This window comes from Apteryx rowi, unplaced genomic scaffold, assembly GCF_003343035.1.
Source record: "Apteryx rowi isolate R43461 unplaced genomic scaffold, aptRow1 scaffold_67, whole genome shotgun sequence".
NCBI lineage: Eukaryota > Metazoa > Chordata > Aves > Apterygiformes > Apterygidae > Apteryx > Apteryx rowi.
The window spans coordinates 2,992,542-3,136,720 of NW_020450949.1; the positions used below are offsets into that span (position 1 = coordinate 2,992,542).

General features: G+C 37.8%; 4 protein-coding genes and 1 long non-coding RNA gene across 18 annotated transcripts in view; 3 read left to right on the top strand and 2 right to left on the bottom strand.

Moving 5' to 3' along the window:
• The first annotated feature begins 10,216 nt into the window (after window positions 1-10,216).
• Window positions 10,217-13,356, top strand: TMEM52 (transmembrane protein 52). The gene is made up of 3 exons (XM_026085446.1): window positions 10,217-10,248; window positions 12,196-12,365; window positions 12,995-13,356. Exons 1-3 carry the CDS (start codon window positions 10,217-10,219, stop codon window positions 13,354-13,356), a joined length of 564 nt encoding a protein of 187 aa, XP_025941231.1.
• Window positions 13,357-18,362: 5,006 nt separating this feature from the next.
• LOC112975449 lies at window positions 18,363-51,721 on the bottom strand. Of its 4 annotated transcripts, none has more exons than XR_003256604.1 (5): window positions 51,529-51,721; window positions 49,576-49,674; window positions 36,663-36,747; window positions 25,081-25,353; window positions 18,363-18,698 (listed from the first exon to the last, which is right to left on the bottom strand). It is a non-coding gene; the product is annotated as an uncharacterized LOC112975449 (long non-coding RNA). The 4 variants fall into 4 exon arrangements; XR_003256603.1 differs by lacking the exon at window positions 51,529-51,721 and adding an exon at window positions 50,437-50,509; XR_003256600.1 differs by lacking the exon at window positions 51,529-51,721 and adding an exon at window positions 50,196-50,311.
• GNB1 (G protein subunit beta 1) lies at window positions 50,570-106,214 on the top strand. 7 transcript variants are annotated; one of them, XM_026085515.1, is made up of 15 exons: window positions 50,725-51,044; window positions 73,866-73,905; window positions 76,244-76,306; window positions 77,709-77,760; window positions 84,627-84,734; window positions 88,394-88,508; window positions 88,731-88,769; window positions 90,576-90,682; window positions 92,759-92,822; window positions 94,965-95,127; window positions 98,972-99,038; window positions 100,650-100,851; window positions 101,436-101,652; window positions 103,961-104,068; window positions 104,478-106,214. In XM_026085515.1, exons 8-14 carry the CDS (start codon window positions 90,612-90,614, stop codon window positions 104,065-104,067), a joined length of 891 nt encoding a protein of 296 aa, XP_025941300.1. In that variant the 5' UTR covers window positions 50,725-51,044; window positions 73,866-73,905; window positions 76,244-76,306; window positions 77,709-77,760; window positions 84,627-84,734; window positions 88,394-88,508; window positions 88,731-88,769; window positions 90,576-90,611; the 3' UTR covers window position 104,068; window positions 104,478-106,214. The 7 variants fall into 7 exon arrangements, with proteins under 7 accessions (XP_025941297.1, XP_025941299.1, XP_025941294.1 ...); XM_026085514.1 differs by lacking the exon at window positions 88,394-88,508 and having other exon boundaries at window positions 50,723-51,044; window positions 104,481-106,214; XM_026085509.1 differs by lacking the exon at window positions 88,394-88,508 and having other exon boundaries at window positions 50,724-51,044; window positions 104,478-106,207.
• Window positions 106,215-123,535: 17,321 nt separating this feature from the next.
• NADK (NAD kinase) overlaps window positions 123,536-144,179 on the top strand; it is a 32,202-nt gene continuing 11,558 nt past the window's right edge. The window contains exons 1-5 of one of the 5 annotated variants that reach the window (XM_026085489.1): window positions 123,536-123,665; window positions 126,690-126,763; window positions 134,292-134,505; window positions 139,348-139,431; window positions 144,074-144,179. The exon at window positions 144,074-144,179 is cut by the window's right edge and continues 24 nt beyond it. In XM_026085489.1, the coding sequence (XP_025941274.1) occupies window positions 134,333-134,505; window positions 139,348-139,431; window positions 144,074-144,179 (363 nt within the window). In that variant the 5' untranslated portion in view covers window positions 123,536-123,665; window positions 126,690-126,763; window positions 134,292-134,332. Of the gene's footprint in view, window positions 123,666-126,689; window positions 126,764-128,354; window positions 128,600-130,964; window positions 131,079-134,291; window positions 134,506-139,347; window positions 139,432-144,073 lie in introns of those variants that run through there. The other 4 variants (XM_026085490.1, XM_026085491.1, XM_026085487.1 and 1 more) reach the window with 4 other exon arrangements.
• The window catches only part of LOC112975448, a 37,257-nt gene continuing 27,533 nt past the window's right edge, over window positions 134,456-144,179 (bottom strand). Inside the window, exon 7 of the mRNA XM_026085523.1 lies at window positions 134,456-134,536. Coding sequence (XP_025941308.1) covers window positions 134,474-134,536 — 63 coding nt within the window. The 3' untranslated portion in view covers window positions 134,456-134,473. The remainder of the gene's footprint in view (window positions 134,537-144,179) is intronic.

Here is a 144,179-nt window from a genome sequence, read left to right on the forward strand (position 1 = left end):
CATGAAAAGAGATAAAAGCAGAGAGAGTATTAACATGAACTTCGGAGCCACATTTAAACATCTCCAAAAGTTAGATACGGGGTTTTAGTGCAGCCCCTCTCCATGGAAAAATGGGGTGGAAAAGAGATTAGGGGATTAATTAAGGAAATTAAGAGCCACTATTTGAGGTTGTTGAACATCCACACTAGAGAAGCAGCAAGATTTAACTCTTTTGGGAAAAAAATATTACTCTCAGCACTCTGAAATAAGAAAGCACACAATAAGCATTTTTTACAGACTATCAGCTTGCCTTCCTTGGAAAAAAAGTGACTAGAGGGTGCAGTAGATGATGGAGGGTGAAGGGAAGAGTCCGTGGTCCTAAGTTAAATCATTATGGATTGATACACTGTTATCATTTGATAAACATCTGGCTCTCTTTATCTTTTGTAAAGGTCTAAGCATTCATTTTGTTCATTATCACCTGAATTGATTAAAATAACAAGGAATAAAATACCACTGCATGACCAAAATTTAAATGAGAAAAAAAATTAACAAAAAAGCCAAATTAAAAATCATTAAACCAATCAGAAGCAGCATAGCAAAGATACGTTTCAAACAAATTGAGTATCGCTAGCATAATTCTGCATCAAATACTTAAATTCTCAATTAGGATCTGGCATTCAAATCCTTCCACAGCTGAATCCCTTAGGCTATCTAAGTATCCCTTAATTCTTTTTGGATGCAGCACTAACTGAGCAATGTAAGATTTCAGACTCTCATCCAAAGACCAAATCTTGGAATTGTTTCACAGCTTTCAGTGGGAATAAAGTATATTGTGTTTGTGAGTTAGCATTCAATGTTTTAGACTCAGTTAAGAAGTTTAGAAACTGATACGGTAAACAAAATATGTATAATCCTGGTTAAATAACATAAAATGTTTCATGATAGGTCCAATAGCATGTGCAAGGGACTGGAAACTAGAATTTGGGATTATAACCATGGATTTATCACCCACCTTCCTCCATTAAATTGGGCGTGTGCCTCAGTTTCCACAACTGTGAAATTATGATATACGTAGAGATACTGCTTTTGTCTTGTCTTATTATCTTAGTCCAGATTAAGACAGGATTCTAAATGAATTTAAAGTGGAATAATGATACTTCTGCTTTTTGTGATGTACTTCATTATTTATGAGTTACATTCAATACAATAAGCAATACTGTTATGATTACCAGGCTATCATGAACTGGGTTAAAAGTTTACTCTTTTGCTCAAGTGCTATGGCAGGTGTGAGCTATTTCTGCCAGTTAGTTCATCAGTGAGCAGATGGGTTCATGGAAACAGCCTCACCGTAGGGAACAATTGAAAAGTTCTTGGCTGGATCCAGAAGCTCTTTATGTAAGTGTTAGCCAGGCTAGTAAATAATGAAAGTTTTGTCCTAATTAGTAGTTTTTGATGGAGTATTTCTATAGGATATAGCCTGCCATTTTTTAGTTGTGTTTTTTTTAAGGAAAAGATATATTTCTTCCAGGAGAAAGAAGTAGCATATGAAGGCTGCCTTGCACTTTTTTGTAAGGGTATCAAAACATATACAAACAGGTAAGGAAAAAAAAAATCAAATAGCAACAGTGTTTGTTTCTATCTTATATGCACTCTTGCAGTGTTTTTTTTTTTCTTTGAAATACTTGAAAAATCAGCACTGACAGAGCAATTTCACAGAATTGCAATATGCAGTTCTACAGCATTGTACTAGTGTAGGTTTTTGTCTCAACCTCCTATGCAAATACATGCACAGTTGCAAAACTGTCTAGTACTCTTTGCGGTCACCTAAAAATATATGATATTCTCTTGTTTTCTCTTGAAGTTAGAAATATCCTCTCCCTCCGCTCCCAACAAGTATTACAGGGGTGCCACAGGAATCAAAGGGGCAAGATAAAGGAAAATAGTAATTGACTTAAAAGGAATGCTATACTCTGTTTCCTGTGGTTCCAAAAATGACAGGAGCTTGCACTGAGATACCATGAAAAACTGAGCCTTGCATAGTAAGCTGTTTATTGCTTCTCTGAAAAACTACAGGGTGGTTGTTACTCCAGTATGAAGACAATGAAATTACAAGAAGTGAAGTGGATGGTTGAATTTAAAGGCAGAGATAGAATAGAATACCAATGAAACACCTGGTTGTTATTCTTTGAATTTGTTCTGCTATTTAAGGCTCTTGCTGCTATGCCTGATCTGTGTGCCATTTAAACTGTAGATTGTGGAAAGAGACAAAAGAAAGGAGGAATTCATTCTCTCTCGAAGTGGCTCTCAGAAGATTCTTTAGCTGAAGTTTTTCCTGTTAGACACCCTGAGGGGCTATACAGGACAAATCAAAAGTGTCTTTCTAGGAAGAAGCCTGTATTATCATGTAGCAGTAGAATGAGACATGAACCCAGGAAGCGGTAGGTTTCTCCAAAAGGGTCATACTCTTTAATGCTCAGATTCTTGGAAAGTCATTTACAACACCGCAAAAGGAGTTCAAAATGATCCCTGTGTGCCATGATAAAGTTAATACTCACTGTGTCTTGATTCTAACTTGGTATAGAAAATGCTGGTTGACTCAAATCAAGTTGTGAAACTTCCCAGTGCCATTAAATGGTGATCTCTAGAGCAACACTTAGCCAAAAGATCAGAAAATAAAAGCCTCTTTATGAACAGTCTACCAGAGGTATTCCTTTCTCTGAGTAGGTAACTCCATGCCTGCTTAGTTTAAAAACAAAGCTCTGCTATAACAGAGCTAGAAAAACAGATGAGATTACTGTAACTGGTTTCAGGCTATGAGAATATGGAGTTGTTCAGCTAGTCTTTCAGCTCTTAATGTTTAGAATGAAAACAAAAGATTATGAATGCAATATAGGAAACAATGGCTAGAGTCAAATGAGGATTCTCCCTCTTTCAGATTTTTGGCCGTGCTGTGTCAGCCACTGGTCAAAGATAATGCAGGTTGTTTTTAACCTCATCTTCCATCACTCCTGTAAGCTCTCTTAAGCAAAACTATCTATTTTTGCTGTGTACTTCTTAGTACAAAGAACCCTGATTATAGTTCCTAGCCACTGCTTGTTGCATGTTTTAGTTATCTTCTGGAAACACAAACGGTCCCAAAATATGCATAACATCTGTTATTTATTTCTGGGAATGTTTTCAAAATGAACATACAGGATTCTTCTACAATAACAGCCTTTAAAAACATTGTGATCAATGAGTTCATATTGGCTTGGCTTGGCTTATGAGCCATAACTCTGGATTCTCCCAGAGAAGACCTGCAAATCACCAGTTCATTTCCAATATCAAAATGAGCAGTCTGTGATGTGGCCTAGATGTCAATGACTGTAAAGAAGGAAAAAGGCACTGGGAAGCTAAACACAGATTTGCTCCCAAGCATAATTGAAGGGGGAGGTGTCACAACTGAGCAGACTGATACTGAGCAGGACTTTGACAGAAGCCTGTGTACTTTGTTTCTGAAAGGTATGCAGCAGTCATGCAAATTGGAGATGCTTCATTCATTTCAAAGRAGTCCTGCCAATTTAAACATACATTTAGTATATTCCTGATCTTAACAGAACTGCACAATAGTCTGTTTGTCTGACTTAAATGGGAAAGAAGACCTTGTAAAAAGCTTTATATTTTCAGTATTTTTTAAAACATGTATTTTTCACGATGTTTGGGCCTTTCCAAAATGAATTGTTTGCTCTTCAACTACCTGTTTGATCCTGCGTAGTAACAGAAGTTTTCACAAGAAGCTTCTCAGAGCACTTTCTAAAACAGTCCATATCATGAACAAAGGAGGAATTAATGCCCTTCAGACTAAAGGGCTTGATATGCCACCTGTATATGATTGGTACCTGAGCTGCGCAGGAAAAAACTCTAATGCRTTTAGTGAGAAATATTCCAGATATAGATTTAATTTAGGTTTAAAAAACTATCCTTACACTGAACTTGAATGCCTTTACACTTGTCTTACTCTTTTGATTAGTACAAACATGAATCAGAACCTCTGATGCATTGTTATTGTCTCAGCTGCCAAAGACCTGCACATCCTTTCAATCTGCTAAGAGATGAGAAGAACTTGACAAATGCTCATTAATCTCCTTTGTCCCTCCTCTTCCATAAAACCACCGTAATGGAGGGAATTGGAGGAGAGCACTCAGATTTCTAACAGAAAACAACGGAATATCTAAACTGGTATTAGAACTAGAAATGGAGTATCCCAAATCATTCCAGCTTGCTTATTCCAAGTTTTTGAACCTTACCTTCAGGGCTGGAGCGAGCTCTAAGTGCAAACCACAGTGTGGTGCCTGTTAGTCTATTCATTTTAATACCTTAAGTCTCTATGGAGGTGAGACCTAATCAAGGCCAAAGAGTCTTTTTATGATAAAAAGATGGAGGAATAATAAAAAAAACCCTGAAAAATAATGTTGTGAAATGATGTACATCCTTCTATTTAACAATGTTTGAATATCTAAGGCCTACTCTAAACCCACTGAATCTGAGAGACTCGGAATAGCTTCAGTGAGCTCTGGATGAGGCCACTGAGTTGTAGGAAATTGGCAAGTCAAGCACACAGTATTACACTAGTGCATGAGAAACAGAAAGTTAAGCTGACAATAAAGAGCAACTGCCATTGCCCAGTCTAGCTCATTGTCTGTACCAGATGACTTAAAGGTAAACAAAGGATGTAACCAAGTTTTAACTGCATTCTTAAGACTTGATCTTGCAAACACATATGAGTAATTTCACTGACTTGAAATGAGCGTAAGGTTCTGGATTCCACCGGTCAAAGCTTCCATGCTTAATCCTAAAATGTGTATTCAGTCTCTTCAGGGTGAGTGTTGAACCATGAGACTAAGAATAGGCTGTTATTTCTGGAGCACTGAAAATAAGGAAAACTATGCTTGCAATACACCAGCTGATTTAAGAAAACCAATGTTCTGTAAGGCACTTACAGAATAACAAACTTTCAGATTTCCATTTCGCAAAAGAAAAGACTGATGTCTTATCTCAGGCCTGGAAACTAATCATTACATTTGACTTTCTGGGGGCATAGTGGCTGATCCTTCCGGGACTGTTTATTTCCTGCCTCAGTGGATTATCTTCATTCTTTTGGCCTGTGTAGTTCCATGTGCCCAGCTCTTGTGTGAAGCAACACTCAAGCAAATGAGAGAGGCAAGATGTAACGGGGGAAAAAAACAAATTGCCTGATGTGGGAACACAGATCCATTGTAAAACATAACACTGGCATGCAGAGTATGCTTCTTCATCTGGAACGTAAGTAAAATTTAAAAGCAAAAGCACAATTATTCTTTTTTTGCAAAATATAACCCTCAGGTGTTCTACTGTCATTTAACTGAGAATTATCACATTTCACCAAGGGACAGAAAACAGTGGGATCCTTTTCAGAATGAAAGAACCAATCCTCTGATATATTTGCTGCTTGATTTAGCATTTAAATGAAGCTCATCAATCTGTAGAAGAGTAGAGTAACTAGGTTTCCCTTACGAGAATCTGACAGAGCTTGCCTCTTTGATTAAGCTGACTGAAGTGGCAAAGTCAGGGCCTAAATCCTTGTACCCTACACTTGTATGCTGTTTCATCATTGGGACTCTTTACTTGCCTAAATCCCCATGCTTATGGGCCTGGATATTGAGCAAACAAGCCAAGGAGTCAACAATAGATCTGACTTCTAAAACTGAAATAACTAAAATGCATTTTATTTAGATTAACATAGTTACTTTTGCTATATTTTTAATAGATACTGTGCCTCTTTAGAATCTTCATAATGCAATATTGCAACAAGCTGATCAAAGATGTAAACTGTTAGACTAATGAAAACTTAGGAATTCTATTTGGATGCTCCTACCTTAACAATTCTCATGTACAATGGATACATCTTAAAGTAGCTTCTTGATCTCTTTCTCCAATATAGAAAACAGAAAATTGGCTGAGATGACTGACTACTGGAAACAATTTCACTTGCTAATTTAGACACTCCAAGATGAACTAAAAACAGTGAGTTTGTATGTAATTCCTTGAGAATATCAGGTGAAGACAACTGGGAGAGCTATTGTATTCTGCATGAATGGTTTAATGTTGAGTTCACAACTACCAGAAGGTCAAAACAGCAGCTCTAGTCTTCATGCATATTATCTCTTAAAAACAAACAAAAAAAATTCCTGTTCAATAAAAAAACCTAACCTTCCAAAGCAGGTTAGCAACAATCATAGTGCATTCTGTATTGAAATTGYCAGGAGATGCTAAACACAAAATCTTATGTTTCTGTTTCAGTGTTGTAAGACTCTAATAGGAATGGAGCCCACATTGTGAGAATAATATAGAAAATGTACTCTCCAAGTTGTATCTAAGTTTCCCAGGAGATGAAATTTTCTCCTTCCATAACTGCATTTCTGAACACTATGCTTTCACGTTAAGTTTTGTAACTGTAAYAGCTTTTGGATCACCAGACCCAAACTCTCTTGTGCTTTCAGAAAAGTTTGGATCTAAATGCAAACATGTACTTCTTGGTTCAAGTCCAGTTCTAGTTTAAAACTGATTCATGTCTATGTATGATCTTTTTATCCTTAACAGTTTCATCTAGCTTTTTCTCTTCTGCAACAGAAAGGAAGTGAGAGTAAGTGCTAGTGTCATAGACATCTCATTAATAAATGTTCTGCTTGCCCAGTGACTTTAGGATTGCTTCACACTTATGAATGCAGTTTTTCCTAAATGAGCAATGGTCCCATGACCCTGGGTAGTCTGTAGGAATATACTTTAGTCAGTGACACGTGCCATCACTAGGCCCTAACGCACAGTTCTTGAGCCTTATGGAATAACCCTACTAAGTGTTTTCATCTGGAGAATGATCTATTGAACCAGCTACTTCCAAGCTATTTTGTCCACGGTTGCCCTCATCATTCTGGATTTTATTCATGATACTCATAGAATAAACTTCTGGCAAGCCAAGTCCAAGTGTGTTCTCCTCCTGTTGCATGAAAATATCAGAAAGAATCCTTGTATTATGTCCCATTCTCATTACTGGAGATTTGTGTGCATGTGCACGAGTACACCCCCACCCCTCTCTTTGAGAAAGTCAGGGACCCTAAGAGATGTCCAAATGCTGTTCGTCTGATCAATCTTCCCTTTACTCCCCGATTAAAATCTTCTCTAATCCACTAATTAGTTCCCCTGCTTTTCAGCTCTAATTGTCGTCGTTGTTGTTGTTGTTACTTACCCAGCCATGTATTATGATCATCCCAATTCTAATCATCTCTCATGTTGACTAATACTATCTTTTTTTGCTATGTAACTGAACCCTGCTCTATTAAGAGTGCTTCAAAGGTGTCTGACCTTTAAGTCACCTTCTACATCAAAGCAGAAACAATCCTTGCTTATTCATATGGTGAATATGGTTGACCTTTGGTGTGTGTTTTGTTCTCCTCTGATGCTAAGACTTGTGTAACTCACAGTAAGTCCTAACTACTAAAGGGACTCGGGGAGATTTTTAACTCTATGGGCTACATACGATCCTACTAAAATAGCTAGACTTCGCCCTGAAGAGAACGCAGGAAAGCTGTCATTTACAGATGTGCAAAATCACTGTTAATGATCACTCTAATCACAGTAACAAAACATTTCTCTATGTGAAATTTCCACCAAATGTTATCTATGCCAAGGGTTTAGGTTAACAATTTTTAAGACAACAATGACATGCAAGTATTTTAATCAAATTTCTAAATTTGAAATGTTGAACATGGTTAAAATATTTTTGGAGAAAGCCCATTTTCAGGGAGCAGCCAATACCTTTTTTTACTCATGTTCTGAAATGCAGTTGTTCCATGTGTCTTAAATAGACTAATTTTAAAAAAAGGAAATGATCTGCTTTTGCAGACCTTTGTTTCTTCTTGATTCTTCTTTTTCATACCTAATTTCTCAYTCCTTTTCCATGACTCCTGCAAAAATCTCTCTGACACTACATAGGCACAAGGTGTGCGTTCAGTTACTAGCATACCTGATAATTACCTTCTCTTAAGGAAAGCAATGGGTAGCAGTCCAAAACTGCTTCGGGGAAACCTCTGAAAGTTGAATTTTCTGCATTCCGGCTCCCTTTGTATCACCTTCCTAACCTCAAGGCTTCCTCTGTSATTCCTCGAGCTGGAGGGCCTCTGCTTATGCACAGAGTGAAGGACGTAGGATAGTCTGCCCTCAGGCTCCACCGAAAAACAGTTGCGCGCTGCAATGAGCTGCCGTGGCACCGAGGGGACCTTAGAGCTAATGAGAGAGGGCTGGAGGCCGGAGAGTCTCTTTTTGCAGAGCTCCGCTTGCCACGCAAGGGACACCGTGCGCTAGCGGGAAGCCTGCGCGGCGCTAGGGCCCGGGCGCGGCGAGGAAGTGGGGCGGCCGTGCCCGCGGAAGGCTGACACGGCCGGGGCGCTGCCGCGCCCCCCGCTCCGAGAGCGGTGCCAGCGCCGACCCCGCTTCGCTTCGCGGGCGACCTCCGCCCCGCCTCCCGCCAGTTGTGCGAGCACTTGTCCCGCCACCCTCCTCGCCCGCCGAGCACAAGCCCCGCGGCGGGGCTGGGGCTGCACCGCCCCGTCAGGGCGGGCACTGGGGCTGGCGGGATAGACACTGCCCGCGGAGCGGGGGGGAGCTTCGTTGTCCCCCGTGCGCCCCGCTGAGCGCCTGTCGGCGAGCAGGGGTTGGCAGTGCGCTGGGGTGTGCTTTCGCGGGCGGCGGGCCGAGCCGCCGGGCGGTCTGAGCGCAGGAGCGCGGCGGGGCATGACCGGTGTGCGGTGGCGCGGGGCGCTCTGGGCGCTGCTGGCCGCGCTGCAGGTGCGCGGGCGCGGAGGGGCGGTGGGTCCTGCCTTGCGGGCGCCTTCTCCCAGGCGGGAGCGCGCACTGTACGCGCCCCTGCCCTCGACTCCGCCGCTGGGCGACGGCATCGTTCTGCTCAGTCAGGGCACGCTGAGTGATAATTTACGATTTTTTTAATCCATCTGTCTTCTCCAGAGATAGCTCCAGGCGCAGAGTGCGGATTTTGATTCTCATGAAGATATGGGTGTTCCCTCTTTACAGGTTGGGCGTTTTGTTAGATGGTACGGAAGATCGTTTGTCATTGAAGAAACTCCATTGGGTTCTCCTTGTTTCCAGCGTGACGATCTGTAACTTGCTGCAGCACCGTCGGCGGCTGTGGCCGCCACGTGTAGCGGCCGTTGAAAACTCACACGCTGGACTCGGCTAAGCAGATGCATCAGACAAACTAAGTGCTTTACTTTCGGTCGTCTGCTTATCCGATTCTTTTTTTCCTTTGCTAGGCATCACTCTGTTCTTCTGCGAATAATTGCGAGAACTGTGATCAGTGAGTAATCAAAATTTTTCAAATATCTGCTTCTGCATCTGTTCCCATCGTGATCAAATGACATTAGTAGATCAGAATGTAGACTTACTTGTAGCCGTCTGTTTGCTGCTACTATTTTTTTTCTCCAAGATCTTTACCARCTTGCAAATTTGACTTGGCTGGCCTTGCTTGCTAAACTGAGGTGAATGATTCTGTCTTTCAAAATGATTCTGCAACATCATCTTCTGAAAAGTCATTTTGCAAATTGTCTTCTTTGACCAAAAGGATTGCTCTGTTACATCAAATCCATTGCATGCAATTCACTAATTATAATACGGTTGTGGCAGCTGCTCTTCTGCATGTATTAGAAGCTGTTCTCTTTTTTGGTACTGTAAGTAGATCTGAATAAGACAATTCTAGTTGTACTGGAGCCATGGAAAAAGTAATTTAAAAGTAACTGAGAGAGGTAGGAAGTTGTCTTAGGCTGGCATTTTCAGACAGGCTTAGGGCACTAGGGATCTACACTCTGTTAACTTCAAACAATTATTTCATAGGTCTTTTGAAAATCCAGCATGGGTAGTTCTCCCTCATAAAGGACAGTAAAGTGCCACTACTTTGTAAAAAAACATTTATTCACTCAGAACTGAGTTTTTACAGGAGAATTTGCATGTTCTCAGCTGTAATAATGTTACAACTATAAAGAAATGTCCTTTGAAACTAAATCTAGAGGGGCTTTGCTCCATTTTCTTATTGATTGCTTTCCTTTTTTCACCTCATAAATTACATGAAATTTATTTCCTGTCATAGATTAACAGCATAGATATTTAAATCAGTGAGTTATCTACCTTCCTTCACAGATGCCCTCAGAACATGTCTAACTGGACAAGCCTGTGGTATGTCTGGTAAGTTTACTAACACAGAATAATTTGAAAGATGTTATGAACAGTAATGGCGGTAAGGTAATGGAAACACTCTTCCCTCATACAGGATGTGGGAAAGGGTCTCTCATCAGTTTTGTGAAAGTTGCCAGTGGAATATGTTAAATTAGACCACACGGGAGATAAGTTGTCAGGCAGAATAGAGCATTCATCTGGGATATGTCATCTTTCCATTCTGAGTACATTAGAGCTTAACTGTAGGGCCTATTTGTTCCTTCTAAATAGACACAATAGCAGCTGCACAGAATGGGCTTGTTAGGGCTTGGCCATTGCATTGCCTAATGCACAGTTCTCAGTGCCCTCTCTCAAGGGACAGGAGATTGTTAGTTTATAGTGTTGACTACTCAAGTTGATTACAAACCTGTTTACTGGTTGGCTTAATGATGAAAAGGGGAAAACAGTGATAAGTAAAAGGGTAAACGCTGCAACAGACAGATTAGTCTCTTGCTTAGAACATTCATTGCATGTATTTTAACATTGTTTTATAGCTTATATTCTGTCAAATAATATATTAACTTTGATAGCATGTAGATCAGGTTGGTTAGTCATTCAGTCTGTGGGCTAATTTAGGTTGATATTTGTTTTTCCAGGACATGCTGATGCACAGAACTGTTTAAAAATACATACAGTTACATACAATATTTTAAGAAGGCTTCTGCAATTTGACTGACTTGAAACCATTGAAGCTAATGAGCTAGTGTTTGCTACTGAGACTTATGCCTTTACCTAGGTTATCCCTGCCCCCATCAGAGGGGAACAGCATATGCTGGCATGATTATTTCACTGAATGCACTAGCATGCAGCTCTTGGAGCGCCAGCAGATGCTGGTTGGCTAGTGATGAGGTAATACTCCTCACAATGGAGGAATGTTTCATGGCAAAGTTCCAGCAGGGCAGAGCCTTCTTATCACACGTGGTTTTAAATTGCCTGAAAGGGTTTTTCTAAACAGTAATTTGCAGGAAAATGCAACTGAAATCAGCTGCATAAAGGAAATAGCTGCAACATGGGATTCCTGCAAGAACCCCAAGCTTATGCTATGGAATTTGTGGAAGTTTGAGGCCTTCAAATCAGGACTTTAAGCTGAGTATAGTCTTTGTGTGTGTGTGACCCTAATACTAACAGAAATATTCTCTTGTTAAAACTAAATAAAACAGTTATTAAAGAAATGTTTATTTTAGAATCATGAGTTTTATGGGCAAAATGTAATGATACTGAGGCCATTTCTATGCATATTTAGAGTGGGATATAATCCCAATGAGAAAGTCAGGAACATGTTTGAATCCAAAACTCTGTGTGTACTCATTCTTAGCACCAGAAAATGTTGACTGCACTGCTTCTTCAAAAAGTATGTTTGGTACAGAAAGTAAAGGTTGACTTGATTTCAGTTCAGAGCTTTCCTTTTACTTCGAAGTTGGTCTTCTAGGTAGCTCCATCATTGTAAAAGCACTCACACAGTGTGTGCTATAAAGTTAGACAATACCTAGAGAYTGAATTCCATTTTCAAGACAGACTGCAATACATAGTTTCTGCAATGTTTTATAAATACAGGTCCTAGACTTAAGAAAGTTTGTACTTGTATTTCCCTTTAAGTACATACCTATGAGAGTATGTACTTAAATATGTATGATGACAGTGGAGCCATTTTCACTGCATACAAACTGAAAACATAGCTCAAGATCTTAACATTACAGTATCTGTGAGCCAGAAAGGGTTGTACTGATCATCACTGGCACTTCAACTTGTTATTAAGTTGTCTGCAATCTAGCTTTCCAATTCTAGATCCAGCACCCATTAAGAACTGAACCTGAAGAGGTTCAGCCTGTCTTGCTTTAGAGTGAAATTATATTCAGCTCTGGAAGAAGTAAAACATAAGCAATGAAATGATGGTATTCCTCTCCCTCCTTCTCTAAGGTTAATCTTGCTGACTGTATTCATGCTCCTGCTCTGTGGGATCACAGCAAGCTGTGTGAAATTCTGCTGCCAGAAGAAGAGGCCTCCAGTTCAGACCTTCCCTAGGCACCCCTGTGATTTGACTGTTATTTTTATTGACAATGACAGCACTGCCCATAGCACAGTGACCTGTAAGTGTCCTCTGGGAGTCAACTATTCAACAGTACTTGGCAATTAAAGCACTGAGATGCTACATCTAGTCATTGCAACAACTGTGGCTTTTTTAGGTAGTCTCATAACAATGCTATAGAGGTTAAAATAAAGTCCATGGTAGGTTAACCTCATACAGGTCTTTTCCCATGTCTGTTTTTATCACCATTGTCTGCTTTTTTTGTTTGTTTGTTTTCCTTTGGGCTTTTTTTTTTTTCCTTTAACTGTTCTACCCATCTCACTGTCCAACTGTTCCAGCCAAAGTATCTCTAACACGAGGAACTGTTCACAGCTAGGCATGCAGGAACCCAACTGAAACTGTCACTGTTGTTACAACATACACTATTATAGCAAGTGTTTCACAGTAATAGCTGGATGGGGCTTTGCAGAAACATTTTCTCTTCTGATTGCCCTCCTTTGGAGGATGTGTAGGTTCCATCATGGGTAATTCCATACTGGTAGCTTTTATATATAGCACATATGTTCTGACACCACAAAGATGGGCTCATACTTTCTTAGAGAAAAATAGGATTAGCCCTTTGTATAACAGAGTTCTGTGAAGTTGTTTTAAGGTTTTTGTTTTATCTTTTTTTTTTCTTTCTCTTTACAGCATACAGCTCTTTGCAGTGCCCTCCATGTGCCCCTATTCCTTTGTCATATGTGGATATGGATAGGACGACTGTGTCCCCTCCAGCTTACAGTCTCTTTGCAATGGAGTTGCCACCTTCTTATGATGAAGCTATCCAAATAGGTAAACAATATATTGAGACAGGACTGGTAAGCCAGAAACTCAATGACATCCCTGGACAGGTGATACCAGGTAGCGGGCTGAACCCCATCCAGTGTTCACTTGATACAGTTAACAGAGATCCAGCAACACAGCCAAATTCTGAAAATTCACAAGATTCAGCACAAGAACACCTCAGCCCTGGCTCATTTCAGGTGGTGAATAAAGCAAGAGAAGGACTGTAAGAATTATAGAAGACGCGAAGAGTTTGGTTTTATAGGCACGTTATTACAGAAAGATGTTTCCTCTTGTGCCCTTGTAATGATCCATCAGTTCCGTGATCCAGATCCACAGATTCGTCCTGTGACTGCTGTAATCTCCTGGTAAAGTTTCTTCAAGGATATGAAATGAAATAAAATGGCAGCAATTTAAAAATGCTTGTAAAAGTAAGACATGGATGCTTGCTTGTTTCCTGATTTTAAAAAATGATTCCTTGTGCCCAGCATATGGCAGTAAAAAAGGTGGGGGAAGGCTGCCATTTTGGGAACACAAAGAGCCAGAATGGTACAAACAGCAGATTGTTGTTCCAGAACAGAAACTTTCCAAACCTGAGTTGAAAGTGGAATCCTAGCATGTCAAACTGAAGAGCCTCTATAGTTTGTCTGTTTTTTTTGGGAAGGTTAACTGTCCAGCAAATTGCTGGAGCACTGAACTCGTTGCTGTGTAACGGCAAATGTTCCTTAAACTGAAGAAAAATTGCAAACAAGGACATGAAAGCCTTTATGAAGGGAAAGGCATTATGGTATATTTCACAACTAGAGACAAGGAATGAGACAGATAAGAAGAGATGTTATTTTTGTTGGTCATGAGACCTGAGGGGATTGCTTCTGTGTTGTCTTAATCTTTAAGTTTCTATTTTAAATAAAAGCTGGCTTGTGGGTGCGATCTTTTTCCTATATTTCTTTGCCTGTTATAGAACAAAATAGTCTCTTAGAGACACTTCTACACATGATTGAGTATTATTAACGTGTTTCAAATATTCACGCTCTTTGCTGATTGATCCTGATGGGTTTGAAAATCAACATGAGCTGGAAAATGTCCATTGTTTTGAAAAGCCAAGAGCATAAGTTTCAGAATATATATAAAATTGCAGCGCCAGATCTTTATAATCACATTTCTACTTTGTGTTTGTTGTTGTTGCTTTTTAATTAAAAGAAAAATCAAAACAAACCTCTTGCTATTGAAAGATTTCATATTCTTCTTGGTATCTCTCAGACTGAGTTATCCTTTGTGTTTCTCTTCTCTTGGAAAATACAGTAATATGGAATAATACAAATAATCATTAGAGGATCCCTCCATATAACCTAAGTATTACTATGGCTGATACATTTATACACAAACATTGTTAATTTATTAGTACCGTAAACACCTTCTTTCCCTTAAAAACTGCCAGTCCATTAAATCATAGGTCTCTGAAGTAGAATGAATTAATTCTGATTCTGGGGTAGCTTTTTCTAATGGTAGCATGATGGTCTTGTCTGCTGTTTTCTGCAGTTGTTGAGAGGAGACTGACAATGCAATTACCCATAGCTAAGAAAAGATGAATCTGTAAGAATAGAAATAATCTATATGTAAGTAATGCTTCCTTGGGATGAAAGCCTCAAGAACAGAAAAAGAAATCCAAAATGTGAAACTTTTCTAGTTGCTTTGTAGATGAACCTCCGGTCTGTGAATACTATTCTAAGATTCTGCGTGGAAAAGCTCTTCATTGCCACTTGTGTGCCTGGTACTGAGTAAATCAGGTGCTATTTGCCCTGTCGGCAGCCTTTGTTGTGGCATGCAGACATTGGACGGCACTTCATTTTCTTCCCCTTATCTTTTCCACTAGTGCCTTGTGGTGTCAGCTTTTCATCAGAGGGAATAGTCTGTGACATACAGTTCAGGCAGAGCTGTAATGCCTAGAGTGATGCATCACAAAGGCATGCCTAGGTGAGACAGAGAAAGTCTTAAGCTTTCCCGCCCTTTCATTGTCAGAAAAGGGTTTGTTTCAGCCTCTTTTTTTTTTTTCCCCCCTCCCTTGGAATTACCTGCAGAACCAGTCGCTCTGTTGTACTTCATGTTTTCCCTCTTGTGACTGGTTTGTTCAAGTCCTGCCACATGTGAAGGACATGCAAATAAAAAAAGAAGGGGGAAAGAAGGGTGTGCAAGTGTGTATCTTTGTGCTTGTGTCAGATATGCTGACAAAGGCACTAGAGATCTAAGGCTGTGCCATGGGGCTTCTCCGTCTCTGTCTTTCCTCCAAGACTTACAGGCTTGCTCTTTTCAGTGATGAAATTATTGCAAGCCCATAGTTACCTCAACTAATAACCAGTCTGACTGTACCACAAGAAGCATAGAAATGGTTTGTGGGGACTCAAAAAGGTAAGCACTAACTCAAATTGCTTTGGCAAATGACACTACACCAAATTCTAACTTTAGTGCCTTTAGTGCCTAACTTTTTCCTTTTGATTTTCCATTTCTGTGTTTATTTTGCCTTGAAGGAAGGGCATAGAGATAAATTTTTCCCAGCCCTTTCAGAAAGGGATCAGTGAGGCCTTTAAAACCAGGCTGAAAACAGAGGAAAGAGAAGAAATTCATGCCCGTTTGTTCTCAACTAATGCTATTGCCACTCTTTGATCCTAACAGATGTCAAGAGCTGCCATCCTACTGAAGTCATGGATGAAAAGACAGTAAAGCAGATGAAAAGTGGGAGACAGTTCAGCACTTGTTCCCCCGGGACTTAATTATTATTAATTATATTAATTATTATAATATTACATATTATTGTAATAGTATATAATAATATAGTATCAATATATTATTAACAATATATTATTAATGATTAGTAATTATTGTAATAATATAATTAATAAACAATGAGAGCTTCTAAGGATGTGATCTAAACCTTAGTAAGTGATACTGATAGTTTCTAAAAGTATGATTTCTGATAGTTTGTAAAATGAACTTTAGTTACAGATTCTTGTTTGACCTCAACCCCAAATATAAACTGTAAGAGTCTGTCAAGCCTACTGGAAAGGATCAATTGTGGTGCGAAAAGACAGTATAGATTCTAAATTACAGTTGATAACAAGTTTGTGATTTTTGTGTTTGTTCTTTCTCTGTTCAGTTTGTCACATTGTGGTATTGCATAACTTGTTGATCAAGCAGTGGGTTTTTTTTTTTTTTTTTTTTTTTAAACAAGTTTCATTATTCACTCCCTATAGATTGAATGGCATAGGGACAAGCAAGAGCACTGATTCCAGTCATGGGGAAACTCACCTAACAGAGAATTCAATGACAATCTTGTCTCTGTTTCTAAAACAGTGGTTGCAGACAGTGCATTTTGCAAGAAGTGGTCTTACTATTGGGGGGGCCTAGTATAGTTTTAAGAGTAGTTGTCCATGTGAAGGTATGGGATAAAAAGTGCTTTTCCTTAAAGCACTGAGATTTGACTTGCTGCTAGCACTAAAATGAGGAAGAAGAGTCATTTCTCCAGCCCACTCAGTCTGCTTGTTATAAAATCTAACACTTAAAATAATTTTTTAAAATACATTTGGTCCACACGCAGAGTGACAGTGGCACTCAGAGAAAACAAAAACAATTAACTATATTAAATAAATACCCAGGAACAGGCCTGAGAGCACACTTTACTGTTCTGCAATCCATTTACTAGATGATCTGGGATATCAGTTTGTCTTTGCTATTGTTACTGGGAATAAAAATACTGTGTGAGGGAGACAGAATGAAAGAAAAGGCTGAGGGGTACTCAGATCAATGACTAGGGCTACAGGCAAGCATAAAGTACATGAAGAACAAAAGGCAATTTGTGCCCTGCCCCACCTAATTTTGAAGGAAAACCTTTCACAGAATCACAGAATAGCTGAGGTTGCAAGGGACCTCTGGAAGGCATCTAGTCCAATTCCCCTGCTCAAAGCAGGTTCAGCTAGAGCAGCTACCATAAGGGGTGTTGTTCTGCTTTGAGAATACGCTCTGACACCAATACACTCCTTAACTGAACCTTGCGTTAAATGGTCTGGCAGTTTACTAAACTGCAGGCTAGAACTATGGTTGAGGCCACATCTTCCAAAGAATCCTGTGAGACTGAGCCCTGCACCTGCTCAAGGACTGCTACAGTCAAGAGAGCTCTGTATATGTGATGAATATGTGACTTATGTGAAACTTTTTTCATGTATAAAAGCAAGATATCTTTGAACTTTGAACAGGAGAGGTGCCTGAGGACTGGAAGAAGGCTAATGTTACTCCAGTCTTCAAAAATGTCAAGAAGGAACTACAGGCCAGGCAGCTTCACCTCAGTCCCTGGAAAGGTGATGGAACAGCTCATCGTGGATGCCATCGCTAAGCATGTGAAGGATAAGGCGATCAGGAGTAGTCAGCATGGATTCATTAAGGGGAAATCATGCTTAACCAACCTGATAGCCTTCTGTGATGGAATGACTGGCTGGGTAGATGAGGGCAGAGTAGCGGATGTTGTCTACCTTGACTTCAGCAAGGCTTTTGCCACTGTCTCCCATAACATCCTCATAGRCAAGCTCAGGAAGTGCAGGATAGATAAGCAGACAGGTGGATTGAGAACTGGTTGAAAGGCAGAGCTCAGAGAGTTGTGCTCAGTGGTGCAAAGTCTAGTTGGAGGCCTGCAGCTAGTGGTGTATGCCAGGGGTCAATGCTGTGTCCAATCCTGTTCAACTTATTCATCAATGACCTCAATGAAGGGACAGAGTGCACCCTCAGCAAGTTTGCTGATGATACAAAACTGGGAGGAGTGGCCGATACCCCAGAGGGCTGTGCTGCTATTCAGAGGGACCTCGACAGGCTGGAGAGATGGGCAGAGAGGAACCTCATGAAGTTCAAAAAAGGGAAATGCAGAGTCCTTCACCTAGGGAGGGATAACCCCATGCACCAGTACAGGGGCTGACCTGCTGGAAAGCAGCTCTGCAGAGAAGGACCTGGAAGTCCTGGTGGACAACAAGGTGACCATGAGCCAGCAATGTGCCCTTGTGCTCAAGACGGTCAATGGTATCCTGGGTTGCATTAGGAAGAGTGTTGCCAGCAGGTCAAGGGAGGTGATCCTTCCCCTCTACTCAGCTCTGGTGAGGCTGCATCTATACTGTTGATGCAAGACCACTGGCAGAGTACACAGTTTCCTTTCCCCAAAACACTGTTCATTGCAAAGGATTCACTTCAAAAGCCACACTGAAAGTCTTTCTTTGCAAAGTTTATTAATAAACAAGTCATGGTGTTAACACAAATTTTATGGCTTAAAACAATTGTTTAAAAAATACACAGGGAGCTCTTGCCAGATGTGTTTGGAAGATAAGCCCCTCACTTTTTCCTACAGTTTTCTCATGTTGTGAATGCCAGATGCAGGTACTTAGACATGCAATGGATAAGTAGAGTTCAGGCATCTCTGTATCACATCGTCTTGTAAGAAATTATAGACCTTACAGGCAAAGATGTTTACAATACATTTCTTCTGAAAGTCACTACTGGCTGAGCTTAAAGGATTCTCTAGTCATCATGGCCACAAACTCTGAAAGAAAGAGAACCACAGACAAAGAAGGATTTATTAGCCTCATGGCATGCTGCTCACTCAAACCACTGTTAGCTTCATCCAACTTTGATAGAGCCCAATTTTGGTTACTTTATGACAATCATTAATTGAGGCATGCCTTTGCAGCACAGTGGCTTTTTTCCTGCTTGAAAAGTATTTTGATCACTGCAGCTTACACTTCCAAAGGCTGAAATAAATAGGAAGATAACCCACATGGTATCAGTTTAAAAGAATCTTCCTGGTTCTTCAGTAAGAATTGGGGATGTGCCAGATTGGTGTTATCATGACATCAGGACAAGTTTTATTTACTTCTAATCAACTGTGACCGACTAGAAGGAGATAATTATATCATCAACCAGTGTCAGAGATGAGTTCATAATGATTTTTTGGCTTGAGTTTCTCCCAAATAAAACATTTCCTTGGGCATCAGTTACAATTGTTTGTTAAATAGGGTAGTCCACAGTGAGGCAAATGGGGATGAACGTAATGCATTCAGGGCCAATAAAAGAACAGTTCAAGTTAGGTGTGAATCACACCTTTGCATATAGGTTTCCCCAAACCACATGAGAGTTCCTAGGGTATTAACAGACACATTATGTATTTGGAGAAGCAGGGTAAGAGCTAATGGATCATGTAAAGGACAGAGAAAAATGATTATACTAAGAATAGTAAACTATGGTCTGATAATTTAGGTGCAGGGTTAAAGTTACTCCACTGACTATCTATGGGATTATGTCTGTCACAAATACTTAGCAGTGCCTGATTAATATTCAGAGAGTATTTTAATAACGAAACCTGCTCTAAAACTAAAACCCAAATTTGCTTCCTACTGATGAGGAGTTTAGAAAGATATTCTTTCAATCGAATTACTTGTTCCAGAAGAAGGTGAATGATATCCTGTGATATCTTTAGTATTAGTCACTTTGAGAAAAATACATGATTAGATATTTGATCTAGTCTGGCTCTACCAATATTTCAAAAATATTGAGCTGTGTAAGGATTCAGTATTATTAGGATTTATCAATAAAAACATATTCCCGCTCATGTCAGATATCCAGACAGAGAAGAGCACAGTGTTCATTTTTAAATGAACCTAGATTAAATGAAAAATTATGATCATGAGACATCCATAATCTCTGTAAAAAGTTCAGACAAGAATGGGATGGCACTATGATCTCTTCCAGCAAACATGCTTCTTTTGCCACCAGTTGAAGGATCAGCTGAAAAGTAGTGTTGCATTAAACTGTCATTTAGTGACTGGTACCTTAATGTTGATCAAAATCATGAAACAATACATTTTAATTATACATCAGCTGAGGCTTTACCATAAAAACAGGTATTATGGAAACTGTAAATATCACTTGCATTATTTTAGATGAATGGTAAAATACCAAGTTCATTTTCTGTTTTTCTTGTTATAAAAATAACTTAAGTGGAGAGGAAGTCAGTGTCACCATTGGAAATCATCTAATCATCTAATTATCTGATGCCCTAAACTATTTATCTGCCACAGCTGTATACCACTGGCTTTACCTAATCAAAAGTAATGCTGTACTCAGAAGATTTTTACAGAAGGTCAAAGAGGATCCCAAGACTATTGATCATAGGCCATCAAGAGTAATCTTCCTATTGCAGCTTTTTTATGATAGATTAATGTGTGTATTTACAAAAGATTAATGATGTGTGCAGATATCATAACTTCATAGTCTGTTGTTACTAAGCAGCAGAAGTGGTGGGCAAAAAATCTTGCACAGCTTTTAAAAGACTATGCTCTGATAACCATTACTGCAAGAACTACCCTGGAGACAAGCACTAATGATTTGAAAATGAAGATCTCCGCCAGCCAACAGGAATGAGACTAGAATCTCTGCTACAAACTCATGGCATGTGAACTGTTCACCAGCAGGCTCCCTAGGGAAGTGTTGGATCTATATTTAACTTGCATATAGCTTACTATGAGAGTTGCAGGAAAAGATTGGTTTAACAAGTCTGCTTCTTTTCTGTCTCTTCTGTCCTTCTTAATTATCTTCTCCTGTCTTATTCTCTCCTCCCCCTTCTTTTTCTGTGACAAGATGGAGAATAGGCAGGAATAATTTTTAAGAACAGAATGAATTATTATTCAGTATAACTATTTGGATGCCTCCAGCTGGAAGAGATATATATGCTCAATCCTTAGTGTCTCCAGGTTATGAATACAGCAAATGTATTCTCATTTACTGAACCTTTCCATCAAAATAGCACTCAGAAACAAATTCTATGCCTTTCCAAAGAGAAGATAAATTAGGCTARAATTCTGGCCTTGTGTCCTAGAGAATATAGTGGTCTACAAGCTACCCAAGGATAAAAGCATTTCTATTTAAATGAAATTACCAACATAAAGGCCTCCCCCAAACTCCTAACCTCAACTATTTAATGGCTGTGAGTTCCAAACTTTCACTCTGTGCTCAGAAAATGCAGTTTATCTTAGGACCTTTCTTTATTTTCCCTGATATACAGAAGAATTCAGGGAAATTCTTTATTTCTCTTGTCTCTTCTTCAGGGTAGAAAAATCAAAATTGAACACAATATTCTAGACATTAAACACAGGATTGATTAATGTAATGGCATGATGATATTTTCAGTGTCTTGCATAACACTTTTAAGTATTTTAACACAACGTTTGCCTTTATAATGCTAATGTTCATCCCTGGGTACTGGTTCTTGGCAGAACTATTTCACACTAGCACCCACATCTTTTCTGTGTGAGATTATAGTTATTTAAGAAGCCAGCATTTTGTGAACACTACAAATTATTTTCACGCAAGCACATCAACATTTGCCAATATTACATCAGGTCAGCAAATGATAAGTCTTTCACCAATAATTTGTAATTTTTCTTGTGAAACTGTTTTATTGAATTTTTAGTTATAAATTGATTGAAATTTTTTTGCAGAATTTTTAATTGAAAATGTTCATTCTTCAAGCAGTTCTAATGCATAGTGAATTTTTAATGCCATCATGCTATATTTGTACCTGTTTTTCTGATCCCAAAGGAACCGCAGAGCAGGGGTACTCCACATAAAAGTCACTAGGTGTATACTGACAAACATGTTTTAAAAGCTTAATGCAAAAAATGTGATCTAGTATCCAGTGCGTTAAATTACATTAATTAAACCTATGAGGAAACCCAGGATACTACTAGAAAGACTCAGTAGACATTAAATTACAGAGAGAGACTAGGAGAAAAATGTTGTCAAAACCAGAATCCTGTATGCAAAATAACAAATGCCATTAATTTTCAATACAGATTACATTTCTATCTTACGCAGGACTTTTGCAAATTTTGCTCTGATAGGGTCAGCCAACATGATATCTTTAAATTCCAGTTTTGACAAAACCTGAATATTTATTATTTTGTCTCCTTTATTGTCTGTCTAAAGTAGTAAATTTGTATATTGATCACTGGACATTTCCATTTTTGTTTCCTACCACAGCAATCAACATGATAAAACACTGAACTCAGCAGAACTGCTGGAGGGAAATGGCAGAGTGCTTACTGACAGACAGAGGAATATAAAACCGGGCAAATAAGAAAACAGTGGCTGACGCAAGAGGGCAGTCCTGCACTTTTCAGTATACTATACTATATCATCACCGGGAATAGCTTTGTGAGAGACTAGCTCTTGCTGTTGCAAAGAGGAAATGGTGGTTCTAAGGCTCAGTTTTGCTTGGTTCTGTAGCGATTGCTCTGCAGTGCAAGGACTGAGTTTGCTCAAGGAGGACAGGGGGAGTAATCAAACCAGTTTGACTTCCATTCCCAGCATGCTTTTGCTTTTACAACTCTTCCATCTTGTACATTGTCAGCAGAGCCTGACAGAGCATCTACCAAACTGCAAGGAGATGTGTTTGCATGTGGAGGGGGGAGGTGCTTATGGGGGATGATAGTTCTAACTGCAAGACCCCAGATCAAAACCTCAAATGCCCGCAGAGCATTTGCAAACCAGATCTGACTCCAAATGATCACCTGGGTTAATAGAAGCCGGTCTCACTCTGGGTCACCTCTGTTGCCAGCCTAACCTAGTAACAATTGCCCTGCAGTAATCAATCCCTCATGTCCTTAATAGCTTCTACAAGACATTATGCACAGCAAAAGAAAACAATTGAACCTGCTTCTTCTTTAGAGAAGTACAGAGCAGGCAAAGAGGAAGGAACACTGCAGAACGGAGTTTCAGTGTGTGTATAGAGAAAGGAAGTGTGGTTTGACACAGCACAGTGAATAATGCACTTAGTTTTTCTCCTGAGTTCCTAGCAGGAAGGGTATAATCCAGTATTTTCCCTCCACCACCTAGGAAAAATCTTGTGTCTTGCTCAGGCTCTAATTAATTCAAACATAAACTACTTCCCTGACCTAGTCAGGCTGCAGCAGCACAGAATTTTCTTTGCATATCAAAAGCAGCTCAGTCCACTCTCCACAATGTTTTCAGCAGTACTGTCTCAGCCTTTTATCAAAATCATCTGACCCCTTCTCAGGGAAAGCTGATAATCAAAGAGTAATAGATGGCCCYGGCCTTCTGTCCTCAAAGAGGCAGATTACCCCGGCCACTGCTCATTACTTACATCTGCACTTCACAGGTTTCTTCTGATCAACAGCATTGCAGAAATTKTGTCCCTCCAAACAGTAAGATCATGAATAGGGGATTTATAAATTGCACTTCARTGCCTGCAGCAAATAAAGAGGTGCCTTCCCACTTTAAAAATAGCAGTTTATATTTGTGTAGAATSCCATCAGTCAGACCTTAGAATCACTGTTGCGCATGGGGAATACAGTGAAAGAAAATGACCAAAGGCACTTAACAAATTAATGTCAGAGAAAGAATTAAAAGGCAGATCTCCTGAATCCTGATCTAGAGAAGTAACAGCTCGAAAGTACTGCTCCCATATGCCCTGCATGCCTAAATAGCAGGAAGTAGGATGGAAAAGTGTCCATTGATCACCTGAATCTTTTCTATTTAATTGGAGAAAGTCAGAATTTCTTGTTGTTAATGTTTATGAAAATAGGTTTAGTAGCAAGCTTCCATTCAGCCTGCATTTTTGCACTATGACTAGGAAGGGGGTACTGGGAGTTCCTAACCTTACTGCATGGTAAATTAAAAATAACTTCTTTGTTTTAAAGCTTACTAACCACACCCAAAAATGTGGAATGGAGATTATTATTCTGTATTCATTTCTACTGCTGCTTTCCATAAAAGTTTCTTTCTCTTTTGACTTTTGCTTGTGTTCTGACTAGCTCTACTTATCTCTCAGTATGGGATCTGGCTTTACAATCCTAGAAAATTCTGCTTTGCTGTTGAGGCTCTTTGTGAGTCTCAAGTAAGAAATGGATACTTTCAAAAGCTCCCAACCTAGACATGGTATTCCTTTGAGTTTGTTCTACTAAGCTTGCATAGGAGAAGGAGGGATAGGATTGTTCTTGCATGTTAATTGTTCTCCCAATTTATGATGGCTGGGTTCCTAGTTATTTGTCAGGGAAAGTATTTGGAATCTATGACTGATTTTTCATTTAGAATTACATTCTACACTAYTAAAGTCACAGGAAACATGATGAGATCCTACTGTAGAAAAAAGGCCAAGTTTATATTCAGTTTTATTTCTCTTAGCTACATATATCTTCCCTTGTGTGTTTCCAAGCAGATATGACATGCTTCAGTTTGTGGTCGGAAATCTTGCACAGTGTTGCTTTAGGCTCTTAAAGAGTCATCACATAGCATCCAGACATGGGTTCATATCAGTGAGAACTGAAGTGATCTTTATGGATGTACCATTTATAGCCAGTTTCTAAAGTACTTTGGGACTTGAAGACACTGTGTAATTAACACTGTTTATTAGTGCTATAATTATTTAAACTGTGAATGTCTAAAACAATCCTTTCAAGAGAAATACACTATCCTTGGTGATGCTACAGAACAGCCTTTCAGGAAGATTCACAGGATTAGCATATTTCCACTCATAAAGAATTAATCCTGTACATTTTCCCCTCAAAAATGCTTTAATAATTAAACACTTAAAAAAAAAAAAAGTTTTCCAGAGCAGAGAGGTGAATTTAAATGTACATACTTAAAAAAAAAAACAACAATAATTCTCTGAGGTAGTCATTCAAGCATGTCTAAATAATTCTAGATGAGGCAATTAACCAAATAGGAGTTCACTGTCTGTTAGATCTGCTCGGGGTTACTCTGAAATCATTTGTTTTTGACAGGTCTGTATTACAACACATTTGCGCACAAAGTCTCACACCATTTGTGTAAAAGAAGTGTTATCATGGGTATATAAAGAAGCTGCAGGTATTACAGTTTGGTACAGCAAGGAAAGGCAATATACTTACCATGTTCTCAGTGCCTTGGAAGACTGCTCAGACAGAAGTGTCTTGCCCCAAATGGAACTCTCCATTTCAGATTGCAGAAGAGGGCTAGGTGGCTGATCCTCAAGGGACAGGGTTTCTTGAAAACCTTTTGTGACTTCGAAAGCTCAAGACTAAGAACCCTGTTTTTAGAAGACTCATTTCTGACTATATCTGCTTAGACGAGGAGACCATCAGCTCTGAGCCAAACTCTGTGTATAACAGGATTTCCTCTCTGTATTATCTATTCTTGTTGGGCTACAATATTAAAATCATAGAGACACCAGTGTAAGAGATCAGTAAAATACCTGCTCAGTAAGCCAGTTTACAGAGAAATTATGTGGACCAGATATTTATAAAGGAGTTACTGATTGGTGCACCTCAATTTCTGAAACTCCAACTTTAGGCCCAAAAAACCTGACCAGCCTGGTCTGACAAGACTTGTCATATCTTTCTAGGTGCAAAAAAGAAAGCATTAGCCATACCTTGCCCAACCTTTTGAACATTCCTTTGGGGAACTTTGCTCATAATAAATCTATAGCAGAGATATACAAAATTGCTCCCTCAGTGAGTCAAGACAGAGGAGTCCAGAGAACGTCACAACAATTAGAGGCTGAGAGCAGCATGTTCCTCATGTAAAACATTGTATCTGTTACAAGCCAGGTATACCCAGATATTAAATGGTCTACACTGTAATTTAACCCAGAGAGCCGATAAAAATTCTAAGACCGAGGCAGTCCAGGTCCACTATGGACATTTGACAAGTCTAAATCTGGACAAYTGCAGAATGCAGTTTCTCAACTTTGAAAAAATGATAAGGTTGTTATTTATGGTTGTAAGAAAAGGTCAGTTCATGAGAATTGTAATTAATGTTGATGAAGACTGCAATAAAAATTAGTTTTATTTTTTGTCTTGCTGAAGAAGCAAAACTCTATTACCAGATTTAAGAGCTCTTCATTTTTATATAACCACACTTAAAAAATAAAAGGGGAAGGATAAGGGTAAATAACATACAATACAGTAGTAAAATGTTCAGATTCCCGTAGCCTTGTGTACCAGTATGTGTCTCACTAAAACACCTTCAGAAGAAAGTTTTTGCTACAATTTTTGAAGTGCAGACAATTTCCAAAGAAAAAGCCTAAAAAAAATAATATTTGCAAATTTTTTCGGGTTTCTTGTGGGCCAAGAGATTTTTTGTTTTGTTTTGTTATGTTGGTTAAATTATAGCCATAATTATATCTAGAAGTTTGAAGTGTATTGAATTTGATTCCTACTGCCTTTGGCAGCATCCTTTTGTCCCAGGCATGCGAGCAGCATATCTGCTGAGCAAGGTTGCTTTCTGAACAGCATCCTCTTACTGCAGATTTCAAGCCAAGTGTAAGTAATTCCTAGTAAAAATTGTGCACTATGCAGAGTTTCTTTCTTTATGAACAGAGGATTTGAATATCTAGCTACATTTGATGAACTAAAAAGGAAGTGCCTTGGATGAGGGAGGGATAAAGAAAAGTGATCTAATCAAAGGAAAAAGCAGATGAGGGAAGAGAGTGCCTGTACCTTTTTTTTTTTTTTTTGGTAAGGGAGAGGATGAACAACACAATGGGATGGTTCAAAAGACAGAGTCTAATGGCTAATTAAACAAAATGCGATATGGAAGATGACACTGATTATTTAATTCCTCTCCAGCCAGTGGATTTTCTAAGGGATTTCAAGAGACAGAAGCACAATGAGGGCACCAGTCAGAGAAACAAAACATCTGAGATGAGGTTCTTTTTGTGATGTGGATGCAAATGAAAGAAAAGGAATTGGGTGGGGGGGGCAAAGGGAGGCCCAAGGTACAAGTTTGAGAAGGCACTGACTTTAAATGGATACCTTAAGCATAATGTTTTCATTATCTCAGGACCAAAAATAAAAGCAGTTTGGCCAACAGCATTTTTCTTTGAGACTTGGGTATTGCTTCTCTCAGATAGCTTTGTTGTTGTAATGAAAGAAATCTTGGGCTCTTCTCAGAAATGGTAATTAAAAAAAAAAAAAAATCCTTGGAAGCTGGTTTAGATATACTAGGCCAGAGCAGTCTGAATGCACACAGTAAGACTAAAAGGAAAGCACAGATCAGCTCACAGGTATGACAGCATGGGTTAGAGCCAAGCCCTCACAGTCTGCCCTGATTAGGGTCTGAATTATCCTGATGCTCTTGAGCAGGGCTGTGGTTTGAGCACATCTCTTTTCCAAAAGACACTTTTTCCTAAGCCAAATATTTTAAAAGATAAGTATTACAGACCCACTTGCTGGGAATATCAGAAGAGAAGATTAAGAGAAAACATGTGATGGATACAGAACTTCCCTTTAACCTTTTGAGTAATATGAAATAATCCATTGGTGATGCTGACTGTCCCCCTGGTATCCCACTTAGCTGGTGTCAAAATACTTTTAGGACTTGCAGGGGTAAAAAAAATTCTTTTACAACAGCATACCAAAGAACAAGATTAGCCTGGTCTATGTTGAAGAAATCTGCAAACTCTTCTCAGGATTGGTTATGCTAATTCAATTCCAATGGTCCAGCCACAACCTAAACAGGTTGCTGATGATCACAATTAACTTGATGATTTTTTTTTTAAAATGCAGCATCCTTCACTAGAGCTATGTTGGCAGCATACTGACACAAGTGGTCACCTTTTATTGCTGGTTTTATCAGGCTGTCTTCACCTGTTGTAGGAAGGCACTGAAAAGTGTGAAATCCTGTCAACACTGGTATTGAAGTGATTCTCCTTCATAGTGCTGAAAGTTTCTATTCTCTGGCTGAAGAAATCTGCTTGCAGCTGCTGTGCATGTGCCTTTGTGATGTATTGCATTTAGAAGTCTGTTAGGTGACCTCCATCAAGACATTTCCTCCCTTATGCCTCTGTTTCTTTTCCCATCCTGTCTGTCCCATGTTTAAGATGTATGTACTTTGGAGGAGGAAATTCTCCCACAGCACCGGTCATAATGGAGATCTGGTCACAGAGGGGTCTTCTGTGTATTCAAGTTATAGAAATAGTTGAAAAAAAACCCTTTGAATTCCTTGAGCAGCAAAAGTAATGATGCCTGGTTTTCTAGAATTTTATATTTATTGACAAAATTTCCAAACATTTAAGAATATGTAACCTTCAGTAGAAGCTTTCCTTATAGTTAGGACATGCACAAGATTTCTCTCTTGTGTGCATTCTGCAGTGCCTAATAAGGGTGAGCTCATGCTGCAGACTTTCCCACAGTGGGGGTATTAACAGATCCCTCTTCTCTATGCAGTTTCTTGTTTTCATGAAACTTTTAGGAGCTTCGTGTCTTTGAAACCTCCAGTTCTCTACCAACCTTGGTTGAAATTGGTCAGTGGATTCAAAAGTTAGTAGCTGGGGGCGGGGAGGGGAAAGAGGGGAGACAGGACACAGACGGACAGTGTGATTACAAAGCCTCACTTCCTTAGGAAGCCAAGTTAAAAACAACACTGAGTGGGAGACCTGGTCCCATAGCAGACTATATGCTCAGCTGGATAGGGGATCTTAGACTTCTGATTTGTCACTCCAGCATTTTTCACCATCACTAAATCAACTAAATCTGATTATATCCACACAAATTATGTGACAGCTATAAAGGAAAAGCCCCCCTCTCTAATTACCCGAAGAGCATTCTTTACTGTGATTTGAATTTGGAACTCATTTTGCACAGTTCCACATGTAATTTTTATTCCCTCATTTGCCCAGAATGATTGTTTTGCCAGTTATTGTCAGTTGTTATCGGCTACCTTTGTGAAGGAACTTATGACTGGGAGACATAGTGGTGGAGCAAGTTGGTGCCTATGTCACTGTCAACAGCTTGCAGCCTTGTCTCTCTCCTTTTCTCACACACGCGTGCACTCACCCTGAGCACCTGTGCTCAGAAAGAAAATGAAGACTTGGGAATTGCCTCCATAATTCATAGGCTTTATAGCCCAGAGCAAATTATACCTTGGCTCTGTCACAAAATTCAGGTTGCACATCCCATTATAGACAAGCTCATTAACAATATAAGTAAAGTGGTACACTTATAATGGCTTTTATGATCAATGCATTATAATCTTTGGAGAGTATTAAGTGGTAAACCTGCAACATCCAGAGTAAAGCATCAATAGGGTCCAGATACAATAAGAGTTGGAGAAAAGCCATTCCTTGTTCTGCCTTGCACTTGCCTTTGTCTGCTTCACTGCCCCAAATACCATTTGTTCACTGCATTGCTTTAGTGCATTAAGCAGCAAGTTTGAAATACTTAGATGATCAGAAATTCCTGCAGGTCCAGGGATGCTATCTTAGTTACATGTTCAGACAGTGCCTGTGACTTGGGTGCTAGGTGTGTTACCATAATATTTAAAAATAAAATTGGATCAACTCTTGATCCTAAAGTAGGAAATTGCATTTCATTGGTTTAATCTATGGGAGAATTTCTGAAATTCTTTTAAAAGCTAAGTCCTGTTAGTTTTACATAAAGAATCCTTTGACATTCTTCACAGAAACAGTGGTTTCCCTGATGAAATGAATGAAAATTATTTTCTTACCTCCATACGCTGAACCCATGCCATTACTTTCTACTAAAAATGTGATACAGAGCAGTGGTTTGCTGGCTTCTAGACACACACACACACACACACACACACACACACACACGCTAGTATGGTTACATACTAGTAGTGGATGACATCAGGGTGTATGTATGTAATCCAGAAAATGCTTTTGGAAAAATGGAATTTATACTTAACTAGAACCCATACAGTAGAACAGATTTTCAGCAGAAATAACCCGTACTATGCTACTGAAGTCCCTAATTATCTGCCTATGAACTGATAACTCAAGGTGAATAAATATTTGCAGTACGTAATTTGAGAACAGCTAAATATTTGCTGGTAAGTGATGATTTTCTCATTTCTTGCCAAACAGAAAATTTAAACTGATGAAACGGATAGCATCTGGCCTCTAGACTACTTGTGAGTCTTAAATTCAGATTATTGGTTAGTTTTCAGAGAACACATTAGTTACATGGATGTTTCTGAGTTTTGATTGGCTGAACATAGGTTTTAGGATCAACTTCCTTGTTTAAATTTTTTATTTACAAATTAGAATTTTCTTTCCAGCTGTATTCTGTAATTTCTGCCATAAACCTGCCTGTTTTCAAACACTTCTGGTTTATAACCTCATTTACTAAATGATTTATAGACATCAAATGAAAAAGGGGCTCTGATCCAGGCAAAGCAAGTTCAGGAATTCGGTAAGCAGGATTGTATAGGAAGTTGTACTGACTATTGTGTGGACTTGATGGGGCAGCTTGACAGAATTTATTATGATCTTACATGTGATGCTTTTGTATTTCAGAAGACCAGGCATGCCTCATTTCAGTGCTGAGATTTTTATGTTGTGTCTGTACTGGTTCAGAAGAGTATCTTCTACTGATGGAATTGATCAGTAACCTGACAGCAAATATATGGCCAGCTATACAGATTTGCCACATGCACTTTCTGAAAACTGTTAAGGGAATGGCTTATGTTCACAGTGCACTGGGACAGCTAAGATGCAACAGCTACAGCATGCTGCTTTAAAAAATTCAGTTACCTTAACAAAAACTAAGCTAGAAATCTTGGCTCAGTAGAGAGGTTTCGCTTTGATGGGTACATGTATTTCAGTCTCTCTAATTTTTCAGTTGGTTCTTTGGCCCCCAACTAAGGGTACGTATTCTAAAGATGATAGTAACCAGTGAAGTACTGGAAGGAATAAATGGCTGGTTCAAGATTTTTGCACCATCTTCTCCCTTTCCTTCTCTAATCTGCCAAAGCACCTGGGCAATATTTAACTGAAATTCAAACAAAGGGAAAGGAAACTCGCTTTGGAGTGTAAGCAAAACACAGCCTTTGCAATTCACACGCTGGGAAAGTGCAATACCCAACATAGCTTTAACTGCTGGAAAAGCTTCTTATGAAAATATCTGCCTTATCTTCCTTTCAGTACCTGTTCTCTTTCTAGAATCTGTCAGTACTATCCAAAAGGCTACTGACATGACAAGTGGATAGGAGAAGGAGCCCATAAGGCTAGTGTTAAAAAAAGAGACTGACTTAAAATAAACCTAATTAAATTATTGTCAGGTGAGTAGTACTGCTTGATATTGAAAGTCACTAATACGTTTATTCTGGCTGTTTGGGTTGAATTTTGCTGAAGTTGCTCCTTGGGGGAGTTCATCACTGAACAAGGTCAGGACTGCATGGATATAAGTTTCAGAGGAGGAACAGGTATCGATCTGGGTTGAGGGGTGAAGTGTCTTTTCTGTTACTGTGGGTTTTTTTTTTTTGTTTGCTTGTTTTTAATGGAATACTGGCTCAATGGTGTCACAGTTGCCCGAAATGTTATTTACAACAAAGCTACCTCCAACTAAAGTGTATTTTCATGACCATTAAGAGGATGAAATTGGCTCACTCACAGTTCTATTTAAGATGCAAGTGGGATAAGTAAATGTGCATATGAGGAAAGAACTGTCCTGAGCCAGCCTCCTGCAAAGATCTGCAGTGTATATTTTATCCAAAGACTGTTGGCTTTTTGTTTTCTTAATACTCAGAATATATTAAGTGTCATTACATTCATAGCACTGGCTAGCTCAGGAAATTTTCATAACTAGATAGAGAAACTTTTACCTCCAGGTCAATTATCTGAATCCAGGGCAGTTTGGAAGACTGTCTCAAATGATCTAGAGCTCAGGTTCCAGGTCTCAGTCCTGAGACTTCTTGTCACCCTATTAAGTATTGCCCCCAAGCCAAGCAATGACTCCTAGTTTTGCAGGCTAATTTTGATTGTGATCTGGATTTCAAAGCACCTACAGCCAACAAGATTCCATCTCAGACGTAAACACTAAAAAGAATGCTACTCCTTTGTTAGTTTGCACAAGCACTTCATTTGTATAACTTTGTTCATTTCTCCCTTGCTGAAACTCAGCCTTTGTTCCATAATCCATAATCTTAGGTCTAGTTCCAAAGTCCCTCTATTCTACTTTCCACCCTCCCCACAAAATATAAAATCAGGCTTGGCCGGAAGCTTTGCTCAGCTCCATGGTGCAGGAAATGCTGTCCTTTACCCCTGACCAACACTTCCCAAGTGGCTGCGTCTCTTGTCAAAAGGGAGTTATCAGACTTCAGAGAAAAAGTATAGATAACAGTGTTCTGTGAAGCAGGTGGGAGGAAGCTGTGCTGTACATAAGGTCTTCAGCTCTTTTTTAAAGGCACTAGCTGGCAACATTAGCGTGATTAGCTAACCAGAAGGCCATTAAATAAATACACCACTGTATTTCTTCCTCCCTTCTTCCACAAGATGGCATTAGTGAGCCTAGAGTGCCCTACGTGAATGTCCAACTATTGCAGCTCAGTCTATCTTAAATCCTTAAATGAAGTACCTTGAAAAGTACTTCAACATTGCTGCCTCTGAGGCAAGAAACAGAATTTCTTCAGAGTCACGTTTTTCCCTCAATCCACATCCCACTTCAGCAACACTTCACAGCCGAGGTAAGTGAAAAAGCAGTCAGTCAAGAGCCTTCAGTCTTCTCTGGAAGATAAACATCCTGCCTTTGAAGAGAGACTGTTAAACCAGGATCAACAGAAGAAGAGCTAAAAATCTATTTAAAGCACAGCTCAGTCACAATTATGCAAAAAGCGAAAGAGAGAGAGAATGAATATTCTGTGTGACAGCTGATTAAATTTTCAGAACAAATGACTGAAAAAAGAGGACATGACCCTCTTAAACAGGGCTGTTGAAGCCATCAAGACTTAGCAAGCAGAGTGGGTCTTTTATGGTAATTAAGAGTGAGTTGACTGAACCTGCCTTCAGATATTACTGGGTTTGTGCTCTGTATCAGAGGAGGATGACAAACAGAAAAGACAGAGGAACATCTACAAAGAAACTGTGGTGGAGAGAGCAAAAAACTATACTGGAAAATACTTCAATGAATTAGTGATTATTCCTCCCCCTTTGAAACCAATAATGAAGGCGATAAATATTATTACAGTATTTCAGAGAAGAAACATCTGTGTCAAAGAGGCATGGTAACCGACCCAGAGCCACAGATCAAGTCACTGGTACGGACAAAATCCAGGACTACTGACTTCCAGTTCCTTGCTTTGGCTATGGGACCAAGGACTTCCTGGTCTTGGAATGAAGCAGTCCGGCAAGCAGGGGGGTGGTTCAGACTAGGTGCTAGAAAGCAGCACTTACAAAGTCAATTAAAGTTTGTGAGAGGATGATTATCTGGAGGAAGAAAAGCCATCCACTCTTCTTCCTTACTTTAAAATTGCACATATAGATTTTTTTTTATTTCCTAGAATAAAAAGAACAAGCCTGTGTTTTTTCCTACTGACAAAAAGCATCATGCTCTGCTACAGAGCTGCCCTCAATTTAAGGTGTTGTACAGATCAATTGGTCAAATCCTGCTTGTCTTAAGTGATATGAGTTCTCTCAAAGAATGTAAGGCAAACAAATTTGACCAAGTGGATCTACAGCGTCAAGGAAGAAACAAACTTGGCAATATTGCAAGCAATGGGCTGGATTCCAGTATCCTGTGTCTTTATGTAAAACTGTGACTCTGAAGTTACTTGGGATTTAGAATTCAGTACTGTTACTCCAGATCCCCATCAGCCAAAGAGAACAAACACTGGTTTCAACTAAATAGAAATCTCTTTGTAGTTTCCATTAAAAAAAAAAAAAAAGCTAAGAGACTGCCTTTTATCTATATACTGTTTCACTTTCCCTGCTCACAGAACTCAAAACTAATAATCCCCTTTCTTTTTGTTTGAAGTCAGCCTTACCGCTGACTTTATTTTTCCCCAATACTAAAAGATCAAACAGGGTCTGTAACAAATATTTGCAGTTTGCTTAGATGTGAATCAGCTGGACATCTTCCAAATCTAATTTAATCTAARATCTCCTGTTGTTCTCTAATGTACATTCTATGCATGCATTCAGATGGATAATGTTGTCCGCTAAGAGCATGCTGATCTTTCAAGACAAATTGTAACAGTGTACTGAGGATTCTGGCCTGTTGTTCTACCAGGCAAATGATCTGAATGCACGGAATCACCTCAAACTATTTATAATCACCACTATATATCTACTGTCTTCTGGACTGACAGAAGATACTACAATCATCTGAATCATGGAAAAATCACATGAAATTTCCAGTAAGAACTTTCTAATGGTATTCAGATTGGGGAAACTAATTTAAAATGACCAAACTGCCAATCCAGATGTTCCTCTCCATTTTTTGTAGGCTCTTTCCTGAATTACGTACTCTGGCCAAATCTAGAATGAATGTCTGCCTCTCTGTCTGCCATCTGACATAGGACTGTGACTTTGAGGATCTCTAAGTTAATAATATAGCCCTCAAACTGTCACATCCTGCAGTTTGCTTGGTTCTTTGACCTGTTTCCTTTTTTCAAATGCATATTTAACAGCTGCAGTGGGGTGTATCAAAGAGAATTTCCTATTTTCCCACCAAAGATTATGAGGTATCGCTGAGTGTCTTACAGATGAAGAAGCAGACACTAACTAGTATTAACACTGGAATGCAGTTGTCTGCTGGTGTAAGTTCATGGCAAGTATTTGAAAGATAGCATTATGTCTTTTTATATTTTTTTCTTACAGCTGCAACAATGTAACTGCTGAACTGTTGAGTTTCTAAGGTAGCATTCCTGAAGAACCATGAAACACATGATTGTTTGGTCTAGTCTTGCCAGTCAAGCACTGCTGGTTATTGATATTAAAGGGGCCACTCATATCAGTAGCCCTGCAGCCTAACATTGCTTTTGGTTGTAAGATTTCTCACTTACTCTTGACTTTTAACAGCACTTTCTGGTATTAAACACATCATAAGCCTGCTGCTGGATTGGTGCTCTTTCAAGATGGCCAGGAGGCAAAGAATTCAGTCCAGCTGGGAACTTTCTGCTCACTCACATATACACAAACAACAATCATTCTTTAGAACAACTTCATCTCCTTCCACCTGCTGTAAAATCCTGAAATTCAACTGACCTGGCTAGTATGAACTTTGGGAAGTAAAAAAAAAAAMCTTATGTTCTGTTATTTTCATTGTAACATTCAAGAAAAAATGTGTTAAGGGGAAGGACTATCTTTCAATTAAGAAACATCCTAGAATGTGACAGATTCCAGCTCTACCACAGGTATCCTGGACATTTATACACATCTCACTTTCAATGACTTTGCCTCAATTTTTCATTGGTAAAATAGAGAAAAATTATAGAATCATAGAATAGCTGAAATTGGAAGGGACCTCTGGAAGTCATCTAGTCCAACTCCCCTGCTCAAAGTGGGGTCAACTAGGGCAGGTTGCTCAGAGCCTTGTCCAGTTGGGTTTTTAATATCTCAAAAGACGGAAACTCCACAAGTTCCCTAGGCAACCTCACAGTAAAATTAGTTTTCTTAATGTTTAAGTGGAATTTCATGTATTTCAATTTGTGTCTATTGCCTCTAATCCTGTCATCGGATGCCACTGAGAGGAGTCTGGCTCAGTCTCTTTTACTCCCTCCCCTCAGATATTTATACCCCTTGGTAAGATCACCCTGAGTCTTCTCTTTATGAATCCCAGCTCACTCAGCCTCTCCTTGTATGACAGATGCTCAATCCTTTAATCATCAAAATGTTTAATCTAATTTTTTGTCTAACTTGTCTAGATCCTAAATTGTTCAGGAATTTCACCTGTCATCTTAGTTGAATTACACACACGCTGGATGTCTACAGGCCCACAGCTAGAAGTCACAGTGCTTTACACAGTCAGTGGGGAGAAAAGGGTTCCCACAGGACACGATTTATATTGCCAAACTGGATGGTGTGAATGTCCGCAAATTAGCTGCCCTGCAGCTGTACGATGCAGTCCTGTAATCCATCAGTATGATGTTCTGTCTTCTGTTAAGACCCTTTGGTCCTATTGAAGTCTGAAAACCAGACTGATCTACCTAACTAATCTAAAACCCACAATATTCTAGAAGATTCGTGTGAACCATTACCATTTTATTTTCTCACTATTCCTCTGGACACAATTCTTTGTTGAAGATGATGTTGAGCATATAATACAATGCTCTTAGTCAGAGTATGCTAAAACTCACAGGTCTAATTTAAGTATGATATTTAATATATTTCTACTGAATGTAGGTCTAGAATAAACAGTTGCATAAAGCAGCCCATGGGAAATGTCATGTGAGCTGGATACCTAATCACCCTGTTTACCTCCTCATACTGTGCTGGCAGGCTGTATGCTTTGCTGATGCTACCTATGCAATGTTTTTTTTTATTGCACTGCTTAGACTGACATTGCATCATCTCATACAGTGAGAGTTCAAAACAGGCTTGTGATTACAGGGGCCAGCTATGTGTGCTGCTGATTTTTGTCCCTCTGATGAGAAAACTGGCAAGAAGAAATCAGACAAAGAGTAGAGGGGAAAAAGGAGATGCTTCTACATGAGCTGTTTCATCAGAAATGGATGAGCAGCCTGAAAACAGGAAAAATAAATGCAATCTACCTACTGCTTTGCATAGTGCTTTTGGGTGGAAGATGCTGTATAAATACTCCTCCTGTGGAAGACCATGTTTCAGAAGTAGAGGAAACTGCCTGGATTGAAAAAAAACAACACAAAACCAAAAACATAAAGAGTAATGCTGTTCCAGCACAGAAGAGGAATAGATCTTTCTTTTCTATAGTTTCTCTCCTTCTCACCACCAATAAAACCATATTTCATCAGAGGCTGCCTTCGCTCCCACAGGATTCCATCAAAATGATCGGCTATTGACAGAAGATATTAGCCCTTGTTTTCTTGTGTGAACTGTAGCTAGTGATACTGTGCAGTGCATGCTACGATACTAAAAAAATCAAAATTTTTTACTAATTCCTTCTTTTCCATTTCCTAACATGTCCTGCTATTTTAGATACAAAACTTATATCCCCAAATCTCTAAGCTTTAATCAGGAGGCCAGGTGCTAGGTAACACATGCTAACATAATTAAACAAATAACAGAAAAAAATCAGGATAAGGATAGTTTGAGAAGCTGTGGGGTTACCTTGGTGCTTTTTCATTCATTTATAATTATAAAACTTAAAGTGTGTACATGTATCTAATTATTTTATATTCCCCACAGTCCTATTTTTTTACCTCTTTTGTTTATCTGCTTAGACCTGGTCCTGTAAGCAGGCCATTTGGTTCTTGTTTCTGTCATAGCTCAGCTTGCAGTCATTTACCTATGTACTCACGATTAATCCAGATGCCCAAATTAGCTACTTTGCAAATCAGAAACAACACTCAGAGAAATAAAACTACAAAGAGGGAGTTTCTTCTCAGCTTGGAGATGGGGTGGGTGAAGGAGGATGCAACTGCTAAGTCAAAAAATGAGTCAGATTGGTCTGTTACAAATTTACAAAAACACATGAATCCCTAATCACAGTTGTGAATGCAGAAGGGTCTTTCTGGCAGGCAATCAATTCCTGCACGTCTGCAGTTCTAGTGATTCATATCTTAAGCCTTTATTGCATTGTCTTGAATTCAGGGAAGGCTCCAGTATAAAAAATCTGGCACAGGAAGTTCAGCTTCCTCTCCAGAAGATTTCCCTCCTCCACCCCCTTATATGCAGAACAGCAGGAAATGTATTTAAGCCTTGTCTATGCTGAGTGAAAACTCGTAACTGTAGAACTGTTTACATTTACACCCAAAACCTTCAGCTGAAGTGTTCAAGATAGGCAGCACAGAAGACAAAGTCATTGTTAATGACAAGACTTAATCCCCCAAATATCCTGAACTGTGGAGTTGCATTGTTGTAACCATATACAAAGCTGGACATAGTCCCTAAAGCAAATATGATCAAAATGGGAGATACAGATGACTATTATTGTCTTTCAATCCCATTTCTACAGTGGGCTTAGCAAAACTCTTACTGATGACAGTGGGAATTTTTCATAAAATAAATTTGCCACAATTGCAAAGTAAGGAAAACTATGGCAAATCAGGCCCAGATTGAGTCAATGCCTAAACTCTCACTAATTTTAATAGGGCTAATTTTAATTCCTAGATTTTCTCTAGATTCCAGTGTCCTTTAAAAACAACTTGCTAGGCTCTGATCTGAGAACCAGTCAAGTCCAGTTTGAGCCTCAGACTGAAACAGGTACAAAAAATAGGTACTCTAGAATAGGTACTCTGGAAGCACATGTAAACGTGCTAGGAGAATAACAATGCGGAATGAGTGTGATACGATGTTAAAGATCTGTGAGCTAAGTCTGTAGACTTGTGCATATATATATATGCACAAGGTAGTGCCAGTGTGTATATATATATATATATATATATGCAAAAATGCTTGCCAGGACCACAGAGGCAGTATAGTCATGGCAGTGAAGCACTGTACACCAGGGCTAAATTAAACTATGGCATGACACTGATGTAGCTTATTCTGCTTTCTGTTCTTGCATTTGCTTATTGAAGTATCTCTGGGATGTGTAGCTATGTTACTTGTGCTCCACCACATGGTGTAGACAATCCGTACAAGAATACTCTCTTGGTATAACAAAAACAGCATGCTATATTTGCAAAGTGGATATGAGTAAGCTGTATTGAGCATAGTTTATTCCATCACCATATCTCCAGAACAGAACATGCTATACTGGTTAAAAGAACAGTAGCAGCTCCTACTTCAGAGCCTTTCACCAGCATAACTAGAATAGAGATCAGCACAGCAGCAATGTGAACAGGGGGAGAGAAGCTTGAACAGCTACTCCCTTGTCATGTGATCCAGAGTGCAGACTATACTGGGTAGTTATAATGGGAGAAGGACTGGAAGACAGCTACAGCTCTTTTAGAGCCTTCGAATTTAATCTAGCTGTACCTGAGATCTCCCCTCACTTCACTGACTGACATATATATGCTGGCAGAAGTGAGTACAGGGATCTAATTTTAGCTCTAGCACAGGTTGAGCAAGCGTGGTAATGAAAATAAACTAATGCACTCCACACAGATGGGGCAGAATACTGTCCTAGAATCATACTGACAATTACTAACGTGCTGCCTAACACAAGACTGGCAGAAAGTCAAGATCTGAAAGCTTTATTCTGAATTTTCACATTCATAAAAAGGGAAGTCACCTCAGTGCCAAATGCCATTGTTTGCATCAGGAGGTATTGAGTTTTTAAAATCCATACCATATCACCCACTTATGCATGCACATGTACAAGAAAACAGAATAATTGAGTTTCAAGCGCACTATGAATACTCACACTAACAGAGCTTAATAAATAATAAATAGCAGTACAGTCAATACCAAATGTCAAAAGGTGATGCTGTATCTAGATATATATCTGCTGACTASTGCATATTAGTAAACCACATAGTGCTCTTAGCTTAGACCCCAACATTAATTTTGGCAGTGGAGGAAGGTTTTAGTAAAAGTACTGAAAATGTCATTCATCTTTATTTCCATTACATCTTGCTCCTATGAGGATTTAATCCCCAATATAGAACAATGGAAGATGCAAAAAATGAAATTGACTAGTCTGATCATAAATATAAATGAAATGCAAAAAGTAAACTAGCATTTTAAATAGCGAGAAGTACATTCATTTTTAAAAATTCTAATACTATAAGGTGTTATTGATAGGAATTTCTTTTCTTTTTTTTTTTTCTCTCAAATGTTCTTTTTAAATCACTTGCATGCTCAATTAGCTTTAGTTACATTTTGATGGTAGCCCAAATCCACAGGACTATGAAATTATTTTGTACTTTTTTATTAAGAGATGAACAGCACATGGATGTGTCAGTGACTCAGATGCTGGACCTTTTTGAGTAAGTCCTAAGCCTTTCAGGACTCACTGAAGTTAGTGGGAATTTTACTTACTTGCAGGTTTGGATCCATAACCTCAAACTAGGACACATCAACAATTGTCTAGATTGTTCTGCTGCTGTTATATTACCAGTGCAAATCCCTACTGGTACCACTGTGGTAGAAGTGAACAAAAGACACAATAGTCTTTATGTTTGATTGCATTAGCATGATACACAGCAGTAATATAACAGCATAACTCACCCTAAACACACACAGGCAATATCATAGCTCTGTTGCTTTAGTAGGTAAGAGATTTGTCAGCATGTTACTCATAGTATAACATAAAACCTGCTTTCCAGTTGTTACAATTCTCAAGTACAAATGTCTTTAATGAAGCACCAAAACTCAGCACACAATGATCATCTAAGAAGAGAATTTATATTAAATCTGAAACTAGTTTGTTCAGTTAATTGAAGGGTAAAAGCTTTTGGAGAAATAAGTAACTAATCACACTGCTTGTTCGTGGGTTTCCTTCTTAGTTTTTTGTTTGTCCATGGAGGCCTATTACCATTGGGAAAGTGGGGGAGGGGGTTGTGTTAGTTTTATTATCTGTTTTTCTGAATGTATTCCTTGACCTTTTAAAAATTCTTAGTCCAAATCTATTTGTGTTTTAGGGTTTGTCAAAATATTTTCCATAAAAGTTATTTTTTCAATAAATATTTTTTGTTCAACTAAACAAAAATCTACACGTGGAGGGGCTTAATTTTTGCATTACATTAAATTGTCTTTGCATTAAAACTCAATTTTGCTTGCTATTTATTTACTAAAATGTTAAATCTTCCCGTGAGACAAATTTCCTACAGGCTAAAACACACACATCTCAACATGCAAATCCCCCAAAATAGAGTAGAAGGATTGTAACTTTCTTCACCCCATACCACTGGGTTTTGACTCATATTTCTAGAGCTGAGAAACAGAATTCAGTAGTAGCAGCAGCAACAATTACAATTTCTGAATCTCTTTCAACCCAAGAATCTCAAAGTATTTTGGAAGTGTTACTGGATTAAACTTTCCAATACCATTGTGCATTACTATGTCCATTCCCCATTGGCACATATAAAGCAGAGGGACCAAATAATTCATTCAAAGTCAAACTCCACAGCTAGGCCAAGAATAAAATTCAGAAGATCAGAGAGTCCCACTCTTGAATTTCAAGCCCATGGCCAGTCTTCCTTAACCAACCGTAACTTATTTCTCCTGTGCTATATGGGAGAGCTATTAACAAGACTGTTCTGCAGGCAAGATAAATTCTAAATGGGATTATCTCTAAATAAGATAACCAACTAAGATAGCAAATYATGTACTGACACTCGTGGAGGGAGCCAAAGAGTTAAAGAAACAGAGGAATCACATGTAAGAAAAAAATTGAAGTTCTATTTCCTTTGAAGAAAATTGTAACTTTCATAAACAATAGTTGGCACCAAGAAGATGGTAAGATACAGTATTTGAAATGCATAGTATGGAAAGGTCCATATTCTACATCAAAACAATATGACCCTCAACTTATTTCCAGTGTTGTCAATGGGAGTTATTCTCTAGGAATATAAGATAGCACTTAAAAATATATACCTTTTATAGTTTTCAAAACAGAATTTTGTATTAAGCCAATCTGTGGATATTGGGGGAAAGGTGGGATGAAAGGAGAAAATTATGTTACCACGTTACAAATTTTTATAAAGATCAGTGCTTTTATCCAGCACTAAGTAACTGAAGTTGCCCAGCTCATGGAAAGTAAGGCTGGAGTACATGCTCACCTTTCTTTCCACGACAGTATTTGCTTTTGGCACTACAGACTCATAGGTTGTAATTTTATTAGCATCTTAAGTAGTCAAGCATGTACAGTGAAATTCTGGTTCTGTTAAGATAGGGGCAAAACTCCTGCATATCATATGTGTTCATTGTATGAACTTAAAATCCCCCCTGGACTCTTGGAATAGTATTGCTTGGCCTCTAAAAATCACTCTACTAGGCACTCTTTCTGTCAGATCYTGTGGGTAGTGGCTTGAGAGATGCTTCAATTTGTGTATGTTTTGTTTTGTTGCATGGAAACATGAATTTTATAAGCACATCTTTTTTTTCTAACAGGTGCTCATAAGAAAGGGCTTTGCAGAAACTTGAATCTTGAAGATCCACTTGGGATGTCTACTGTGACAGAATCCCAGAGGTCACTGGAAAGTTCTCTTTTTGAAAATTAGAAGACTCAACGTTGTGTTCAAAGAATACGAATTCTTAGGGATAGAAGATGTAGCCATTTGTTGCAGTTCTTTCTTTCTTAGAAGCAACTGAAGAAAAAGGTAGGTATGGGTCCTGTATGCTAGCACGTCAAATCCTTTAGCTTTGTTTTTGCAATTCAATTCTGTAAAGAAACTTTGTCCCTTCTGCTCCTCCCATGATCATCATGAATTCGTCACACTAAATCCTTCTGCACCAGTGAGTGAGGAAATCCAATAGGCAGCTCTTTCTCAGAATCACTGCATCATTTAGCCTGCTCAGGTTGTGGTTTAATGTACTCTTAGAAACAATTTTCTTTTACATTTACCATGCAATGCTTTCCCATTCAAGACAGGCACAGCAGGGAGAACACATTCCTAAACCCACATACCATGGGACCTGATGCCTAATGATTCCTATTGGTCCTCTCACAACTTTATGCCCTGCCATATCATTTAATGATTTTAAATCTTCAGCCTCTAAAGCTCTTAAGGCCATTTAAACAACAGCGTACCAGATGATATTGTCATATAGTTTATGAAGAACCCCTATACACATTAGGTAACATTCACACAGATTTTTCTGGAATTACTTCTTAATTGTCAAATAAGCATACATTTTTTGTTCTTCATTGAGTTCTTTTCTGCTGCAAGAACAGAGTGGTTGGGCTGAATTCAGCTGCCAATTTTGCTTCACATGAATGATGGAAGTCTACTGATTTCAGATTATCTTTCATCACTGTTTTTTTCTCAGTCCCAGTGCACTTTTCCAAATAAATGCTCACTTTTGAAGTACAGGATGTAACTATTATTGAACCTACTCATTTTATTACTTACTACAATTAAATAAATGACTACTGAATTTTGCAAGCATACCTTACCCCTTTCTGGTATCACAGATAGGCTTTATTTGACTAAACACAGATTCTCCAAGGACAGTGGTACAAGTCCCCCTGCTCAACTACATTTATGAATGTAGTTTTTGTTTTCTGGATTCTGGAATCTCCAGCAACATTGAAGCTATACTGCAATTGTGGCAATGAAGTAAGACATAGCTCTTTGAAGGAACAGCACCCTCATCAGTAATTCTAACATGTTTGGTAGCTGCTTCCATATGACATCTGTGACCACTTGAAACTGTTTTGCCAAGGATGAAAGAATGTTCTACAGGAATCACATGTAGCGAGATAAGCAAATCCTCTTTTGTATTTGGAGGTATTTCCCACAGGCAAACTCCACTGTAGGTCTGATGCATCAGACATCATGGAAATTTTAGTAGGCTGAATTCTCAATGTGGATTCTAAATTCTCTGCATCTCCAGGGTACCAGTTGTTTTTCTGTTAGTTGTTCAGTGAGACAATGGTCCCCTTGAGGAAAGTCCCCTTAAAGGGGAAAATATTAGGCATTAAGCTTTACTCAACTGCTTAATATGAATTAATGCAACTGAAATGGTACTGAAAAGATTATTTTAGAGGAAGACCTAGAAGTTTGCATTTGATTGTGCATGTGCATGTGTGTGTAAATTTATCTATTTTTATATATGTGTACACACACATACCCTATAGAGTACGATCTCTAAGATTATGGTAACAATGCCATTTGTTACTATTACAGCTGCAGGATAGGGGTCTATACAGGAAAACATACTTCCATTTACTTGTTTGTTAATATCTGCACACTTACTCCTTCAGTTCCACCAACTATGCTACCAACAGGATTAGGTCCATTCCCCACAGCTCTGAATGACCTATGCTCAGTACAGGACATGAGATTTTGGAAAAAAAGATGTTCAGGTACTAATTTTATATTCTCCCCTGTTCTTGGCAACGTTGTTACTCAAGCCAGTGCAAAGCCAGCTATATTTGTTTCATGCCACTAAGGGATTTCATCATGTTAAAAAAATATCCATTGGCCCAGGTAGGGCAGCTCTAAAACCTCTTCGCCCAGCTCCAGAAACAAAGCACTTTCAAGAAGCAAAGTGCTGGTTTGCTAAGTTTAAAGGTACAGAAAAAAATGTAGACTAATAATACACACTTGAATATGAAGGAAAAACAGAGCAAGGTCTCATACAATCATGAGCACATGGAAAAGAGTTCTGATAAATTCTGACTGTAGGAAGAAAGCACCAAAAATACTATCCTTCTGTGTCTCTCCAAATGAGTTTGTATAAATACAACAAAAAAACGGAGAAAGTGGTTTGTAAGTGTACAAAGAGGTATGAACCAACCTTGAGACACCCATACACGTTCCAGGGTTGGAAGCTGAATGTATAGAAAAATTCAGAACAGAGCTTGTTCCCAGCAACAAGCTCTGTTATTTTGTAGAAAAAAAAATAAATACAGATCACAAAAGTACATGCTTATATCATATTGTAAGATTGTATCACAATATAAAATTAYGGCACTGACTGCAAGGAATACTAGATCCAGGTCGAGAAGCCTTAATATGTCTTCTCACTTCTGACCATAAACTGCTGGGTCATACTGTGTACATAATTTGACATCTTTATGCATTGGTTTCTTATGTCTAAGACAGGGATAGTGATATTTTCTGACTTTAGAAAAATGAATGCTTCAAGATGCTAAATATAAGAATCACTCAGGAACTAGGCAGTAATTTTTTACTATTGTTGAAGCCCAAGCTGCTTATACCATTGCTTTGAAATGGGTCACAAGGCAATAGGAACTGAATAAAGGTTTCCCCAGAAATAAAAATACCTCAGTATTTTTATAAACTATATATATAATGCCCTTTAGGACACATATAGGTTAGTGTATACTGTCCACATGTAACTTATTTTGCCTCAGTCAAGAATGAGATATACAAAGGAAGTCATGTAGCATATATGCTTATTATATATTCACAGTAACTTATATACACATTGATGCAGTAGAATGAAATCTACAGGAATACTGTAGGCCTTCAATTGCCTTTATACATCCCATATTCTTAAGCTTAAGGAATAGCTTCTTTACACTTCAAATTTTCAAGAGATGTTGTTGGCCAAATTCTGTTCCTTTTTCCACTTCTTTCACAACGCTGTTCTACTTCGCAAACAAACAATAATAGATTTTTTTCAAGGGATTTTAGAGAGATTTACAAAGTCCCTCAACAATTCTGATTTAACAGTTCACGAACCCATTTTGCAGATGAACCATTCTAATCAACACCCTAAGTAACAAGTTCAATATCATCCTGCAAGATTGCATTAGTTAGGAAACTCAGATATATCGATCTCCCTGCCATTCTTGTCCTAAATTACACTAACACTTGCAAAACTAGTTCCCCCTACCTTAAAATCTTCCCAATTATATTCTCTTCTGACTAAAATAATTTTGCTAATTTTATGCTTTATGTTCTCAGAACTCATTTAAAATAACTCTTGTTCTGTACTAATAAGCAAACTGAAAGAAACTGTGGGACTTCAGAATGTAACTAAGCAGACTGAGTTACTTCTACTTCTTCCTCTGCCTGGCCTCAGTGAATATTTCTATTAAGTAGGCATTTCTTTCTTTCTTTTTTTTAATGAATGATCCTGATATTCTGCTACCCGTAGCCTTCCTTATAAACCAGAAACCATGATTTCCATTCTATGGTTAAAGAACTGCAGGTTGGAACAGTTCCAATTTAGTTAAAAAAATAAGAAAGTTCCTTATCTTCTGAGTAGATTTGGGCCTGAAGCATAGCTGAGTTGAAACAGTGCATAAGCTTCATTTAATTTTGATGGAAATTCATGAGAAACAACGCTTCTGCATTGTTTTGGGGACCAAATGGAGTGAGAACTTCAAAGTAGATCAAAATCAAGGGAATATTTCTATGAATCTCAGCAGGTTTAATAGAATGCTGCCCACTAGAAGTCATAGCATACAAAGGAAGACAAAGTACACCAGAAAGGGAAGTGGTGTTGGTGTGATCCGGGAATATGAGGTGTTTTTTTGAATTATTACTTTGGGTAAGTCCATTAGAAATACCCACCTGGGAAGACATAAATAGAAATGTAGGCAAAACATAATTATTTCCTACTTCCATAATATTTTTATACCATCTGTGGAGCTGTGCCATTTTGAGAAGTGCTGTTCTTCTCCCTTTCTCTACAAAGCAACATTTATCCCTGTTTGGTAACAGTCATTCTCTCAGAGTCCAGGAGCAACTTGAGTTGTCATAAGAATCATATAGTACATTTATTCAGATAACAATATGTAATTTTCAATTATTCCAATGCCGTAACAATGCTATTTGTATGCAAAAATGAATTACTTCCTAAGAAATGGGAAAAATACTGAAAAAACATTCAATAAAACACAAATACAGCATATTTCTAAACAATATGTAATGGCAATTTCACTTGCAAATAAAACTCATGTAAACTCATTTATACTTTGAGGATCAAGTTAGGTCCTTGCTCTTCTTGTTTAACAAGAACGCCTTCTCTCAGGACTATGCAATATCCCTCCTTCTATCTTTTTGTCTTTAAACAAGTTTTCCTACTCCTGCAGTCTAGAAAAAGGGACAGTTGTCTTTTTAACATTTATACCAGAAAAGATTTGATATAGATGCCTCCAAAAACACTGCAGCATTCATTAGGCAGTCATTAAATAAGTAATTATGTTCAAGGATTTTTCAACAAGCATTTTCAAGGGCTTTGTCTCTACAATACTTAGTTTAAAACAGAGTTTATAACTATTGTTAAATTAGACTATGTGCATTAACATACCAGAAGAAAATGTAGGCTGGAATTGTTGCCTTATTGAGATCATCATTACCAGGATTTTATTTAAGACCTCAAACTTGGGGAAGAGAGGGTCAAGCAACATTTCTATTTTGTAAAGGGAACACTGTATGAGATTTCTTCATTTCAAACATCATTACTGAAAAGAGGGAGATAATACCTGTGAAATCTATGTTCTAAGAGCAGATGAGCAAAAAGTCAGTTTGGGTTAAGCCCTACAGTTTCACTAGATGAAGGAACCTGAAGTTATTTGGGGGATTTAGTCAAATTACAGTCTTTATTAATCTTTTAAAGTTAATATATACCATATAACACGTATAGTAACTGAAAATGATGTAACAGTTTTGATCTAATACATTTATTTTAAAAAGAATATGACTACATTGCCATATATTTTATATATAGAAATTGTGGTGGAAGAAAGAGAGAAGTTTTGGCAACAACTGGAAAGATCATCTGAATGGCTTGTTAATACCTAACCAGAATGACTTGCTGAGTATTCAAAGTTCTCATTTCTAGTTTCTAATTTCACTGTTTCTGAACAGTGCAATAAGGCTTTGAAAGGCAAACAGCCTTACAACTGGTTTAGAGGAGRCAAAAAACAAACAAAATAATTTAAAGATGAAGTCTGCTAAGTTTTCAAAGGACATTACATGACATGGCTACTTGTGATATTAGCCACTGAACTCAGCAACTCAGCTGCACCCTTCCAGCCCTATATTGCTAGTTGCCTTAGTATTATGATTCTTCTGGAAGCTTTTAAAATGCAGCAGAACTGATTTGTCCAGTCAGATTTACAGAGAAAAAAAAAAAAAAAAGCCCAGACCCTCCGCCCTGTAAACAATCCATTCCAAACTTCACAATCTCTCTTCATACTAGCAGTCTAACTATATATCATTCAAATTCTTCACTGGAGAACAAGACATAACTAAGTCCCTGGATTAGAAACAGGAACTACTGCAACAGTCTCATTTATACAGAAGAATAGGTGTGGCAAAAGAATTAGTTGTCACATATAACCACATTTGGCCTGTCCAATTTCCTTAGCCAAATTCCACAGATTTAAAGAGGTGGCAGAGCATAGACCTGAAGACAGAAATTACCCTTTAGTGCTCATAAAACAGAGAGTGAATAAAAAGAAATAAATTAGAGATTCCTGGTAGAGGATACGATCTGAATGCTTACTTTAAAAACTGTGGGATTAAGTTTTGCATTTCTAGAAGCATATAAGAGAATTATAAAGCAGAGGAAAAGTAGTAAGTATCTGTGTGGCAAAGCACATGAGATGGGAGAAAAACATGCACTGGTTTATTATGGTGTAGTTAGTTTACACAGTGAATCTTCCTGCCTAATAACAAAATCTCATTGCCACTATTCTCTAAAACAACCAAAATATGACTATTTGTTAGGAACATCAGAACTTTATTTTAGTGCATTTCACAGATTTCTACTGGATCATCCAGTGTTGGCTGAAAATTTTCCACAAAATCTTATGAAGCCTTATGAATTTTCCTTTGTAAAACAAGATGCTTTTTTTATCCTTTATGTGTCATACCTTTTTTTCTTCACTGAAGTAATAAGTGGTCAATCTTTTATTCCAGACAAATCTTGGTGCACCCAAAAATGGCATTTTAATCTCTTTTCTGGATAAAATCTTTGCATAAAATTGATCTCTAACTAAAAAAAATATCATGCAGCTCGCCTACTATAAATCTCCCTAATCTTAGACTTTCTGACTTAAATATTGCACTAACTGCTTTGAAATGTCTAGGATACTTTGTAAATATCTAATAAACTTGTTGGGGTGTTTCTTAAGCACTTATATTTAATCAGTAGCTTACAGATAGGAATGAAATATCTAGCCCCAATCTCAAGAACATTTACATACATCCCCAACCTGCATGGAAGTCATTCCATTGATTTTAATGGGATAGTTCCTCTCCATGATGCATGACTCAAGCACATTTCTCTGCAGGAGCGGAGCACAATTTATTCCCCCATGGTGAACAGAATAGAAGCAAGTTAGGACTATAATTAAAGAATCCTTGATTCTAATTCCAGCAAATTTCCTGTTATTTATAAATCTCAGGGCAAAAAACTAAATTTTAAGAATAGGATATAAAGCGTTTAAAAACAAATACCTGATTATTATATAACAAAGGCTCAACCACAGAAGAATCTAAGAGTTATTCATAACAGACAACCTAAATCACTTGTAATAGCTCACCCACTTTGTCTAACTGACAAACTTATTCTTTCCCTTACTAACTATAGGTAACCACAGCTACCTTCCCAGAATGCATGATGGTAAGTAACAGGTTCTTTAAATACTGGAGTAGCAAGTGGCTGTTGTGGGGAGAGTTTGCAAGCTTTTGGGAAAAATGTTTGTCTGTAGCTTTTTTATGTTACTAGACCATATTCTTTTCAGGCAGATTTTCTAAGTACTCTCTCCAAAACTTGCTATGATTTGTTTTTTCTTTTCCCCCCTTTCTCCTTCTGTAGCTATTTTTTCTGCCAGTAAGCTTACTTAGTTAGTAAGGTAAAGTTCTTATCATTTGAGTTAACAAAGTATAAAAGATAGAAAAAACAGATTTAGGCCTGTTGATAAGGGGAAAATGGTGTATTACTGTCTACTTACTTTGTATCATTAAGTATTGAAGCGTTAGTCCATGAGTGCTGACGTGAAACGATTCTGTCTTGGTAATACCTGCCCTGCCTGGCTCATGTGAGGTCCAGTCTGTAAAAAAAGAAAGTTTTTTTTCTTGTTTGTTCTCTTATTTTTTGTTTGACTTGCTCAATTCAGTGCAATGCTCAATGCTTCCCAGAGCAGGGGTGGATGCTTATCCAGTAAGTAGAATTTTGAAACAGGACTCTGGAAACTTTGGCCATGCAAACATCCTTATAAATAAGACTTAAAAAAACCTCAGACCAATTTGTAAGACCACTGAATTGTCACTGATTCTCAAGTCCTTGAGGGAAAGATAGTAACATGAAAGTGCTTTCTTTCTAGTCTTCTTACTAGCATCTATTTAAGACCTCAACACACCCCTACACACACACCTTTGTGCTGAACAGTTCAGAATTTCACTCAAATGTTCTTTATACTTGGCATTGTCTTACGGTTGCGATAAGGACATCTGTTCTTCCTCCAGACCCTGCTCTCTCTCTGTGTTAACTCTCTAGTTAAACAATTTAGTTTGGGGGGGGGTCTGTTTTCTTTTTTTTTTTTAATTATCTTATTTTTTTATGCGGACATACTTGCCCATGCCACGTTTTGAAATCTGCGGAGGCCCGCAGCGCCCCGCAGAAAGGCAGCCTGGGCGCGATACGACGGCGCGGCGGGGCAGAAAGCGAAACTGCCCGGCCCTCGCCCTTTGTTCGCGCTCCGGGGAGGAAGCACCCGGCAACGGGGACGAACCAAAACAGAATGGGCGGGAGGAGGAAGACGGACAGTTGATYGAGTCCCCCTTCCTGTCGACTGAATGCTTGCTTCACCCACCCCACGGCTTGCCGCCCCGCCCGCTCGCTGAGGGCCTGGCTGAAACGGTGTTGCTTTCCTGCGGGTGTTCGTGTGTGTGGGGAAGCGGCCCGCTAGGCCCGCGCACCGTAGCCACGGCCCTCCCGGCCGTGCTGGCGTGTCACCGTCGAGGCAGCGTGGCCTCCAGCGCAGCGGGGCCTAGGCCTGCCACCACCCGGAGGTGCGAGGGGGGCAGGGCGGGGCGGTGCCGGGGGTGGCGGCGGGGCGGAGCGCCGAGCCGAGCCGGGGTTTCCCGGCCGGGCAGCACGGGCGGGGCGGAGGGGGGGGAGGTTACCGCGCCCAGGCTCTCGCTTCCCGATGGCTGCGGGGAGCTGAGCGGGGACCAAGCAAACGAGGAGGAGCCGAGACCCAGCGACCCCCCCCCCCGCCGCCCTCTCCTTCCGACTCCCGACCCCTCCCCCCCGCCTGAACTGCGATCTCCCCGGGACCAGCCAGACACAGCGCGAACGGCTCCCCTCCTCCTCCGCCCCCCTTCCCCTCCCCAGCCCGCGGGGGCGCAACCAGAGCAGGCAGGGGCCGCGGGCGGCGGACATACCGGCCCCGTTAATGAGCAGCGGCCGGAAGGGCAGGTAACCGTCTGAGGGGAGAGGAGGGCGGGTGGGGGTAGGGGACGGTCCGCGCTAAAGCCCTGTGGTCGCCGGTGCCCCTTCACCTCCGCTTGGTTCCACGAGTCTCTCGTCCGTATCCCAGCCCCACCCCGAAGCCATCTTCCCGCCGCCCCGTCCCCTTGGCCGCTCCCGGCCCTTCCCCCAGCTCTCCCTTCCATCCCCGGTTTCTTCTTCCTCTCCGCGGCTTCCACGCTACCACCCTCCCCCATTCTTCCCCATTGCTAATGCACTTCTCTTTTCCTTCTTTCTCCCTTTCCGCTGCTCCTCTTCAATCTTATTACCTCGGAGCTCCTGTTTGTACCTCCCCCCCACTCTCCACGCCGGTACCCTCCTCTTCGCCCACCCTTTCTTTGCCCCCGCGAGAAGGAAGGGCAGTTAATGGTTTGTCCACCTCTTTGCATAGCGAGATTGGAAATAATCCCCCCCTCCCCCCGCGCTTTCCCACCTCTTCGATACTTGAGCTTCCCCTAAAAAAGAAGTGTGTTTGTAGCTGGTAGAGGAGGAGGAGAAAAAGGTGTGGGTGGGACTGATTTTTCTCTTGAAGGTTTTAAGGCGAAAAGGGAGGAGACCTTGGATTTTTGCGGGGTTCCATTTTTAATTATAATTAGGCTGTAGTGATCTATGTTAGACGGTTTAGGGTATTTTCTTGTGTGTTAAGGTATAAAAGGTGAGTTTCCAGAGAGATCAAGCCTACAGAGGGACTATTTGGAGACAGATTCAAGAAAAAGCAATGGTGTCTGCTGTAATGGTGGAAAACTGATTAAGAGGAGACAGGGGTGAGACAAACAGGGTAAGACTGCTTCTAGCAGCCCCCAGTTCAGTGAAGGGAAGGAACGTCTGGGGCTTGAAGATTGGGTTTATGCTGCTTATACTGGGGGAGGAAGGGGCAGAAAATGTTTTGTTCTCTTTTAAAAATCAGGGATGAGGATGTGTTTAGCCTGCATATTTGTTTCCCCATCTTATTATGGTGCTGCATATTTCTGTGTGCCCGTAACAGCAATAATGAAGATCATGGAGGGTGTTTACTACAATAGAAAAATGAAGTTTTATCCTCGGAAGTGTTATTAAAATATTATTTCAGTACCGAACTTATCATTGAAAAGATTTCAATATTAATTTTTTTTACTCGTACAAGGGGATTCTTAAGGTGTAGGGTTTTTATTCTAGCTCTACAGCTTTGTATAAAAATGAAGATGTATAGAGTCTTGTGTATAAATATGAAAGAGGCAAGACATTTTATTAAAAAAAATCTTGTCCAGAAGAAAATCAGAATGATATAGAGGTTATTCTAAGGTGTCAATTTATCATTCGTGAAGATGAGCTGAAATTTTAACGAATGTGATATTTCATTATTCTCTAACAAAGTCATAGTTGGGACTCCTTATTTTAAATAAGGCATCCTTTCTAGGGTACTGACTGCCACGTTATGTATGGTCTTCGCAGTGGAAAATAGGAGGAAAGGACTGTAAAAATAAGGCTTAAATGATTATTGAAACAGCTTTTGAGAATAGCTGGCTCAACTTGGAGAGGTCATTTGAAACTGAAAATAAAAATTAAGCATTTTGTAGCTATTGCAGATCCTGTAAAATATCTGCACCTAATTATGGAAGGTTTATTCCCTATTTTAAGCCGGTCTGCTAAAACACAAGGATGTGAATCAAAACAAAACGCTGTCGATATGCATGTAAAAAGCATGTGAGAAAATTAAGATATTGCATTAAAATCTAAACTAGTTCTAAGTGTAGTATATTAGTCGTCTTAGATACAGTGTATTTTCCCCCTCTGTGTCCTTTAGGAGAAGAGAAAGAAGGGATGATAATAGTGTAGTTGTTTTGGTGGCTGCAGATTAGCCAGGGTGTGTGTTTGATTTTCTTTTTGCTGTGAATGAATGGATCCTTCTGTGCCCGGGCCCAATAACTGCAACAAGATGGCGTTTGCAGCAAGGCAGCTCTCATTTTTCAACTCCTCCTCACCACAGCCTTGCCAGTTAGATCTTATTCCGTAATTGTGTTTTAGATTTACTTCTGATTCTGTTTGCTTTCTTCTTTTTTGAGGTGGGGGTGGGAGGACCATTTGGAAGATTGTTACAAGAAATCTGTAGGTTTTCTTAATTTTGCAAGCCTCTCCAGATTGGCAACTAGGTGGGAGGAGTAAATAGTTTTAGTGAAATGTTCACGTAGGCTGTTACTGGATAAAAGGGTGACATGATTTTCTATTTTACCTTCCAGCGCCTGCTCAATGTCATCAAAATGATCTTTGTTTTTCCATAAGCATGTTGCTGAAAAATATTTAAAATTTAGAACATAGATATGCAAAGCTTCTGCTAGGGCTGTGTACTGTTGCTGGTTCTCTACCAGCCAAGTAATCATCAGACCCCATGTAGACAGTCATCCTTTTTGTAATATAAAAGTCTCCCATCTGCTTCAAAATCCTCATGATTTGTGAAGTCTTTTAAAACTGCTTTTGTCCTGAAATTATTGACATATTATAGGTAATTACTCTCTTTATGGAGAAGGGTAAGAAAGATTTTTTGGGATGTTAACAGTGCTGCATCTGTCAGGATATCATATTTTAAAATGATATTAGAGATTTCTAAAAGCTTTTATGTACTGTTTTTAATATCTTTTAAAAAATGGGCTTTCAGTTGTAACTTATGATATTTTACTATAGTACCAACCTTCTTAACCAGGCTATTTTATTTAGGTACTGTAGTTAATATTTGATATACCAGACTTATTCTCAGGCTTAAAATAATACACTGCCATAGCAGGAAAAATAAGACTTGGTTATGTTATGTCTCCTGTATTCAAATGAACTCCAAACCTTTGGTAATACCAAGACTTTTAGTTCTGTTTATCTATGACTTTATGTATAATTAGATGTTTGTTCTTTACTGTAATAACCCATCTGTAGTTAGTGCAGAGGGAAAGCAGGAAACAGAAGAGCTAATTTGCAGTTGAGGCTTTTGTTTTGAGGAGGGGAAAAAAAAAAAAGGTAAATGCTGAAATTAGCTAAATGTATTTTATTCATCTACYAGTTCAAGAACAATTTTTTTTAAACAAGAATACTTGTTTAAGAAATTGTTTATTCTGTTTGTTGATACTTTTAATTTGCTGTTGAACTTGCAACTACCTGTGCAATCTTTCCATAGTGGTACTTTGGCCTTTTACTACAGGATCAGGAAGGGGGAGGGTGAAGTGGGATCCTGTATTGAATAAGATAAGTTGCATTTATCCTTTAGTCGTTGCAGTTGCTCGGTCAGTATGTAGCAAGCATCCTGTCGTGAAGTTTTTGGCAGTGTGTAGAGTTAGAAATCCACAGTAAATTCTAATGGAACAGTTTTAAAATTACTTCTTTGCTTTGAAGAAATTTGAAAGCATGGTATTTAGACTTAACAAGAACTTATTTCTTCATGTGAAAGTAAATAATGAAGTTTTGTATAATTATGAAGTGTGTAGAACTTACAGTGTAGAATTATTTGTAGCATCATCTAGGAGTCAACACTCTCTATGCTATTATAACTTTTAGAACTAAAATAATTATAACTAGTATACTTAGACTATTAAAATTCTTAAAAATTACCCTGGAATGTGAAGAGTGGTTTGTTGTTTTGTGTTGATAAACCAACCATGTTAATACAATTACTTCAGGGTTATTTTAGTTATAGTAAAAATATGTATCATCTTGTGTTTGTAGGATGCCCTTTCTTGAAATTAGACAAGATGTTTCTGGCTACAGTATGTAATAACTTCCTGGTGTTATGAAGGCTTCAGTTTGGTCATGTAAAAAACAATTATAACTGTTCCTTCTTAGTAGTCACGCTTCTTGGTTGTGATTTCTCAATCACAATGTGAAATGAGATACCAGTAAGTGTAAAAGCTTGAGTGTGTAGACTTCACAGATTCTCATATTGCCTATTGCTGTAGCTAAGAATGTTAACAAACTTGCATTTAGTTAATTATGTAGTTTTTGCAATAAAATTGCAATAAAAATATTTGCAGATAAAAGTATGTGCAATAAAGCTGGAGTTGCTTCCGTTCTGTGAAAGCTGCTGTAGACTTGTCTCCTGTATGTCAGTCTTGGCTCATGTTTTAGTTGCTGAATTGGATTAAATTCTTGCTGTTCATGGATTTTGGCTCTCTGCATTAGTGGATTGGTAATTGATATTCGCAATTTTAATATCCAGTTTTAGCCATATGKCATACCATATTGTTTCAAGACTTCCATTTAGCACTAGTTTGTTATTAACAAGTGGAAATGAGAAATCATGCATTCGAGTGGTTGAATTAAGCTTAGGTGAATCTTCTTTGGAGCCTCTAATGACTGCAGTATGCCTGTATTTTGGATATTTTTTACAACGTAATATTGCTGATTATGTTGGGAAAATACGTGTAACCTTAAAACTAACTAGCTTGTGTTAGTGAAATTTTACTTAAACGTTTGAATCAAGATGAAGTGGAAATTTTAAGGGATTCTCTTGATTCCTTAAAATACAGACTCAAAATGAAAAGAATACAGATTTAAGTCATATTTTTTTTCTCTCCACTGATAATGTTGGAACTAGTATTGGCCAAAGTCATGATAAAAAAACAAAAATACACCCAAGCCCCTGCATTTCTATTTAACATAGCATCTAAGTTTATTATTTCTTCACAGGGTATCTAGTATTGTGGGGCTTGTGTGTGGGGGGGGCGTTGTTTTTTGCTAAACAGAAATGTATTCAAAATCACTAGATACTAGAGCCAACTGGTAGTTCAGCAGAACATTAAGAGCTTTTTAAAAGCTTTGAGCTGGCTACTAACAGTACCTTTACTTTAGATGCTAAAATAATCAATGTAAATTTCCATGGAAGACTTCCTAGTACAAAAAAGTGGACATTCCAAAAAAGCTTTTCAAGTAAAATACTGCATTTTTATTAAAACACTAGGAATCTTCAAGGAGAGGGAGGCAGAGGGGGAGAGGAAGGGGGAGGGAGAGAGAGAGAGAGACAGACAGACACGCAGACAGGAGATGGTTAGTCTTTGAATAGAAATACACAAAGGCCAGATATGTTATTGGCCTGTTTTTTAACACTGGCCTTCTAGAACATATACTTTATAATGAATATCTTGCCAAACGGTATTCATTTGTATCAAGTGCTTTTGGCAGCTACTAGATTTATTATAGAGTGGCATATAATGTCATACGATATGTAACTCTCTTGAAATGTAATGAAATATTTCTGCTTGTTTGGAAGACTGCAGCTGAAACCTTGAGTGTTTAGGTGGAGGGGGCAATGTTTACACTTCCTAATATGTCTCTAGGCACCCAGAACTCATTTCTTCTTGAACCCAGCTAGAGAGTAATGACATGACAATATTTATTTATGTTTATCTGGAAACAACTGAGACTTGGTGTTGCTTGTTTTGCATATCATATGCTCAGTATTACCAGGGATGATGTAATTAGGTATCTGCATGATAATCAGTACGTGTAAGGTACAATACATTTTTGGGATGTCACAGAAGTGTAATATGTAGTGAATCATGGAAATAATGACCCTAAATACTGTCCAGGATTTTCAGCACAGGCCTGAACACTTATTTGTTTGGTTCTTAAAATTTTTAAGTGACAAAATAAGGATTGCACATAAATTTTACATGTTGATCTGTTATTGAAATGTTTCTTCAATTTTTGGGGGGTAGGGAGAAGCAGGAATAAATAAGTGTTTGCGAAAGCAGTTATGCAGCAAATGCTTCAGTTGTTTGGATATTGACAGATTAAGCCTTACTGAAAACAAGAAATACAAATTATTGTAGCTGTTTTAAAATGGGAATGCTTGAGAAGAGGTTGCAGGTGTTCAAAAGACCTGGCTTTGGATTAATGAATAAGTTACCCTTTGTCAGTTGGTCCATGGTAATTATCCATGTCTGCACTCAAGATAAATGCAAGGTTATTCAAATAAGTATAGTCCTTTTTCATTGAGGACTAAATTAATTCCAGTATCTGAGACTCAGTGTAGGCTTAAAGTGTGCATATAGATGAATACTGTGGATCAATTAATACTAGAAACTTGCTCACGAGTCTGAGCCTTGTTTGGCTTGTGGAAAAGCAATCTGTGTAGGTTAATACCAAGATCACTGAGATTTCTTACTGACTTGAATATTTGGATAGATCTGTTTTAAAATTCTTTTTTCTAAATGTTTTGGCTTAAGTATTTTTAAATGATATTTTTGTCACTAGTCACAGACTTATGGGGGAAGAGCTATAGTTATTTTTGATTTGATTGGACTTGAGGGTTAAAAATAGATCTTTGTGTGCCTTGTCAGTTTTGGAATCGTCCTAATGGCTAAATGAAAATGAGGCCAAAGATTTGAAGAAGGTGATCTGAGAGAACGTAAAGGAGACAAGATATGAGATAGTTCTATACCTGACAGTGCTAAAGGCAGGATAATATTCAACATAATACTTTCATAGATATTATTTAGAACTTGAAGAGGGAGAAAAATCAGCAGAGAATAAAGGGAAAGAGAATGATTAAAAGAACTAAGTGTTGTTTAAATGAGATGCTGTTCATTGCAGTAAGGAGATTGTATGAAGCGCTGTTTAATTTAAAAATATATTTTTATTTAAGTAAAAGTTCAGCCTATATAATCACTTCAATTTCTAAAGATTCTCTGTGTAGAAAAGGAATACCTTTTATATGTTATAAGGATTAATTGAAATCTAGATAGCTAACCATTTTTTCTGCATGTTCCTACACTGATCTGAGGAACAGAAAAATTTGCTTAAAATTTCTTGCCAATTATATTTATGATAAACTTTTCCTCAGATGAGAATATCATTTTGCTCTCTTCTTGGAAATTGCAGTACTGTCTGCCAGGTGCCCAAAAAGAAAACATGAGTTATGGATGACAAACATATATTTTCATGCAGCTTTCTGTAATGCATTATTGTATTAAAAACTATATAAGGATTTTTGTCACTATTAACAGCTTTTTATTCCTCCTCTGCCCCCTTGTCCTCATCGCCTGAGTAAAAAAGTGTAAAAGCAAAATGTTTAGCTCTAGAAACTCCTGCACACAGCCTTTCAAAGTAGTTGTGAATGTTTTACCAGTCTAGGTATTAGTGCTGATTTTGTTTATCCTTACTCTGAAATCAAAATATATTGAGTATGGGGAACTAAAGAAATTTTGCCAGGCTCTGATATTACTTCCAGAAAGGTGAACAACCACACCCACAAAGCTGACATCACTGACAGGAAAGCAATGCCTTATGTGTGTGTTATTTTTTTTTCTTGTCACAGTAGGCTTAATTACAACAGGTGGTATCAGTTTTTACTTTTCTTTTGTACAGAAAGTTTCTGTTGTGAAACTATTGCAGGTGAGTTGTTAATTCTGTGCATCTTATGTTCTTCCTGCTTTTCTGACCCTTTTTGCCTATCTATGGTCAGATTTAGGGAGCCATCTTAAGTCTGTTCACTAACATATGCTTTATGTTCAGCCTGAAAATATTTTAAGATTTATTGGAATATGTCAATAGTAGAGGTAACCTAAAATTATTTGCAAAACCATTTGACAAGCTGAGTGGATTTTGTTTTATTTTTGCAGAACAAAATCTCAGTGTTGGAAATCTGTTTTTGAAGCAGATTTTAAACAGATTTCCAGCACTTCTGACAAATGGATTTGTAATTATTCACTTTAAAATTGCAGTTTAACTATCTTGGAAACTTCAATATGAATGCCCTGTATTGAAGGTGTACACTTCATTGCAGGGACTTTCTCATTAAAATGTCTGTGGTAACATGGGATGTATTTTGCTGGACTTCTTACTGAGAATTATTGAGCAGGTTGTTGAGCCTACAGATGTTTTTGGAGGTAATTTAGAATGCTTGTACCTGTCCAGATGCCCTGCCTTGCAGGTCACTACAGAGGTATTGCTGTTCTTCTGTAACTGGAGGGGAATATGTCTTGCTTTTTGGAGTTAGAGGAATTTTGACTGCTCTGGTAAATGCTGTTTTACAATCTGAACACTTTGTATTCAGCCCACCTATTTGGGCTATTGTAGGTATTTAAGTGTGATTTCCTGAAACAGTTGAGCAGTAGGAGGCTGTTCAGAGCTGCACAATTAGAAGTGTATGGAAGATATGAATGTGCCTCTTGCTGGTGCATAGATCTTAAAAGTTAATGTTTTGTTATCTTTAGTAGAAAAACTCTTAAGGGCAGGCAGAAACGTTCACTCAGCAAGCTTGAGGACTTCTGGTCAATGCTATTTCTTAGTGTGATATCAGTGTACAATATAAATAATTTCTGGTAAGATTTCTCTGTGGCGCAGACTAGAGCGATGAATCTGTTTTTTGCTGCATATGCAATTAGTTCTGTTCCATTTAGGTTTATTTAAATTGTTAAGCTAATGCATTTTTAGTTAACATCCAAGTGTGTGTGTTAGATGTTGAGCATAGCAATGCAGAATTTAAAAGTAAAAAATACATAAGCTTAAGTTTCAGTATGTAAAATATCAGGACTTTTAACTGCATAATACAAAACTTAGTATGTGTTCTGTTTCTCATAAATAAGGTAATAGTACTCAACAAGGCAGGCATATGCACGCTTCAAGATGCTGAGAAGAAATCTGATTATGGTCCTCTTGGATACTTGCTGTTAGCTTCCAAAACTTTTTTTCTCCAGATACCCTAACAAATGTTTGGGGTGGTGGTAATTTCTTTCTGTTAGCCTAGAAAAGCAAAGTAGTCGTGATAGTCTGCTGAAACCTTTGGTACTAAAAATAATTATACCCTACTAATTAAAGAAGTGTTTTTGTTGGAACATATGCTTGATATTCTGGTTGCGCATTCTTTGTAAAGTGGTAAACTACTGAAGACTTGGACAGATTCACTGCTATCTCTTTAGCAAAGGTGTTGTTTGTACAAAGATCAAGAACAGCTCACTTAATGCTTATAGCAACTTAATTGTGCTTCAGGTTACAAAATCCTGGATTTTGCTACAAGCCAGCAGATGCTATCCAGGTAGTAGTTTATAGATCTTTATAAAAGTGGTTTATAGATCTTTTATGCCTGAGAATTTAGTCAGAACTGCATTTCTTGCTCCTCAAAACCCAATAGTAACTGCTCTGGGATTTGGTGGATGAATGGCCCGTAAATATGTGTTTTAAGTTATACATTAGGTGAACTACTCTGTAGATAATACACATTGGAGCCATACACTAGATGACAAAAATGTTCTGACTTGGAAACAATTGTAGTAATCATGGGCTTCTGCCAAGATTGAAATAAAGATTTCTTTATTTTAAACTTAACTATTTGAAATCAAATGGCTGTAGTCCACCTGGATCTCTCATAAAATGGGGATTTCAAGGTTGGTCTAGAGTAAACTTGACACTTTTTTTTTTTTTTTTTTGGCTTGACAGTTAACTGTTGAACTTCCTTTGTGAGCACCAGTTAACCTTCCAGTATTTGAAATTATTGTGCACAGATGAGAATGGTATAGAAAAGCAAGGTGGTACTGAAAAGTGATATTGTCCTGAAGTCTCTCACTGGGGCAAGAAATGAACTGTTTTGTCATTGAAATGAGATTTATTTGTAGCTATTTCTGAGATGTGAAGTTTTTTTCCCTTGAAGGTTGGTGTTTGAAAGCTGTAAGCACTGAGCAAGGATCCTTGCTCAGTGCTTAACAGCAATACCATAGGAAGATTGTTTATTAAACTTGTAAATTTCATCTTGTGCTGCATTCAGTGATGCTTCTTAACAAATGAGGAAAAAAGCAGTGGCACATCTCTTGCACTGAGTATCAGCTGGGTAGAAAATTAAACCACTGTGAAGGTATTTTGCTTAAGAAGTACATTCCCTAATAGTTTAGGCATCAGTTTGTGTAGCTGTTCTTTAGTTTTCCATAATTTAGGCTCTTACTGTAGGAAAAACTGTTTTTAAAGCCATAATCAATCTGCAGTTGATCACACTTGTGTCAGGCTTTACTTAGTTAAAAGTTAACTTACAGTATTTTGAATTGGTTAAAAGACTGTAAAACACTTGCAGAAAGTGAAGTAATTTTGAACAGGAACACCTTAACAGATTTAAAAGCTTGACAGAATAGTATGTGTTAATGGATGCTTGAGAAGTCAGGGGATTGGGGAGGGAATGGCTTTTCATATATGAAAACTCTTAAATTCCAAGGGCGCTTTGGAAAGTTAAATCAGATTGATTAATGCCACATCAATTTAAAATCTTCCTTTATTCTTGTGCCTGTAGGCAGTATATGAAGCTTCAGTGTTTCAGGAAGTACTTCAGTCTGTCCTATAAACACAAAGTCTTGCAGAACCTGCACTTTAAAGGTGTTATATCTGAGCACAGTAGTTCATAGGTGTGAGTACTTGGATGTCTTCGTATTCAAGTTCTCTTACTATTTATGAAGTACCACAAATTGAAGATTCAATTATGTAATTTTTTCAAAAAGAATAATCCATCTCCTATAATCAAATGGAGTAAAATCTTGAAGAAAAGGGGGAAGCATCTTAAATGCTATAAACTCAGAAACTTTAAAAATGGGAGGAAGTTCTTCAAAACACTTTGGAAATCTTGGGCAATTCCTTAGATGTGAGAAGATGCCCAGTAATCCTCTTGTTCACTTTTGGTCTATGTTCACCTCTCTTCCCCTTAACTCATATCAAAAGACAGAACTCGTAGTAAATCAGACTTTGGGAAATTCCTTTTGGCTGCTTATCTGGGAATTAAAAGTAAAGTATGTGAACAGGTTTTCCTGGGTTAAGGTGGGATGTTAAGCTGTATTACCCAACTAGCAGTGACTGCCTGTTTACCTGGATATGTACCATCGAGAGTTCAAGACTTGGGTCTGAAATTTCAGTCTAATTTGTCCTGTAGTAGCTTTTTGTTCCATATCCTTGCAGTTCTGAATCAAAACTCTAAAGGGCTCACTCTGGGGAAACTGCATTTATTCCTGCTTCTGTTGCAAAGAGTGGCATAGACATCTGTGAATCAGCAACTGCCTTGCCAGTTCACAACCCAGCATATTAAGGAAACCAAGATGGGAGATAGTTTCCTGTCATGCACTGTGCTGTAAACTGTGAATGTTCAGGTGCTGGTTAATGAGCAGCTCAGCTCTTCTTAGAGCAGGTGCAGGAACTTAAAAGAAAGATAAGGTGGAAGCTAGAGATGGGAACTACTATGACTGTGTTGTTCCCATGTCAGAATCCTGAATGTGCTAGGTAAGGTGGAAGTGGTCTGTCTTCAAATCCCTTTGCTTCCATTTTTAAAGCACCAAGATGATACATTATTTACTGCAGTTAGTGTGTTTTATGTTTAAAGAAAAAAAAAAAATTCCTTTCCCCAAAACTCCACACAGACTTGCACAACAGTAGTACTGAGCAGCTCCAAATAAACATGAAAGTGTGCTTGTATAAAGTGAGCAGAGGATCTAGGAAATCAGTGCTGAACCTCATGAATTACAGGTGTTTCAGCTAACATTACCATATTGCTACTGTCTTTGTTAAACAGGATTTACTTCCTTGGCTTTACTTTACACTTGTTTTTTTGCCCTGAAATAAATCAGGTTGTCCTATGATACTTTTACTTTTGGCTTATTTAATTCCCTCTGGCCCCCATCCCTAGAAGTCCTTTCCCCATTTTCTTTTCATGTTATTTTGTTCTTATTTTTCTCTGTTTTGATCACTTACCCAGATGTATAGTATCTGGAAGAATACAACTGCTACCTAAAGACTAATGCTGAATGTTGTAAAAGGGTGAACACAATACTATGAAAAGAGGAATGTGAAAGCAAGTATTTCCTGTTGTACCTTTGTGCTTTCTGTTGTAGTACTGTCCCTGGGTTGTACTTGAAGTTTACCTTTTGTATCAGTATTAAGCATTGCTACATTGTGTATTCCAAAACACCCCTTCTCTGTCTAATGACTTGGAGGTCTCCTGTGTTCTACTTTTCAGTCTTTTAGTCTTGCTTTTCTTGTTGTTCTGCTGTACCTTAACTTTATTTTATATCAGCAGTAAATATCAAAATAGAGCAATTGCTGGGAGAAATCAATGAGCTACTATTGGGTATAAATCGTTGCTATGAGAACTAAATGAAACTGCATGCATCTTGACTAAAGATGGATTATGCTGATTGCAGGGCTAGAGAACAAAGTATTGCTCAATCTATTTTGGGTATAAAGATTAAGGAAATCATGCCATACTTTAAAAGAATCCTCAGTAGAGATTATCTACTGTATGCATAGAATATTTTTGTTGGTTTTAAGGTTCATTTAAATTTTTTTTAACTTCAGGCTTGTACTGGAAATCAGTTATTTCATGAATGGGAATAGCTTAACTTCATTCTAAAAATGCTATGTTAAACTTTTACTCAAGTCCAGCATACTGTTTGAATAACTAAATTCTTATTTCAGTACAATTCTTTTCTTTCTTTTTTTAATTGGCTGTTCAGATAATGTCTTGAACACAGATAGTTGTAAAGAAGTATTTTCCTTTCTGATGATCTCTGAGGCTGCTGTGTATAGTCAGGGTGACAGACACACAAATGGAGCAGATAGTTTTTGTTCAAATGACTTTACTACCATATTTTTGTCCATGCAGGATGTGATAGTAGTTATGGGGGTCAGAAGGTAGTTGTTAAGCCCTTGTCCAGCCCATCCTAGATGGTTGTGTTTTTAGTAAAGCAATCCTCTTGCTTACTTTCTCAAAGTCAGTCTAAGAGCTGAGACAAGAAGCTATGTTGCTGAAGTAATTTCAAGATTGGACCCTAATATTAAAAGGCATTTGGTGTGGAGCTTCTTGGTCCATCTTGTAAAGTACAGTGCAGATTTGATAGAATAGAAATTATCTTTCTGCTTCTGAAAACATTTTTCATTAGTGTTCTGATGACCATAGACCAATAAGACATGTAAGCATGTGACTATCTCAACTGAAGTCAGTGTGCCTACTTGAATGAGTGAGGGACACACTTTTCAGAAGCAGAATTGATTGCCCATAAAAGACCTTTCTGTATCTGTAAATGGCTTGCTTGGCTCAGGAAAAGAATATGTTTATTTGATTAACTTTCAAAGTGCTACACTTAGCAATGTTTATGAATACATTCTTGAAATTCAAACCATTCAAAATTGGTAGAAATAGCCAGTCAGTTGTGTGTGTGTGTGTGTGTATACATACACACACACACTCATACTTTTTTTTTAAATGTTGTGAATAGGAAGCAACTGATTCTCAGTTGACTCTTTACTAGCTGACATGTAAAATGAAATGGATGATTTGGCTTGTGCTCATAAAATTGTTGAGCTGAAACTTAGGGAAATAGAAAATGCAACAATCTTTTCTTTTTTATGATAGGAAGTTTCATTCTTTTTTTTTTTATGCTTGTGCCTGGATAGGTCTTGCTGATTTCATATATAAAAAGTATATTTATATATATAAAAAGTATTCTTCATGTCTGACTTTGCTATTTTTATTTCCTCTTTTTTGTGTTGTAAATACGTGCTCATATAGCCCTTTTCCTCTAATCTAATATACTAACATTGTAATAAAGATCTTAATGTACCTACTGATGTCACTGTAACGGCAATATGTGAAACAATACATGATTTTTAGCAAGGTTGAGAAGGTAGGTGGGAAGGTGATGCCAAGAGAGATGCATTGGCAAACAGAGCTGAAAGACAGTGTTTAGGCCTTTGGAAAATACTTTTATTCTTCTCTTACCTTTTCACCCTCAGTGAGCATTGGTTGAATCATCTGATTGCTTGGGTAACAAGGAATGGTGTAATGACCTATTTCTGTGCTAGGTTATGCATCTAACCATTCACGTGCCTGTGAATTCAGCTCAACATGTTGCAGTTGCGCCCTGTGCCCTCCTCAGTGTCCAATGTGAGTTATTTGGGGAGAATTTGAACAGAACATCATCATGCTAGAGAAATAAGTCTTTATGAGGACTTCTTGAATGTACTTGAGGTTACAGAGCATAAACTGAAAACCTGCTGGAAAATGAGTATATCCAGAAATGACTCTTTTAATAATCCTTGGAAACTTCATGAGAGCTAGCAAAGATGATGATTCTTAATAGGGCTGTAAGCTTGCAAGGCATGTTCTTAAATCATAGGTTCCATAACTTAAATACATAAATAAATATGTTCCTAGCAGGTTGACCTTTATTAAAAGGAAGAAATATATGTGCTTAGATATGAAGTGCATTTTTTTTATATGTTTGCTATGTTATGCTATTGATCTGTCACACTGGGATGACGTGTAAACTGTTTTGTCCTACAACAGCGTGCTTCTATTTATTAGAATAAAGTGTACCGTTTATAATTTGTGTTCCAGACTGCCCTAAGCCTTCTGCCTATAGGTTCAACTGATCTAAGTGAGAGTTTACACAGCTTGTGAAAGGGTATTACCCTAATACTGTGGCATTACTTTAGGTCCACTGGAAAAGAAATAGTGTGGGTTTTTTGTTTTGTTTTGGGTTTTTTTGCATGATTCTATTTAACTACTCTGTAAACTTCATGTGTCAGGCAACTTTCTTTTGACTGATTTGTCCTATGGTTTTACCCCTGTTCCCCTCTTTTGCCTCCTTAACACTTCTAAATCCACACTATGAAACTGTTCTCATCATTACCAGCTTTCCAAATAGCTCTTGCTGTGCTTCTTTTTTTTTCTCTTAAGTAAAGGTCTTAAGCATTTCTGATGATAAAGGGCTTATGTCAAAAATTGTTTCCTCAAAAAAAAAAAGTAAGTAACTTTGGCGCAATGCCAAGAGGATATAAATAGTTACTGTGAAAAATTGTTGGAAGTAAATGAACTGTGGTATCTGGACAAGTGGAAAAGCCTAGTTGATTCAGATTGCTTGGCCTTGGAGAACAACTAAAAAATTTTTGACTTGTCTCTCAGTTAAAGAGCAGAGGTTTGTTAGCCTAGTAAGAGCAAGTTTTTGGTTTTGCAGCTTGTCTGGCTTTGCGTTAGGGAGAAGGTGTTTGGATTGAGTAATAATTATGCAGGTATTACTACTTTTTTTTTTTAGCTACTTCTCTGTTCGTGGCAATAACATTAGTTTTAAATAGCAAGATATGTGGTGTGTCAGTCAGTAGTATTAGTATAAAAGTAGCACTGAGATCCCTATTGTGCAAGTGCTCAGCCCTGTTGAGGTAAACAGCTTCTGGTAAGCTTACGAAGGAAATAAAAATGCCAGTGAAAACTGAAGACTAATGGTGAGAGTTGAAGGAAACAATGGAAGATGCCAGCTGACATAAGAAATGGCAACTGGAGAGCCTCGCCAATTTTTAACCAATGTTCAGTTATTGTAAGGCTCTGCAGATAGAGTTCTAATGTCTTCCTTAAACCTGTACTTATTTATGAAGCTGAAGTGCAAGGCAAAAACTGATCTTTCAACTAATGAAAAAAAATCTGATGAGATGAATATAGTATGAAGTGGATTTAAGCTCCATCATGGGGCCTTATGTTGTGAAGGTTTCCTCCCCCCACCACCTGTATTTATCAGTGATGGCTTCTTCATTTGATAGAAATGACCTTGCAAGTCTGTGGAAAAGAGGTTCCTTTTAGCAACTGCTGAAGGTTTAATAAACCACCTGCCCCTTCAGAAATGGTTCTGACTGGCTTTTGTTTCATTGTCCGAATGGTAGCATGTCTACTGGAGAAATGAAAGAAGGAAGTGCGCTGAAATGAGCATCATCTAGATGGCAGTATTTCAAAAGTGAGACGCATTATTTTTGAAGTGTTTTTGAGATTCTGATGTCAGCTAGATACATACTATACAGAGAATATTACATATCAAATCTTTAATTTCTAGGGTGGTTTTACTTTTTAATGTGGCTACTTCTTGCCTTGGTAACTGTATGGAAATAATTGTAGCTCTGAATTCTTTAAAACCTAATTTATCTGTCTGAGGGGTAGTTTGGTATAACTTGCTTAACAAAATAATAAATATCCATTATATTTTATGTGCATGTTGTGTTTTGCTGTGTTCACATGTAGGCTAAGCTACTTTCACATCTGTTTTTTAACTTAAAGCTGTGGGTTCTGGTCTTAAGATTACTATGTGAAAAGTAAAAACCGTAGACTAAGTCTTAATTCTCTTCTTAATCTAGTTCTTAAGAAATCTGAAACAAAAACACACCAAACCAGGATATTTTCTGCTTGCTGCAAAATGAGTATTGCTATATAAGGCAACAAAGATACAAAAAGGAAACCTGGATGCAGTAAGAGATTGTGTGTGTTATTAGGGTGTGGTTTTCATTCATTCTGATACTCTTCCAACTTCCATTAGCAATCATGAATGTTTTCTTTTTCATGCATATTTTCTTTGGCTTATTGGTAAAATAGAAGAAAAAAAATGTAGCCTGAGTGAAAAATTAAAAAGTTTCAATTTTAGGTTATTTTAGCTATGTAAAGGAACAAAAGCCTAGAAGCCTGTTGTAATAAATGCTTAGTCATTTCTGTGCTGGTTATTTAATAATAACATATTCTCCTTTAATGTTGTCTATTTTTCTCAGTCTGAAGAGAAGGGAGATGTCTAGTAGTATGTGACAAGGAAGAAAATTGCTTCCTTTTATTTAAGAGGATACTTCATGGTTAAAGTGACAGTTTTCAGTAACTTAGTTTTGAGATAAATATAGCTAGAAATTTATGCACTACCACCTTAGAGACAATCAAAAACATCACTGGCCAGATTGACAGAGTTAATGTGGTTTGTCAATAGATTGCCCTTCAGAAGGAATAATTGCATATTTTGCAAAATTTTGAACGAATTAATAAAAACGGGAGTACTGGCTTTTGAAATTTTTAATAAATAAGTTTCTTTGAAAACTGATGCTGAACGTTTGAAACTTTTTTTCTTACAATTAAGCTAGCTCCCATTGCCAGTCACCTATCAGGAGACGTTAGAATTCTTGTAAATATGAATTTCCTTCAGAAAAGAAGATATGTAGTGAAGAAGTCTTTGGCTTGTATCATCAAGCTAGCAAAATGTTAATGTCAGTGGACTACTTTAAAGTTCTCATAAGAACCCTCTTAAACAGTGTACCTTCAGGCATATAGGTTTCAGTAGTCTGTTAAACTTGTAATAATTTGTTCTTTCATTCTTTACATTTTCTGCTGTACCTAGAGTTAAGACTTTTAATAATGCACACAGCTTGGAGATGCATTTAGAAGGGATTAATGAAGTGACCTGTAACAGTCCAGATTTATATGCTTAAAAATTGCATCATTATGATTTTTAAAATGTAGGTCATGGGATTAGCTTCAGAAAATGTGAGTATTTTGGCAACATAAGGACACTGTCTTCTGTGAAAACAGCTTGAGTTTGTTCACTGTTGGTGGCAGAAGGAGGCTGGCCGATTCACCACAGAGCCATTTATTACAAGCATGTGTCCCCACCAAGATCTTGAGTGCTGTTCTCTGCTGATCATTATTCTATTTTGAGAAAGTGGTAAACTATCCTAAAGGCTTATTTTCAAATACTTGTTCAACATAGGGAGTGGTGAGTACTCAGCTTCTAGAAAATTTAAATATACATGCACAAGCTGGTGGGTTGTGCGAAACAGATATAGTTGGAGTTTGAGTTTCAGTAGCATGTTGCATCACTGTATAATAGCACTGAGGATTTTGCATTTAGTTAATTTTTTTTTTTCCATGAGTTTTATTCTGTAGCAGTTTTGGAGGAGGCAAAAATGCAGTGTTTCTCTGAGACGATAGCTCAAATTTGGGACTTCGAATGTGAAAATGTCTTAAAGATTTGGGGTTTTCTAAGTATCAAAGTTTTCCAGGTTAGCTAAAACATCTGGTTTCTACACTAGATTTTCCAAAATGAAAGTTTTGTTCTTTTTGCAGAGTACTAGAAGTTATTTATGGTGGGTTTTGTTTGTTTTTTCTTATGTATTAAAGTAGTAAAATCACTGCCCTGGCTGCTGAGTTGAAGGCAGTCTGCTAGAAGGCCTTGTTGATGAGTCAGAAGCTGTTTCATGTAGACCTGCTATGTTGGGATTTTCATGTTGTATGTGGGTTTTTTGTGTGTCTGAATAAGGTTACAGGCTGAAAGAATGTAGCCAGAACTTGGAAAGTACATAGAACTGACCTTTATTATATAGCCAAGAATATTTCTGTGTTCTGGGGAGCTGTGAGGAAATAAAACTTTTCCTAATGCAATGTTTTCTAGATCTAGATCAAGCAGGGTAGAAAAAGTGTATGCGTTTCTTCTGAGGTAAAGTGTTTCCAGGTTTCTGATACCCTATTGGAAAGCAGTATATCCCAAAAACTTTGCATTTTTGACTTTGAAAAAATCAATGGAAATGTCACTCATATTCATGAATATGTTAATTCTTAATAGGGCTGTAACTTCATATAGGCACACTCTGAAGTTATGGACTACAGAACCTGAATATACTTTGAGCACTGGAACAGGTTGCCCAGAGTCTCCTTCCTTGGAGGTATTCAAAAGCCATCTGGATGGGGTCCTGTGCAACGTGCTCTAGAGGACCCTGCTTCAGCAGAGGGGTTGGACTAGATGATTTCCAGAGGTCCCTTCCAACCTCAACAATTCTGTGATTCTTTCTCACAAATTCCTATGCATGGGAGACAGATGAAGGATTACACTTATCAGAAAACTTGTCTTCAGATGTGGCAAGCACAACATAGCTTTTGAATGACTTAACTTTGTCAGTTATTCTGTTTAAAAAAAAAAAAAAAAAAAGTGCAAAAACCATCAAGTATTAGTATCGGTAACCCTTGTAGAAAGCTGCCTAATTGAAGTGGAACCCATATTTGAAGAATTGAGCTGTACGTAATAATGAGACATTTGTGAATTCACAATTGATTCAATTACAGATACTAAGTTTTAGCTTATGTAATTCTTCTTCTTTACTGTGCTTGCTGCATTGAAAATAGAAATATATTGCTAGCTCTTCAGCCAGTTTTTGTAACTGTTGCATAATGAGCCTTAGCACTTATCTACCTAGTACTCATATTCAGTGTGTACTTCACCCTAATGCATGGGAAAATGTCTGAGCAAAATACCTGCTCCATCTGGAAACTTGGCAACTCCGCAACACACAAAGAAGGGAATACTTCCCACAGAAATGGTCCAGTCATGCTATCTTTTGACTGCAGGAGAGTTTTCAGTAAGTTTTCAAAGGAGCTGTATGCTTTAGCATCATTTGTACTAGGGAAGTCTGTTTTGCAGCCCTGTTTCTAAAGTATTACTTACTCTTTTCAAAACTCATATGATAAGGAATTATGGACAGCACAAAAGATTCCCAGAACTTGCCAAATTAGTGCATGGGGAGTATATTCGTTCACCTAATATATTTAGATTTATGAATTTCAAAATACTTTTTGATACCTCTGTAGGCTGTCCTTCAAAGCTCTTCCTGTAGGATGTGACAGCAAAGGCTAGGCTTCCTGGAATACGGATCTGTGCTTGACAAGAAAATTTTGAACTGAAATTAGCTCTTGAGGTATCTCTCACACATGCAGATAGCCACAGTGTGCTTTCCAGCTGTGCGATAGACCTGCTTATGTTAAAAGTTAGGAAAAACATCAACCTGAGTAGAATTTTTATGTATACAAAGTAGTCTTGAAGCACATTTTTTAAATTTCAGGCTTCTAATTCCTGTTGCTTGGTGACGTAACTGGAACTTTGGATTGGACTTGGCAATGATTTGAAAAAGTCACGTAATCTCTTGGTCTTTAAGATTTTGTCCCATGATAAGGTTTTTGATGCTGTCTCTCATAATGTCCTCATAGGCAAGCTGAGGAAGTACAGGATAGATAAACAGTGAGGTGGATTGAAAATTGGCTGAATGGCAGTGCTCAGAGGGTTATGATCAGTGGTACAAAGTCTAGTTGGAGGCCTGTAGCTAGCGGTGTATGCCAGGGGTCAATGCTGTGTCCAGTCCTTCAACTTATTCATCAGTGACCTGGATGAAGGAACAGGGTGCACCCTCGGCAAGTTTGCTGATGATACAAGACTGGGAGGAGTGGCTGATACCCCAGAGGGCTGTGCTGCCATTCAGAGGGACCTTGACAGGCTGGAGAGATGGGCAGAGAGGAACCTCATGAAGTTCAACAAAGGCAAGTGCAGAGTCCTTCACCTAGGGAGGAATAACCTCATGTACCAGTACAGGCTGGGGGCTGACCTGCTGGAAAGCAGCTCTGCGGAGAAGGACCTGGGAGTGCTGGTGGACAACAAGTTGACCATGAGCCAGCAATGTGCCTTCATGGCAAAGGAGGCCTGTATTAGTAAGACCATTGCCAGCAGGCTGATGGAGGTAGTCCTTCCCCCGTATTCAGTACGGATGGGGCCACACCTGGAGTGCTGGGTCCAGTTCTGGGCTCCCCAGTACAAGAGAGATATGGAGCTACTGGAGCGAGTCCAGCGAAGGGTCACTAACATGATTAAGGAACTAGAGCATCTCTCATATGAGGAAAGTCTGAGAGAGTTGGGCCCGTTCAGCCTGGAGAAGACTGAGGGGGGATCTTAACAAGACATATAAACATCTGAAGGGAGGATGTAAAGAGGATGGAGCCCAGACTCTTTTCAGTGGTGCCCAACRACAGGACGAGAGGCAATGGGCACAAACTGAAATGCAGAAATCTAAGGAAAAACTCCTTTACTGTGAGTGTGACAGAGCACTGGAACAGACTTGCTCAGAGAGGTTGTGGAGTCTCCATCTTTGGAGATGCTTAAAAACTGTCTGGACAAGGCCCAGGCAACCTGCTCTAGGTGACCCTGCTTGAGCAGGGAGATAGAACTAGATGATCTCTAAAGGTCCCTTTTGACCTCAACCATTCCATGTGTGATAATCAGCTATTCAGATTGTAAGGAAACTTTTAATAAAGGAAGGTAACTTGCAGTTCCCAGTTTCACTGACTTTCTCTAATATGTAGCTTGACATGTAATGGTGGTGGTAAGTTTTGTGTACCAGAACAGAAGCATCTGCATCCTAAGTTACTAAATGTCTGCGTACACAGAGCTTTCCATGTGGGGCGTAGGATATGTCCCTTTCAGATGGAGGATGTAACAGATTAACAAGTTTGCATTTGAAATTGTTATTTTGCCTTAATGATAATACTGAGTGGGTTTTTTTGTTTGTTTGTTTGTTTTCCAGTGAAATCATCTCCAGCTGAGTGCCTTTAGTAAAACAATCTTATGTACCAGTCTGGCAGGATGATGTGCTATGCATATATATACTTTTTAAAAGGGTGTAAAGGCAATGGAGTTTAGTTTTTACCTGTGTTGACTAAGATCTTTTTTAAACTACATTGAGTCAAAACACATGTCTATGCAGAAGACTGCACATTTTAAATTGGTACAAAAGCAATCTGATGTCTGCCTGGTACAGTCTGTGAAGATAAAGTTCTGAGAAGTCTGGTATACTGTCACCTGGGTGGTGGTAGGTTTTGGTGTTGTGATCTGGTGGTGCTTTTTGAAGAGTCTTGAATATTTTTGCTGCGGTTCTGTAGTAGCGACATTTTGTGAGTAGATAACATATTATAGATCCTTCTACTCAAATGTTTGAAAATGATTCTTATTGTAAAATATTTGTTCTTTATTAGAATCTCTTTCCTTTATTATATCACCTCCTTGCCCTCTCCTGGTACTTTTAAAAACATACTACTTGCTTTTTGGAGCCTAGATCTTTCATCTTTGTTATGGGCCTATGTTTTTTTACAGGTCACTTTCTTAAAGTGCTCTTAAGACTTACTCATTATCAACCCTTTGARTTCTTGCTTGGTTATTAAGCCGCACATTTAAGAAATGGCTTTCCAAGAGTTGAGGTGTTCTGTGATCATCCCTACCTGTGTCCTTTCTTCTAAATCATTGAGACTTTGCTGCATTTTATTCTTCATAGGTAATACTGTCATGTGTCATTCTTCTGTAATAATGGATTGTTTCTTTCAATGTCTTCTTTAATCAAGTTTTTTGTGTTCCTGTTTACCTGGGTAGTGTCCAACTTTCTCATTTTGATGTAAAATAACTTGTCCATTTTTTAAAATGGCACCGCTTTGCATTCTTACTTGTTGAAAAGATCTAAAAATGTGTGAAGGTATCAGGCTTTCCAACTTGAGATTGTTAATATATAGTTCTTAAATTATTTTTTCCACTGTTTACTTTCCTTTGGAAGAAGGAAGATCAATACAGAGAGTATCCTTGTTGAAAAGCTTAGAATCATCTAGCTTTCCAAAAATAGCTTCTGCTTCAGGTACTGAGTAATATTACTAAGATTGGAAATTCTGTGTTTAATTGTTTAGCAGCAGTTGAAATTGAGTTTCTAGAAGTAGCTCATTCTCAATACTGCTAGAAAGCCCTAATACTAGCTTTCTATTAATATAGTACTGTTACATTGTGGAGTAAATAGTACTCACAGATGCTGAATTTTATCTATATTAATCTATTATGTCAATGCCTGCAGGAACTTACTGAAGCTATTATTAATCTACAAATATGGGTTTGGAAGTATAAAGCTGAAAAGGTTTGCCCTCTCAAAAGGTGTGGCAGAGTGTAAATAGAAAATGGCTGCAGTAATAACATCACAAATGTGATGAGATGCTTTGTCTTTGTTCAAAAAAAAGTTTTCAGCAAATGTCTTGTCTTGAATAAAGTAGAGAACATTAAGACAGCACTGGCGTCATAGATACTGTCATCTATTCCATTAGAGCTATCAAAGTGGCTTTGAGTTTTGTATACCCAAGTTAAGAATAATGAAATTTTTGGGTACTGTGCTCCAATTTGCCTGTATGTATGAAACTGTTGTCCTTTTCAGGTATACTGTCTTTGTTCTACATGCAAATACTGGAAAACTGGTAGGTCAAATTCCTCCTCCCTCTCCCTCACCATACATGCTTATCTGCCAGATAATACTCAGATTTGGTCAAATTCTCTTTATTTTTTTATCCTTATCAGCTCCCAGGAACAAAATTTAAGCAGTTAAGGGATACCCTGAGCAATACAGTTTTACTCCATAATTTGTGTTGGCAAGACTACCTTAAGATTGGGTGACGCTTCTGAAGCAAGGTTCATTGGATTTTTATCAAATGGAAATAAATGAACTTATTTAACTGTCATTGGAACTAGTAGTAGCTTCTCTGCAAATTTAATTTGATGCTCCAAGATGGTGCTGCTGCAAGTAAACTAGCATCTACGTTTTTGCATTATGATGGATCTTTTTGCTGATTTGACTTAAAACCAAACCAGTTGTTGTGGGAGAATAAAGTATTTTTACTGTATTGAGCTAGTGCTGATGCAAGGGGGAAGCAGTAGGAACAGATGGGATGGGGAAGGAGGACAGCCCCTTTTGGTGACACCTGACAAAGTAAAATGACTAAGTAGATACTTAAAGGTGCTTTCTGCTTTGAACTGCTGCATAGCAAGCATTGGGTGGTTAGGGGTAGCAACAGGTTGGCTTCCATTTGAATGCAGAGCACCAATTTTGAAATTACTCTGGACTCAACTGTAGTGGTAAACTCCAGAAATATTTTGCCACCTTGAAAAGGTGTTTTAAATTTGTCAGTTACTTCTAGAAGTAAAAAACAGAAAGCTAGAACTCTGAAGACAGCTTTTGAGGTTTTGCAGTCTTATTTGGTTTGTGTTTTTATGCATAACATTTACAGAGATAAAACTTTAAAGGACTAAGCATGTATGTTCACAACGCAGATAATATTTTTGGTGCAGTTGCTTCTTTCTGAGAAGCCAAAGCTGTAAGACAACAGTCTAAACTTCTTAAGGCCAAGGAGGTTAATTTACATCTCTTCAACATTATGCTGGACAGGGTAGGAAGTACTTGAGTATGATTGTTAAACATTTCAGCTGCATTGAGGTGTGGACAGTTTTCTTGAGGCCTCAGTTAGGGTAGTCTACTCCTGATTGAACTCAAATTTTGGCCTTTAGCATCTAGCCAACATATATGTAAAGAAGTCTTAGGAAGGAGTGCAGGCAGGAATTAACATCCAGAGTATTTGTTTTTAAGTCTTATATTGAATCAGTAGATCTTAACACTGGTGAGATATGAAGAGAAATACCTATTCACAGAGATAATGACTTTGGAGAAGGCTAAAATAAATATTTTTATACTTTCTAATAAGTTGCTTAGTTTGAAGGGTATGTTCGGATTTGTTACGATGTTTAAGTAAAATACTTGGAAAGTGGAAGACTTGGAAAAGTGTTTAAAAGTCTTCCCTTTTCTTCCCTCCTTCTCTTTCATTCCCTACTTTCCCCAGCCTCCTGAAGAAAAAATGTAGTTTCTTCTTCAGAAGAGTTGTCTTCTCAGGAAGACTTGTTTCTGTGAATGTTGGAGTTGAGATAGATTTTTAGGGTGGGGTTTTCATAACAGCATAACTACCTCAACATCTTTCAAGAAAAGAGCAGAATATGAGACTGACAGCAGTTAGGGTGAGTGCCTGTGGTAGGGAAACTTTACCTAGAAATGATGATGCTTTTGCCTTCTGAGAGTTACTGTATTGATTATTAGTCCCAACCTGTTGTGCCTTTTTTTTCTTGGAGCAGAAGGCTGCTTGAATTTGGGGACATGGCTTACACCAATTATCTGGAGGGCTGGCTGGCATCCAGGTTCTTTGGTGTAAAGGTTTAACCGCTTGAACAATGCTTGAAGTATTCTGTGGTATTTCTTGTCCTCTTCTGTTTTAGAAACTCCAATTCTTGGTGTTGAGAACCTCAAGCTTTCAGCTAAGCAGGGTTATAAGGGCTCATTAAGACAGTGCTTATGAAGTTGCATATAAGAACTTTCTTCACTGAGCCAGTGCTGCAATGTGGTGAATATGAGCTGGCCTGTAGCTTGTATTGCTTTTACCAGACTATATCTTAACAACAGCAAAAAAAAAGGAAGCTAATGRCAATGCAAGTCTCATTCCTTACGTGGTTTGTCTACTTTTGTTCTTAAACAAGTTCCATCTGTAGTGTAGGATTGAAAATTATCTCAGTGTCAATATTGCTTTCTGCAGGCATCACAGGATGCTTTCAGCATACCCAACTGAAAACTTACCTGATTAAAAACAAACAAACAAACAAAACCCCCCAGAATTAACTTTGTGGAAAACAAGTTTGCTATTATGCTTTCTTACTCTTCTTGCAGGCTGGTTAAAGTAGCTTGTTTTGTTTTGTTTTGTTTTTGTTTCTTTTTTGCAGAAGGCATATGAAATCTGCAACACCTCTCCTGCATTAATGAGAGTGCAGCACAGGACAATAATGGTGTGTGTTTTGGCCTTTGCTATTGTGTATTCTGTGTGCTGTTARTGTTCCAGCATAATGTTACCTGTTCACATTCAGGTAATTCTTTCAGCAAAYAGATTTCGCTGTATCTGCAGCGTAGAGAAATTTTTCTGTCAAGACTTTTGAAAGCTGAGTATAGCTGATCTTTTTTTCAGAACCTAAAATGGTTGTGTCAGGTGTTTGTTTCTTTTGAGGGGTGGAAAGTTTGGCCTATGAGTGTGAGTTACTGTCTTATGTCTGTGTGTGTTGTTCTGGCAATAACAACCAAAACTGCTTACACTGATTTCRTAATCACAGTCCTAAACTGTTCATCTGTAAATGAGCTTGGATGAGGATGACCTATATCCTAAGTAGCTTAACCTCCATATGAGACACTGAAGTGGTTTGTAAATTTTCCAGCTAATAGTGAATCGTACAAACAGAAATACACTTGCATCACATTTAAACATTTCAGTTAAAATCTGTGAAGCTCTAGACTGGCTTTCTGATTTAAGATTACTTTGCTTTACTACATTCTTGCTTTATGCTTAGAATAATCTTCCACAGCAGGCTTGAAGACACCCAAGTGTCCATTTACATTACCCATAGCCCTTGTCTTGCTATATGATAGAGACAGACCAAAGATGTTTTAAACATATAAGCAGTTGTAAATATTTCAAATCTTGAGATGAATTATAATAGTTACTGTGTGCTGTCAAAGAAGCAATGTTCTGAGATTTCCAAGGAGAGATCTTTTCACCTTTCTGTGAAGCCAGTCTGTACATTAAATTATTACCACCCTTCAAATTGAAAGTGTGTGTGGGTTATTTAATCTGTCAGTTTATAATTTTTTCCTTTTTATTTTTAATGATTAGAAGTTGTAAGCCTTCTAGAAGGGAGAATGTTGGGCTCTCCCTTGAGCTCATCACTAAGAGGTTTATGTAACTTCTGTTGATAAATTAGATATCTTGATATTTAGCTGTGCTTAGAAACCAAGCATACCTCAGGAACAATATTGAGAAGAAATTATTTCAAGACTTTGAATATGGAGATCTTTTTGGTGCTTTGTAGCGCTATGAAAATTGCAGTCTTGTATGAGTGGGACAATGTTTTGTTATAATCCTGAACTCTGTAATAGAATGGACTTCTGTACAAATAGGGGAGAACTAATGATCTGAGGATTGCATGAGTTYTATTGAAAAAGAATGTTGAAAACTTCTTGAGCTGAGCATGTCTTTTGGTTATTGCCAAAGCAGTCTCCCTGTTCTTCAAAAAGACCAGCCAGCTTGCTCATTTTAATTAAGAAGCTGTGCTTTGATAGTATTAGACTTTCTGCTAATTTTTTTAAGATATTGACATTATTTCTTAATATATAGACTCATTTTGACTTTTTCCTTTTCAGAATTTACATGTTTGACAGCAGAAGTTGGCTTTCTACAGTAGTGAGAGAAAATGTAAGTAGTAAAATAAAGTAGTTCCTTTCTTCTAGTGCTTGAGAAACTCAGACTATTTTTAAAACGTGGCTGACTTCAGTTTTTAGCTGTTTCTTACTCTGCAGTTCTAAAGTGCCTAATTTCTACTTTAGTGTGTGTATTCTTTTGTTAACAGTAAGGATTTTAAGATGGTCAGGAAACCTGCTAAATAATAGATGTTAGTGCCTGCATGCTTTCAAGAACAGAACTGGCAAACCTGAGGGAGACCATAGATGAAATTGTTTCATCTCAGTGGGGCAGGGGGCTATATTTTAATTAAAATTTTAAAAAGAATATTCTCTCATGGATGAAAAACTCCTGATCAGGCATGTTTGGGAAAAGAAGGCCAAACTTCTTGTGTGCAAAGTGGCTCTTCTCAGAATGTTCTTTTCAATGTTTCAGTATTGTTTACTCAGAACCTAAAAGTGTCAAGTTTATATTCTGTGTAATCATGTTTATATCTAATATTCATGGAACAGTGAAACCTTCATTAACTTCCTGCCTTCATAACTTGGAAATTTTTTGCCTCTTGTGAAGTCCATTAATCTGTGAGGAGTATTACTTTAGTCATGAGTCGTGTAGAAAGTATTTCCTCAGTCAAACTTGTTAACTTTACATTACTAGACATTTCCCTGTTTTTTCGAAAAGCAAGCATCAAATTAATATTTGTATAGCATGTGTTCTTTCATATCGTAAGCCTCTTGTTTTTTCTCTAAACCCGTCTCTTGGGGTATTCTTTAATTACTTATGTTGGTCATCCCTAGACACTTTGTTCTTTTTTCGGAGCTGCAGAAACTGAAACTGAATGCAGTGATCCAGGTGTAGATAAACCATTGACTTGCAYGGTGGCATTATAATATTTTCAGTATTTTGTATCCTATTCCCTATATAACTTTTTGCTCCATTGTAACCAGTGTTGTGTTGAGCCAGTGTCTTTGAGCTACTCAGTATACATCTTCTAGTTTTTCTCTTCCAAATGAAGTTTGTATCACAGCAGCTTGTGTGATTCCATACACTTCTTATGTTGTGTTTCTGTGTACCTTTTCAATGATCTCTAATCTCTAAAGTTCTCTGCACCATTTTTGTGATCACAGTATCTTGAGGTATGTGTACTTCAGGATCAGAAGACACCCCTGAAATTCTTCTTATTTCAGATCATGTAACTTAGAGCATGCACACCGTATTTAGAGCATGCACACTATATTTTCTATTGAATGAGAATCAAATAGGAAACAGTATCTTATCCCATTAAAAAACCCAAACAAACAAAAACCCTGAAAAAGCTCTTCAAAGCCAATATGATGTCCAAACACTGGAATTAGCAGTGGATTGTGTATAATTACTTTGTCATTGAAAACATGCAAGCTGCTGTGCATGTTGCTAATAGGTTTTATAGTATCTGATAGATTAGAACAGCTTCTTTTAATCGGATGACCTGCTATGAGACTGTCTTGTAGGCATAATGTGATCGTGTTATTAAGGCTGTACAGTTTTGGCTTTGTTTTTGCAAATCATCCATGTTGGTATTTGTCTGACTGTTTAGTACGTATTTGAGTGATACATACTAACAGGAAAGGTGTTGTGGGAACAAATATCAGAAAACAGCTTGTTCATATGGAAGAAAGGTGATTTAGTGCACCTTCTTATGAAATGACTACCTGGCTAGTAATCTGACTTAGAAAAATGTAATTTTAAACCAAAGTTACCAAAGCTTGCATCAACAGTGGCTTGATGGGATTACATTAATTGTTGATAGTAATGATGGATAGCAAAAACAAAAAACCTTGTGCCAAACGCAGTTTGGCCATTAAGGGGTAAAAAAATTGTAATTATTTGACCTAATTTAAGCTGTGATGAGAAATCTGGGTTCTTTTCTTTTCATAACTGTAGAGATTATTCACAGAACAGGTGATTTAGTTAGGGGAGGATGGGAGACTACTTTTTTTTCCCTCATACGAGAGGTGTGGGAAAAYGAAATAAAAATGAAGTGTTTAAGCTTTGTCTTATTGCTGTTATGAGGACGTTTTATAGAAGAATCATACTTAGCTAACCAAAGGCTATATGACTGAAAGAATTCTGTTATAATTCAGTATAGGTGAACATCAGTCTACATGTTAAACTGATGGTATTAATGACATCTCAGTTCTAGATTTAAACATTGCACACTGCAGTAGCTTGGACTTCACTGGATTAAATAGCTTTAGTTCTGGAAAGGACCTTAAAGCTGTGGTGGTGAAATGAGTGGATTTGAATTGTTCCTCAGTCCTGTCACTGTTTTCTATGAATTGTGAGCTTTATCTTTAAGTTAAATTTATTGTACTGGAATTCTAAGTATATCTCCTTCTGCAGCAAGTATTTTGACATTTTACAGACTTCACAAAGCTTTCTATTCATTTGTTCAGATTCTTGTGCAGAATTGTTCAATATTTAAGACTGCACACGCGCACACACACACACACACACACATATATATATATAACTTCCCTGTTTCATGCAGCACAGAGAAAAATAAAAAATTATGTTACTTTGAGACAAGGGACATGATAAATCTTTTTGGCATAGTTGATGAATTGTGAAGTTTTATCATATATGGAAATAATTTCAAAATACAGCTGTATTCTTCCACAGAATTGGTAATATAACTCTTTGAAATTGAGAGACAAAAGTTTGTTGTTATTTAACAAGCTATCTGTAGACAGTACTTGGTTTTCCTCTGTGGGAAAACAGGAAACAAAGCAACTCTTTCATGAATAACTTGTAATAGGTGACTAGAGACTTGGGTCATTTGGAGTAGTGAAGAATAGTAAACTACCTTGCAAGTATGCGTATTATTGTCCCTAGCAAGAAGAGAATTATCTGTAACCTATACTTGTCAACAAGATTTGGGGGGAATTAGGCTTAGAGCAGAGAGACTTAAGTACTTCAGCCTATGGAAAGGTCTTGAGCAAGTTCAGCAAAGTGAATGTGTTATTCTTGAGAAGCTTGCCTTAGAGAACACGGTAGCACGTTCAAGGGAAAGTAAGGTAAGCATGAATTTTGCTACTACCTATTTCTTCACACCTATGGTAATAATTTGGAAAAAGAGGGTGCGGAACTTGTATAGTGGCTTTTTGCATGAGGTTAGCTTGATTTAGAAATTTAGTAACTTCTTTCAAAACCACAGAAATAGAATCATCTTCCTTATCAAGCTAACAGTTTCTCCTAGACACCTTGTTCTTCTAGCATGCAGTTAAATGTCCTTAGAACATACCAAGAAACAAATAAGTATGTCCCTTCAATTGTGGCTCATTTCTAACTAACCTAGGTCATTACTGAAGTTTCTGCTTGTTGTTTTTGTGACTGTAGTATGAAAAATCTGTATAAAAATTCTCCATGTATGGAGAGTGAGAATAGGTTAAAATATATTTTTCCATACAGTTCCCTAACCTTACCTGTTGTTGTTGCTCTTTTAAATAAATAAATAAATAAATATTTTTTTTAATGCTGAGTACTAGTGAGGTCCGAGTACAGAGTAGCCAGAAAGTCTGGTGGAGGATAAAGCTTTTTTTTCCCCCTTGTGGGTCTCATGTTATTGGCCTAAATATAACTGTATAAGACTTGATGTAAAAGGACTAGAGGAATGGCCAAGTTGGTTGGTTGGTTGATCTATAAATTTTAGTCTGCTTCAAAGAACTCCTGTATTTTGATGCCCTTGGCTTTATTAGGATTTTCATTTCCTGAGTGCTAGCACGTTCAGTCATGTTGGTAGGAGTTGGATCTTCCTGTTAATATTTAAACAATAAAAAGGCCTGCAAAGGGAATGGGGATATCTGGTTTAAACAATTTCTATTGATGCTGTGTCACAAGTCAAATTTAGAGTTTGGAGTTGCTTGGAATGCATAAGGGCTAACTTTTAACTTTAAATGTAAAAGTGTATTTACCTTTATGGTAAGATCTTGTTGATATGGATATTACAGTTTGGAAAGACATTAAGGTTTTGACACATTCAGCTGCTAATTGCCATGCAGCAAATACTGAAACATGAGCCATAGCAAGCAACTGAAAGTCAAGATCCATAGACACTGCTTTAACAATGCTAGTTGACAAGTTCCTTGAACTCTTTGCTGCCTGTAATAATGGAGACAATATCTTGCATGTATGTGTAGAGGTTTCTGTAGTGTTGGTAAAGTACTTTATTCAATGAAAGGAAGTCTTCCTTAAAACACTAGTGAGTGACTGTCTTTTGTGGTGGAGTGCTCAAATAAAGCATTTTAAGAGCTTAGCTGCACAGTAGATAAAGCAGGTGTGTACACACACACGCACACACCCCTCCTGTATATACTACTCCCTGCAAGATGAAGGAATGCATTTATGAAATGACAGTGAGTATATACAAACAATCCAGAGTGATACTACTAGGTTCAGTTTCTGTGAGGTGAACTTTCTCAGTATGACTTTTTTCCTAGGCTTAGTTTTCATTTCCTTAGACCTCTTTCTATTCCATACAAGTAAGTTTTTTGTTTCATTTAGATGAAAGAATTGTGTTGCGTRGTGCACAAATTCTGGCAGAAATAAATTGGCATCATTATGTTATAGGAGGACGTATTTACTTTGACTGCCATTAGATTATTCACCCTATAGTATTTTAAAATAAAGCTGCAGGTAAATTTTTGGTTTAGTTACTCAAAACTCTGCAGCTGGAGTTCTCTGTCCTAAATCTTTATCTTGATCCTGTCATTCAGTTGCTGTGACCTTGAACAGAACACTTAGGTTTTGGATCATAGTTTCTTTCTCTGAAATAAAAATGACACCACCTTTAAATTCTTTGTACTCTGTCTGGAGAGGCTGGTGTTTGCTTAGTGGAAATTGGGCTATATAGTAACTTAGCTTAATAACTTGGCAGAAATAGAATGAGAAGTCAAAAAACTGTAGGATCTCAAAACTCGATTCAGTATATTTTAAAGAATAGACTCTAGAGTTTGTCAGTCCCTTTAGGACGGGAGTAGTGCATACTTCTTCACAATACGTGGCTGAGCTATACAGAAACTGTAGATGGTGATGACCTCATGCTAAAAACTGGAGGGAGACCCAGCTGTAGAGTATTCTGTGTTAAATGCAGACTGAACAAAAGATCTTGAGAAACAAAAGAATATTCAAAAGAAAACAAGGTGGTTATAGGATAATAAAACACTCTTGACAGGTTTTGTCTTAACTGGATTTTGCACTAAGCTGCACAACCAGTCTTAAAGAGGCTTAAAGATGACCCTGAACCAGAAGAGAGAAAGAGACCTAGTTTTGCTATAAAACAAAGGGCTTTGAAGTTGTGTGAATGGAATTTTTGTGATAGAAACTTAAATAAAATTCCGTCTCTAAAATACTTAGTTTCAGTAGAGTGTAAACTTGTAAATGATGATATGAAGAGCTTTTTAGCGTTAAGTTCCTTTAGGTTCTTGGTTTGGAGTACTTTCTGCTACTTAGAGAGCGCTGAGAAAAGTGTGGTTATGGGACAGCACTACTTGGGGAGCATTAAGGCCCAAATAATTCTTTTCTTTCTTTAGACAGTGATGTTTGCTCTCCTTGCTTAATTTGCCTTCCCAATATGTTTTGTTACTGTGATTGGCTAAAAATTTGGCAATTATCCTTATCTTTCCTCTTGGGAAGAGCTTTAGAAAAAACAAAACCCCTCAGGTTTGCAAAGATAAATAAACTGATTAAATCCCAACAGAATAGTATGCATTCACATTATTTAGTAGTAAAAGAACAGTTCTGGCTAGTAAAATATTCTCAAAAATGCACTACTTTATAAATTGTAGGTACTCTATGTAACAAATACCTTGTTTTGCAGCAAAAGACAAACTTTATTATTGTGTCTCTTCAGCATCTTATATTGGTAATGAGCATGCAGAGTTTTTAAAACAAAGTTTAGGTACAGCTGAGTTCTTGGTTTAGAACACTGGTGAAAATGCTAATAGAACCTTTCTGGAACAGAAGCTTTTAAAGATAAACTGTATGCTTAATAGAAAATTCATATATGCTTATACTGGAAAACAGTCATAATTGGGAATAGTTGAGGCAGTTCAGTGATTTTTTTTTTATTTATTTATTTTTTAATTCAGGCTCTATCTTGTTGGCTACAAAGTGCAGCAGCCAGARGGTTGTATATTAAGAGTAATTAGGGGAGTACTGATGCTAGGAAAATGAGGTGCTGGGAGGAAAATGGCTCCTTCCCTCAACATTCAAAAAATACTACTTTTATTTTGACATGTTAAAATCCATTATGAGAAATATTAGGGAGACGCTTCAATAATTAGCAAGGTAGAATGATGTTTGTGAATGATTTCCTCTCCAGATATCAGAGCAACATTTCTCATAATTGCTTTATTTGAGATACGTTCATACAATTTTTAAATAATTTTGCAATTGCTTGTGTCAGTCTATAAATACTTATAGTGCTTATTCTTTCATGGGGGGTTCCTTATTCTATTCTTAAAACCTAAAGAACATTTCTAGCTTCTGTGTTTGGCATTAGTATTATCTGCTGGAAAAGTTTGCTGTTCATGGAAGTTTATACAAAACTGAATCAGAAAGATGGGGGGGAGGGGTAAGGAGGAAAGGAATAAGTCCAAATCGTTTTCTATTTATTGTGGCTGGAAGGGGTGGAGAGGGGGGAACCAAGCACATTTGAAGTATGGTAATACCTTATTCTGAGGGGATTTCAGAGATACTGTGATCTACTTCAGTGTTTGGAAAACAGTCACTGCGCGTGTGTGTGTGTGCGCGCGCACATGCTGTTTGAGCTAGCTGAAGCGACAGTTTGTTTTTAATTTCAAGCTATGACTCCTACTAATTCTCATTATTATTTGTTTCAGATTTCTGGTCCTCTCAGAGGTGGCAGTGAAGCGCAACTTTAGCACGGGAAAATGAGTGAGCTTGACCAGTTACGCCAGGAGGCTGAGCAACTGAAAAACCAAATCAGGGTATGTATTAGTGGGTCATAAAGTCATCATACAGATGAATGGATATTTGTGTATCTTGAGAAGAACAGAGATGGACAGAAATGATTTATAAGTTAATGTTTTCATAGTGCATTGCAGAGGTAATGTCATGGGTCTTTAGAAAGTGCAGGCACATGTAGCTGCTGTTGGTAATTACTTTTTGGTTCTTAATATTGCTTAGAAAGTAATAGCTACACAAATAAATACACAAAATGGCTTCCTGAGCATAATTAAAGGCTTACACAAGCTCTATCTGTAGGCTCTCTTGTGAAATAGCAGTATTAAGGTGTAGATTATAGCAGTATACTACATCCTTCTGAATTTATGATGTCTGCTCATTTTATATATACTGAGTAAAAGAAGAAGAGTGAAAGCAGTCTGTTTAAAGAAACAATGTTGTCCAAATGACACATGTTTTAGATTTAATTTAAAAAATGTTTTATGAAACTTGATGTGAATTAGAATATTATCAGTGTTTTATTTCATTCTGGAGGGGAACATAATGCATACAGAACAAAATTTATGATCCATTTTACAAAATTAATTAAATGACTATAAATGAGTTTAATGTAGACCAACCCCAAATCTTTACTGATGGGGAGATTCAGGAGAGACTTTGCTTGGTGTCTCATGCTTCTCTAGAAAGGATGTCAAGGACAGAATTAAGTTTAATCAAGTTGAAACTGCCTCTTAGTTCTTTCTTACTCATCCTGATCTCTCTGTGTGCATCTAATGCCCTTTTCTTTAGAGATCTTAGCAGCTTGTTCTTTCAGGTGACTTGATGGTAAAAATACTATTACTGAAAGAAAGAAAAATCCTCTTTAGAAAATGAAACATTAAAAACTATTGGTTGTTTTTGTGCATCATGGTTTGACATCTTCAAGATACGCTCTGTGAAACTGGACAGAGGATTTTAATTAGTAGTCTCTGTCTATGGGTTATGTTTGGTATGCTTTTTGATCCCCTCTTGCATATTCATTCCTTCTGTCAGTCTTCCTATTTGCTAGTAGTCTTTCTGTTGCATGGACCTGGGAAGAGGCACTCCAGAGGGACAGAGTTTTTTCTCCTACTGTCCTTATCCTTGAAGAAGCAATCTCTAATCTCAGAGCTGACAAAACTTAAATAAAATAATTTCCTGCCTCAGATTGAGGTTATAATGCTTGTCCTCCTTGTTTCATCTCTTCGTCTCGAGACTCGTTCATGAATTTCAGTTTATGGGAAGTGTATGTATGCACATGTGTGTGTTTTTTTTCTTCATTGATAGCTGGACAGCTAGCTCGGAGGAAGTGCATAAACTTACTGCAGGGCTTGAGTCTCTCTCATACCAAATGCTACCAGTCTCTTACTCCACAGAATGAAATATCTGTGTGCTGTAGTGGCGTTCTTACAAATCTAGGTATTTGTGCTTCTCATAACAACAAACTGATTAGGGACAGAGCTTGCAGTCAACTGGGGTAGTCCAAGAGTAAGTGAAATCCCTTTTTCTCTCAGACAAGCTTCTTAATGACTCCCTCCTCTGCCCCCCCCCCAAAAAAAAAAAAAAAAGTTCCAAGGTGGGGTAGTAGTTGTCAGAAGCTAGCTGGCATGTCTAATTTGGTTCAGATTTTGCCAAAGATTCTCTGCTACTACTTGTACATGATGAGACCATACAGTGCTTGTTCAGTCCATCCTGAATCAGCGTTGGCTTTATTGTATGGCTGTGTAGTTGCTCAAAGGGCAGTTGTATGTTTAATGTGTGAATGGAATCTGGAACCTCAGTGCATTCTTGCCAAGATTCATGAGGCTTTGATTTGAACCTAATTTAGAATGGGTCATAAACCACCGTATCAAGGTGGTTCTTTTCTGTTCTTTGAAATTTCCCCTAGCAGTGAAAATGAGACACCTTTTCTTTCCTTTCCTGTCACATTCCACGAGGAGAATATGGTACTGACTCTTACATGGCTTCAGAATCTTCTTGTCCCTTACAGGTATGAGTCTCCACATCTTAAGAAATTATGATGTTAAAACTGAGGTTATCTCTGCAGTCCCTGTTGATAGGGAAGACCAGCTATGATGATGTTCACCATGAATTACTTCAATCTATACAGTTGTATATTGGCCAGTAAAGATTGGAGATTAGCTTAAACTAACAAATCTATGTACTGGCTTTCTTTCTATAATTTTATTTATGTCCCAGGGCCTTCAGATGCACTAACAACCTAGAAAAAAGAGAATAGAGTGTGTTACTGCATGAAAACAAGCAAGTGTGCTGTGATTATAGGGTAGCTTTTAGGCCAGAATGAGCATAAACTAATTTATTAGTACGACAGTTTGCTTAGCTGCTTTTAGTTTTATTTAATGGTGTCCTCAAGTGACTAAGAACAGAACGCTGTTTTCATCTTTAAAGCTAAACACTGTTACAAGAACTTACATATACACAAATACACATGTGCGTGCACACACAGACATGCGATGTGTAGGTATGTGCCTTTGAACAAAGTTCAGGCAGATAAATAACCTATTCAGATTATCTCATAAATTTCTTGTAAATGCCCGTGGTTTTACAGTTAAGAAACTTGCCCAGTTTATTTTCCCTACTCCTATCATAGGGCAATTCTCTGAAGCTGATATTCCTAGGTGGAAAAAGTCTGCTAAGTCTTAACAGTAGGCCTCAGTGTCTCCTTTAGGAAGCTATTCTACCCAGTAGTTCTTGCTGCAAAAATGAAGATGGTTAGCTTATGTTTTCCTTTTCTTAGATGCGTTATTTGTTCTCCCTTTTACAGTACAGACTTTTCTCTTGTATTTTCATAGTTTTCAGATGTTAGCTTGATTTTTTTTTTCTTTGCAGTTGCATATACTTGTCTCTAATAATAATTTCACCTGTATCAGTCCATGTTCACTTTTTGTCAAATTCTTCCTTATTTATAAATATTTCTGATAAAGGGATATGCGAACAGCTGGAAACCAGATGCAATTGCACCAGATCCATATAGGAAGAAAAAACTTTCACTGTTGCTGAACAGAAAATCCAGATTTTTTTCTACCTTTCCTTTTAATAGCTCTTTTGATACCATCCATAAGAAAAAAGATTTCTCTAGTTGTATAATTTGTGTATTGTTAAGTATCTCTTGACTACTTTTAGGTAGTAAATGAAAACATTATTCTTACTGGTATTCTCTGAAACTGTTTTTAGTTATCTAGAATTGAAAGTGAAAATTCTCATGTGATGACTAAAATAACTGAGTCCCTTTGAGCCGATTTTGTCCATGCAAAGTACTATTGTAGGACAGTTTGCAAATTCTCCGTCATTAGTATACATAACTAGCTTGATAAATTAACATGTCTTCCTGGCTTCATTATTTTAAGTCTCTTCTGAACATAATAAATGTTGCCTTGAATTTTTTTGTCAGGTATTAGACCTGATGACAAGAAAACTTGGGTTATAATTAAACTTTAGTAAAGCAAACTTCTAAGCCACATATATGTGTAACTTACTGAGGATTGCTTCCAGTCTTTGTTGGCAAAGCTTTATAGGATTGTAGGATAATTCTGGTTGGAAGGGACCTCTGGAAGTCATTTAGTGCAACCTCCTGCTCAAAATAGGGTCAGCTGTGAGGTCAGACCAGGTTATTCTGTGACTTATATATTTGGGCCTTGAAAAGCTTTCAGGGATGAAGACTGCATGGCCTCTCTGGGCAAGCTATTCTACTGCTTGACTGCCTTCATGGTGAAAGTGATGTTATCTTTATCCTAAAAGAAGAAGAAGAAAACTTCAAAGTGAGTGCTAGGCGTGTTTTGACAGCAGTCTCTTTTCTTTATGTTCGTGTTCCAGTAATGGTGGGTCCTCCCTGGATGACAAGCAAAATGCTCTCTTAAATCTTGTTTTGATGGGACTTGATTAACTTGACAAAATGAAATTTGAGGATAAATAGATGCACAGAACCCCTCTTGATTTCTCTAATTTTGTTTTGGTTTTGTTTTTTGTTGTTGTCATTGCAGGATGCTAGGAAAGCATGTGCGGATGCCACCCTGGCTCAGGTAAGTTTTCATTAGAGGTTAACCTGAATTACAAAATGTCTTTTTTTTTTTTTTTTTCCCCCTTTAGAAGAAGGTATAAAAAATGTCTTTCATTCAAATTAGTCTTTCTCTTCCTTCCCCCCCTCCAATCAATTTTTTTTCTTTGCCTTTGGGTGGTAAACACTTCCTCTGTAAATATGTATGTTGATTGTTTGCCCAGTTTCTGAGAGCAGTAGCCTTGAACAGTACTTTGATAGGTGACTTGCAGCATATCTCTGCTGCTGAGTGGAAAATAATGCAGGGGAGCCTCAAAATTCTGCTATGGATATGTTGGTAGTACAGTCACACTACTGTGACAGTCTGAGCTATAAGACCTGCTGAGGTTAACCTGCTTATTAATTTCAACATGGTGCTGCACTGATGTCTGAACTGCTTTTCAACCTGAGATTTCTGCATGTTGCTCTACTGTCCCATTTGATCCTATTGGCTTGGACCTTAATCACTGTTAAGTGGGCGGAAGGGGGAATCTTGTGCCCTGCAGTGCATCTCATGAAGTAGACATGGTTTGTTTTTTTTCTAGAAACTTGGGAAGAATTCAGGCTGAAACAGACTTACTGCACTGGCAAAGGTGGCTAGCCTTTGCTTATTTTCTAGATACATTGTGAATCAGAGTCTACTCTTGTCACATATTTCAATCCCTCTGCTTTAATGTTGACTAATAATCCTCTGCATCTGGTTTAAGTTTGTTGGTACAGAAGTGATTGATGTCGGATTATTCATTTAAAATGTCACTAAAACATCAAGTAAAAAAAGTAATATCAACATTTCTTTGAGCATAAATACCTTGCAATCTCATCTTGTATGAGGCACAATGTGTCAGATATGTTAGTTTAATTAATAAGCATTTCCCAGGGTGAAAGTATGCAAAAAGGCATCTGTTATTAATATAAGATGTGCACCATGGGAGAGTTTTTCTGTCTAGGAAACATTCTTATCTGTTCATTTGAGTCCTGAGCTGTGTGCATAGTTTTTGAAAAAAAGCAGAGATCTTTGCTCAAATGCGCTTGCTAAATAATTATGTAACAGGAAGACAGGAGACGTATGCAGATATTAACCATAAAATTAAGTTACAAACTCTTGAATTTGTTGTGATGTGTACTCATTATATTACTGTGTTACTGGAAAYGTGTTTTTTAAAACAGTACTTCTCTCCAGGCTGGAGGAATTATTTACATTAAACTTAACAGTATAATGACAGCTAAACTGATGACTTCCTCACTTCGCTATTCACATATTCCACAGTCTACTTTTTATCTTCCAAAAGTTAAATAAAACATGAATACTATGAATGTAATAATCCTGTGCTTGGAAGAATTTATATTTGACAGTGAATTATTCATTCATCCTTTAAAAATGGCAGCATGTCTGAAGCCTGATATATCTCCCCGTGCTATCCGCTTCTGTTGGGGAAAAATCCCCCACCAAACTGTTAAGTCTATCATATATATATTTAGGAGTAGAGAACTCTGATCAGAGGTCTGAATTCCCAGAGGTCTAAGAAGATATGACCTAAGCAAAGTCATATCTGAGAGTCTCTATAAAGGTGATAGGCTGCATCTAGAGAAGAATTCTTCATTTGTTAAGTAAACAAGTCTGCATAAAATAATTTTTGATTATGTCAATTTTTTTTAACTGCATATTCAAAATATGGGGCTTATTCTTTCTTTGATCTGCATTGGAATGCTTGCGTAAATGTAATTGTGTTTAATGTGTTACTTTGGGAACTATGGAGTGAAAATTTAGTGTATAACACCATTCTCACTTCAGATTACAGCCAACATTGACCCAGTGGGGAGAATTCAAATGCGCACTAGAAGAACACTCCGGGGACACTTGGCTAAAATTTACGCAATGCACTGGGGGACTGATTCCAGGTGAGTGCTAATGATGCAAAGTTGATAATTTGGCTTCACTGTTCTTTGGTAAGTTGAATACCTGGAACTGTCTTCCTGTTCCCATCGTTCCTATAACCAGAAAAAAAAAAAATCCATGACCAGAAAAAAAAAAAAATCCCCCAAAACACATTTATGTTTTACTTAGTGATGGTTACAGTCTAACTGAAGTCCTCCTTTTTAGGTGAAGGCTGGAGTTGAAAGCAGCCTTTTTCCACTGTAAGTGGGAACTTAAAATTGAAGCAATCACCCCTGCTTGCTTAAGTTTAATAACAAAGTACTATTCTGGTACCAAGAGAACTCAGCAACACTTAATGTCACTTTCACCCTGCTAACCTCAATGTTTTTGGCATTGGAATGTATGTTTGGTATCAAAATACCAGTCCCTTCTACTTGCTTGAAAAAAATATAGTTGTGGTACCATAGGAGTTCTGAGGAAATGTAGAGATAGAGTAGACCTTTGTATCTGTTGCATTTTTCCCCTTAAATGCTTCCTACTATTCACTGATGTTGACTGTCTATAGTGAAACTAAATGCTACCACTGTCAGCTACTTTCATTTTTTTCTCCTTATTTTTCTTCCTCTCTCCTTCCTTCTATCTTCTTTTTTTTGTTTGGTTTTTTTGCTGTTTTTTTTTTTTTGTTCTTTTCTTGGCACACTAATGTTGGGAAATTTTCAAACTTCAGTTAATAGAATATGTTGCTGCTTCATTGCAGGAACATATGGAATGTTTTCTGGGTTTTGTTTGCTTTTTTTGCCCATAGGAATTTGTAAGTTACAACTAGACTCTTTCTACTTTATAGAGATTTGTCAAAGGAAGCTTGATGTCACTAAAATTATCTTATCAAATTTGCGTAAACAAGTTTTACTATTTGAAAAGAATGTGTGAACTCTTGTGTGCATGTATAGATTAAATACACTAAAGCAAAATAGCCAAGTGCTTACAAACAAGACAATATGCAGCATGAAGATGGAAAATATGTCATGATGTGTAGTACTTCCAATTTCTGAATTGCTTAGCACTTTTTCAGAAAGGCACAATTGTTACATAGCTTAAGCTTTGTAGCATTTTACACCTTAGCTTTCTATTCCTGTGATAGAAAGTAATGTCTCCTGGGTGTGTAGACTTCATTGCTTTAGGCTTCTCTTTGGCATATAGCTTAAAGATGGCGATTCAGTCTCTTGTCTGGCAGAGGTGTATCAAGGTAGCTCTAAAATGTGATGTAGAGCAAGAAAAAAAATTAACACAAACAGACCGGAGCACTTCACTGACCGCACTGTGGTGTTCAGCTTGGAAAAGGTCAGACAGATGTACTAAATTAATACTGATAAAATATTGCACTATTTTATCCAAAATTACTTGGAGAGGGTGGAGATTGAATAGATGTTTGATTTCAGTATGCTGATCTATCTTTAAACGTTACACAATCAGGTAAGAGAGTTGTGAACAATGAGGTGCATCATGGTTCAAAGACAATTGCAGGGTGGGGAGTAAGGAAGTTGTTTTAGAGTAAAATTATTTCTGAAGCTACACCTTCCATTAGTAACATCTTTGCACACTGCATTTCACTTTTATTTCATTTCAATGAAATGGAATTTCATTGTATTTCAATGCTGACGTACATTCAGGGTTTTTGAAAGCTTAGAATTTAAATTCCAGTTGTAAAAATAAGAAAAGGGAAAACATGTTGATACATAGATTCCCAAACTCAGTGAATCTGAAGCTTCTGTGTAGAACAGTGAAGTACTGGTTACATGCAGATTTTCTGCTTTAGTTTTCAAGGTTGAGATGCTTTTTGCATGGCTGCAGGTTTTTCTGAGGTTGGAATGTGTGGACATGCAGATGCCACCTTGCACATTTTCATAATATTTAGCATGTGAAATTGAGTGCTTGCAAAATTATTTTTATAGTGCTAATAATTTAGACTGGCTAATGATGCACTGTTCTGAAATGGTTTGCAAATACCTTAGCTTTAATAGTGAAGACAAATGTCAACAGAAAGATGCTTCTTCCTGTTTTTCTGCAGTGACTGTATTTACCTGCTCTTTCCTGTCTAGGCTTCTAGTTAGTGCCTCCCAGGATGGCAAACTTATAATTTGGGACAGCTATACTACAAATAAGGTAAGATTATCTGACATGTTCCTATATTATTATAATTCCATTGTAAATACAAAGAAAGGAAATACTACCTATTGTGATTTTGGCTATATTACTTTTATAGTCATAAGCCTAAATTTTTGACATCTCTAGAACAGTGAAGCTTGCATATAAGGAACTCCATCAGAGTCCTAAGTGCCTTATGTGTGGAAATGTGCAACACAAACAGAAAACCCTACTTAGTTCTGGGGAATGCTTTGATTTGTTTTGATGCCACAGAAACATTTATCGTCAGAGATCAGGAAGTAAACATTTTGCACCAAAATAGTCAGACTTGAGCATAGCCATGGTGATTTGGTTTTGATGTCTGTATTAAAGTATTGAAACACCAGAGATATCTAATGGGCCATCTCCTGGCTGCAATTACGTGATGCAGTTCAGAGTTACTTTTACTTTCATATGACAATAACGGGTATTTAGTGGTTACAGTTGCAATTAGCAGGGCTAGCAACGATTTACATGTTGCCCCTTTGAGCTGGGTTGACGCAGCTGCTCAGGTCTATGTTAACGCATAGGAGTGCAGAATTGACCTTTTCAAACAATCTTTCCTCATTTAGCTCATATCATGGCTTTGCAAATATTTTTGTCAATTCACTTAAGCAATGGCATGCTACAGAGGGGGAGCAGAAACAAACAGCTAAGGCAGCAACTCCTAAAGCTGACATTATTGCTGAAACTCTCATGTTAAAAAACTGCTGAACTCCAATAAAGAGTAATAATAGTGTTTACTAAATAGAAATAAATCCTTCCCTTTGTCCTCATCCTCCTCCCCTTACCCCAGGCTGCAGGTAAATGTGTTTTAAATGGCTACAGTGCACCCCGTCAACTGAAAGATAAGCTAAAATAATCACTGTATGCCATGATTTCCATATTAGTATCTCTTTCAAATGGATGTTAACCCATAACATCATCAAGAGCCAGGGAACACCTTTTTAGAATGGGGGAATGAATCAGAGATTGTTACTAAATTGAACTAGAATCAGAAGTGGAACTCTTCAGATGCAAAAACATCATCCTTCCTCACCAATGCCCTGACAAAAATGACTCAGTGAAGTAGTGATTGAGTTTAAAAAACAAAAGAAATTGAAAGCTAGAATTACAGCTAGTAAGTAGTTTAGTGTTAATATATTGTTAAACTTGACTAGGTAGCACCCAGAGACAGTTAATGCAAAAATATTTGTATGATAGTCATGAAGATGTTCTTTTTTGGCAGTTGCACCACACAGTGGAAGTAACAAACTTGTCATCAATATGATCTTTTCCTTCTGATAAACTAAAATGCTTCAAGATAAATATTCGGATTAGTTCCATGGTATAAGACTTAGCAAAATGAGCTGGTTGTGTTTTTAGTGCTGGGTATTGTTCTTTAACTGCTGATTGCTGCAGGATTGCTGATTACTGTAGCGGCAGAGGGACAAACAATAATCTTCTACTGTCTATTTAAAAAATGTAGGAAAATTGTGAATATTACATGAAATCTCAGAGTATGTATAAGGATATGATCACTTTCTCAAAGATGTTATGAACAAATTTCAAGGATGACAGCAATGAGTTATTGAGACAAAAAAGGTTTAGCTTCAATAATTTTGTATAAAGTTTTTTGTCATTTGAGCATGGAATGACAAGGAAATGGGGTAATTATTTAAATATGAAGTTTGATTGCTTGCAGTGGGCTACCAAGGAAGGATTTAAATGGGGATGAAAGTAGCAGTTTTCTTATTCATTCATACCATCTAAGCTTGGAATTGGCAGTAATGCTTACTGTACTTGGAAGTCAGTCTTTTCCTGAACCTGCAATAAACCAATAGCAAGCAGAGCACTGAAACTAAATCATTTAGCTTTTATGAGAATTGCTGATTAGAATGGATTCAGGGAAAGCAAATTTGAGGTTTTAATTACAGCTTTAATTGATGTGACAAGCTACATAGGCAAGTTACCCTTAAAATAGTTTGACACTCAAACAGCCAAAGACTTTTTTTTTTCTTCTTCTTCTTGTCTTTTTTGACCAAAAGACGTGTGGCTTGAGAGAGAGTTGAAAAACTTCTGGACAGTAATCTGCTAAGTCAGTTTTTTGTTGATGAAATAATTGGTGTATCTTTGTTTCAGGTGCATGCTATTCCCCTGCGTTCGTCTTGGGTCATGACTTGTGCGTATGCTCCTTCTGGAAACTATGTGGCTTGTGGTGGTCTTGATAACATCTGTTCCATTTATAACCTGAAAACTCGTGAAGGGAATGTACGTGTCAGCCGTGAACTGGCTGGTCACACAGGTGAGTGCCTATTTCAAGAATGAACAAGGCATCTAAGCTCATGGTGAAAATTCTGGGTTTTTTTGTTTTTTGTTTTTTTTTTTCTTTCTAAGTCTGTTGTACTTCAGAGTTTCATTGAAAGGTTATTTTACTGTCTAGTTTAGGATAACTTTGTTAATATTAAGTGTAATGAGTTGTTTCAACCCTATTGTGTGTTAATCCCTCTGCTGTGTTCTTGGACCTTGGTAACTAAATCTTCTCCCTTTTTAAGTTCAGTTTCTAAATAACTTTCCCTTTTGTTTCCAACTTTACCAGTTTGTACGTTGTTGCTTTTAAAACTTCCTTGAAATACTTTTATGTCCCTTAATCATGGCAATCACAAGCTTTATACAACTTTCTCAAAGTTTTAAGTGCTTGAATATTCACTATAATAGCTTGACAGTGCTTTACTGTAAACAATCTTGAATAAGCAGCGCTCATATTAAGACAGAATATGTTGTTAAGTTATCTATTCATCACAGCATCCTGGCACAGAGTTAAATTCTTTATCTTTATTATGAATGGATCCAGCTTCATGTGCACATTCTTCAGTCTGTTTATATTGTTGGTGCAGGCTTGCTGGAGAGAAGATATGATAAAGACACTTCAGAAACTTGATACAGTCTGTTCAACATGTCTTTGTGGAGAAAGCTTTTACTAATTTCTTAATGTAATTTCCTGTTTAAAGAAGATATACTGTATTGTGCACCTTTATTTCTCATAATAAAACCGTAGCTGTGTAGTATCTGTTTTTGAAGGGCTTTTTCCTGCCCTCATTTTTAACATCTTTATTGATGATGATACTCTTTGAAAAAGAGAAACATATGAAAATGTTTTTGAAAATGTTTTTAACTTTTCATAAGACAGCTTCGTTCTGGTGGCTGTTCCATAGCTGTAGAGGTTTGATTTCTCGCTGCTTTCTCTTCTGTTTCTACTTCTCTCCCTTCTCCCCAAAATACTCTACCTTCAAATTTTTGCCTTCAGTTTTTAAGATGGACTATTTGTGATGGGTGAGACCTTGGGTTCTAATTCTAACTTTTAAGATACTCTCATAATTGAGAAAGGTAGAAACAGTGGTTCATTGAAACTTGGGTAAAATCATAATGTCTGTTTCAAGGTCTTCACTTGCAGATGCCTGTCCATACTCAGCATGTGCTTTCTCAACAGTCTCTAAAACTGAATAATCTTTTGGGGGAAAGAAGTCAAATTGAACATTATGGAATATCTTACCTCAGTTTTCTCCTGTATATTTCAATCTATTCTCACTTATGAGCTCACAGGAGAGATTCTAATAGCGGATATTGCTACAGAGTAAGGTGTGAAGTGCCTGACATATGTCTGCTGTGACTCCTTTCTGTTGGTTTAGTCTTAGAAGCTAATATAATTATATACTAAAGAACTGAACTGAACTAAAGAACTGAACTAAAGTACTGAACCAGCACATCGATACCAAACCTCCACTTGCTTCTTTCTTTCCCTCGGTGGGAGGGGAAGGTGTTTAATGGCAGATATTCTGAGGATTCTGAGTTACATAGTTATCTCCAGGCCAATTAAGAATGCTAGGAAGAACTGTGAAATGATACAGCCTTACAGGCTTTGCCTCTTGAGTTATGATGTAAACTCTACCTGCAAACTTCTACATTAGTGACTGGTAAAGCAAAATTCATCTAGTTAGGTAATAAGGATTATAAACCATAACTGTTAAAATGTTTTTGAAGCAAGAAAGTCCCACGTGGCACTTAAACAGGAGTTGTAAGTGTGGATGAATTGAACAGGTTTTTTTCTTTCAGAACAAACCGAGGGAATCAGCTTTGGCATGCACCTTTAAATGCACATTCCCTGGCTGAAGATATTCTTGTGTCCTAAAGAACACAGTTAAGGGAGATGTGCACCTTAGAAGCAGCAGTAACCTAGAAAATATGAATTGCTTTTATTATTGACTGGTAATGGACAGGTGTTTTTTTTGTTTTGTTTTTTTGGATGACATTGGAAACTTTCAGAGGAAAGCTGGGTGGGTGTTTTCTTGAACTCAGTTGAAAATGAAAACATTGGGTATTTAGTAGTCACTTCGGTATCACAGAGAGTCCTAGAGTAGCACTGAGCCTAACATACAAATCAGCAGGCTTCTGCTTTCTTGCAAAATCAGTAATACCTCCAGCAATCTGCAAAAGAGAATCAACTGTAATAAGGCATTTCTCTTATGGTTGCAGCTCTAAAGCTGCATGTCATCTGTGTGATCCCTTTCTTTCTGCAAAGAGTGTAATCCAGCATGCAGGAAAACAGATTTCTGTTGTTCTAGAGGCTGTCAGCTTGGCTCTGGAGAAAACCTTTAACAGTTCTTGAGAAAAAACATCAGGTGGGCTCTGTGTTGTTGGTTTTCTGCCTGATCAAGACTAATTATCCAGAGCAAAGTAAATGGTATGAAATCTATCATTGAAGGAAACTAAGGTTACTCAGAAATGAATAGTTATACATTAGTGAGTTTTCATATGGAAAAGAATAAAAGAAATGTGAACCAAAGCAGGCTTAATGCTATTTAATTTTCTCTCAGCTGTCTTTCTTACAAAGCCTTATTTTAGCTATCTTATTTAGAGGAGTTATGTACCATCTGGGTGGAGTGAGGAAAGCAGTGCTGATTTGACCTTTAAATAGTTATTGTGATGTGACCAGTAAAGTGATTTATAGGAAGGCACCCTTCCCCACTTTCAGGACACAGGGAGAATTGAAGTAACTAATCAGCTTTGGCTTACAGTATGTGGCCTTGTGTGTGCATATCAAAATCTTGAAAAAGGCTTCAGCAATAGCAAGTTAAGAGCATTATTTCTGTGATATTCTAGCTGCTTACTGATCTCCTTAAGGTTATAAACTATACTCGTAGCTGGGAAAACATGGATCCGTACATTAGCATGAGAGGTAGAATTTCTTTGTAATGCAAGAGACATTGAAGGAATACACTTGAATATGACCAGTTTGTGTGAAATCTTCTTAAAGGAACAGTTTTAATGGGCTACTCTTCTGTTGCAGAATTGAGCAAAGCTACCAATAAGCCTATAACTGAAAGCTGATGTTTACAGATTTTCATATTTTGCTGTAGCTTGGATATTTAGAAATGTTTGTGCTTTATAAAACACAATGAGATAGAGGTGATAGACTACTTTTGTAATCCGAGTTGCTACCTTGATAGTTTGGCATGTGGTTCTTCAGTAGATAAAAGGCACAGAAATACCCCAAATCAAGAATTAAAATCAATTCTTTGATATCACTGTTGGAAGACATCCAATGTACATGCTCTGTTCTTTGTATTGAACAAGAATATAGGCTTTTTTAACAGCTATATGATCCAGCCAAGGTCATATAAGCACTTGTTGATGCTGGATGTAGTGTCACACACATCCCCTTTAGTGTGTACAGTGTAGGGTTATGTGCACTTCTCTCCAGCTTTGCATGTAGATCCCAGACGTTTTGTCTTCCCTCTCCCTCCTCCCCTCTCCTCCCTCTACCAAGAGGGAAAAAAAATATATTTACAAACCAGTGTCATACCTAGCTCTTTGGTTAGGCTGCTTAAGTTTGTGGGTTTTTTCTTTTGTGTTAGACATCTTATTTAGATCAACCTTCTGTGGTACACTAGCGGTTGAATTGGGCCTCGTCTGTAAAGAGTTATTTTGTCCAAAAGTTTTGAGGTTCCTATTTTAAAATTTTGTTATGTTTTAGGCTACTTGGTAGTTTTTACTGACTCTGCACAAGAGGAAGAAGCAGCCATTATGGAACATAAAGTAATCTCTGTTGTTTTTTTTTTTTTTCCATCCACTTCTGATTTTGTTTTCAGGATACTTGTCGTGCTGCCGTTTCTTGGATGATAATCAAATTGTTACTAGCTCTGGCGACACCACCTGGTAAGCAGTAAAATTGTGATGTGAGTGTTAGTAATGGCTTTTCACAGTTAAAGTTTTACTGAAACAAACTTAATTCTTGCTTAAAAACTGATATTTCTCCAGAAGACTAGAATTGATTATTGCTCATATGTCAAGTTTTARTGAATAATAAAAAAAAATCATGCAAACTTGTTAGCTTTGATTGTACAGTTATGTCCATATTCTGAAGAGTCTCATCTAATTCTTTGTGACAAGATGATATATGGAATTTTTGACCATAAACACTTGGCTTTTGGAAATAAGTGTATTAGACTAATGACCATTTTTTGAAGTCCTATAGTATTCAGTATTCATTACTTTTTTTTACAAGGTCATTTCTTTTATATAAATTTCAATCTATAACACTATTCGTGAGAGCTCCTAGAAAACATTTTACAGTGACAAGATTTTTTTTGAGGACAATGTAGGTAGCTGCTGAACCCTCAGTCTTTTTTCAATGATTTTTCTATTATATCTCCTTCTTAGAAGCAATACAACTCTCCCAAGCAGTAGTTCTTAAAAACGAAGGTCATCCAATAAGTCTCTTCTACCCAGCATCAGTCTCTTTCAAGGCCCTTCTGTTAGTGCACTGATTTTGAGTAGCTATTGAATATAGGTATTTGGGGTTTTATACAAAAATATTTCTAGTAAGTTCTTAAAAACAAACTGAATCTGTTAAAATGATGCTCTTCACAAGAAGATGCAGCTGTTTCAGGAGTTATTGTAGCAACTTGGCAGTTATCTGGATAAAAATTTGTACCTGACATCACCTCAGTTCAGTTAAATTCCCAGAAGGGTAACAAAGTACAGTGATCTCTTATTTGCCTAGTGCAACTCTGCGACTGATGAGACTGGCTTACTGAGAAGTAGACAGAAATTAAATATCCTTAATGGTTCTTAAATGTTTAGGCCTATTTTTAGGGGAGATTATGGTATTGTTATTTCATCCTTTCCTACTCTTTGATTATTGCAGTAGTGACCTTGCTGTCATGGACAAGTGGGGCAACTTTAAAACAAGAGACAAAATTCACCAGGTTATACATCCTCAATGAGTTTTTAAAAACAACAGAAATGCTGACTCAACTTTTGCTGTAGCCTTACCGGGGCTGCTCAGCCTTATAGTAGCTTAGAAGATAAAGGCATTGCCATGTCACAAGAAATTTGCATATAAACAGAAAAGAGCATCAGTCATTCTGTTTGCCCTGTGTTTCTAGAAATGTGTAAAAAGGACCCTTTTTTAGGTAAGAATAGCATATATTTCTATCTTAAAAACAAAAAAAACCCTTCCAAACCATGTTTTAAAAAAAGACAGCTTTTTAATTCTACTGTGCACGAATACATAGCAGAATAATTCAACAAAGAATGCCTGTTCTACCTTCAGTGTTTTCTTAGTCCTTCACTGTACTGTCTATAAATGTTATAAATTTATATTTATAAAAATATAATAGATATAATTTATGAATTTTTATAAAATATAAATTTTTATAAAGAGGCAGAGGTTCAGACAAGAATTGCTGTCTAGTTCTTTTAATGGGGCACGAAAAATGGATGCATGAATATGTTAATTTTTGCCTTTCTAATTATTTTTTTAAGCGCTCTCTGGGACATAGAAACTGGTCAGCAGACAACTACATTTACTGGGCACACTGGGGATGTCATGAGCTTGTCTCTTGCTCCTGATGCCCGATGTTTTGTTTCTGGTGCCTGTGATGCCTCTGCCAAACTCTGGGATGTTAGAGAAGGAATGTGTCGGCAAACCTTCACTGGCCACGAGTCGGACATCAATGCCATCTGTGTATGTATGAACTTGAACTGGGGAGAAGGGATTTAAATTCGTAATTGTATATTGCCCTCATCTCAACTATTAAGCATGTACTATATGCTATGTGTTCTAGTGTTATGACATATTTTTTTTTTAATTGATAATTTTTGCAGGTGGGGAAACTACCTGAAATTTCTGTAACTTCACATTCTTTGTGGTAAATGCAAAAGGTGACTGGCTATTAAAATAGTATTTCTTTGTGTGTTCTTAATTATTTGATCAGTTTTGCCCATATCCTAGTAGTGAAGAGGGGCATACTCTTCTTCATTGCTGTGTTCTTGCCACTCTTGGTCTGTACAAAGTATATTCCATGAGAAAAAGGAATTGAGTCCACCTTGGGACCCAGGGTAAAGTTCTATTCCTAATTTTCAGCTTTGGAGTACTCCAGGGTTTGTGCCCGAGTACTAGATGAAAAGCGTCTTGTATATTTTGGACTTCTGTCTGACAGGCATAAAGTATTTTGCAGCTTTTCAGTGGTTCCCTTGTTTTGTCAGCTACTGTGAAATTAATTTGAAATCTTATGTCTTCCCTCCCTCTCCCCCCTTCCCCAATTAAAGTTCTTCCCAAATGGCAATGCATTTGCCACAGGCTCGGATGATGCCACGTGCAGGCTTTTTGATCTTCGGGCTGATCAGGAACTTATGGTTTATTCACACGATAATATCATCTGTGGCATCACCTCTGTAGCATTTTCCAAGAGTGGACGTCTCCTCCTAGCTGGTTATGACGACTTTAACTGCAATGTCTGGGATACACTGAAAGCTGATAGAGCAGGTAAGCATATTTGCTTTTAAATATGATAGAGTAACAAACTGAATGTGTAAGCTGACAGGGAAGGCTAGCAGGTCCATGCATATGTCTCAACTTTAAAACTCTGATAATCTGCTTTGAGATGACCAATGATAAAAGTAGCTTATGTATGTTAACAAATATGTTGGAGTACTTCTGAATGATAGAAGGGAACAATGGATGCTTGAAAACAGGAAGTCTGCCATCAAAAACAAAATTCTGGGGTGTGTGTGGTGGGTTTTCCCCTTCCCCCCAACTGTTCAAAGTGATTCAGTGTACTGTCCACCTCACATAGAGTTTACAGTTGCCTGATGTTAGTAATAAAATAACTGACATTAGTTAAGAGAAATACTACAAGGTGGAAGTTGATAGGCTATCAAATGCTGTATGATATTTCATATTCCCCTGTACAGCTGCACGGATTTTATGGTAGTATAGCTATCAAGCAATGACTTGTGGTCATTGATTTTTACTATCTCAAAGTTCTCTGTACAGCAAACACTTCTGCAAGACAGTATTTAATAAAAAGTCACCACTTAGTTTATGTTCATTTTTTTTTAATTTAGCTACTTACGGAAGGACACTTTAGTATATGTTAATAGAAGAATAATCAAAGATGTTCTTATGTTACTTGCTCTACTTCCCTTGTAAGAGTTTTGATACTCATTAATGAGGATATTTATGTGAAAGACACCTTTTATAATAGTTATTCGTAGTAGTAACTATAGAGACAACCTGGGTGGGGGAGGAGAGATAAAACAATTCTATTGCTTCCTTGTATATCTTGCAACAAATCTCTGTTGAGATGAAAAGTCCTATAGAGCAACAATACAGAAATAAGAGATAAGTAGAATATGCTGTAACATTATGCAGTAACATGTTAATTGGCATTTAGATCTCTGATTTAAACAACTATTTTGTCAAGTATTCTGCTTATTGAAATTTTCCAAGACTTGCAATTGCTGAGCAGGTTTTACACTTCTGTAGTGCCTGATTCTGTAATAAATATCTTTGTGGGTCATTTATTCTGTCCAAACCATATGAAAATTCTTGGCTCTTTCTTTATTTTACCAAGTTTCAGTACTTGCTACTGTTGAATGCAATTCCCACAATAAATCCTACATAACTCCTGGGCATTTTGTCACCTCTGACAGCTGGCTTCTCTATGCCACTGAATTTTTGAAGATTCTTTCAACCACTTCAGCATTTACAGCTTGGCTTCAAGTGCAAAATTCGTTGCTGAGACTTGGATACTTGTACAGATTTAATAAAAATCTGGAGATTAACAGTATTACGCACACAGTGTTACTGGTTTTATAAAGCATGTCAGAAATGTTACTTTTTCAAACATCCAGAATCCTGGTGTATGAGGTGGTGATTTTCACACTGAGTTAAGGAATAAAAATATTAATTCTTTAAACGCTTGTATGAGAATTTGTATGAGAATTAAATCTGACTTCATATATGTTCTGTTTTGGAGAATAGTTAATGGAGGAAGGGAGGAGAGGAAGCCCAAAAATATGAATGAGGATAGCCCTGTGAGCATTGTAATTGATGTAGAATGACTAATTGTAAATCTATGAAGACTATCTCTAGCTCAGTGCAGTGGACTGAGTAGACATTGAACATGAGTAGGTGGTTTTTTACCTCTTTGAAGTATTTAAAGGAGGTAGAGGAAAATATTGGTTCCCTTAATTTCTTTTCTGTTTAATGTCTGATTGCTTTTTTGTCTTTTGTTTTTTAATGATACTATAATTGAGTTGCAGCAGATCTCCATCTTGGCAAATACAATCAGTGTAGATATTTAAGCCTTATAAGTGCTTGAAAGCATTGTAAGATAAAATTAGTTGGATGAAAAAATTATCTAGTGTTTGTAACGCAGTCCAACTTAATTTCTGTTTTTGCATGTTCACAAGTCTTGTAAAATACTAATCGGTCTTTATCTCTAGGGAGAGGAAATAATTAGTATAAACATGTGGTGAACAGCTCTTATGATGTGTACTGTCAGCAGAATTTTCAGGGCAGTGATTTCACAATTCATGAGAAAGTAAGGATCATAACATAAGAAATATAAAAGTAAAATCCTTTCTAAATTACTCCCTTGCAAACTCACCCAATTATTTCTGTTTGTGTTTGCAAAAACAAAATCATTTAAAAATCCAAACCACATTTGTTTGGGGGGTTTTGAATGTATGGGTGCCTAATTCAAACATGGATGCCTTAGTATTACTTTAACTGAAAAACAAAATCCTCAAAGCAATGCAATACATTTGTTGCATGTTCTTATTTATAGGTGTCCTTGCTGGTCATGATAACCGTGTCAGTTGCTTAGGTGTGACTGATGATGGAATGGCAGTGGCAACAGGATCATGGGACAGCTTCCTCAAAATCTGGAACTGAAGTAAGTAGACATCCAATTAACTAATTTCCTGTAAGTTTCCCTTAGTTTTTTTCCCATTGTGTTCACACTGCTTTTCTGAACAGTGAATAAACAGTGCTGTTTTACTGATGCTACAAGCTCATAGTTCAAATCAGAAAGTCCTTGGGAGGGAAAAAAATTAGTTTCTTCTTTTAGAAAGCTATTTGCTTAATATATGCAATGGTTTTGTGGACAGGTGAACTCTCTGGCATATTTTATTTTCCTGGTAGGGATGACTTGGCAGTGTTTTGAATCTGCTTTGCTAAATAAATGGCATTCTTGAAAATGGTGAGATAATGGCTGAATGTGTCAGTGAGTAGGGAGAACAACATTTGAAATTTGACTACAGTTTATCAAAGTGCAACTCTTAATATGTCTTTCTGTGTGTCAGAAGAGCGGCGGACTCCGTGACTGGAAGAACTTTCCAGCGGTTGAAAACTAAAAATGATAGCATATCCAGTCTGACCATACTAACTTGGACCCCCATCCTCCCCAGCTCCAAAGGGCAAGATCTTTTCCTTCTCCTGTTGCTGAAATGAAGAGCACAATTACCTTTCCAAGAAGAATTTCTGTGGTTGTAAGCAAAATGAAATTGTGTATTCCTTTTGGGACCATTTTTTTTTGTCTTGGGAATTTAAAAATGAAACACTATCATAAAAGCATGACCAGAAGATTAACTTGATTATAATTGTGAAACAGGTAGCTTTCACTGTAGTTTCCAAGTTGAAGTTAAGAACTTTGTTTTATCTCACACACTTGCAAATTTTAGTCATCTTTGTAGCAGGATTTTTTCCAAGTTTCCTTTTTAAATACATTTCTTCAATTGAGCAAAACAAGGGAGTCCTAGCCCAGAGAATCTGGGGGGTTGTTAACGCTGTAAATCTAGTCCCTGATTTTTTTTTTTTAAATTTTATTTTCTAGTATCACAGATAATTGTTGCACAAAACATGGCATATATAGGATAATGTTAAGAAGTAAGGTAATCAAGCACATGCTGTACAAGGTAATGAATGCTTGTTTAAAGAATCCTTTCACCTTTTATGGGCAACAAATGCAATTTTTGGTGTGTTTCTCCCCCCCCCCAACTTCACCCCCTTTTTTGTGTTGTTTTTATCTGCTTTGGTTTTGTCCACTTGAAAGGGCAGTTTATATATACTAACACTACCCTGTAGTCTCAACAACCAGGAATCTCTGTTTTCAAAAGAGACCTATCCTACACTTGGGTATTGAGTCAATTCTTTGTGTATGAAATGATGTACAAATCAATGTTTTGAAAATAATGATCTTGAACTTTCTAAGTTAAACAAAAAAAAACCCTTTTTTTGATTGTTTGCCATATTGGGTGGGTTTACTCTTTAGAATCGCATGCTGTAGAAATGCTAAAAAGTGCATATTGGACTAAGTCCTTAGATGTTTTTTCTTTTAAAGAAATAACCTGTTTAAAAACTGTAACCATTGTCGCTGTATTCATTTATTGTTGCTACTCTGTGCATAAACATATGAAGAACTCAAGTACAAAGCTATGCACGTTTTGGAGTAGCGTGATAAATCACTATCTTTTTTTTGTTTTTGTTTTTTAAAGAAACAGCCTGTTCAAACAATCGCTGTCGATGATTCTGGGGTGTGGGAGGAGGGAACCTAGACCATCTTCTTTATAAATCAGTTCCTTACAGCCAGTTCCTCTTGCAGGATGAGTCCTTTGCATCTGATTAGAGTCACTTTTGTAATGAGCAGGTTTTCCTGGCTTTCTTTTCAAATAAAATGTTAAAAGCAGCAGCATTTGGACAGCAGATTGTTCTGTTAACTTTCCTATCTTCTCACTGTATCCAGAAATGTTTCTCCCTAGCAGCAGTAGTAGCTTTTCTCCATTTTGTTTTTTCTGCAACATTCTGTACAAAAGTGTGCTGTAATTGTGCGTTAGGCCTGGATTTGGCATAAAAAGATGAATTCCCCTTTTCTCTTTTATGAAACTACTCTGTAGAGCTTTCTCCACACCCTGTATCCCTCTTCACCTTTTGTATTTAATTTTAAAGTCAGTGTACTTCAAGAAAGCTGGATGCAAGATAGATACTATATTAAAATGTAATGTTATTTAAGATGTAATAAAGCAGTTTGACATGAGTTTTGACTGATCTGTGTTGCAGCTTATTATTCTACCCACAAAACTCCTGGCAGAATTTGAGTTATGAAATCAGAAAAATATATGCTGCTCCAGAACAAATTGTTAATTGGTTTCAGTATTTTAACATGGCTTGGATTTTTTTAAAATGTGTTTAGTGGCTAACTGGGCAGAGCGTGCAGTGTGTTGGAAAACTCTATATTGTACACATGTGAGGGGATGCAGGTTTAGGGGTGTTTTTAAGCTGAAAGCAGAGTTGCAAGATGAGCTAAAACCCTAAGGGTTTTTGTTAGTGGAAAGTGTTTAAAAGTTGCGAGCAGTATCTGAAAACATGGGAATGTTAAATATATGCTAACACTGAATTTAGTAGGGATATGGCATATATGTGAGGTTAGCAGCTGCAGGCATTTTTTTCTTCCTCCATTTTTAAATATTTAAGATGGATATTTTTTGGTCTGATTGCTAGAACTATTCAAGAGCTTGATCAGAAACTGCTTGTAGCTCTGTAAGCTCAAACCCCAAATAAAAGTAGCTAATGTGATTCATGTAGTATACATCACAAAAGCACTTTGGAGAGTACACAAGTGTACAACACCTGAAGTCAGAAATAGCAGAGCAAAATATTCAGTAACCTGTTTAAATTTGTTTGTATCCTTTAATAGGAAAAGATTTGAGTGAAGCATGTCATGCTATTACCATTTGAGGATCTGACCAAATAAGCTCAGTTGTCAGCGTTAGCTGTCCTTACCATAGGTATTAAGAAGGGTAAGTGGCTGCCATTTTAATGCTCAGTAAGAAGGACAAAAGCCCCATTGGCCAGAATTATATCTAGAAAAAAAACCTATGAATTTTTCTACCCACAAAAGCAAATTTCTGAAAGCAGTACTTAGGGATGTTAAAATGCAATTGACTTAATCAGTATTGGTCAGCTTGAGATCTTTTGTATTTTAATAGATAAAGTTGTTTCTTTTAATCTAACTGGAGGAAGAAAGTGGATTTTCCTCATTTCACATCAACCAAGAGAAATTCGAGTGCCATGGCTTGGTCTCATTCCAAACGTGGAAATTCTGAGCATCAATGGAGAAGTTTTTAAAAGCTGTGAGCRTGGAAAATGAGATGGTGGCATTACTAAAGTAGCAGCTTTGATTGTTAGCTTTGGGATTTTTTGGATTGCAAAATACTGGTAAGTGAACTTGTGGCTGGAAATGCATAAATTTTGGAATTCAAATTTAGTCTTTTCCAATTCCAAATGATAAAGCTGTTTTTTTCCATTCCCTTAGTATATTTTTATTGCAGCAGATGTTTCAGATGTTACTGTCTAGTCTATAATAAAATCAGTGCAGACATTTTCTTTCTTTCCCTAATCTTTATCCATATGTTGAATTCCTTCCTGTGCTGGGAATGCCTTTGCTGGCAATAAAATACCTGCTAAGATAGTAACCTCTTCTGTCAAGAGGCTAATGTGTAGTGTGATTTATCTGAAATGCTAACGATTGGGTGATTTCTGTATTACAGATAGTGCTTCTGTTAAATATGAAGCCTTACATGAAAATAGACACATATTTAAGTGCTATAGTTTACTTATTCAGCATGGTGTAACAGAGGAAAAAATGAATATGCAACAGGAGAACACTGAACTCTTCCATTTTTTTTTGTCACTTTGGGCCAAGTCTTGAGTTTTGAATGCCTTTATTTTTAGGGTGGCTTTGATCTGTATACAAATYAAAATGGCATATACAATCTTATGTACGGCAATCACAATAACATAGTGGCTCTTCCTGTAGGTTTTGAAAAGGTTCTAGCTTATAGATAACTCTGGTTCCAAAAGAGCAGCTTCATCTAGCTCGTGGCAAATTTCTAGAGCTAATTTTCACAAACTGAGAACAATGGTATTTGAGAATGGTTTTATCTCTGCTTGGCATTTGTGGCAGCTACTGCAGTTCCTGACTCATTACGAGCTTCCACTACATTTATTAGATGTATGAAGGGATGAGTTGCCTTTATAAAGGAGGATGAAGTAAAATTTTCCATGTTTATGAAGCACGTTAGATGACAAAGGTAGACAAGACTGGTGGATCTCAGGTATTGGCTAATGAGTGGGTGTGAAGCTGAGGAAAGAGTGAGTTACAGGTATTTATCTGGTCCTAGCTTGGAAATTTTGTCATAGTAATAGACATCTATGGTACTCATAAAGAGCAGGGCAGGGGGCAGTCAAGTGGGGGGCAAGTTAACAGGCTTCTTAGTCTCAGTACCATGCATTAGGACTTTAATTGTAATGTTTTCCATGCCCCAGTGGCCTTTAATTACTTTTTTAGAGAACTAAGTGTCTTAAAAGATGTGAGAAACTATTGCTAGTAGAAGAATGGATCTGAGTTGTGCATTCCAAGTTTTGACCATTCTGAAATGCGGTGGGTATGTTTTTATATCAGTTGTGAAATATTCTTAAAAGTACTGATTGAGATATGCTCTATAGGAGCTAAAACCAGAATGTGATCTGGCCTCTGGGAAGTGGCAGAGTAAATAATAAAACTTGTCACCCTTGCTGAATTCTGGGTCTGAAACAAATCAGGATCTTATGTGGTGTTATGATTGATGCTGTTCTTAGTGTAGGTGTAATCTTGAATTCAAATTTGAGGGGAAGGAGAAAAAGAACAGACTAATGAAAAGGTTCTAATAGCAGTTGTCTATTTTTGCTTAGTGGTGCTCTGTTTTCTCCCTTTCATATAACCTTTAGAAAGTCTGCTTCAGCTTCAACCATCAGGATAGTGAATGCATCTGAGTTGCACTGACCACTTGTGTCTGTATTATGTTTCAGTGTGTAATAATTCTCCTAAAGTATGTGAAATCTTGGGTTTCTTCTGTCTTAGACACTATAGGAGAAAAGGAGGAAGAAGAGCTGGAGAAAATCTGAAAAGAACAAACAATAGATTTAGTTTCATTGTTCTAGAATGGGCATGCTTTGCCTATTCCCTTATCACTGCTGGTCTTTTGAGGGCCATGAAATGCTTCTCTGTATTACATGAAAGTTCCCTTTCTTCTCAGTGATCAGAGCAGGCACCTTTGTATACTGAGTGGCAGCTACTTGCATCCCATGAGATGTGCTCTTTACTGGCAGTGTTATTTAGTGACTTAAGTACTCTTTGGTCCACTGTACCTGATGAGTTAGAAAATTCCAAAGGAAGGTCCATCTCTGTCCCCTTCTCTTCCAGTCTTTTCTTACACATTACTGGGTGCTGTCCCTTTGTTTTCTTGTGAAAGGTGACTTCTGCCCCTGCCCCTCCCATCCATGGGCCTGCTGTATCAGTCACTCAGTAGAATCAAGGCCTTAATTTTCTCTCATCTATGTAACTTATTCTGATGTGGTTCTTCTAGGTTTTACTGCTTGAGTTAAACATTCTTTCCAGAAACAGCTCTTCAGGCAATCTGCAGTTCCTCTGCTTCCTGGCTGGAGGTGGTACGTGACTGACATTGTCAGCCTTGTGGCCACAGGCCCTCAAGTTCTCATATATACTTGGTTGCCTGCCTCCTTCCTTTTGAAGAAGAGGAGCAACAACAAATAGTGAAGGCTTTACTAGACATGGGAAGTCTTTCCCCAATAAAATCTGGAAGGTACTACTGAAATACATAAACTTCATTTTTGTAACTTTCTAAAATTATGTAAAGAATAACTAAAGCAGAAAATTTTGTTAGGAAGTTAATGCCAAAGGCCTGTAAAAAAGGACCACTAGGAATGGTCGCTTGAAAAATGACTGGATTCAGGTGTGTATGATAGCTCTTTGTTCTGCATGGTTTATTATCTGGTTGTGGTGGAACTGATGATTGCCTAGTTTACATTGGTGATACTATCTCATAAATTAAAGGTTAGTAGTAGCAGGATGTACTCATTTTGAAATTTCTTTTGTTTTGGCTAATATTCAGATTAGCTTCTCTTAGGCCCCCTAACTTTATGGAAATGAATCCAGTTGCTGTTCCATTCCAGCAGCCAGTTGTTCCTGTTGGGAAATCCAATGCTAAAACAGATATTAGTTCATTTTTTGGTAATTTTGGCAGAAWTACTAAGGAATAAGTGGATCTAAATATCCTTATGTAGAAAGGATCTAATGGTATGTCTGTTCATAAGCCCTCTTGCTGAAGAGCATTGTTTGCTCCAGTCCCTTGAATTCAAATATATAACAAAAGTCCATATTGTAGAAGTTATGTCAGTATAAATCATAGTGTAGGAATGACTACTGTGTTACATATGCATTTAAGAATGTTGAAATTCAGGCCAAACCAGCGAAATGTAGCATTTATTCTTGTGGGTTAAATTGGTTCAATAGAAGCAGGAAAGCTTGAACTGGTACTTCCTATGGTGGTTCCCATTATCTTGTCAAATATGAAATTTTGGAGTCCCAGATTAGGAGCTGATATTCCAAAGTGCAGAGCACCTCTGCTTTGAAAAATTGGGGTTCATTCAAACTATGTTCATTGAGAGAGGCAAAGTTGAATTATTCTGAAACAATGTCCACTCAGCTTTTTCTTCAAATGCCAGAACAAAAATTTCCCGAGAAGTATTCTGAAAGTATATATGTGTTATTAACACAGACAGTACCTGAATAATTACCCAGTATGTTACTTATATGGAAGAAACATTAACCCTTCAGAAACATGAAAAAAAAGCTACAGGAGTTTCTCATTTCTTAGAGATGGCTGCTAAAAAGAGACCCTTTGGAAGCATAGACCCTGGGATATACTCATTCGAATAATTCCAGGCTTACACAAAGTCAAATTTGCCAGATTAGATTAAAGGAAGAGTCGTCTTTTCCTTAATTAATCATAAGCCATTTGCTCTAGTTTAGTGCTGTGTGATGTGATTGACCCTGAGAGGTAATCACCTGTTGAGCTGGAAGCGGGGAATTAAAAATTTATTTGATGCAACAGATTTTTAAATGTCAAAATAGACAAGGGAGGGGAAAAAGTCTATTAAAAAGGAAGAACTTTCTGAGCTGGTAAAATATTGAGTTCTCATTAACTGTATAGCTGTACAAAGGGTGCAACGCCATCTGGTGGTATAAATCATAATGAAGCTAGAGTGTTCACTGTAGAGGAAATACATGTGATAAGGAAGCCCATGCTGAATTAGAGCACAGTATGTGTTCCTAGTACATGTAACCCCACCTTTCTTATACCTTCAGAGACCATTGAAGATGTTCAGATTTTTCCATGAAGGTCGTCAAACAAAACAAACTCTTCCTAATGTTTACTGTTTTCAGGACTTCCTTTTCTTTTCTTCTTTTTTTTTTTTTAATGGAAACTTCTGATGGCAGAAACAGAGAGGTTAAAATCAGCCACTGTTAACCAGAGCAGGGTTTCTGAGAGAACTTTGAATCCAAGTCCAATTTAGAAAGTTGTGGGTGGAGGTCATAAGTGTCACATTAATTCTCTGCACTCCTTGTCCACATACATTTCTGAACTCCCTCTCAATGCTTTTGATGTTCCTTTTGTCACAATCTGCTCCCAAATGCTTGTTCTTTTCTTCAGTTTTCCTCCTCTGCTTGCAAGTAGGAATTGGGATCTGGAGATTTTGATGAAGATACTTTGATTGGCAAGGTATTTCTGCTCAGATCAGGCTCAGATGGTGCCTGTTCATCTTCCCCCGTTAGAAATAAGTACTGCGATGGTATATCCTCTTCTTGATGCATGTAATGGTGTAGATGTCTTCTAATGGTTCCATCAGATAAATTCAAGCCCTTGTATAAAAAAAGTCCATATTTTAACATCTGTAGAATACTAACATTTAGCTTCTGTTTCTTTTGCAAAATAGGATTCATGCTGAGTGCTGAAGAGCCAAGTAGGCAGCAGCAGATTCTTTTCTACACTGGCTGGTATTTAGCAGAGTGAGTCATATTGTAATAATATGGAACTATGTATATTTATTTAAGCTTAAAAAAAAATAAGGAACTGTGATGAAAAATCAGTGAAAGAGTGATTTACTTTCTATAACTTAAAACTGAAACAAGCTTCAAATGGAGTAACCAGGTTTGACATTTGGTTTCCTGGAACTGGTACCTTTATTTGCCATTGAGTAATCAGTGCAAAGAACAAGACATGATTTTAAGTGAGTGATAGTCAATATCTGACATTAAAATTACTCTAGCTTTACAACTGAGGGTTTTTTTCCCTCCCATCTTATCTTGTATACTGAAGATGCTTTGAAAAAACATGCTAGTATTCAGAAGACTTTAAATAGTGGATGAAGTGGACTAGCTACAGTTTGCAGTTTGCTTCATGGAACGGTATTTCAACCTCTCCTTTATACCAAACAAAGTATTTGGATTTTATTTATTTATTTTGCTGTGAACCAGTAAGCATGATCTACTTACTGCAAGAGGGTCTGCAGACTTAAACAAGTCTTACAGCCCTGTGATGTGAAATTAGAACTTAACTGAGCTTCTAGATTTCTAGCCCATTAGATTATATGGTGGTTACTTGCCTTGAAGTCTGGTTGTTGATCTCAGGTGTCCTTCAGTATATCAGAAACTAGCCCACTAGAGACCTTTTCATATTTTCAGAATCAATTGCAGGAGTCCATCTTTTGCACTTAAATATGGTAACACCTTTATTTAATTCTACGCTTAGCAGCCCTGATTGTATTTAAATCAAATAATACCAGAAGCTGAGAGAGTTTCTAAATAATTACATTACAGAAAAGCACAGAACATCAGCATCTGTATCAGTTGTGATATGGGCTGTACTTTGTAGGTAATATACAGAAACATATCTGTATGTATGTAGGTGCACCCACATACTGGAAATTACCAGAAATCTTTTAAGAGGTTCTAACTCCTAGGGCAATCAAAAACTGTACTAGTGCCAAACAAGAAAAATCTTATACATCAACAAAAACATCACTGCTCCCATGGCATTAACAGTTCTATAGCTGCATTTACAAATAAACTCTTGCCTGTGAGACCCTTCTCCATGCAAGTGTGGATCTTGTGTATTTAGATATTTCATTTCCATCATCTATGTCTAGACATGTAATCTCTACCTCTCCATCTGCAACAGGAGGAGCAGGGTATAGTCTGTGCTGAGTTTATTTTGTTCTAAGTACAAGCTATAGTTTGGAACTATAAATACCACATCCACTCAAATCATGAAGTGGAGGAAACCTGGGAATTAAAATCTCTTCAAACAGCATCCATATTCTTGCCTTTTCTTCAGAAYGGCTTGGGAAGACAAAGTTGACTGCATTTGTTAGAGCTGAAGGCAGTCTGCCTCCTCAGGTCAAGGAAAATCCAGCCCTGTTTTGGTTTGTGTTTTTGTTGTGCTTACACATTTAACAATTTCTTTCACTTCACTTTCCACTTTCTGAAAGCAACTAAAAGTGTAGGTGAAGGGAGAAGTCATGAGAAGAGACTCTGATCCCCCTTAAGAGCCCTGGTTCCACCTTCCTCCTGCTCCTCTGCCTTTTCTTGTAGAGCGTAGGAGCTGTTAGTGTCTGGTTCCACCTTCCTCCTGCTCCTCTGCCTTTTCTTGTAGAGCGTAGGAGCTGTTAGTGTTACTTAAACAGCTGCTGTTCTTTGTCTAGTGGGGATCTGAACTCTTGAATGAACAATAAGTATCCATGGAGTGACAGCTCTGTTGGAAGTGATGGACACCAGTTTGCACTAATGAGAGATCTGGGAGCTTTTTCAGGGATGACTACATAGCTTTATTGACGCAATCTACATTTCATCTGCTGTATACATCACGTGTGGTTAATCCACTGGGTCCTGAACAGTTTTGCAATTCTTGTCCCAAGTTCATGTTGTCAAGTAACATGAAAGAATTGCCCTGGGTAAGARGTATTATTGAATTATAAAGGAAGGCCAAAGCGATGAAAACATTCAGAGTGGAGGAAACTGAGTGGGATACATTGGCCAGAGCTGGTGCGTGTTGATGGTGGTTCTAGAAAGTGATGCTTGGAATTAAAAATGATGCTTTTGGGCAGATCTGTCTTCCTCCTTCAATGACTTATTTCAATCAAGTGATGGCATCTGATAGAGAGGTAGGAAATGGAGCAGAAGTCAGCAATTAAGCTGTTTCTTGGAGTCTAACCTTCAATTCTGCTTAAGATAGACTCCTTTAATAAGCAAAGGATCATCCTTGTTCTTTGAAGCTTATCACAGTTTTAAACACCAAGAATAACTTAACCAGAATACCAGATGGGGGAGAGTCTTCTGACCTCAGCTCTGATCCCTGGCAGAAGTGAAAGTTCCTCACCAAGTTGGAGCCAGGGATAGCTTCTCATTCTTTCTGCCAAAAATATAAATAAATCACAGTTCTTGGACCTATTTTACAGTGTGGCTGGGCAGCTGTATCACCCTTAGATTCCAAGTTATTCTGTTAGCACTCAGCTCTTCAACCAGTATCATCAATTGGGATTTATGGTGCACACTGGATAAAAAGTGCTGTTACGATTGTAGCACTACAACTACGAAGGACTTGAACACCTTTATGGTCAGCATGTTGGTTCTGAATAGTTTAGCTTATTAATACACTATTTCTAATACTTTACTACTTTATTTACATTTTGAATGGCAAACAGCAGTGCCAGCAGTAGCAGTCAGTTTAACTCTCCTTTGCAGCTGTGTTGCACTGGTGCAAAGTGTGCAAAGAAGCCTCTTTATCTGAACCATTTTTAACATTTGTTTGTTTTTAAGAAATCAAGTAAGAAATCCCTTGCCAAACCTGTGTGTGCCCTTTTGAATTACTCTGTCAACTTGATAATGCAATGCCTGCATGTCTCTTTACATCTAAAAAGGCAAAAGCCTCCCAGTGGCCTCCTCCGAAGGGAGGATTTGCCTCCATTTTGTGTACTGGAAGTCTGAGGCATGGAGATGCTTGTGGTTTGCCCTTGTTGTGTAATGGTCGAATAGAAACAAAGAATGGGTCCCTGGCCTGCAGTTCTGTGTTTAGCTAGAAGAGTATTTCTTTGCCTTTGCTCTTCCTGTCTGACATCCGCTTACTCAGGCTGATGACTCTTGGCAGTTGCTGTCATTTTTCCACCACACACAATCACTCCAGTGAGCAGCAAAATATGATGGCAACAGGATCAGGGTGGGATTAGTATGACATTCTGATATTGTTGGAGGAAACGTCAACTGTAACACATTTGGATGTAAGCCAGATAAAGCAAAAATATTCTTAATTTCACATTTTATCCTAGCGGAGGGGGGCAGGGACAGAGAGAGACAGAGAGAATCCTTCTGAGTTTGGCTGAGTTCTCCACAGGATGTCCTCTGTAATTATATCAGAGGGATTTATGAGCCTGTTCTTCCTACTCAGATGATAGGCCTGTTTTTCTTGATATTGTTTGGGAAGCTTTAATGCTTTGCAGTATGGAAATTCAGCTCTATGGAGGAAAACCAGGCCATAAAATAATTGTCTGGGCTCTCTGAAATGTTATGTAACTTGGCAGCTGCATCCCATCTGAAGTTACTTGGATYTTTCCTTTTTTCCTCTTTTCCATTCTCAAAGCCAGCAGTTTTCATTAGTCTGGTGCTAAACTAGGATTCATTGGATGAAATAGTCTGCAGGCAATTTTAATTTGTAACTCACCCTTTTCAGAGTGGCTGCCTCTAATACTGCTGACTGAAACAAAAAGATTTGTAATCTTGTCAGAAAGCGTCAAGAACTAATTCATAGTAGTGCTGTGCTTTATTTAGCAGCTTTGTTTGCATGAGCGGTCAGGCACAAACTCTTCTTTGGCTGCTGGGAGTTGAGGATTATGCCATATGTGAACAACAAACATCACTTTTCCTGGGCTTGTATAAGACTTGGTCTGACTTCTGACCTGGAAGTTATAACTATTTAACTATTAGGTGTGTCCATTATATCTGTCTGTTAAGTAGTTTGATTTCTGGTCACTTGCATTGTCATTTGAAATTTTGGTTTCAGTATGTTTGATAGGATGTGTATGAATTTTCTGGTGTATTTTATGAAAAGGAGGACCCAGGGAACTACAGGCCAGTCAGCCTCACCTCCATCCCTGGAAAGGTGATGGAGCAGCTCATCCTGGAGGCCATCTCCAAGCATGTGGAGGAAAAGAAGGTGMTCAGGAGTAGTCAGCATGGCTTCACCAAGGGGAAATCATGCCTAATCAACCTGATAGCCTTCTATGATGGAATGACTGGCTGGGTAGATGAGGGGAGAGCAGTGGATGTTGTCTACCTTGACTTCAGCAAGGCTTTTGACACTGTCTCCCATAACATCCTCATAGACAAGCTCAGGAAATGCAGGCTAGATGAGTGGGCAGTGAGGTGGATTGAGAACTGGCTGAATGGCAGAGCTCAGAGGGTTGTGATCAGTGGTGCAGAGTCTAGTTGGAGGCCTGTAGCTAGCGGTGTCCCCCAGGGGTCAGTACTGGGTCCAGTCTTGTTCAACTTCTTCATCAATGACCTGGATGAAGGGACAGAGTGCACCCTCAGCAAGTTTGCTGACGATACAAAACTGGGAGGAGTGGCCAATACCCCAGAGGGCTGTGCTGCCATTCAGAGAGACCTGGACAGGCTGGAGAGGTGGGCGGAGAGAAACCTCATGAAGTTCAACAAAGGCAAGTGCAGGGTCCTGCACCTGGGGAGGAATAACCCCATGCACCAGTACAGGTTGGGGGCTGACCTGCTGGAAAGCAGCTCTGCGGAGAAGGACCTGGGAGTGCTGGTGGACATCAAGTTAAGCATGAGGCAGCAATGTGCCCTTGTGGCCAAGAAGGCCAATGGTATCCTGGGGTGCMTCAGGAAGAGTGTTGCCGGCAGGTCGAGGGAGGTGATTCTCCCCCTCTCCTCAGCCCTGGTGAGGCCACATCTGGAGTACTGCGTCCAGTTCTGGGCTCCCCAGTACAAGAGGGATGTGGCACTACTGGAGCAAGTCCAGCGAAGGGCCACAAAGATGATTAGGGGACTGGAGCATCTCTCTTATGAGGAAAGACTGAGAGAGCTGGGCCTGTTTAGCCTGGAGAAGAGAAGGCTGAGAGGAGATCTTATCAATGTGTACAAGTATCTGAAGGGAGGGTGTCAAGAGGATGGGACCAGACTCTTTTCAGTGGTGCCCAGTGACAGGACGCGAGGCAACGGGCACAAACTGAAACACAAACAATTCCATCTGAACATGAGGAAATACTTTTTCACTGTGAGGGTGACAGCGCACTGGAACAGGCTGCCCAGAGAGGTTGTGGAGTCTCCTTCTCTGGAGATATTCAAAACACGCCTGGATGCAATCCTGTGCAACGTGCTCTAGGTGACCCTGCTTGAGCAGGGAGGTTGGACTAGATGATCTCCAGAGGTCCCTTCCAACCTCAGTGATTCTGTGATTCTGTGAAAAGAAAGAAAATCTAAGTGATGTAAGGGAACTAGACCCTGAAGTTTATCAGAAAGGCTTATATGAGTTGTTCTTTAGCTAGGAACTTTGAGTCCTGTTACTAGTGTAGGCAGGACCCAGTACAATTGGATTCTGATCCCCCTGCAGCTTCTCACTGCTAATATAATTGCCAAAGCAGGGTGTATCTATACATACTGTCTTGCTATGGGTGAAAGTTAGTGAAAGGTATCATTTTTATGGGAGTGTATTAAAGTAGAGCTAAAATTTCAGCTCTTATCTAAAAAAAATTTATGCTCTGTGTGATTTAACGTCAAGTAACTGACCATGGCAGGAGAATATTTTTTAAATGTGGAGAAAATAGAAGTTCACGTAACTTAGAGATGAATAACATGTGGCTGTCATTCTGCAATTGTTCTGTGAAGTAAGGTATTTCCATAAAGACCTGTGTACTGACACACTGTGTGCACATGCAGAGTACACTTAGGGAGATTAATTTGCAAGATTGTGCCCCAAGTTTGCCTAACCCATATATTTAACTCCATATGACTTTTTGCAAGACCCATGCTCATCCCACGATGAGCATGCAAGCCACACTTGCTAGGTCCCCTATATCTGAGGTGCTGTGTAACTGAACAAACTTTGATTTTGATTAAATCTAATGTGTGTGCTGGCTTGAAAGCACCAGCCTGTAGCTTCTACTGCCATCTGCTGTTAATGACTAGTTTAGATTGGGAAGTTGTGATGGTGATCCATGCTTTGCAATGGTAAGGGACTTGCTCAATGTCAAGGTGTGGGCCCAAGGACAAATGAGGAAGCAAAAGATAGGTATGGCAACTCCCATTCCCTTGTTATGCCTGGCTGCACTGCTGTATCTTGGGGGTTTACCAGCTCTGAATGATTATAAATAACTTAACATGGCCTTCCTTGTTACATTACCGTTTGAGAACACTTCTTGTATCTTTTCAGGATATGCAAAGATACATCTTCACAATGGAGTAAGTTCAGGAGTAGGGAATTTTTATTGCCTCCTGGCCCTGTTGTGATGAACATCTTGGGAATGCATATAATACAGTACTAAAGAGCATGTGGCATAAGGTGTCAGTGTTTTGGGTTTTTTTTTCTATTTGCTTCTGTTACTACGGTTGATCCTTGGTTAAAGCATAATTCTTTTCCTGCTCCATTTTATGGATTATAAGAATGCTATTATAAAAGTGATTATGATGTTGCACTTGCCTCAAAAGCCATTCTTCAGAGCTATCAGTCTGAGAGAAGAAAGATGGATGGGGAARGTTGTCTGAGACTTGAGGGCTTCTTCCATTCTCTGATCCACTCATCCAGTTGGGCAAAGCTTCTCTAGAGGGCAGCCATTAATTTCTTAAGCTTTTCATGGACTCATTAATGTTGTCTGTACCTCCTGCGCTGCTCTTCATCCTACTAACCTTAAGCCCCATACCTGTTAACTTTTTTCCTCTTATTTTTCCTGCTAGGGACTGATTTACATGCATTCTTCCCTGGTGAGAGGTAGACTTTTTCTTTCCATAACAGGCTCTGCCCACCAATTCCAAGGATCAGAGGGGCTGACAACTTACAAGAGGACCCCACAAAAGCATTGTATAAAGAAGAATATGGAATCTTGTCAAGTTGTAATTTTTTCCAGCCAACATCTAGTCAACCACAATTTTTAGGGAATGTGACAAATCCACCAAAAAGTAAATAGTTACATTTAAGCTTAGTAAATTTTTAAGGTTCTTCCTGTTGATACTGTGTAATTTTCTGTTACAGTCCTTCACTGGGTCATATGCCTATATTCTGATTACAGAAAAACCATAAACGAAGCCTTAGACCTATAGGTCAGATTTTCATTACAGAATAGGACTGCCAGCAATTATGCAGAACAAACAAGGAATATACTGATTACTCGTGACTTTGATGCTTGTGGTCTTCCCAAGATGTGTGTATGATGATAGATGATAAGCATTCAGGCCTGTATAATTTTTCCAACATATGGTTTACACCAGGAAACATGCCTCATTGCATGTTTTTGGAAACTCTTGTGTTTTGTAGTGTTTTGGGGATATACAACTGCTATTGTTATGGAATACTGTTACAGACAATACTCATTGGTAAAACACACAATACAAAATGCTATTGTGTGCTACTTTCTCTTAGATGCCCATGGCAAAATGTGCTATTTTCCTGAATCTTCTACATTACTCTATAGAGATGGAGTATGATGAAAAGGCACTGCTACTTCTGCACCCTGAATTTTTGCAGCCTGATGTGCAGAGGAACAGCAAAGTCTACCTTTTGGGTTGTCAAAATTGGGCTGACCTAAACTTACTTGCAGGAAACTTTCTGGGAAAGACACAAAAATGAGTTCATTCTGGCTGATGGCCAGTCTTTTGCCACAGTGGTCAAGTAAGTAATGTTATTGAGCTTAATTAAAAAGTTCAGTTAAGAAGTTTGCTCCATCTCATAAACACTAGAGGGCACTGCTAGCATTTATGTTTTAACTGAAAAGTTTTAATTTCTAAGTGTTTTAACTCCAAAAAGCAGGTGGTTTTTACAGGTTTCCTTCCGGATTACTATGACTTAGTGCTCCCTACCCATCTCCACCCTACCACCAGCTGTTCTGGAGCAAGGGTTAGTGATGCGATAGGAGCAGCTGGTGACATCCTCTGCCATTGCTTGTATCCTCTCAGTTCTATGCAGGAGGTACAGACTTGTTCAGATACCCCTGCACTGGGGACATAAGGAGACCTGCTGCTTCTGTCCTGAAGTGACAGGGTCCCTTATCACACAGAATAGAATATACCATTGCTTGGGCTTGTAAAATATTTGACAAGGCCCAAGAGGTGACTGCAGACTGTAGGAATTTCAACACTAAAAGTCACAGGGAAACTCCAGAACATGTAAAGAATGAGAATAGGTACCAAGCAAATGTGTGCAGGGCTGCATATATGATTATACTGTTCTGCTTTCATTCGCACGTACAAGCTCAGTGCAAGGGGAAGGAGTTGCAACCATATGAATGCAACACTACCAGAATATTAATTGTGCCAATGTGTACACATTCAACTCTGGCTGTTATAACCGTGACACAATTTTTGTACCCAAGAAAGCACTATGTGACAAGTCAAACAGGCTAAAAGTTGTTGCTCAAAAAGTTTGAAACAGAAACTGTTGAATTCTTAAAATTTCTCATTTATTTCAAATACTTTCATGTTTGAAGTTTGCTTTTTAGTAAATAAATATTTTCAATTATCAGTTGCTTTAAAAACAACCTCACAAAAGATATGAGGAAAATCTTTATCATTTAGTCTGCTTTGAGTAGATAACAAGAGGATGAAAGAGAAGACTGCAAATGTGTTGGAGGACACTGAAATCCATGATTAGGACAATTAGAGGAATAGTCCAGAAAACATTATATGAAAATCAGTAGGAAAAAATAGAGCGCGCTACATTTAGGAAGAAATAATAAGATGCACAAATACAAACTGGGGAGCAAAAAGATAAGCAGCAGTGTTTCAGACAAGGATCAAGGGATTATAACATATCCCCAGCTAAATGAATCAACCATGCCATGCCATTGCAGAAGAGGCCAACATACTAAGTTGTACAAATAGAATTACACCATGTAAACCCTGTGAAGTAACCTGCCTGTCCTCTTCAGTGGTGTTTTCTCTGACAGGGTAATGGCTGCAATTTCAGTTGCTGTGCTTCAAGAAAGCATGGATAAATTGGAAAATGTCCAGAGGACAGCAATCAAAATGTTCAAAGATCTAGAAATCACTATAGGTAAGAACTGATTAAACAGCAGATATGTTTCAATCTAAAGATAAAGATGACAGCAGAAACATAAGCCTCTGTGTAAAAAGCTACTGGAGTTAAGGGAACTTTTTTTTTTTCCCGTGTCCCTAGTGAACAGGACAAAAAGTAATGGATTTAGACTGTATCAAGGAAGATTCATATTAGACATCAGGAAAAGCTTATTAATGTAACAGCTACTAGTAACACTGAGAGATTGCCCTAGGTTAATGTGGTGTTGCTACCGTTAGAGCACCTTACGAACAGTTTTGGTAGATGTCTGCTAGATATGACATGGGGTAAAATTGATCCTGCCTTGGGGCAGAGGAAAGTATGACCTCCTGAGGTCTCACCAAGTTCTGTTTTCCTATGATTAGGAGTTGTTCTATAATAGATTTATAAATACTACATTGCTGACCTGGTTACTGAAGTGTTTTTCTGAATGGTTAACCTAGTCTTTCACAACAGGAGAATACTTAAGGACAAAACAGGAAGCAAAAGCATGATTCCAGATCAGCCATTTTTACTGGAAATGGTTGAGGGCCAATGGGGGATAATGCCAGAAATGCTGGAAAGTTTGCTCTCCAAAATTAGAGGAAGAAATCAGCAAGCACAGTAAACTAAAATACATCTGTTAAAAAGAAACCAATAATTTTGCTGATTGTGAACCTAACAACAAAACTCTTGGAGTTAGAATTGTAGTGTCCTACGACTGCAAGGAAATGTCCCTTAATGACCAAACTGCAAGATGGGTCCCTACCGACTTTGAGAGCAGAAATTTAACTTTTAACTCATGAGTTAACAAGCATCAACAGTAATGAATGTGCACACTGCAGTGAATTGTGTGACTAATTGGTACTTATTGTGGTCAGCTAATGTGTGATAAGATTTTGTCATGGTAACCTACACGCAAGTCGGAGTCTTCCATCTATGGTCTCTTTGGGACAAGAACATAATATTTCATATATGTACAGCACTTGGGCAAGGAAAGCCTGCAGTGTTAATGCTTTCACTTGCTAATCCTTGCTAGTGAAAAATACAGGGATTGGTCATCTTACTTTTAATGTTATTTTTTGAACTTTTGCCTCTTGCTATTTAAAACCATTCCATAGCTGCATAATGGTCTCTAGATGACAAACAATATATTGCTGACAACACATTGACAACAAAGAGGAACTGAATGTAGAGGAACCATCTTACTCTTTCTATGCTATTGCTAGTCAGACTGTTCTCAAAGTTCAGACAGTTATGAAAGCTTGTGACCCAACTTCCTCCGAAGGTGTTTATCGTAGTTGTTTAACTTGGGTGGTTTCTGGCATGTAAAGGACTCAGAACAACCAGCTCATCCTGCTATCAAGAAGACAGCTAGTAGCTGAAGTTATGACTTTTAATACTTTTAAAATGTTTATTATGGTGATAGAGTGTGTTTTGAAAATAGCCTAAATGATAGAAGTAAGCCAGTTTCCTTGAAATACTAAGAGAGATCCAGAATTCCATAAGGCTGAATTCTGGGATCTCTTCTATATTTCAGTCATGAAAGATCATGTTGAAGCACTGGTGGTTTGGGAGCAAGTAGCAACTGTAATTGCCCAGACCTGACCAAACAGTCAGGGCAAGGTAATTACAGGAAATTTTCTCTGGGGTCCCATTACTGTCTGCCTGGAATTGCTGACATTGTTGATTTTTGGCAACATTAAAGTCTAGTACAGTTTTCAAGGGTGCTTCACTTTGGAGGGATCCTGCAGAAAATGGAAGAAATTCCCCTGGCCTGTGTATCTAACTAGTGATTTGGCTTGAATTTCAGTGCTGCAGCAGCATGCTTGCCTATCAGACACCTTACCCTGTCTCCTAGTTGGTTCAGTTTCCCCGGAGGATAAGCTTTTAAATTTTCCAATGATTCAAGCTGCTTTCGTAAAAAGAATTAAGTTAGATGACTTATTTTAATATAGTCTTTTCCTTTCCAGGTTTCCTGTGAACAGCAAAACGTTTTGTAATAAATAGACCTAGATCTTTATTTTTTATTTGTATTAAGGTAGCAACTGGAAATCCATAGAAGATGATAGGCTCACTGGACTATATGCTTTTCAGGCACATGCTAAGAGGCAGTTCCTGTATCAGAGGGATTACAGTTTTGACAAGATTGATAAAGAGAGAAGTAACTCTTTATCTCTGCTTTGTAGGTAGAAAAACAGACTCCGTGACTCACCCAGTGTCATGCAGGGGAAGACAGGGACATCTAGAATACTTCAAGTTATATTCCAAGGCTTTCTCCATAGGTCTGTCTGTTCTCTATATCCTGCTGCGAGATAGGAGGTAAGTCCTAGGGGCCTATTTTGATAAAGAGCACTATGTATTTTGCATAATTGTTTACAGTGCTTTTTTTTAATATGGAAAATAATAATTGACAGATCTTTGCTTGTAATAGTCCTTACTGAAAAAAAGACAGAATGAAGTACTGAAGCGGAAATATTCCCAGGGTCAATGACTTCCAGCACAGGTATAGTCCAGATGGCAAAAACAAGCATAACTCAAACCAACTCTTTGCCCATCAAGATGGAACAGTAGTTTTACTGATCAGAGTTAGTAGATGTTCCTATGTGACAGCTTAGCACTGGTGGGGAATTCAGGAGCAATATGAAGCTATAGGCTGAATCAACCAATTGTAAGCATATGCCTCCACACAAGAGTACCTTTTTTACCTCTTCCAAGTTGGTTCAGCTGCCCTCTAGCATAATGATTGTCCTCTTTGGGRTGGGGGGACAAGTTGAAGCTGAATCCATTGGCTGCTTTCATCTAAACACTGAAGTCTGTCAGCAATGGTGTAGTCAGCTGTGATGAAAAATGGGGTGATGTGTTTAGAATCTGCTGAGGACTGGCAACTGAGCCTGCATCAGCTGATGCCAGTTCATGTAGTAAAACTTATACAGGAAAGAACTGATTCTTTTGGAGGTTTCTGGGAGAGGGCTGTAGCTGTTGTTTCCAATTACTCAGGTGTCTTTTTAATGCATTAACCTGGGACCCTCTTGTATCCTTGAGACAAGAAAGCTCTATCCCATGGCTAAAGGTATCAGATGCCAAAGGAATGTCCAGAAAGGTGACAGTGGCTGTTTATCTTGTATGCACTAGCAGCAGGAGGTCCGTGGTGCAAAGCTGGTTTTGTCCTGTAATCTAGCCTGCTTCCAGAGTGTATGGAGTATAGCATTAAACAGATGCGCTTCTGATTGACCTTTAGCTAGCTCCATTTTCTCCAAGACCAGGAAAATTTGCTGACTTCTGCCTCATCCCTATTGTTCCCAGATAGAGCAAGTCCCACAGGATAATCAGGCTTCCCAGAGCGGTGCTCTCTGCAAGTCTTATCCCTAGGTTGTATTGTGTGGTTAGCAAGTCATCCAAAGTATGGCTCTAGATTAGTTATGTTCAGCCATCAAATCTGTGTTCAAATTCCTTTAAGAACACTTTCTTTTGAACAAATGTCATCCTAATATTGCTCAAATTTATTTGAAAACTTTATGAAATCAGTAGTATTTCCTAACTGGAGCAATGCACTCGAGAACAAACTTGCTGTATGTTTTTTCTTTTCTTTCTTTTTTTTTTTTCCCCCCTAGATGACTGTCATGTTCAATAACGGTGCTAAAATTTTGGCTATTTACTCTGTCAAAGACTTTGGCAATCTCCCCTTCTATTCTCCACGTTACATTTCTCCTGCATCTCTGCATTACCTATTACCTAAGTTTTCTTTATACTGGCTGCCAGTGCCTCTCAGTGTTATCCTCACATTATCAAAGACAGTCTGTATTGTGAAGTGGATTGTGTGTGGGGCTACATGCCAACATTCCTGATTGCTTATCTCAGCTGTGCCACATATTTGTGGCAAGTCAATTAGTCTAGTTCCCAATCTTTAAAATGGGGATAATGATATTTATTTAACTATTGGAGGTATTTGTAGATCAGCATGAATAATGAATGCAATGCTGTGGCATGCATTTCTCTGGCCTTATGTCAGTGGCTTTGTGGTACAGCACCRTTAATAATAGCTCATTTGTCACACTCATGTGCCACCATTTTCATCAGAATTTAAAGTTTATGGACATCTTTAATCCTCATGATTGCACAGGAGTTCTAAATTGTCAGAGACCATTTGAAACAAGAAGTTCAAAAGGTAAGAACTATGTTTTTCAACCCTGTTGAGTGTTACTAGAGACAATTAATTTGTTAATTGTTTCCTGTTCAGTGGAAATATCTTCTGCTGAAGGCAAGGTCTGGGACTGTAGATGGAGCCCGAACAGAGCCTCTCTGTATCTAGAACCAGTCTTCTGTACGATTAGTTGAGGTTTCCCTCAACAATAGCATTTTTGTTAACTTAGCTATTTTGTAAATCTAAAGCCAGCAAAATTATATTTCACAGAGCTGAGAGCCTRAGCAGGAAAAAGTAGTATGCTTTTATGCTTATTTCTCAATGTTACTACCAGAGATTCTATTTATTCACATTTCCCCTGTGTCTTCCCTGGGAGAGAGGAAGAACAACCTGGGTTAGAGTGTGGAGCTGCACTGTTCTGATCATGTTGTTTGGGAGGACACACTCAAAAGTGACATAACTCTTCTATTTCTAATGGCACTTTGATCTGCAAAGAAGGAAGAGGTGTCACTGGTCTGTGTGTTATATTCATCCAGCCCAGGAAGCAGAGCTTCCAGGGTCACTGCAGAAGCTGGGCAGCTCAGAGCTGCTGCTGTAACTGTAGCTCTTTTATAAATAGGATAGGCTGATTAGCAATCTTATTTAATCTCCAATTAATGAGGATAAGCATTCATCAAGTCCAGAGTTCATACCTCTTGTAAAATGTTCAGCAAGTGCATGAAGTCACTGTGCTTAGAAAAAGTAGTCCACCTCTTTGAAATGTTTATTTTTAATAGCCCGTATCTATTCCTGTGGAGGATGGATGGAGGATGCAAATGGATTGCAAAATGGAGGATGGATGGTTCTAGTGGTGCTTTATCTTTCATCTTTAAGGAGTTGGAAAAATTCATCCTGAGAGCCAACTCAAATGAAAATTTACTCCTTGGTTGGCTTTGGTAGTGGATAATTGGGTATGGAYGCATATGGTTAACATAGGCACCGAGTCTGAGCTTGGTTCCTGTCTGCTTGAACATGTTGTTTCACTGCAGCTTTGGAGATGAGTGGCTTGACTCTGTGAAACATAGTTCTATATTACTTCCTAATATCATTTGGTATTATCACTTTACAGTTTGAATATCCCTTTAAGCACCTTCAAAATATTTGAGTCTCTAAGTTATCATTGACTTCATGGAACTGTGTATTGTCTCCTTAATTCCTTGCAGTCTGGGCTCTAACATTGTCTGAAAGGAAGATCAAGGAGAAATTGTGACTCGGATTCAAAATTTTGCTCTCTCTGGTAAGTGGTGTAACATTGGCTATGGTATTTCCCCATATATAGCAACTGCTTCCTCTTTTTTTGTTTTGTCTCTTTGTTCATTGACTATGAATTCTGTTTTGTAACTCCTTAGTTTTCTGAAAACATGCAATTCTGCATTAAGAGAGAAAAATTCCAAATTACCAAATTCTCAAATGGTGTAAACTGTTCTCACTTTTTAGATTTGCTCTGAAATATTTTCCAGTGAGTCACATGTATGAGTCTGGGTTAAAATATGACCTCTTAAAAATAGAGCAGTATTGGTGGAAAATACAGTCTAGAAACCCGTGTTGTCTTGACAACTGTGAAGGATTGCTTTCATGTTGTCATCTATATAGGGGCCTAATCCTACCTCTTTTGAAATTTGTGACAAAATTTCTGATAATTTCAAGATAAATACTCGATTCATAATGAACAGATGGAAGCAGGTCCAAGCAACTATTAAAATTGAATAGTTTTTTATTTTGTTTTTTACTCTTGCTCAAAATTTAGTTTCAGATTAAGGACAGACTGGAAAACTGCTGCTTGCATGTCAGGAGCTTCTGCTTGTAGTTGCGATGAGAAGGATTCAAATACAGTAAGGTGACATGCATTCCCAAACAGGAATTTTATGGCAGAAAATATTTAAATGATGTTCTAAGGAAAGAGTAAATTGAGAAAAGTTCATGACAGTTACTGCACACTAGATGGGTGTGAGTGAAACGTGTGCAGACAACTACTGCCATAGTAACGGGCGTAACAGGTGTGGCATGAACTGAAGGGCAGAAAGTGGACAAAGCTAATTTAATATCCAGTTCTGTGCCTGTTTTTAGCTCGGAATGCATGAGGTTACATATGTTACACATCTGGGACAGACCTAAAATGTGTCCTGACTTAAGTGCCCCATCCTGTACCTGTGACTGGTTAGCTCAGAAATGACTGCAGAAGTGATAGTTTTATTATGCATAAAACAAGAACACAGCATTGCAAAGCTTTGCCTTCAGAAGTCAACAGTTTAGGTTGAGGATGTAATTAATTATCCGTAATAGAACCATCACTTGGTCAATGATGGTATGATGGATTTTGCAGCTGACATTCAAGCATCATGCCTATTTCTTAACATTTGACCTATGCTGCTTTTTGCAACCTTTGTGAGGACTAATTCTAGTTACAGACAATTTCCAATTGAAACTAACATGGAAGTCATTTATAGGGTAGTGAAAATGAAAGAAATGTATCGGCTGACCCCTCTGCATGGGTCCACCACCACATGCAACAGCTACTCTGTTTCCCTACAGTAGGATCTGCTGGTTTGGAGAGCTGCAAACCTAGATGGCTGAGGCAGGTTGAATCTTGCCCTGTTCAGGAGACCTCATTTGAAATGTGCAGTGACAATCTTTTAGGGCAGAAAAGTTTTTCCGGGCCCTCCATGCAGCAGCGTATGCTGCCCCGTAACAACACCGCCAATGGCAGCCCCTCCCTCAGGCACAGCCCGCGCATGTGCAATGATGCGTCCGCCTTTGCCCCAGCGGCCGGAGGCGTTCGCGCAGGCGTACAGCGACGCCTGTCAGGGCTCCGGGAGGGCGGACTGCGCAGGCGTTCAGACGTAGGGCTGTCCCGGCCCTGGAGGGCAGTTCTGTCGCGCATGCGCGCTGCCCTCTGGGGCCGACTCTCCGGAGGAGGCGGGGAGAGGACGATGGAGGCGCGTAGGGTCCGCCGGCTCCGCTCACTGCACGGGAGCAGACGCTGTCGCCGCCACCACCGTCGGGGTCGGCGTGCCGGCCTCTGAAGGCGCAGGGGCGGGAGGCTTCTCCCGGTCGTGAAGCAGCCCGTGGCGCGGTGAGTCGGGGGGGCGCCTGGGCCCTGAGGCGGGGGTGGGAGGTGGCTCCTGTGAGGGGAGTCCAGGGCGGCCTCCTGCGGGGGCTGGTGCGTGTCCTTCGCCGGGGGCTGTGTAGCATTCCCCGGCGCGCCGTGGCGCTGGGGCCGGGTGCGGAGCGGCCGTTCCGGGGCAGGTCCGGTGCTCGTTGCCCGAGCGCCAGAGTGGGGGAAGCGAGGGGGAGCCGCGGCGCCTGCCTCCCCTGCTGCTGTTGCCTGGAGGGGCTGCTTTCCCCCCGCCGAGGTGGAGAGCGTATCAGGCGGTTCTCTGGAAACTGAGTGAGCTGTTAGCCTCCCTGTGGACTTTCTTCTTTTGGGACAAACGGACTCGCGGGTAACTTCTGCAAACTCAGGAGAACAGTTCAATCGGAGTAAACTGTAGATGCGCTCTGGTAAGTGAGCAATAAGGGGTCTTGAGGTAGGAGGATAGTTTCTCGAAAGGATAACAGGACAACTTAATTTGGCCCATGATCTGCTGGTTACACATCAGATGTGCGATCCAGTTCCTTTTTTGTTTGTTTCTTTGACATCTTTGTTTCAGACTAACACRGATAGGGATATATCTAGGAGTCTGAGTTTTAGGTTATTAATATCTATTTCTTGGTATTATAGTATGTTAAGCAAAGGTGCCTGWTGTGTTGGTATTTCTGTAGTGGAAGGGTTAACACAGGGATTTGTTTTCCCTGGATATTTAACATGTGATAGTCATACTGTCTGATTTTTTTGTTTTTTTTTTTGTTTTGTTTTTTTTTTTAGTAGAAATAGCACATAAGTATGTAATCAAAAAAGATACCACAGAATTTCAGCTGGTGTCAGACAGCTAGACTTCAGTATGGTGGGGTTGTTTGTTTGTTTCTTGCATCAGACACACTAGAAAACAAAGTTCTGAACTAAAACAAAGTCTTGTCAACCTGATACAGTTGTCACTTCTTTTTTGGGTGAGAGGAGCTTTAGGGCCTTGTGGATGGAGTCGTGTGCATGTATGCTCTATTGGAGTGCTTTCTTGAGTAAAATTAAAAAAAACAAAAAACAAAACCCCCAAAACTTACCTGCAGAGTGAAGTGAATACTATACAGAACAAAGGAACAGGAGTCTGTGGCAATAGAACAACTGGTACAGTTTCTGGATGTAACCTTGTCCTCTTTTGCTCTAATACGTGGTTGATAAGTTGCAAAACGAAGAGTTTTGAATGGCTGATGCAATTTTAAAGAAATTAGTAGAGTAGCTGCAATCTTAAAGGCATATTAAATGCAGCATGTGTATTTGGTCAGGATGGACCCTGCAGTAATCATCTAATTACAGTGAATTGGGAGCATGCATTTGACAGAAAGGAAAACTTTGTTACAAAATAACTACTTGAAAACATGCTCATCAAAAATGATTTAAACTCCTTAAAGACTCTTAATTGCAGCCTTATGCTACTTGTGTAGCTGCTTCCTTTGAAAGATCATATTTCTTTTTATGTCATTCTAGTGGAGATGATGATTTTTTTAAGGTAGACCTGAAGTATAAATCCCTAATCACAGTCTAAACAGGATAGTAGAACTTCTGGGATGTTACATTGTTTCCTTCCATGTAAGGATGGTTTGATGAAGCCTCTGTGAAATTTTGGTTCATGGGAGTGTTCGTTTATAAGGACTAAGGAGCAGAAGATGTGATACTATGATAAAAAGGTGGATGCATATGAGAGGGGTGACTCAACTTGCCACTTTGGGACACTGTTGTGGAAGTTTAATATGAAAATGTTAGTCTTTCTCAACTCTCCTTCATTATGTAATGCTGAACTTCTAAATCCCATTTTTATTAACTTTTGGTCATGACTTAGACAAGAGCAGCCTGTTCACATGTTTGTTGACATGTGCTGAAGGTTTTGGATCCAATCCTGGATGCTGTTCAGTGATAGTTTTGTCCTTATGTCAGGTCTGCTTATTTAATAAGGGTCTTGTGAGGGAATGTTAATTAAACAGTGCATGGTGTAAGCTGTAGTTAAAACAGTCTGAATTAGAAAGTATTGCACAGGAGGAATATCAAGTTCTTAGGCTGTAGGTACTGCTAGATCTTTGCAGCTTCTTATTTCCAGTTTTGTGTTAATCAGGTTTTCCCCACCGAGAGCATCTGTCAGATGGTAGATATTTTCAGCAAAGTCACTTGGAAATGCACCTTGTTGTTCTCTGTATCTCTTAGTTAAGAGTGAGAAGGTGGTACAGGATGGGAACATATCAGCTGTGAAGTTACTGAGAAGACTAATTCTCCTTAAACACCTTTCACAGATGTTGCATTTCCATGCACTTTGTTAACCAACCTGTTGTTCTCATTTTTATTTCCATAGGTCCAGATTCAGCACTCAGTGTCTGAATAAAAAGGAATGCGGCGTGGATAACCTATGTGATGGGAAAGCAAAGGAAAATGATGTACTGTTAACTACCTGGGCTGTCTAATTTTTGTGTGTGCTCTTTCTGCAGTATTTTTTTAAACAGTTGCATAAAATTCTGACTTGTGAGAGTGTATGCATAGTGGGGATGTATGGGATATATGTATGGGGAAATAATATCTTTGAGAAATACACTGCTGTGGATGGATTAGAGGAGATGTGTGATTGTTCACTACTAGTTTTCAGTCTCAATACTTGTGAAATAGTTTAGCAGCAATTTGTATTGAGAGCTAACTAATGACACAGATAAAAAGTATTCTGCATGGTTCTTTAGGGTATTCCGTGATGATAAGGTTTCCTTTTTAAATACTTGGTTTCTAAATTGGATAATAAAACACAGTGAGTTACAGTGGTTGCTTTTATCCACTTCCCCCACCTTTTCCAGTATATATATATTTTTTTCTTATCCTGATTATGCATGAAGAGATGGCCTCTTCGGCTGGTGAAGAATTATCTCCAGCATTTTTTGGCTAATTTTACAAAATGGAATGTATTGACTCATAGACATTAACTTTGACTTACTGTAAGTGTACTAGTTTTGGCTAGTATTAGCTAAGACCATAGGAGTCCAGTAAAGATGCTGGAGAGGCTTGTGTGGGCCCTATAAAATAGATGTGTCAAACACAATGTTCTATTTGTATTAATGATTTCAGCTTATAAAGAATAATCCTTAGATATAAAAGTATAAATTGAGGTACTAGATTTTTTCGATAAGTTGATTGATAGGCTTCTGCATTTTTATGGTACATGCAATTCAGGTGTGAGTAGGTACAAATGGAAGGTGAATGAGTATCTAATTTTCTGACTTCCTTATGACTTTCTTTTAAAAATCTGTTGGATAGAATCCTCTTATTTAATTTTCAGAACTTAAAATTTTGATTCTTTTTGTATTTGACCAGGAAAACTATTAATTCAGAAACCAGTTTGCATGTGGTGATGGGGGGGGAAATTAAATGCTTGTTCAAGTCTAGAATCTCTAAAATAAAAACRGTGGCTTAGTTTAGAAGATGAATTAACAAACAAACAATATAAGATCTTCCACAGTTACGCACAGATGCTGAAAGGGCCTTTCCAGTCAGAGGTATTGAATATCTCATAAGTAAAGTTGCTTGTTTTCTGAAATTTAGACATTTAAGTGACTTGATTTTTGTACCTAGTTCAGAAACAACCAGCCAGTGATGTATTCCTGAAACTTGATGAGGCTGTGATTAAAAAGTAATGCAAATGAGAACCTATTAAAAATTATGCTGTGTCAGATTTCAGTCTGTTCTACTGTGTGCTTGTACGATCCCAGTAATTACGTGCGCAAATCGAGTAACTGGCACAAAAGTTATGTTGAGCTTGGAGTTGACTGAAAATTGAGCTACGTTTTTCGTAGTTACAGATGTCAGAATAGTCAGTGTGTTGAAATGAGCATTTCTCATCTCTTGGTCATAGGTGATACTAAGCAATGAGTAACCCACAACTAAACAACGATACCTTTATGAGTACAAGATGTTAGAAATTATTCATGGATGACAGTAACTGTAGCTCTTAGTAGTGGTGTTCTGTTAGGGCAAGCACAATCTACAGCAGGAGCAAAAACCTTTTATAATTTAGTTAGGTGATAGTTCCATCCAAATAAGTAATGAACCACTGCTAGTTCTGACTCACTACTGAATCACTATTTTCCTGATGCTTTTGTTATCTAAAAGTTGGAATGTTGTGAAGCTTAGTACTTGTAAAATTTTTGGAATTGCCATCCTTTTGTAACTTTACAACCAAATACCTTTTTTTACCCTATTTTTTCCTGAGTCACAGTCCTTTTWAACTGCTACAATAATGTTATGACACATTTTGTACAGGATACTATGGGAAGCCTGTCTAAAATGATGCCTTTTTTTTTTTAATCTGCAAATTTTTAATGAATCAACTTTTTCTGCTGTTGAAATCACTTGAGGAATGTACTTCATTAGCTTAGATACTATTTGCCTATAGTTTAGTGTTTCTTTATACAGTGTAAGTTGCTTTCTGTTTTTATTGTGATAAGGCTTCTTCTACTTGGTTCAAATAAAGATGAGAGCTTATATATGGGGTTTCTACTACTTTCAGGGAAGCACGGATATTTAAAATACTGAAAATAATAGACTTAGCTTATTGAAGAATTACTTAGCACAGGTGTAGAAGAGTACAGAATGTTTTGAGAAGAACAGGTTTATTTCAAAATGTAATTTTGTGCCTGAAGTTATCATTCTTTGCTATTGAGCACAACTTTGGGGGAGAAAATGTGTTACGAGATGTAGAAAGATAGTAGGACTTGAAAATACAGATATTTATTTATGTATTCAGAGTACAGTGGAGTAAAACTGTGATATCTTGCGCAAATGAGACCGTACAAGTACAAAGCATAGCAAAAAGATGACTTATTACCTATGATATTGTTTGTATCATGAAATTAAGCATACAGACTCATACTTGGTCTGTGATTTTTTTTTTAACTTTTGTGAAATTTCTGTCTAGCCAGCTGTTTTTCATCTTATTTGTGCTGATTATTTGTGGAAGTGAAATAATTCACACTTGTCCTTATTTGTTTAGTTTGGACCATTTCCCCAATTTGTCATGAATGATTTAAGAACTCTCTTCAGCTTGGTCTTATAGTCAATTTTTTGAAGAAGTGAAGCTTACTAAGCTTCTCTATTCCATTTTTTTTTTCCATACATTGACAGGTGTTTTTCAGTATTGTAGCTTAGAGTATTCTAGTTGAATTTATTCAATATATGTACCTAAGAGGAGGCTTAATAGGTTTTCGTGGGTCTTGATTCTTGGCAAACATCTAAAGCTTTTCTTCCTCTACAGTTTAAAAAATGAATTTATTTCCCCCGTATGCAGCTGGAGACATGAACTTGTACTGTTATTGAACTAGTAGCATTCAACATCTCCGCACTGAGCCTCAGCTCCTGGAGCTTCGTTTTCCTCTTCTCACCCATGTCTCCCCCACCATTTCACAAGACTGCACATTCTACTTGTAGGTTTAGGAACCTCTGTGTTTGAATTCTGGTCTTTCTTCCTTCCAGTGTATTCTGATGATTTTGAAGAACTTCTCAATGACCCAGATCTCTTTGAGAAGTGTTTCTCAAAATTCTAAGCATGTCAGCCAGTGTCTAATATTTGTTTTATTAGCTTTGGTAATACTGAAACTTTTCTTCTTTCCTCCCTACCTCTTGTTCCCTGGCATTTTTTCCACAGGAATTGAGTTTTTCCCTAACTGAAGCTCCTTCACTTCCAGTATGGAGATGAATCAAGAAAAACTGTGTACCAATAAAGCTGATACGAGCTCAGAATCTGCTTATCATTGCTCAGCCTGTCATGATGATGAGGAGTGGAGCAGTACTAGCCGGGGTCGAGCTAAGTCACGAAGCCTGTCTGCTTCACCAGCCCTGGGAAGCACTAAAGAATTCCGGTATGGCTCTTGTTTCTTCCTGCTGTGCTACCTTTAAGGAAAAAAAAAAAAAAAGTATATTGTAGTTATCATTACTCTTTTTGTATAACTGTAGTCCTGCAGCTGTGTCAAGTGATAATGAGCAGAAAGAAAAATAGGATTTTGTTGTAATGAATAGGGAGAGAGATAATTAGTGAGCCATCATCCTAGTGTGGTCCATGCTGTGAAAAGAACTTGAATTTCTGAACAAGCCCGCTAGGTGGTCCTCACTAAACCACATTCATGTAAATAGGTTCTGGTTGGTAGTGAGGCCTTGCTTCTGTTTTAGTGTTCCTCAGTAGATTTTAAACTGTTTTTTTTATAGGTGTTTTGGCAACAATCTACACATGCACATACAGCTTCAGCAATACAATGTATTACTCATTTGCTTTGTGTGTGACATTTAAATGCTGTCTCAGCTGAATATGTCAGAGTTTGACTTCAAGAAAGTATTTACATTTAGAAAGGGCTATGTGAAACAAAATAGACCCCCCCCCCTTTTTTTTTTTTTGAAGAGAATCTGTACATAAAACTCCTATCTGGAGACTCATGTGTTGAAATCGATTATTTCTAAGAAAGATTGTTAAGAAAGTATGGGTATATTTCCAGCTGAAGGAAGTTTGTGAAATATAGAATCTTAGAAGGTTATTGCCTGTAAACAGATAAATGCAAAATATTAATTTTCAGATTTGAGGAATCCATTGTGCCTAAGTATTCAAATTCCAGGGTATCAGGATAGACTTCAACTTTGAATACGAAGGGGTATTTGTCGTATTTCAACATAGCTTCAGAAGTTCTAAGTACCTTACAGAAATAAAACACAAAAGCTTCTGTACTGAGGGATATTAATTCAAAGCTTGATAGTAACTCAAGCCACAGGAAAAAACAGATTTGTGCTTGGTTCCAGATTCTTGCCAAGTTGGCAGAACTTTACCTCTTGCTCAACAGGTTGCTTTTAAGGAGTCCTTAAAATGCACTTCAGATGGTCCTTAGTCCAAAATGAAGGAGGGAAGATACTAGGACTTAAACCATACCTGTAATCAAAATGGCATGGCTGTCAAAACCAATATCTGCGGAGTTCATAGTATCAAAAAGAATCTATGAACATGGAAGTCACTTCTGTAATTTTTTAGAAATGCTCTAGCTAGAGCTCTAGTGCTGTACATGAAAAACCTGAATGGGAATTTAAGTTACATGGTAATGTGAGGCAGCACAAAGTAAGTTTGTGCTTGCAGATCATATTGCAGCAGTTAGAAACGCCCATTTTTTCTTCAAGCCAAATTGCTAATCTGCTTGCAGTGCTTTGTCATGTGGACAGCTTGGATTCAACTTTTGATGTTGTGATCTTTGGACCTGTTGTAGCTATTAAATATTTGGTAGCAGTGTGTCTTGTTCTTGTGGGAAGTTTATCAGCACTTAACACTACTATATTGTGACAGTCCACATGGTTGAAGCACAGACAGAATCACGGAGGAATTGCTTAACAGATGAAATTCTCTTCCACTCCTACTGCTTGGTAGGTAGGATTGTGGCTGCAATGAAGAGCATACATGGGTGAGAATCAAGATAGCAGGGGAAGCTTTATAGTGAAGGGAGGTCTGACAAAAATCTATATCTAAAGAAACTAAAAGCTTAGAAAATTACTTTGCATTTGTAGTTCAGAAAGTCAATGTACTTTAATGCCTTTGGGAAATGTTCACAAAGGACTACCCTCTGACTTTACTGTTCTAGCTACTAGGCTGTGCATCAGAGCTAATAGGTAAGTCTTTGCATTAAAAGGATGTTGTAAAACTGGTGTTTCTTTTTTCCCTCATAACTTGAATCTTTAGGATTATAGACTTTAGTCAACCTGTGTAAAAAGACCATGTAGTCTAAATTTCTGTTTATTTTTTATCTTCTATCAAGATACTACTTTTTGAAACTGGAAGTGATCTTTGTAGACCTTATCCATTGTAGTTTTTGACTAGATCTGTTGTTTACAAGTGGTTTTTTTTTCATTAAAATGCTCTGTAAAATGCTCCGTGGCTGTCTTTCAATAAGTGCAAAACTAYCTGAAGGCATTGTGCAGCATGTCAGACTAAGTGTTCTCAGCTAGCTGTATAATACTCAAATTGTATTAGTTGCCTGTCTGCTTTGAATTGGCAAGTTTATTTTCCTGAGATGTAAAATTTCCAGAGCATTACTCTTCATTCTTAGCAAAGAGAGTCTTAACTACAAACCACTTTAAATTCTTGTCACTCAAACATATTGCCTTTGGTTGGTTGAATAGTGCATAGACTGAGTTCTAATAAAAACAAGCAAAACAGTAATCAAAATCTGTACCAAATATTAAGCAGAGCCTGCAGAGAAAACTTCTGTTTGAATGTTGTGTAGGTCAGATGTGTATCTTTGCTCCTTGTAGGAGGAGAGATTAGCCAGTTACAGGGAGTGGCATGGAATAAGGACCTCTGTTGAAAGAAGGCAAAAAAGACAGTTACTGGGTGAGGCTTGGGTAGAGCAAGTGGGAGGTGATGTTGCCAGAGTATTATTTTAATATCCTACTTTCTGGTGTAATTGTTCTGAAGTAGACAGAGACTTACCATTCCTTTACATGTACTGGTGTATACATTAATCTGTAATAATGTAAGTCTTTGCTCATTTTTCTATTTTAATATAAATAAGTGCAACTTTATGAAACACTTGCTAATAATCTTATCTGACTGGATGAGTCATTCCTGGATTTATAAATGAAGAAAAAGGGTTTTTTTTGAAAAACAAATATCACTTCTGTGTGAAATTAAATACTTGTTTTCATTATTGGAATACAATCTTACACAAGCGTATTTTCTTAGACATGGAACAATAGAATGTTGCTGTTATTCCTTGATTAGATATCACTTCTGTGTGAAATTAAATACTTGTTTTCATTATTGGAATACAATCTTACACAAGCGTATTTTCTTAGACATGGAACAACAGAATGTTGCTGTTATTCCTTGATTAGATATCTTCTTCACCTGACTTGTGATTTTAGTAGATTTGGGGGTTTTGCTTTCAAGACTAAGAGTGAGCCATGTTATATTAACTGCTAAGGTTACCAGGCCAGTCTGAGTTACTTTACAGTACACACAAACACAGGCAGTAGAATAACGATTTGCTACTGCCAAGCAATAGGTTAGTTAACACTTCCTGTGTTAATTGAATTAAGCATAAGAAAAGCATATTTCCCACTTGTTTTTATTGTAATACTTCTAATAGTATTTACCTAATGTTTCAACAGTAGTTACATGAGTTAGGTAAGTTTTACTCCCATATATAGATTTGCTGAGGGAGGTGGGAGGTATTGTGAGGTTTCTTTGTAAATGCTTATCAAGACTTGCACTAGAAAACCTAATTTTTATGTTACTGTACTTACTGAGATTAAGAATACTACTTAAATAATTTTACTTATATTTATACTGGATTTAATCAGTCTGCCTGTCCTGTTCTAAAATTGTGTTCTCTTAGATAAGATATAGTGTTTCGAGAAATACAGAAAGAAAGCTGTTAATGTGTCTGCAGCAGTGAAGCTGAAGTCACCCAGGAATTGATCCAAACTAGTCCTTTATAACTGTCTAATGACGCACAGCTAACAGTTACTGCAGTTTTTTTGCTGAGAATGTGCCCTGAAGACAAAGGTCTTGGACTTAATTATTGTGTTTGTATGCTTAGGTGTTTGGTTGTCTCATTGTCAACAAAAATTAATGCCAAAATGCCAAATGCCAAAATATTAAGGAAGATAAAGTGCATACACCATAAACAAACAAAAAAGCAGGCTACTTTTTTGTATTTCAAATAATTGACTGGGCACACTTGTTCAGTGAAGGTCATGAAACTCCTGAACTACATAACAAAAGCTGAATGCTGCTGTTTTTTTATTCAGCTGTGTTATTACAGAGATAGTTTGAGCTGCTTTTGAGTGTTGCCACAAGTCTCTCATTTGATAATTTCTCAGTGTTATTTTACAAATACAAAATATGAAGTGTTCAGTTGCTTGCCTGGTCAGGACTTGAAGTGTTAAGTACTTGTTTATGCTTTCTGCTGTAATTCTAAAAATAGCCAACATAATTGTGGAGTTGAAAAATATATCCTTTAGCTATTTTAATTCCTTATTATTCTAGCTTAGAAAAAAGGTAAGACTTTTTACTTAAGAATTACATATCTAATTCTGAAATAGGAATTATTTGTATTTTGTTTCTTAAGCATTATATGGTCTTTTTTTCCTTTGCACAATAGTGAGACCTCAAAGGTAGTTTTTATAGTTCTATAGTCTAGGATTTATCTATGAAATTTTGTTGTTGATTTTTTTACTATTGTGTAGCTCTCTGTCTTGGCTCAGACACATATATATTGTTCTGTATTGTAATGTCAGAAGAGAGTTAAGACTAAAAAAACTTTGCAGGCTAGACATGCCTTCACAGAACGAACTTGAGGAAACTTGACTGTACCTTGTTTGAGGCTATGATGATTCCTTTGTGCAAAGTGAAGATTAAATGAGTAAGAAGAGTGTGTGCCTTTAGTATTAGTGTTTAGGAAGTAAATACTCAGTATGTGGAGTGGATAAGCTGGGAGTGAGGCTTGAATTGAAATCACTAGGACTAGGTAGAGGAGTTACGTTTTAGCTTTTGAATGTATGAGTTAATACACATAAAATTATATTGACTGGTCAACAGCAAATGCAGGTTTAAGAAATGTACTTTGCCCTGCATTGCCTAATGTGGTTTTTCAAAGTGGCTTTGGTGGTTGGGGAGCTAATTGTATCCAGTTTGCCCTCACATTCTTTTATCTTTTTAATTTTTTTTTCAGGAGGACACGTTCCTTGCATGGACCATGCCCAGTGACCACCTTTGGACCAAAGGCCTGTATGCTGCAAAATCCTAAAACAATCATGTAAGTACATCATGTCAAAATAAAAGTATTATGATTATTCTGTGTGAAAGAAAGTAACAGTTTGCTTTTCCACTACTCACTCCCCTAATCAGCAATGTTTGTATTTTATGTGATGTTCAGAGGTTTTTGTGTTGCTTGATTGCCAGTGCGGAGTCTGTATTGCAGAAAATGGCCTGCCATTTGAATCACACAGACCCTTTGAAAGGTTAGTCTGGGAAGAGAATGGATGATAGCATTGCAAGCGGATTCTCAAGTAAAACCAAATTAGATTTGTATTAGCTTGATCTGTGGGTTGAAAAGTATAATACAGATTTGAATGTCATTGTTTATCCTCTTTTCTTCCCAGAGGATGATAGGATGCAATCAGGATTTCTCTGTGTAGGTATATAATGGGTTTTGCCAGTTGGAGTACTTCCTCCAGGGTAACAGATGTTTAGAAGGGAATTAATTGTGGTAATTCTTCCTTTACTAATTCATCTGGTGTTCTTAGGCCCACACTCTACTACCTAAACTAATGGAGTATTCTCACAGTTTGGTATATGTATTTTGGAAAATAGTGAACGATTTCACTTAATACTATTTCCATGCCCTTCTCTATTTTTAAGTACTTAAGTTTTGCTTAGGTATGTCCTGTGTGTTTTTTCATTTATTTATATATGTATATATATATATGTATGTATGTATGAAATGAGAGTTGTTTTTCAGTGGCAGAGGAAAGGGTGAAAGAACAAGAATTTTTATGGACAACATGAGGAGAAATTGCTCTATGTACCGGGAAGTCTGAGAAGGTCTTTCCCTTTCTTGGTATAATGTGATTTAAGCTTGTAGTTTGAAATTTTTTATCTATCTGTGGCACTTTCCGTGTATGAATATCATCTAGGCAAGTTTGCTTTTAGTCTGTGTTGCTGGTAAATTTTGTGTGAAATTAAGGGGTGGTTTCTATTCAGCAGCTATGTAAACATTTCGATTTTGTAGGTTGGGTGACATAAAGTATTACCTTTTATCACCATGTATTATATGCTAAGTAAACGGTGTCTTGACTTGGTCAAACAAGGAATTGATAGGGTGCTGTAGATACATAGGGACTACTAATTTGGTTAACGTTCTTTTGAAAAGCTCTATCTTATTGCTCTGATTTTCAGTTAAAATTAAATAAATTTAAGGTATTTGGATTATATATTTATTTGCCTAGATCTTCACCTAAATAATAGTAGTTTTCCTCAAAACAGGTTGGTGATACTTTAATTTCTCCCACAAGGTGTGGCGGAAGTCTTGAGGAGCTGGGGAACTCTTAACTTCCTCATGCTTTCTGTCTGTTCTTAAGTTAGTGCCTTGGTATGCTGAAGTTCATCTGAAAATCTAGCTTTCATTGTACATTTACCCACCTGATTGTGATGAATATGCTCCTCCCCATGGGCTGAGCCAGCATTGGTACAATATAATGATAGTGTCAGGAGCAGTTCAGTACAGAGGCTGTGGCAAAACTAAGCACAAGCTACTTGCCAAGGAAAGGACAGCTAATGCAGTATTCAGAATAGCTGGGGAAATAGGGCATTCTTAAGTTGTAGAAGGAAAGGACTGTTTGAAAACTAAATTGTAAATTACTGTTCGTGAGTTTCTTGTGGCTGCTTCTTGTTTCTTGTGGCTTTTAAAAACAAGCTATATCTTTTTGCTATTGCTTTTTCTTCTTGTTAGCATTCTCTTCAGTGAAAAGAGTTTAACAGAAAATCCTAGTTTGTGTATATGGGCATCAGTTAGCCATGGTCTTAGTGTCTTGTTGAGTGCTAATGGTGATGACTGTGTTGAAAAACCTGCTAGTCGAAGGCTGTCGTGTAAAAGGACCAGAAGAACAGAATGACTATTCRGTTAAAAAAGAATTAAGTATTTGTATTTTGAGGGAAGAGGCGTGGTCAGTTAACTGTGTTTAAACTCTTTCTTGAAATGGGATTTTTCTTATAAAACATTGTTGCCTCTGAAGTTCTGTAATACTCTTTTATAAGGAACTTTTCTGTAAAGCCTCACAACCTATTATTGAAGCTGATCAAAATACTTAACTGGAAATCAACTTCAGAGGAAAATGCTTTCTTTGAGATAGTAATTTAGTAAGAAACGATGTAAGCCTCAGCTCTTTTTGGAGCTCTGTTGCATTTGCCTGCCTGACTTCTGGAGAAAAACATGAAGATCTTGCAGCATGTTATGAATAATTTCTTATTTAGTAGAACTACGTGGAATTGGTGAGTACAGTTGAAATAGACAGACTGGTTTGAATAAATTCTGTGTTAGTTCCTGGATTTTTAAGTGAAAAGCAGTGCTGCAGTCTTTATTTCTTTGCTAGCTTTACATAGTAGCCTGATTATGGTGAAATCTGTGGGGGGGGGGATGTTTCTGTATATGTATTTTCCTTTTTAACAGTATTGAGATCTGAGGAATTTAATTCTATGAAATTAACTTCAGTATAGAAAACTGTATTCTTAGTCACCATCTATATAAAAAATGGCATATAAAACTTCAGCTTCTGTTCCTTTGCAATTATTTGGCAACAATAAACATGTAAATGTTAAACGCATTACTGGAAATCCTTTTTTTTTTTTTTTTTTTCTTGCCAGTTTAGCTGTTGATTGGCAAGTGAAGGCAGGAGAAGCCTCCCATATCATATGCATTGTAATCTGAGATTCATGGTGATATTTAAGACTAAATACTTTATCTTCAAAACAAACAAACAAACCAACACCCTGCTTTGAGCAGGGGGATTGAACTAGATGATCTCCGGAGGTCCCTTCCAACATCAACTATTCTATGATTCTGTGATAGTAAAATCCAGTGAGATGAAATTTAACATGATGTTGTTAGCCTGTACATGATTCTGAGTGTAGAAGTAACTGCATGTTTATACTGCTCTGTGTTATGTAATAATAGAGAGAGAGTTGTGGTAGTTTATATGTTGGTAAAGGTGCTCAATATTATTTCATTAGCCTACAATTTCTGCTGTATTTTTCTGTACAATATAGGCATTCAGCTTTTTTCTTGAAAGAAAAATGAGCAAGTTGTTGTGTCATCTCCAGCAGCATTGTCTGTTTTCTTTTAACCCTTGGAGTGCTAAATACAAATCTCTGTAAATTTGGCTTGTACAGCATTTATACTAATCTGCTTTGCTTTGTGGATTATCTGCACCATATGGAAAAAGATGAGATACTTATAATCTGTAAAATACAACTGTGAAATTATGTAGCTCAGAAATGGATGCAAACAAAGTAGAAAAATGCATCTGAATATTCCTAAATCAACCAAATGTATTATGGAGCAACGTGAAGTTCTGTTGCTGAATCCACTTTTATCCCTAGAAAGCTACAAAATTATTCATACACAAGTAACTTAGTTCTTGAGGTTCTCAAGTCTTTGAATGCAATCTGACAATAGAGAAACAGAGCAGTTTTGAAATACTTTCAAAAGTTCAACTTTTTTTAATTTCAAGCAGTAGTTGTGTTACTTTAAGTAGATAAATCTATATTGGACTTAACACTAAGAGAAAACTAATGAATATATAGGATAGTGTTTTCAAGAAGTACTGCACAAAACTCGCCTATACTTACATATCTGTAATGTTTACCTTGATACTGTATTGGAATAGAAGATTTTAGGTGTCTAGTCTTGTTAAGCCCTTAATTTTGAGGCTTTTTGATAAGAAATATAAGAGTTGCAGTGCAGACTTCCCAGAATAGAGTTTAAATAGTACATTTTTTTCATAATTGTTGAGACTTGTCTTGAGGATTTAGTACAGATCCACTGTGTGGATCTTAATTATTAAAATATTTGCCCTTCCCTTGTGGTAGTGTAGTTTTGAAAGAGTTCTTAATGTTAGTAGAAAAACTGTAGAATTTGACTGCATCTACAGCTTTCAAAATATATCAAGAAACTTTGACTGTGATCTGATACCAGTGAAAATGCTGGAGGAAACATTCCTAAAAAGAAAACAGTATTTGGGCTGGAACTACTATACTATTTTTTAAGTTTACATTGACATAAGCTAAATATTTAATTTACAATATTGGAAGAAAAAAACCCAACAAGTTTATGCTGCAGCTTTTTCTGATTCTCTAATTGTTTCTCTTAATTTTGAGTCAGTTGAAGAGGAGAGAGCACTAAGACAAGGTAGAGGAAAACATTATGGCTGGAAGCCTCAGGGCAGATATCAGTTGAAGAACTCGATCCCAGTAGCTTTTGTAGTACTTCTATTAAAGTCCCTGTCTGCAAATATTATTAGCATATTAGCAGTTGCAGACATGGACAACTTAATGCAGTGTTACATCTTGATATGGTGGAGCACTGATTGACTTCATGGGAGAAAAAGCATCATTACAATTATAAACTGTTGTATCCTTCTTCCTGTTGTTCGAGGACTGTGTGTGATTACAATTAAGAATATACTCTTACTGGACTAGAATGTTGTCAAAGCAAAATGTAGTAACATTTTTGAAAACCTATGAGGCATTGCAGCATGCCTCTGCCCTTTTTTTCAGCTGTTCAGTGTTTTTAATCATCTGTTTACCTTTTTTCATATTAACAGTTTTTGATGAAGGGACACTTTAAATCTAAATATCCTAAAGCTTTATGCTACCTTGTCTTTTTTTGTTCTATTCTCCAGGCACATTCAGGACCCAGCAAGCCAGCGGTTGACATGGAACAAACCTCCCAAGAGTGTCCTTGTTATTAAAAAGATACGTGATGCTAGTCTGCTGCAGCCTTTTAAA

Excerpts from the sequence above, each read along its gene's own strand:
- TMEM52 (XM_026085446.1), top strand. The coding sequence starts at position 10,217 with ATGTCTAACTGGACAAGCCTGTGGTATGTCTG. Across the intron at positions 10,249-12,195 it reads ACAAGCCTGTGGTATGTCTG|GTTAATCTTGCTGACTGTAT; the intron begins GTAAGTTTACTA and ends TCCTTCTCTAAG. Across the intron at positions 12,366-12,994 it reads TGCCCATAGCACAGTGACCT|CATACAGCTCTTTGCAGTGC; the intron begins GTAAGTGTCCTC and ends TTCTCTTTACAG.
- GNB1 (XM_026085512.1), top strand. The coding sequence starts at position 84,678 with ATGAGTGAGCTTGACCAGTTACGCCAGGAGGCTGAGCAACTGAAAAAC. Across the intron at positions 90,683-92,758 it reads CACTGGGGGACTGATTCCAG|GCTTCTAGTTAGTGCCTCCC; the intron begins GTGAGTGCTAAT and ends TTTCCTGTCTAG. Across the intron at positions 92,823-94,964 it reads ACAGCTATACTACAAATAAG|GTGCATGCTATTCCCCTGCG; the intron begins GTAAGATTATCT and ends TCTTTGTTTCAG.